This window comes from Tachypleus tridentatus, chromosome 11, assembly GCF_004210375.1.
Source record: "Tachypleus tridentatus isolate NWPU-2018 chromosome 11, ASM421037v1, whole genome shotgun sequence".
Lineage (NCBI taxonomy): Eukaryota > Metazoa > Arthropoda > Merostomata > Xiphosura > Limulidae > Tachypleus > Tachypleus tridentatus.
Genome location: NC_134835.1, coordinates 82,666,355 through 82,784,047, shown reverse-complemented (window position 1 = coordinate 82,784,047; position 117,693 = coordinate 82,666,355). Strand labels below are relative to the sequence as shown.

Genomic DNA, 117,693 nt, shown 5'->3' with positions numbered 1-117,693 from the left:
AATGTATTTAGATCATATATAATCTGAAATATACTTGTTTTATTTTACAAAGTATTAAAAGATGATACCTTGCACAACACTACGTATGAGGCGTTTTTAACTATAAATTGAAAAACATAACTTGTATAGTTCATATAACGATTCAACATTTTGTACAAATTCTACCTATTTTTTTTATAGACACCGTTTTCAATTGGCTTATACTAACAAAGTCAAAATCTAGTTATAATACATGCTACTCACAGCGACTTAAAGTAACCTTAAATTTGGTTGTCTGGTCATAAATTCCGGGGATAATGAAGAAACTGATGACGGGAGCTTAAGTCGTGACAATCTAAACATAAAAACCAGCAGCACTCGTTAAAATATTGAAGCCTTAAGTGTATCGGTGTACGTCTTACGGAGAAGTTAATCAGCTTCGTTCATGACATATCTTCTTGAAACTTAGAGCTAACACTGTAATTATATTAAATTCTCAGAATATAGTATGTAATAAATCTTTCATCTTTTCTTTCGTAGGCTAAAGTGGCATAATTTATTTCAAAATGATACCGAAAAATAATAACTTTGTGAAAGTCGTGAAGTCACTGTACACAACACAGTAAATTTATGAAAATAACTGTGAAGGAAAAGAAAGCATATTAATTAATAATTTGTTTGTTTAAGCGCAAGGCGAGTTTTGGTGCTTTAAGGCCTTAAGCTTACCGTTATATCACCTGTAGATTTGAAAGAAAAAAATTAGTTGTGATGAGTTGGTAACGCACAAAGCTTTGCGATTTCTATGGGTAAATAATATTTATTGATATGTAATGTTAATGATTAAATCATTAACAGAAAAAAAATTCTGAAGTTTGAGATTTAAAAATGTTTTTACGTTTCTAATGAATAAGGTGTGTCAATTTGCACATTCAGAAGAGTTATAACTGTTTGAGTTTGTGTTGATGTGGATAAAATTTCTTGATTGAGATGTATACTCTGAAACTTGGAATTATTTCTATCCCTTATAATGCTAACTACCTATATGGGTTTTTCTCTTGTTGTTTCATCAAAACAGGTTCACTAAGAGCATTGTTAGAAGTACGTCTTTGTAATTTATTAAAAAAAAGTGGGGTTGTTATAATGTGACGGTGAATCTCACTGTTCGTTGGTAAAAGAGTTGGCGGTGGGTGGTGATAACTAAATACCTTCCCTCTAGTCTTACACTGCTAAATTAGGGATGGCCAGCGCAAATAGACCTCGTGTAGTTTTGTATGAAATTCAAAACCAAACGTGCACTTTATTATTGTTTTTTATGTTCCAATGACCAAAATGTGGCTCTCATCAAGGTATTGTTCACAAATGATACATACTTTGTGAAAACGTTTTCGTTAATATGAATGATATATTAAAGCCTGAATAGGAATAACAGTGAGAAAAAAATCTACTTCATAATCTTGCCTAATATTTTACAAGGCCAAATTAAAGTAAGAGTAACTGGTACTCGTTTTCATGTTATTTATTAATATCATTCATTTGTATCTTTGTTCTTCTGTTATTTATTTTTGAAGTATTTAACAGAGAGCTCTACAATTTTCAGACAATTTGACGAGTTTTGTATATTTGTGCATAAGTATAAGTGATATTGGAAATCATCTGAGTAATCTTAATATAGATTTGAGTACCTAATTTTGTATACGTTGTTTGTAAGTTATTGACTTCAGTCTCAGGGATATTATTTAACCGTGTGAAGCATTACAATTATGATGTAGAATTTGATAATTATTTGACGAGGCCAACTTTGTTCTTTTCAGTATTTTTCCTTAATGTCCCCCGCCGGTACAGTGGTAAGTCTACGGATTTACAACGTTAAAATCGAGGGTTCGAACCCCTCGGTGGACTCAGCAGATACCCCGATGTGGCTTTACTATAAGAATACACACACACACATTTTTTAGTAAAGATTGTTGACGCGACATTTCATGTTATGATTGTACCTAGGAATTTGGTCAAAGTGGGTATTTAAAAAAAAACTTTCCATTAAAATAAAGTTTGGAAAGAGTTTTAAAGTTTTTTTTTTAAGTTTCGAAAAACAGTTTTTGTTTTGTAGATAGATATTCATCAATCATTACATCAATTTTGGTTTTGTAGATAGATATTCTCCAATCATTACATCAGTTTTGGTTTTGTATCAAATTACTTGCATATTTGTCGCAGTATAGCAGTTGTGGTAGAACTTTCTGACAGCCACATCATCCGCAAACTGAAAAAATGATTATATAACTGAGGTGTTGGTTGCTGTATCGTTTACTTATAATGAGGATAGGACTGACGACACCCTCTTAAAGAACCGTTGATTTATGATTAATGGAATAAGAATAAATACCATCTCTATTGGTTTTCACTTCTGTATTACTTAAATTGAATAGCCATCGAATAAAGAATACTGTGAGGTTCTAGTTTGTTACTTTGAAGTAAAGGCTGTTATGTTAAACGTTAACAAGAAAAAAGTTTTTCTGTTTTAATTGAAAAAGCAAACTACGGTTATTTTCTGTTTTTTACGATAGTTGCAGAAAGGTGTATAAGGTGGTTCGTTTGTCTTCTCTTTTTAGACTGTTCATGATAGTTTCAGTAAGATGTATCAGGTGATCTGTAATTTAGCTTCATTTTCAAGTCATTTTGGACACTTTAATTTATTATAATTTGATCCTATACAGAATTTGAGATTTTTTTAAAATAGTTTTCCAATGCATTCAGTTAGACTAATGGATCTGTAGTTTCAATTTCATCTCCTGGCTTTCATTTTTTGTGTAACTCATAATAATACTTCTTTGAAGGCAGACACCCAGATTTAAATGATAAACTATATAGAACCCCACAGTGGCTTGGCGTTTATCCTGTAAGCTCACATCGATAGAAATGGGTTTTGATACTTCTGGTGGGCACTGCATGGATAGTTCTTTGTGTAGCTTTGTGCTTAACAACAACCAAAAATTATAAGTAGTTTACAGATAGAAGAAAACACTTTGGAGTTTCTTTTTTTTATGAAAGAGTAACAAACATTATCATCATTTGCATTTTTATTTCTGCAGGATTTTAGGCTAATCGTAATTTCTGGAATTGTTAGTAGATGTTTGATGCGGTGATACATTGATTTTTTGTAATGTCTGTCCTTGTTAAGATCAGTTTGTATCAATAAAAAAGGTGTTTGTTTTGTTATATAAGTGTGTACATGAATATACTATGGGTTTCTATCTTCTCGTAAAATTATAGTATTTATTTTGAATTTATTCTTTGTTCTGTATATTTACAGATTTCACACAAAATGTTTGAGGAAGCCTGAGAGTTTATTTCATGTTCTAAGCTTTGTTTTGTTGCTTTCAAAGTGAATAACTTTATCCTGAAGAGGATACTGCGTAATACTGCACATTTGGTAAGGATGTTGATAGCAGTATCCTTAAGTAGTTGTTAAGTTAATATCTAGGAACTACTACGAAATCTATATTATAATTAGAATGACCAGTCACTTGGTAACGCTAGTCGTGTTTGGTAAACTCCAGATTTCTTGCATGCCAGTAAATATTTCTCTTAGTCCATTTATGTGAAACATCATCTTGAGTGAGAATAATCTAAACAGAATCATGTGGGGTTAACAATTGAAGGAATCCAAGCAGAGTGATTGCCCATCATGTTAGGTTATTTCAAAATATTAATTATGGAGCAATACTAAACCTCTTACTAACTGAGTCGATGTAAAATTAAGTGGTAATACTACACACAAAGTTAAATACAAGATGAAGGATAATTATTAATATACTAGATACATAGTGTGTGCATATGAAGTTTATTTACATTGGTCCGTTTCCCTGGGTCATCGGATTGACATCTGATGATTAAGTTCTGTATCACCTAAACAACCACTAGAGGACTCTGATGTCAATAATTACACAGAACGTCATTTTAAACAACTTTCTATAAAAAAGAATGATTTTACAATAAATATTATAATCCTATTACAGTAAGATGGAACTGCACTGTATGTTCATATACTACATTTTCCTGCCTTCTCTATCTCAAGATTGCCACAAGGTGACAATTAATTTTAAACCAACAGTCATTAAATTTTTGTTGGTATAGAATTGCATAAATCCTTTCTGAGTTCCAAAGTCTCATATCATACAGATCTCATAAATCTTTAACAACGATAGAAAAAGGACAATACCACAAAACGCTCTTTAACAAAGAATACAAAATATATTATCAAAATAGATAAACTCTTTAGCAAAAAAACGTATAATGTTGAATATTACCTTCAAAATAAACTTTTTAACAATAAAAAGAATGGTATAAATGATGAAAAATACCGCAGATTATAGCCTTTATACAATGAAATAATGTGAACAGAAAAACTTTAATGAAGAAATTATATAATAATACAAGAAATAAATCCTTCAATAAAGTGCAATTATACACAAATACGTAACAATTACCTTTTAACGAACATTTTTAACATAAAGAACAGCTCTCCCTCAACGATCACATAAAATATATGCACTTTAACAATGAAGTCATACAATTTACAATAACGGCATAAAGTATAAAATTTAATTTTTCTGTACATTGTAGCATAGTGTAAACCATTAAACAAATATCACCATTTAATCGTTAATATTAATGAAAATACTATTTAAATGTAGTACGTAAATTCTTTAATAAACTTATTCTTTAAAATAACATAAAACAATAAAGATAATGCAAAACCTTAAATTAACGAATTCATCGTTAATAAAATCGAAATACCAAGAATAACCTTACAGAAAAATAAATAAACCCCTCTACAATAGAATTGAAAAAATAAAATAAACAATTATCACAGACATTTATTAATTACAGAATCCCATACAAAATACAATTCTCCAAGTCATATAGTAAATACCCAAAATGTAAACTAAATCACATGGCCTAGAGCGTTAAGGCGTGTGCTTCGTAATCTGAGGGTCGCGGGTTCGCGCCAAACATGCTCGCCCTCCCAGCCTTGGGGGCGTTATAATGTTACGGTCAATCCCACTATTCGTTGGTAAAAGAGTAGCCCAAGAGTTGGCGGTGTGTGGTGATGACTAGCTGCCTTCCCTCTAGTCTAGTGAAATTCAGATATGTACTCACTATGTGCGATGTGGCAATTGTTTTTGCTAATGTCACCTTCTTTGATAACCTTTTGGTAAATAAAAATATTGGTTGTATTTCTGTTTGTTTTTTATTATATTTGTGTATTACATGCTACTCCGACATGGCTAATGTGGCATCCTAAACTTAGTGTTAAGTCTTTTAAGGAGAGCTTTCGTTCTACTTATGAGTATTGAACATAATGATCATGTGGCCCGCGCTTCTCATTCCCCAAGTAATCTGGCCCCCTGTGAAAAAAGTTTGGTGACTCCTGATATAGACCATCGACTGCTTCCCTTCATTTCGTCCCTCGTTTATTTGCCGAGCCCGGCATGGGCAGGTGGTTATGGCACTCGACTCGTAATCTGAAGGTCGCGGATTCGAATCCCCGTCGCACCAAACATGCTTGCCCTTTCAACCGTGGGGACGTTATAACGTTATGTCAATCCCACTATTCGTTTGTAAAAGAGTAGCCCAAAAGTTGGCGGTGGGTGGTGATGACTAGTGGCCTTCCCTCTAGTCTTACACTGCTAAATTAGGGACAGCTAGCGCAGATAGCCTTCGAGTAGCTTTGCGCGAAATTCAAAACAAACAAACAAACCCTCTGGTCTTACACTGCAAAATTAGGAATCGCTAGCGCAGATAGGTCTCGTGTAGCTTTGCGCAAAATTCAAAACAAAATTAAAAAACAACAACAAAACCTTTCTTTGCCTCTGCCACACACATTTAAAATTAACGAACAAAAGCACCTAAATTCATCAAGCGAAGTATCTCTAATCCCCGCGATGATTCTATACATAACTTCAAAAGCGGGGCGAAGAAGAATCAAAATACTTTAAATGCCCCAGTCGGGACAGGACGCCTTTGGCGTCCCTTCCTCCAAACTGAACACCTGCCACGGCTTTTGTGCTTTTGTGTTTTGCGTTGTATGTATATTCTTAGCAAGACACTGTTGTTCATGTATAATAGTCCAGAAGGCTTAGTTCTTTCTAAAAGAGGAGACAAAAAATCAACCACAAACCATTGCTATTACTTTAAATATAAATGAAATCATATTACTGTTATTTTGATGAATTAATTACACATAAATATGCATGTCTTTTATAGTGTTTTCATGCGTACGACCACACATGTAAATTTGATATTTTATCTCATAGAGAAGACTTTGATAATTCTTCATATAATATATACATTTTCTTTCAGAGTTTGTCTGCTAATTTTCGAGGCGTCTTAATAAAAACAACCTCACGTAATTAACAAACTTAGATAATTATTTTCTTTAGTCTCCACATTTACAAGCACAGCTTAGTAAGTTAAAGTACCAAGAAATTCATTTTAGGTTTAGCTGGCGCGTTCTGGTTGTCACGGCAACAGAATGATAGCAAAGAGTTGACAAGAAACAAATTGATCAAAGGCCGCTTAATTTCGAAAAAAAAGAATGCACAGGACAAAAATATGAAGCGAGATTGAGGGTGTGAATGGAGAATGGTGCTTTTGAATGGTAGTAAGAGTCGTCATACTTACCAAGAAGTTCGTTCCGTCATTATCTGACATCTTTAGTCGATTCCGCTATTTTGTCTAGCATCTTATCTAATATCTCATTTAGTACAAGCATAATCGTAACACAAATTTTCTAAAACCTTTTCAATTAATGTCAAACAAAAACATTCCGGAAAGAGAATATCTTTTTTAATATTTTTTTATAATAGTCTCAAATTTACCGGTTTGAAAGTGTTAAGCCTAAACGTTTTGATTCACGAAAGAGTAGAATAAAAATGTCAATTCCATATTTAATTTAATGAAAATATAACAGTAAAACCCATCGCAATTGTAAATCTAGAAATACACGCGTTTTACGTGTATAAAGAAGCAGGGTTATCTCCATTTCTGAATTATTTTCTACTATTAATTTACCGTAGTAGATAAGAAGTTATGACTGCACCTTTAGTTTTAACCTGGTATTAAAGTATTAAAAGTAAAAATAATTTACTTTAATCATTTTACACATTTTTGCTACATTTATACGGCATTTAAAGTTGACAGTAAATACAAATTAATGGAATTGAAACTTCTCTGGTGGGTTGGTTTTAATTTCCCTATCAATTCTCAAAGTAAAAAAAAAAGTGTAAATTATAATACATCACCATAAATTAATGTTTATTTCAGTTTAACATAAAACTACATTATGAACTAGTTGTGTTGTGCCCACCATGGATATCGAAAACCGGTTTTTAGAGGTATAAATTCGCAGGTTCACCACTGTGAAACTGGAAGCTAATATAATGAAAATCCGTCAGCCTTCAAGAATAATATTTTAAACAGACATTAATTAGGAAAAACATGAAAAAAGAGAAGTAAAATTCACGAGTTATTAATTTCTTAGACTAATATATACCGTTATATAAACCAACTTTCAGATGTTGATTCTTTCAAGGTTTCATAAACTTACATCATACTTTTCTTTTAGGGATTACGAAGGAAATAACTAATGAAAAGTGTATTCATTAACACTCACTTTTAAACAAGAAATGTGAAAATGGTCGGTAGATGAAATTTTATTACTGAATTTAACGGAAATTGAAATTCGCGAATTTACTCACTAAAACATTATGATAATTACGTGTCAATAAAAATGAAATAACCAATAAGAGCTGAAGCAGGTTGGGATCTAAAGGCTCCCACGTGGCACAGCGGCGTATTTGCTGCAACGCTAGAGTACGGAAAGAAGTTAACATAATTTAATAAGATAACAATTTACGGCGGCACGGTATGGCTAAGCGTGTTAAGGCGTTCGATTCCTAATACGAGGGTCGCGGGTTCGAATCCTACTCGCACCAACCATGCTCGCTCATTCAGGCGTGGGGGCGTTATAATGTGACCATCCATCCTACTATTCGTTGGTAAAAGAGTAGCCCAAGAGCTGGGGGTGGTGACTAGCGGCTTTCCCTCTAGTCTTACACTGCTAAATTTGGGACGGCTAGTACAAATAGCGCTCGAGTAGTTTTGCGCGAAATTCTAAACAAACAAACAATTTACGTAATAGAAACATTAAAACTTTTTTTTTTATTTATCTCTTCTTAGCCTGTACTGTAATACTTTTTTAGACAAGATTTGAGCCAGATTCAAAGTTCATTTCTCCTCACTGTGTGTCTGTCAGATCATGATTTGAATCATTTTTAAACCAATTATTAATGAAAGATGCCTTTATGGTTCTTTCCGAAATTTTTCATTGTGTTTTTTGTCTGTGTGATATATACATATATATTGAAATAATTTCTTTTACATTCTATTCGTCTTCAAATGTACATATTTTGAATATAACCAGTATAACCATACCACGATTACAGATAATTTAATTGGAGTGACGTTTCATTTTAAAATTTTCTCACATATATGGGATAGAGGCTTAAAATACTCAATATCACTGAAATTCTAACAGGTATGACTCAATTCTTTCAGATAACCACCAATGCCAAAAACAAACGTGTGTGTGTGTTGGTAATACTATAAAAATAAAACAACAACAACAAAAACACACCAAAATATCGAAACCTTGTTCAACAACATAACGTCTTCTAAACAAAATGTATTAGATATGAATTGTGAACGCTACCAACTGTGCAACAAAAGAACGGACAGAAGAGACATGCTATTAGAAACACGGGATTTGGGTTTACTTGGAGAAAAATTAAAATAAAATTATAAAGATAAATAAGCTACTCTTCAAATGTAAAGTGAAATAAATGAGTAATTTTAATAGTAATCTTGTGTTAACCAATTTCAGAAACATTATTCAACACCAATATTTTACCTATCTGGTTTTCACAAGGATATTTCGTCTCTTTAAGTCATATTTTCAATAAGAAGTCATGAAAAATTAAAACTAAAAATCACTGAAATTCCATCTTTCTTTTTCATTTAGCAAGTTCTTAAAATATACCATTTTCTGCTTTCTAGTTTGAGATTTGTTTGTTTGTTTTTTGAATTTCGCACAAAGCTACTCGAGGGCTATCTGTGCTAGCCGTTCCTAATTTAGCAGTGTAAGACTAGAGGGAAGGCGGCTAGTCATCACCACCCACCGCCAACTCTTGGGCTACGCTTTTACCAACGAATAGTGGGATTGACCGTCACATTATAACGCCCCCACGGCTGAAAGGGCAAGCATGTTTGGCGCGACCGGGATCCGAACCCCCTACTCTCGGGGTACGAGTCGAACGCCTTAACACACTTGGCCATGCTGGGCCTAAAAGTAGTGAATATTATATTATTAACATGTTAAATTATATGTTCATATTTCTGGGGATATTTTGGCTGAATAGCAATAAAATATCTATTTAATATAGTGAATACGTTTTGGTTAAATATAAGAGCATTTTGAAGGGTGCTTATATTTTTATATTTTATCGCAAGCAGGTTTCATAATATCACTTGTAACACTAGATCGCGAAGGTTGAAAGTGAACAAGTAACGAAAAATACAAAGTTCCGAAGACTTTCTAAACAACCAGACTTTATTGTTTACTTTGGTGGCCTTCTAGTAAGGTCGTTAGACTTCTTCAATATCACGGAAAATGTTGTTTTAGTGAGCATATATAAATGCACACATATTTACAAATTAGCACCACCACAGGTGCATTGGCGTGTATTCTGATCTGAATGGTTGCTACTGGATAGCCCGCTATTAAATTTTTTTTTTGGGGGGGGCGTTGGATGGATAGAGGGGTGGAACTAAAGCTACGTTTACTGCAGTTCTTCTGTCCTTGTCAAATGCTTAAGACAAATAAATTCGTTTATTGAAAATGTTACAGCTGCGAAAAACATCGTTTTTACGGGTAGTTGAACGGTTTGTTGCTGAGAACATAAAGTCCACGAAATGGTGTTAGGTTTTATATTTATTTGTCGAGATCGCATTGTATTTTCAGTTTATATTTTATCTCCTCATTTCAGATGTTTTTAACTGGCTGTACCTTCTTTAGTGTATCAAAAACACACCTCTTTCATCTCAAGGAGATTTCTCGGTCAATATCTAGAAGTAAAATACCTTTATTTTATTGTCATCCTGTTTTTACCCGCAATTATATACTCCATCAAACACGATTTACCAGAAATATATTCATAAACTTTTTTCATGTAGTCACAGTTAGTTATTGATAATAAAATACTTATTTTTTATCACAAACGTTTTACGATGGAAAGTTGAGGTAAGAATTACATACATAAGTGTTATTGCACTTATTCATCTTTCATTATTAGTGTTTTGGCAGATAGTCATGAAGATAACGGCTTCAGATAAGATTAAATATCACAGATAATGGAATCTAGACTTAATGCTATTACTTTCAGTTAGGTGACCTATTTTTATAAAAGGTTTTCTTCAGAATTATCCGATACGACATCGTGTGTTAATTTAATGTTCTGTTACAATTCAATAAGCCCTTGTATTTTCATGTGACAGTCATAGCTATCACTTACGCGCATTTTAAACTCCAGAAATTATAAATTAGATGTTTCATTTATTTTTAAAACTCGCAAATAGAAACAGAGACCAGTAACCGAATATTGTGTTTCACTTTACTTTGCATTTATTTGAATTTGTTTTTCAAATAGTTGAACTATTTCACATTATTTATCACAACCCACGAATTACAACGCTAGTAACCGGGTTTTGATACCCGTGGTAGGTAGAGTACAGATAGTCAGTCCATTGTGCAGCTTTGTGCCTAACTTCAAAAAATAACAATTTTGAAGAAGCCACAAAGACAAAACGCTGGTTTAAACATAAATATATTATTTTATACTTATCTGTAATTTAAAGATTTGATTTATTACTATTGAAATAATTAGAATATTAACTTTGTAAACAAAACAAATAGTTGGTCGCTATCACTGTTTTATAAGCAGTTTAATGATCTAGACATAAACGTATAGGCTGAAGTACTGCGTGAAAATACAATGTTTGATTAAAGGTTAACATACAAACTTTCCAAGTCTTTAGAGAGCTCTTCGTCGGGTGGAATTACAACAATACTAGCTTGAAAAATGTTTGAAAATATTAATATATCGTGTACGAAAATCACGAGAGGTCATAGACATATTGTTGTTGATAAATACGTCAACAATACTGTATATACATAAAAGTCCAAATATACAGCTCTTAAGGGAATTACTTAGTTTTGTTTAATTTTTTATTACAACATTTCGACTACTCATGTGACTGTTTCTCTTTTGTAAAATACTATGCAACATTTTGTTCCAACATAGGAAACGTACAGGGTGATTTACATCTGTGTTTTGATTTTAATCAGGTTTTAGTTCACATGTAATTAATGCTTATTTTACTTATCTTCTACTACTGTTGTTCTTATTACATAATAGTTTAAGCAGCTTAATATTAATTGGATCTTGATTTGTTGTGCTTTGTTCGTAAATCTATGATGAAGGATTATTATGCTATCTCATCGTATTACTTAAGTTGTGTCGTATCCCGTTTCGCCTATATAAGTGCTATGGCATCAATCACTTTGATACTTGTAGATGTTGTCATGAAAAAGTTAAATAAAAATAAACAGCCCTCTCCAAAGCTGTATTTTTGGACTTTCAAGTAAAACGTGTTGTGGATTTTCTCTTCTCACAACAATTGTGTAGATCTAATTATTAATTAAGTCTACCTACCCGCGCAATGTAAATTCACATAAGTAAATTCGTAGTGAATATAATTAATACGTATAGAACATTAGTGAATATGAAAAGCAATAAAGAAAACGATAATTAGGTGTTAAAAAAGTACGATAGTGTATTGTAGTATATTACGTCATAGTCTCTTGAACTTTACATGCTTGAAATTAGATTGTAATTGGATTGTTTGCTGTTAGGAATATGGAATTGAATATGACTCGTTTTGTTTCTTTATTGGTTTGGATTCATGGCCCTATGTGCTTGATTTATTTTTGAATGACTTATCTTATTATCTTCGTGGCGTGGTTAAACTTTCGATCAAGTACTATAAAACTTTTTCAATCTGTGTCTTTGGTACACAGCATTCTGAGTTCTATGATGCCTCATAGTAATCATACATATTCCTGAAGTCTAACCTTTAATGTTTCTTTTTTTATTTTCTACATCGTATTAACATTTCTTCTAAGATATCTTTAAATAATTCTGGTTTAATAATTTTCAAATTACTATATCTTTAGTACATCTAAAATTTCTCACTTTTCAGTCTTTTTACATTATTGAACCTGAAATAAAATAGATTAGAAATAGCATACTTACAAGGAGTTTGTGCGACAAACTTCTTGTAGATTCTAGATTACTGACATCTTACATATTCTGGAATCAGAACAATTCTCTGAATAAACCTCTTTTCGAGTCAGAAACACTAAATAATATTCACAATGTTTAGTATTTTTCCGAATTTTCAAGAAGTTCAGTAGATTTATTTTAAAAGTAATTTTTTTAATTCGAAAGGTACAAGTAGGATCTTTTATCCACAAGTGGACTATTCCATCAGAATTTTAAAAAATTCCACTTTGTTATTGGTCTTTACAGAACTTATTTCTGTCCCTTATCTAATATGTTTGACAACATTTTCTAAATCACTCAATGATCTTCAAGTCTGTACCTTTCTTATTTGGTAGTATAATTCACTAATCAGTTTTCACGCCTTTGATAACCTTTTCCATCTGCTACTTTCTCCATAATGTATGTTACATACGCTGTTAAAAATAGAATATACTTCTTAAACACCTTTCAATATGCAAATTTTTTATTTGTCTTCCACAGAGACTTCACTGGAATGTTAATGAATCTGACTAAAATTGTGAGTGGGTCACCTGTCTTGTGTGTTTTGGAACACCATAAATCCATGATGGTCTGGTATGATTTTGTTTAGTTTGTTATAGAATGTCTATTTCACCTTTTTATTTGCGATTTATTCAGCAAAGCTTACTGTAGAGACCTTGCTAATCTGTTTATAACAAGGTCCATTTAATAGGGTAAACATTTTGTTGTCATAATCGTTCTTGGTTGTAACAACAAAGGCACGCCTTTGTCAGACGACAAAATGACAATGTTTAGGTCTGTTAGTAATGGGGTGGGGAAAATTTAAGCCTTAGATTGTTAGGCTTGACCTTATATTGTTTGATTTTGAAAAAGGTTTGTTTTATTTTCAGTTTTAATTATGCAGCTTTATTGTTTTTCGATGTTTTACGCAGAAGCTTCTTATAATGAAAATTTTGCTATCAAGAAATAGGGCGTAATTATAGCCATAGCATGATGATAATGAAGATAGTCCAAAAACATAAGTGGACATCAAACATTGTCCATATAAAGTGCGATTAACCATCAATGTTAGCTGTGTCTGAACCTCAGAGCTAGGATAATGATTATAAACAAACATACATGTACACACAATAAGGAATTATAATTTATGATGCACACATTAATATATATTTAAAAACGGATAGAATCTTACACCTATCAAGAAACAAGGTATCTAATAACTTTGTATTTCCATTTAATTTCCCAGAATGTGAGCAATAGGCAGTTCATTTTTCACTTCATGATATACCCAGAGAGTAATTAGTATTCTGAGAACATTTACTAAGTTCTGTTTTAACGTTAGGATGTAATTCTTTAGTGATTAACAAAACTGTAAATTTAAAACTGAACAACGCCCTTTCATATTTGATATATAAGTTAGTGTCTGTCTGTTGTCGAAATTTGGTCATTGAAAAGCTAGGAGGATCAGGTGCTTTTGACCTAGTGTTCCTACGAAGGTTTGTTTTGAATTTTGCAGTATAATTTTGCAGACCTGATTTAGCAGTATAAGACAAGATTGACACACACACGAACTCACACAGACAAAGATAAAAGACAGTACTGTGATATGAACCTCCACTCCACACGCATGAACTCTCAAAAGTAAATACAGAACAAAGAACTCTGGATACTATTTCTTAACGTTAGAAGTTATTTATCAGCGTTTTAAGTTTCACCAAAACCAAGTTGGCACTAGACCAAATACCACATTAATTTAAACCTTTTAATATGATGCTTTCAACCCCATGATGTTGTCATTACACTATTTGCGTTTAGTGTGGCCTTACATTTGATTGTGTATGTGATTGTTTGTCCAACACCAATTTTACTTACGTTACTGATGGACGTTCATTGTGGCTGTAAGTGAGTATATATATGTGTTTTTTGTTTTTCTGCTGTTAAAGCATAATATCTACGGAATGAGAAATAGTCAGAACGACCACGCTCTAGGTTCATATCAAGGTCAGTTGGTGGTTTCCCAATGTAAGACATACCACTTTAGGCATTTAATGGTGCCTCTATATTTTGGCGTAATTTAAATATCAAGTGTAAAAGATATTACTAAAGACAACACGTAGTCCTTATCATATTTGAGTTAAAACATATAACGACCAAAATATTACACATATAAAGTATTTCACAAAAGAAGTATAATCTGAATTATGTAATAACTTGTCCATCTAGAAACTTCTGAATTACAGGTTTATCAGTTTTATAAGTGCATCATTGAAGCAAGGAAATAAATGTAGAATAATTCTAAGGTTTTTAACTTTAAAGAATAACAATAATTTTGTGCACTTTATTAAATATATTGTTAATACATTCTTCGACTGATCTTACAATCTGTAGTGTTTCCACCACCCAGTAACTCGTCAGTTATACCCAGGAAACAAGATTAAGAGATCTTACGTTTTACTTGTATTTTAATTTAAGACAGTAACAAGAGAAGAGTCGTATTGCTTCCATAACTCAAGGTTTCTTACCATATTTCTCAACTAAGACTTCACTTACTGGTACTGTATGAACAGTTGAAACGGCATAAACTGAAAACTTAGTGTTAAAAACTTCAGTCTACGATAATTTGACTGAATTAGAAGAGCATAAACGTAACTTCAGTCGGATAATTTTTAAAATTGGTAAAGACACTTGTAGTATTTGTTTGTTTGGAATTAAGCACAAAACTATACAATGGGCTATCTGTACTTTGCCCACCACGGATATTGAAACGGTGTTTTTAGCAGTATGAGTTCGTAGACATATCGTTGTGCTACTGGGGGGCACGCTTGTAGTAAAGGAGAAACACGTTTATGATGATAAAATGAAAAAAATAAAGGTCTAGACAAGATCATTTGAAGTTACCAACCACTAGACCCATTTTAATTAGTGAGAAGGCGATTAACAAATATTTATTGAACCTTAAATAATATAATTGTATAAATTGTCAATTATACAAGTTCTTAAGAAGTACCTGTGTCAGAACTCTTACTGGTGTGCGGATTCCCAACAGTATACATAGAGACTGTCCCTTACGTTCCATTTCATCAGTATCTGATAGTATACATAGAGACTGTCCCTTACGTTCCATTTCATCAGTATCTGATAGCTTCAGCAGTAATTTAGGTAATTTTTGGTAGAACTTTCCCTTCCCACAGTTGTAATAACTAAATTTTCTAGAATATTATGCTGGTTAAACCTTCTAGAATTTAGTATCATAAGTAGAATGGACAGAACATGAAAACTATGCAGTGAATTGAGTGAAGTTTTAGGTGCATTATATCTATTGCATAGATGTATTGAAAAACTTTAAAATAAAAAGTAGATACCACTGCTTGCTTTGCAAGCTCTAATGTTAATCCGTGTTTATCAAAGTGCCTCGTGACATTGTTTTGCAATGTTCACAATGTTAGAAGACGATCGAAGATATCGTTAACAGCAAGGGTACTCAACTTATGAAATAGGACACTTCAATTTTTTTTACAATACTGTATTTGGGTTACTGTCCAATGTAAATATATTAACTAGTTTTCAATATCAAAGTAGAAACTACGATCAATTTGGGCCGTCTGATTGCGTATGTTTTGGTTCATTTCTTTACCACAACAATAGAAGATAATCATTGAAGTATGTTCGTATCCCCAACAATAGAACAATAATAGAAGATAATCCCAGCAATATGTTCGTACCCCCAACAATAGAAGATAATCCTTGCAATATTTTCGTACCGCCATCCCTCTTCGCTAAATTGTGTTAATCATTATTGACTACAGGTGTGAATAACTTTTATTTGAAAATTAACTTTATTCTGTTGAAGAATATAGTTTATTTACATTTTTAAATGTCTTGGTTTCTGAAGTATTTAGAAATAGTACATCGAGTCTGACTTATTTAATATTTGGGCTTCAACATAGTACAGTAAGGTAAAATAAAAAGAATATTTAAGTTTCAGCCACAACCTTTTTATAACTTGTTAATGAATTGAGTAAAATACCTAAACCACGTTCAGAATCACTGTGCAATGATTTTATGATTTTTGTCCTGGTACTTTTACTAAAGTTAAAAGAATACGGAATAGACATTTGTATCCGAACTACTTTGTTGTGCAATTTAGATATTATTTTTTTATACGAAGATTTGCTTAAAACATTTCGTATAGATACACAATAAAATCCATAATTCAAACTACTGATTCCTAAACGTTTTTAGTCTGAGGCTCCCTTGATGTCAATGAAGAAGTTTGAGGTCCCCCGACTTATAACTTTAACATGGTGATTGAAACACAGTGCCATATTAAACACAGTAAAATATCCTTTTGACATACTGTATAATTTAATTAATTCAACATTTTTATTGAATTATTATTTATTTATAATGAAAATTAATTCAATTTTGTAGTTTTCGTCACTTTCATGGCGGCCTCCCAAAACAAAACAAAAACTTTACCTCCCAGGAGTCCTCGGCTTTCACTTTAGGAAACACTGATCTACAGCAAGCTCTGAGAAACGTGATTTTTTTTCTATTTATACTTTGTGTATGCAAAATATTTTGTCGTCTGGAACAGCACTTTTATATATATATATTAAAAAATAATCGTTTTTCTTTCATAAAATGATTAGTAAACATTTTAACAGTGCAGTGAATTTCAAAGTGAAAAAGAAATTCATATTTCAGAGGCTGTATATTTGAGCTAATGAACTATTCGTGTATTGCAATATGTGACTACAGCTTGGGTATTAGTAATTTGATCAATATGGTTGCAGTCAATCCTTTACAAACTTGTAAGTAAATCATCTTCTGTGTATGTGAATTGATAGTTTCCTATTCTTAGACTCCATTACGTGCTTGGATAAGTAAAATTTAACACCTATTCTATCCTATGTGATAGTTTTGTAAATCCAGTTAAGAAAACTTAATTGTACGTGCAAATACACAAAATATGTTTGTTCATACGCATGTGAAAACATATACGTAATTCGACGACCTTTAATAAAGTGTACATTTACATATATGTTTGTTTAATTGAATTAAATAAACTAAGGTGTACAAATACTTCTGAATAATTGTACTAACTATTAAAAAGATGTACAAATACAAGTGTATTGTTATACGTTCTGAATTTCATACTTACACAGTTTCGTATTATCCATTCCAGACGTCGTAGACTTTGCGTTATGCATTTTGAATCTCTTTAACAGTTTCATTATCTTCTAGAGGTAAGCCTAGAGAGCGAAACGTGCTTAAATAAAATCCACATGCTTTCAATTACACATTTAAGTAGAGTTTCGTCTAATTGAAGATTAGAAATTACATCAAATACGTGACCCGGTGTAATATTTTCGATAATGTATTCCAAACTTATATACAGTGACCGTTGCTTTCAAATGTGCCTATTTTAAGTTTTTTAGGTGTATGCGGATTAACGTAATCTCGTCTATGGCACATAGAAGTACGTTATAAACACAAAACTCTTAGCGCTACAACATCTATTTATGTATCTCAGAACGGTTGTTATGGGTATTAACACTTTTATTAATAAGCAGAGAACAATCTGAAGGTTAACCTGAAGATGATCTAGGATAAGTAGTAACTTATACCACTGTCTCTACAGAATCACGGATAATAGACTATATCGACTTTTTTTACACCAAACAGCTTGCAGGTCAAATAATTTGATGATTACAGGACATCAATTAAGGTATGTAAACAGAAGTGTGAATGTTGAAATTAATACAACTAATTGCTACTGGAATCCCTATAAGGCAGCATAAATTACAAACTGGATAATTTCATGAAATATTTAGGTGAGGGTTTTGTGATATATTAGCCCTATTGGTAGTGAACGGTATAAAAAGAAGTAAATAATTTGAGGATTAAAGGTAAGAAAGTAAAAGTTCATTTGATCAGGAGTACAACAAAAACAATATTTTCAAAAACTTTATTTCTCTGCTGATAATCAATGACTGTGTCATTGTTTAATACATCACTAATGTTTAATTAGTTAGGTGGACCTTTAGTAATTCGAATACATCTTAAGAAGGACAACAAACTGTGATGTAAAAATAATAAACAAAACAACTGAACAAACGCCATATGTATACTTCAATTATATAACAGATTTGAAAAGGAAAAGTCTGAAATAAAATCGACAAAAATAATGTAATAGCACACTTTCAGGCCCGACATAGACAGGTGGGTTAAGTAAGGCGTTCGACTCATAATCTGAGGTCGCGGGTTCGAATCCCGGTCGCACCAAAAGTGCTCGTCCTTTCAGCCGTGGGGGCGTTATAATGTGGCAGTCAATTCCACTATTCGTTTGTAAAAGAGTAGTCCAGGAGTTGGCGGTGGGTGGTGATGACTAGTTGCCTTCCCTCTAGTCTTACACTACTAAATTAGGGACGGCTAGCGCAGATAGCCCACGTGTAGCATTACGCGAAATTCAAACAAACAAAGCACACTTTTGTGGAGTTACTGTTAAAATGAGTTTTACCGAATATTATTATTTTTTTAAATGAACCGCTATATACTTGTAAGACCCGTAGATGCTTTTTTTTTAATTTAGAAAATTCTCTTGTAAAATGTTTATTTGAAGCTTATAATATTGATAGTGTTTTATAATATTTAGAGCAGTTAAGGAAATAGAATGATTAGAATAATAGTTTACTATAAGCAGTAATGGGATATTTAACAACTTAATATTGATTTAGATTTTAAGCCTGGAACTACACTTATGTTTATTTTTAGTTATTAATGATAGAATTAAAATCATTTAGATTAATTTTTATGTTTTACGAATTTTAGGTCTAAATTTCTTTCTAAGACTTTTTTCAAGTTGAGTTTTTGTGTGGTTTACAATCACAGCCGAAATAAAACTTCAGATGAGGTCGTATTTTTATTATTTCACTATTTTTTAACTATTTTATTATGCTATTCAGATTAATATCACGACTGAAGCATTTAACGGATGCTAATTCCAGTTAAATATCATAGACAACAACTCACCAATATACGAGTATCGTTTCTTGTTGAGAAATAATAATCGAATGTATAACGTTGTTGTGTGCACAATACGTATTTTAAAGTTTATGAGCTGAAAACAGTCAGTTTGTTCGGTTTTACAACACACAGAGCGCTTTGCATGGTTCGAGTTTGATAACTGTTCGAAGCAAAGCTTCGAGGGTGGCTCCGCCCACAGAGCGCGCGTGAAGTTGCTGCAGTTGTGAAAACACACCGCTGTCGTAAATATACGAGACTCCGGGTGACGAAGAACACATTTCAGTAAAGTTATAGTAAACTCAAATAAAAGACAAATTGTGTCTTCCTTCTTGTCACTTGCACTCAGTCTTTGGTCAATACAGCTACAGGGAGACCAACCACATATCCACGTGAGTATAGCTAGTCCATAACGATAATCAAAGTTCCAGCTAGGTGAACCCATGATTGAAACTCCGACGTCGTTTAGTCTTTGCGTTTGATTTCAATTTAAGATTTAGTTCAAATATAATAACTTAATTTAATACATTAGTAATAATAAACAAGGAATGCATGGAAAAGAAGTGTCATATTTCTGAAAGTTTGTGCTAGGTGATCATTGAAACTGTATACAGGCATTTTCGGAATACTGAGATTAGATTTAGGATATATAAAAAAGTTTAATATTTTAAGAACATGAAGCAGTGATGCTGTTCAAGTTCTTCTAATTGGATTTAATGAAAAGTTACTATAATAGGTGTAGATGCAATGATAGTTTTATTGATAACTAATCGAAGTGGATATAGAATAAGTTTAATTAATCCTGAAAGAACAAAGGAACATTCAAATATAATGTAAAAATATTCACGTACAACAACCAAACTTTAGTGTTAACACCTGATCCGATCGTTGCGTTTGTTGTATTTCAAGGTGATTTGCATAGCTTCGCATATGTATTGTAAATTATTTTTCTGTTCAGATTAACACACGCTACTCTGTCTTTTGTTTTCTTGATTAACAAAGCTCTGTTCGTTTACTTTTAGTTTGGCTTCAGGTATAATATTGTAACAATATTGCTTACATATTACAGAAAAATATACATGTATTTAATCACAAAACTTTACCATAAAGATTAGATTAGTTTCAAGCTTAGCTCTCACATAATTCGCTACTAACAAAAGATGTTTGTCTGCTCAAGTAAACTTAAAACTCTGAGTGTCTATATTTGGCACGTCTCTATCAGATGCAAAGAAAAACAAAAAGACGATGTAATAATTGGCACGTGTATCATGTGACCAGAAGGTTAAATAGGTATTTTGAGTATTTGTTTTGTTGAGTATGTTGTAGACAACCTGGTTTGAAACCACATAGATCTTTTATTGAATATAAAAAACTACCTTTCGTCAAAGTTTTGTTAATTTTTGTCATTGACGTAATTATTTGTTTTTACATTTCTTTAGAAAATAGATTGTTAATCTTTATGATGACAGTTGAGTTTAAAACAGATAAACAAAACTATATTTTGAGTTAGGGATAAAATTTAAAAACATTTTTAAATTATGTAGTCATTTCCTTTTATTTATTTTTTTCAATGGCGCTTCATGAACTTTAGCTCTAACCAAAATACATCACCAAATGGCACAGGAAGAAACCAGTGGGGATTCCTTTGCATCAACTTTCCTTTCATCTAGATCTCCAGGTTGTAAGTCGATGTTTAGCAGACTGTCACACCATGCTCGTCCAAAAACACTAAAAGTGATGGTACTAGGCCTAGCAGGAGTGGGGAAGTCAGGTAAGCCTAGTCATGCTTCCTGAACGAGAAGATAGACTGACCAATGAACGAGTTTTCGTTTTTATCACTGAGCGCTCACGCCAACATGCAGGTTAATTGATCAGACAGCTCTTATAACTTTTAGGTTATGGAATGTATTCTCTGTTTTTTCTATGTGTTAAATATAGAACTTAGCTAACTGTACTGCCCCCACCGAAGGAATTGAAATCCGAATTCTAGCATTGTAGGTCTTCAAACTTATAGCACTGCATTACCAAGTGATATTTAAGAGACGAAGATAATTTTATCGTAAATTTACAATATTAAATAGGCATTTTACTATACACATGTTATATTTCATTTTACGAACGTTCAGAAAATCTCCCATTTGCAGCCGACAGAATGATAATCCTAAATTAAATTTTAATATTTTGGAAAATTTTCTTCTAAAAAAAATTAAACAAAACCACTAAAATATTTAAGGAAAACAGTAGTTAATAACTGATAGAGCTCGATTATTTCTTCAATCAATATAATGTTTTGTAGCATTTTCTTGTATTAATCCTTTAAAAACTGCTATATAAATTATATAATATACAAATTATGATATCACAGGTATGGTACGATTTATAAAGGTCTGAAAAATTCGATGTACTAAAAAGGCATGCAATTAATACTGGTATTTTTAACTGAACAAGGATTTTTATGCAACACATTTGATAAACATTCAGGACAGAGACCCCTATGATCAGAATAGCCATTTCTAAATTAGAATTTCTGACTATACAGGAAGTAAGCAGGCAGCAGTACTGGTTTACTGTTAATTGAAACTGGAATTGATTGTCTCATTTATAACACCCTCACAGCTGAAAGTAAGAAAATGTTCTGTGGCTCTATATATCTTCAACTCGGTTCACTAGCCACTAGGTCATATTTATCCAACGGTATTCAATTATTACATCATATATTCAATTATAACGTCGTAATTTCTTTTTATACCTCACAAAATACCGTTACTTTTATCCCAGTCATAAGAATTATTCTTACAATTACATTTTACCAATTGCTACCATGGGCGAATCTAGTCGTTGCATGATGGTAGTTACTTTTGTTTATTGTAGATGCTTCAAAGTTTCGCAAGGTTAACTTGTTCTAGAAAATTCTATAAAGATCAGTATAAAAATGTTAAGGTTATAAAAGTTGTTCAGTGTGCTAACGCATGTAATATTATATAATAATTCTAATATGTAAATAAACAAAACATGTTTTATTATTATTTGCTTTACCTATAAATGCCTTCATACAATTAAACTGAAATCAGACTATCGTCCAAACGATGTGATTAATATTAATAAATTAAACAAGTATTATAGCGGATTGACTGGACTTCAGATATCTCGAAAACATGGTGAGGTGTTGATAATAATTTTATTCGATGGGAAGTTCATTGTAATTTATAATTAAAACAGACTCTTAATTTTATGTTAATTTACTTTAATTGTTTGTTTGTAATTTCGCATTTTGCGCAAAGCTACTCAAGGGCTATCTGTGCAAACCGTCCCTAATTTATCAGTGTAAGAGTAGAGAGGGAAGGCAGCTAGTCATCACCACCCACCAACAACTCTTGGGCTACTATTTTATTAACGAATAGTTGGACTGATTGTCACATTATAACTCCCCCACGGCTGAAAGGGCAAGTATGTTTGGTGCGACGGGGATTCAAACCCGCGACCCTCAGATTACGAGTCGAAAGCCTTAACCCACCTGGCCATGCCGGGCCATTTACTTTAATATATTTTTTGCTCGAGAAATAATTCATATAAATTACAGTCGGAGTTTTTATATAACAAGGTAATTAAAAGATAATTAAGAATAAGAATAAGAAATTAATGAATTTGATAACCTATGGTTTTTATGTTTTTTTCGCCACGTCTAAAATTTTGAGCAAATCGCCAGTGATTCTCTGTTTTTTTCCAAAACAACTTCCATTCTGAGATGAAAATGAATGAAGATTTAAAGCGTAAGGCATATTTCAAAGTGTATTGTGATTTAACAAATATATATAAATACGAAATTCCCCTTGATGGATCAGTGGAGAGGCTGGGGATTCCATGTAATGTATTGAAGTTTATAGAGAGTATTCTATCTAGTTAGGCTCTGCATGGCCAGAGGATTCAGGCACTCAACTCGTAATCCGAAGGTCGCAAGTTCGAATCCCTGTCACACCTAACATGTTCGCCCTTTCAGCCGTGGGGGCGTTATAATATGACGGTCAATCCCACTATTCGTTAATAAGAGAGTAGCCCAAGAGTTGGCGGTGGGTGATGATTACTAGCTGCTTTCCCTCTAGTGTTAGACTGCTAAATTACGGTCGGCTAGCGCAGATAGTACTTGTGTAGGTTTACGCGAAATTTAAAAAACAAACAAACAATATAATCTCGTCTCCTTTCCGACTGGATTTTAGATATATGCGGTGGTTAGGGCTAAAATACTCGTTGTGTAGTTTTGCGTTTAGTAACAACATGAACAAAATATCTACGAAATTCTTTCTAAAGTAATATTTCGTTATTTCTGCGAAAATAAACTAAATTCAAGTCAGTTAATAATAATCAAGTTTAATATAAAAATCGTTGGATACGTCTGGAAGTTAAATAGTCTTTAGTTCTTCTATATAACTGTCAAAGCATCATATAAACTGATTTAGTACACATTTCTTGTATTATAATAACTTTTCAGTTTGTTAATATCGTGTTCCATGCTGTTTAGAATTCTGACATGTGTAGGTGAAGACATTTGGCTGGAGATTATTTGTTTGTTTATTTAACCATTTTATTTCGTAACGCTACACAAGGGCTATTGCCCCGCTGAGTTTTCCATAGGCTTGAACTGACAAGCGAAGAAGGCGAGCAGCTAGTCAGTAAAACCTGGACTACTCTTATATGATCAAATAGTGAGTTTGTTCGTTACTAGTTAAGTGCGCTCAGGGTCTTATATTGCGGAGGATGTTTTCCTTTTAAAACGAATTAGGAACCAAGGAATCACGGGTTCATAGCCTTTGCATGCTAACCATTCAGGTTTCAGAATAAAAGTGCCTGGAAATATGTATCGACAATGTACACCCAAAACTAGATTATAACCCAGATCGTGAAGTGTGACAGGAATATTGAAAAACACCATGGCTAACGATACAACTGTATCGTTAAGGTGCAGCGTAAAGTAATTATATTGTTCTATAAACCCGAATTTAGTATGACAGCTGTAGAAACAGGAAGCACGTAACACACATGTATATACAGTATACAGTTAACACTGAGAAAACACACAGAGAATGCTAAATACAATCTGTTGTTGATTATATCATCGCATTGGAAAAATATTTTTATTGCATGTGTAATGACAGAATAAAAGCTAAAAAACAACAATCAAAACAAAACGATGTATGTATATATATATATACAAGTAACAGCGTTGTGTTTTTTGTTATTAAAAAGAAATCCTAACATTTAGTTACATAGAGAAGAGATGAGGTGATTGGAAAAACTAATTTCCGGAAACTAAGTATTTGAGGAATTTCAAATTAATTTCCTGATATGAGAATATAAAGTTAAGCGTCACATTAAGCAATTCTAACCCTAACCAATGGATTACTTCCTGAGGAGAATAGTCTTCCTAAATGTAAAATCATTTAATGTATAGGAAAGATCGAACAACTTATCTATCATTGCAAAATGCACAGGAATTTGTTGATGAAATTCTATTGATGTTTCTTCATTAACTTAAGCAAACTGCAGAAAATTACTTACGTGTTTGTCTCCTGGTAATTTTTTTTTTTAAATTTAAACCTACAAACGATCGAGTTCTTGAGGCTTATCAGTTGGAAACTGTTGACTTGTAATAGCCTTATATAATCTTGTCTCCTTTTCCACTGGGTCTTAGATTTACGTTAAAATAAATAAATAAATTTTTCTTGGGTGAGGTACAATGAGTGTCTTATGAAAGACTGATAAAGACTTTTATTGAACATAACATTTAAATCGTTCGAGTGAAATAAGCTTTTCAGATACGCACGTTAATACTTCGCCTTTGAACTATAGTATCAATTCGAGGTTTGAAATGAATAATCTGATTTTTGCGCATTCTGTTTCTTGGTATATTTGAAGTGAGAAGGGGAGATGATTTGAAGTTAAAGTTACCGGGGACTCAACGCAATCCCCCGCTGGAACAGAATGCTTACGAATTTACAACGCTAAAATCAATGGTTCGATTCCTTTCGGTGGACACAGCAGATAGCCCAGTGTGGTTTTCCTATAAGAAAACACACGTTCAATAGAGTAAGTTGTCTTTATTTGTTGACCAACTACAACCTCTTTGCATAACAACTTTTTGATTCAAAACAAGATTGGTGATATGCAGAAAGAATTACCCAGTAGTTATTGGAGTAGTTTCAAGGATACAGCTTAAGATTTTAAATTGTTTCAACAGCTAGCATTAGTGGTATCATTCTCTGATGAGGCTTTTTACTGTTTAAGAAATTGTTTCCACTACCACGTGTGTCGTTCACTGGCGAATGTTTTTTTTTTCTTTTTATTGTTATAGTGTTAGTTTTCAATGCCGGTAATTTCTTTGCTTCCTTTTGTTTCGGCCCGGAATGGCCAAGCGTGTTAAGGCGTGCGACTCGTAATCTGAGGGTCACGGGTTCGCGTCCCCATCGCACCAAACATGCTCGCCCTTTCAGCCGTGGGGGCGTTATAATGTGACGGTCAATCCCACTATTCGTTGGTAAAAGAGTAGCCCAAGAATTGGTGGGTGGTGGTGAATAGCTGCTTTGCCTCTAGTCTTACACTGCTAAATTAGGGACGGCTAGCACAGATAGCTCTCGAGTAGCTTTGTGCGAAATTCAAAAAAACAAAACAAATTCCTTTTATTTCAGCAATCATTTTAACAACTATTAACATCATTATCCAGAAGTTTCTATTCTTTTAACTTTCATTTTAACAAATGATGATTTCATTTTTTGATCATTTATGATTATGCTTTCAGTAACCACTTTCAAAACGTATAGTATGAATCTCTAGTGGCTAGCAAAAAAAAACAATTTCTTAACTTATTTGTACCATGCTCCATAGCCAAATATTGCGAAACATAAAACAAAATAAATACTTTTCCTTATTTATTTACAGAGAAATGATTAAGAGATCACCAAGCAAAACGCCCTCTAGTGGCATAACGGTATGTCTGCAGACTTACAAGGCTCGAATTCGGGCTTCGATACCCGTGTTGGGCAGAGCACAGATAGCCCTTTGCGCAGCTTTGTGCTTAAATACAAACAAACCAACCAATAGGGTTTTGGTTTATTAATTACTTTATGTTTCTACAAGGGTGCGTACAGTTCAATAATGGTTCGAAGGACGTACAGCAAAACAGCTATATTATTGATAATTAATTCTTGTTTCTAATAAAGTATTATCTTAAACCTTAAAAAGATATACATCTTTGCAGAATACGCACTTAAACGAAAAGGACCAAAAAGGTTTACTGAGATTTAACAGTACTTTATATGAATGATGTTACAGGTTCTACGTTAATCTTCGAGCCCATATTATATCAGGCTAATGAACGTGGCTACTCACAACACTATAATATCCGTTGTAACAAGACTTTCGAAATATATGGCGAGGCCAAACTTGTTAAAAATTTTACACTATCCCATTTAAGTGGACATCAGACTCCAAAGCCATGTACAAGCAGAGCAATGACATAAAAAACCTATTCAAGCTGCATCGGCGTACTTGGCAGTTTTGTGGTCGAATGAGAATTTGACCATCTTTATTAGTAAAATAGCCGTTTGGCTTGTGACCTTTCTCCAGTTTGAATTCTCTTTTTAATTTTTTCGGCACAAAGAGACATTTCCAGCTTAATCGTAACAGTTGTTTGTTTCTTTTTGTAGGGAGGGGGTGAAATGATTAAATATTTTTTGTTTGAAACAATAGTTTTCTCTTTATGGATGGGAATATTATTCCGGAATGATTGAGAAATTATTTCAGTGCCTAATGCTGTTCTAACGTTCTGTTTTCGCTATTTTTTAACGTCTTTAGACACTATATCGTTTAATGATCTCGTTATGCGAATGTCCTTTTTCAGAATGATTTTTTTATATATCCAGCCATGATATAATCATTAGGAAATTGTAAATAAAATGGTTGAGAAGTTTCTTTGAATCATTAACATATATAAGTGCAAAACATGTCGATCTCAGTGTCACGGTTCTCTCTTGCGGCGACACGACAATTCATTAGCATATGCAAGTTGTTATTATAAAATGTCATTAACCCCATTAGTATTATTAATCAATTCTTCTTTATGTATGTTTAGTAGTGACTTAAATCTGAAAGAAAGAAATGTTTGGCAGAAACAATATAAAAAAGGTATTGTGTTTTTAAGTCTTCTTCTGATATTTTTGGTAGTTTTTTTCCATCTGTATGTGTACATATTTATAGGGCCCGGCATGGCCAAGTGGGTTAAGGCGTTCGACTCATAATCTAAGGGTCGCGGGTTCGAATCCCAGTCGCACTAAACATGCTCCCCCTTTCAGCCGTGAGGGCGTTATAAAGTTACGGTCAATCCCACTATTCGCTGGTAAAAGAGTAGCCCAAGAGTTGGCGGTGGGTGGTGATGACTAGCTGCCTTTCCTCTAGCCCTACATTGCTAAATTAGGGACGGCTAGCACAGATATCCCTCGAGTAGCTTTGTGCGAAATTCGCAAAAATACAAACACACACATATTTATAGTATGGTATGAAATAAGCATTTTTTGGCAAAATTTACATGCGTTACTTTTATTTAAACACGTTTATCAATTAACATAACATTTGTTTTAAAATATTTTAGTGAATGTTTTTTCCTTAAACACCCAAAAGTAAACTATTTTTTTAGCATCAAAAAGGAGTGTATGTGTGTGTTTTTCTTTTAGCAAAGCCACATCAGGCTATCTGCTGTGTCTACCGAGAGGAATACAACCCTGATTTTAGGATTGTAAATCTATAGACTTACCACTGTACCAGTGGGGGATCTTCAAAAAGGGACGAATCATTTCCCATATTCCTCATAAGTTTTCCACATAAGTCCTCAAGTAATTTTTCCATCTTTTTATTGGTTAGCTTACTCGTAAGGGTTTTCATGAGTCTTGTAAATTGTATATTTTTTACAGTTTTCGAGTGCGAGTGTTTACTTTGATAACGCAAGGAATTCTCCTTCTGCTAATTCAATGTATATGATTTACAACATAGCTCTACGTGACCAGTGTTCTTATGAAATTTAGGCTTCACTTGTTTTTATCCTACAGAGAGAGCGAATGGTGTCTTCAGGAGAAGAGATAGGAAAAGGTCATAAAAATGTTTTGAAAATGCCGATATATCTTGAAAGACTAAAGGAATCTTAAGCTGGAAAACATTGCGTTAATAACATATCTTCCAAGTAATATTAATATTAATTAATTCCTTCTAATTTTAGTATTACTTGCAGCAAAAAATACTTGTGAGAGAACTATATTCTGTTAACAAAAGCTTCTTTCGCTAGCTATAAAGTATTGAACAGATGTTTAGTGTAGTTTTACTAAAAAAATTGTAATAAAAGCATTTTCACTGCAGCTGTCAATTGTGGCGGGATGGGGGACAGGAGGGGCAAATTACCTTCCTAAAGAATGTTAGAAGAGCTTATAAAGAAAGTACCACTTCTATTATTTTCACAACAAGCAGGCCCAGCATGGCCAGGTGGGTTAAGGCGTTCGACTCGTAATCCGCGGGTCGCGGGCTCAAATCCCTGTCGTACGAAACATGCTTGCCCTTTCAGCCGTCGGGGCGTTATAATATGACGATCAATCACACTATTCGTTGGTAAAAGAGTAGCCCAAGAGGTAGCGGTGGGTGGTGATGACTAGCTACCTTCCCTCTAGTCCTACACTGCAAAATTAGGGACGGCTAACGCAGATAGCCCTCGTGTAGCTTTGCGTAAAATTAAAACAAACCAAACCAAACCAAACCAAACTTTACAATGGTGTCCGGCAAATATATGGGTTTCGAGCAGAGTTGGGTCGTTATTAGAACTTAAGCAGCACTTAAGATATATTTAATCACTACGTTACAAACTGTCATACAGCATTCTAGTGAAAACAATAATTACAAGCAGGCTAGAAAACATGGTTGATATATTGTGCTCAAGGGTGTGTAATATCAAACATTTATTTTGAATGTAAAATCATCATGTTTCGTAAAGTAAAGCGCTATCAAAGGACATTCTTGTATTACAATATCAAGTTGTTATTGTTTGTTGTTTATTATTAGACACAAAACTATACCAAGGGTTACCTGTACAATATGAAGTTTTATTTATGAAAGCTGTAACTGATTGCATTGTCTTTGGAGCGTTAATTACTATATCTAAAAACTTCAACACGCTTCGTGTTTTTTTCTTCGACTATGATGGATCCTAACTTGCCAGGAGGCACGTTATACTAAAAATAGGAGTTGAATCATTTTCCAAAGATATACGTTACTTATTTAAACTCAATTGCATTCGGGGAGGTTAGATCCTCGTTATTATGTTGAAAAGATGAAGAGAAATATGTGATCAAATTCATGTCTAGAGTGTTTTTCTTGAATGCTGATTTAGGCGGTGGCTAGTAGCAGATAGTGTCTGAAAAGACTTTTCCATCTGCTGTGCCACGCATGGCGAATATCACACTACATTTAGCATTAACCTAAACATACAACAATACAATGGTCCTCATTTACCAATATCTCTGGAGATCCTGGCATATACAAGCGTGAAAAGGAGGAAGGAACAGTGGATTCTAAGAATTGTTGAGTTCAGACAGAGTACCATTGAAATATGAAAATTTGCCCTTACAATGTATATACACACTTAACTCCATGTGTTAGAAGTTTGAATTCTCAAGAATATTATGGAACGATGCTATACTCTGTGAAGTAAGATAATAGTGCTATCAAGTTGATAATCAGGCACGTGTTATATTGCAGAAGATCTGAGACGATATATAAATATAGAATTGGTTTCATGGTTATTAAAAATCGCCAATCACATGTCAGCTTCAAAGTTGTTTTAGAACGTGTTACCCAGCTGATGACTAAAACCAATAAACACTAACAGATCTAGTTTATTCGAGTGCATTTAGTCAACAACCAGTAATACTGATGATGATATAGGGAAGGTATATAAAGATATCAACCAATTACTGAGAAAAGATAAAGTCCACTATAATATCCTGATGAGAGTGGGAGAGTTCAATGCGTGGACTGGAACAGGAGAAAAAATGAGGCCAGCCTCAGTGGCTACAGGTATGCTTACAGAAATGTCAGAGGTAAGTTACTGATAAACTCTGCAAAATATAACAGGGCAGTATGAAGATCATGAACACCTTATTCAAAAAGCAGACCCACAGGAATAAAGATGGATTGGCCTCAGGAAAAAGATGTTACTCTTCTGAAGAAGTACAATAAAAAATAAAACAGATCTCACTATGTATTAATACACAGTTTGAAAGAGATAAATCGATGAAGAAGAGCCTATTATGTTTTGATATCAATAAGCTGAAAGAGAGAGAAAAATTTGGCTACAAAACAGATTTCGAGGCACTATGCAAGATGGTGGAAGTGAAATAAAAACTTAAAAGTGTGCAAAACAATAAAAAGGAATATGAAGAATGATATTAAATACTAAAATATGAGACAACTTGAAGAATCAGTTGTAAAATTTGAAAGCTACAAGCAAGTCAAGCAGAATCAAGTTCGTGAAAGACTAAATATGTTGATTTTGAAGGAAGGTAGATCGGTAATTAATGATTAATACCATTTAATGAAAATGGTTTAGAGAAGAGCTATATAGGAGTACAGTGACACAGATTGCACTAACACAGAGACTACTTTCAGAAAGAAACAACCTTAAATAAAACCTCATTTTATTAGCACTGCTCAACTTTGTCGCACAAGAACAGTGATAAGTGTGAACCCAAGAATTAGACGCCATTTAGCTATCACCTTAGCAGTATTCTACAAGGTGTTTTCAAGAATGATAATGGATATACTGTAATCTAAACTGAGCTCTTATCAACCATGTGAAAAGGATAGATTGACTACATATAGGTGTTCTACTGTTGAGAAGGCACAAGAATGCCAACGGCATCTGTGAACCATGAGAATGCATTCGAGTTAGTGACGTTGAACCAATTCTAATGCCCTTAGAACAGCCATATATATTAACATTCAAAGAGATATCTAAAACAATGTAAGATCCACTGTCAAATTTCATAAAAGCCAGCGACAAAATAAAGGTTGGAAGAGAAGTCAGACAAGGGGATAATGTATTTCCAAAGCTCTTCACCTTATGTATGAGGGATACTATCTTCTGTAACATAAACTGGGAGGATAAGGATATCAATGAAAATAAGCTGAAAATTTCAAGGTTTGCAGGCAATATAATTTTGTTTCCAGAAATCTTACTGGGTTTGCAAGACATGTTTTGTGACCTGGATGATGGCAGTATAAACCTATTGGTGTGAACCTGGACAAAACAAAAGCAATGTTTAACCAAGAAGGTTATTGCTGTTGACGACACAGTCGTTGAGTAGACTGACAAGTACAACCACCCAGACCTATTAACTACATATTCACTATTATTTCTGTTATTTTACATATCCAGGTATTTTTAGCAAGGTTTGTTTTTTTTGAGGAGATTGATTAAAGCAGTATACAAGTTAATTGCTGTTTGGAAACTCTCAGGATTACATAAGATTACAGAGGACTATTTTTTTTTATCCATAACATCACTATTCTACGGAATTAGGCGATCATCTTATGGACCAGTGTGCCTATATAAGATCAAATATATTTTTTGCTTGCTAAAATAATAACTTGTTTGTTTGTTATTAGTTTTTTGATAACAAAAGAAATCCAAAGAGCCAAAGAGAGAATTTCATCTAAGTTTGATAATCTATATAGACAAAGAAAAGTAATCTAAAATGATTATTCCTGTGAATTTTGTTGCACTACTGTTCCTTTACTCATAATTTAATATAAAGTTATTTTGGTGCGGAGTTGAAAGGTTTTAATTTGTTTCTAAATGCTTCATCTAATATTATGTTCATATTATGTGCATAAAACAGAACATTTTATAATTAAATTTGTGAGAAAATCTGATGCGACAGCAAAACACTCATACAAGATTTGGAATCATCAGCTCCAAATCGTATTATTCCAGGTAAATCCATAGAAATAACATATTTAAAAAGTTTATGCTCTTGTTATTAGCCTACCATTCCATGGCTTGTTATCATTATAAGTGATGAGCTGTTTTTTGAACCACCTTAAGGAATCAATAAGTATTTTTGTGGATGTCTACAAATCTAGTTACTTAGTTGTTTTTGAAAAAAAAATTGCTTTTATTTTATAACCATTCACAAGGTCACTTCCAAAGGTTCCATTTTCACTTGGGTCTTTTAGAAGTACTATATAGATTGACTCATTTAGTTCATCTCTAGCCCTGGAATTGCTAATTGATAGTTTAAATCCTGTTCTTTTTCATCTTCGCAGGAAACTATCTTTGGTTATTTAGTTGTAATAAAACCTTGGTTATGTTAACATCAGGAAGTTAATTTGGCTGACATTGAAGTCAACCAGATTAACCTCCTGTGCGAGTCTCTGTCCATTCCAAACATTTATTCAGGGAGCAGCTTAGGTCGAATTAACAAAAGAATAACAAGGTTTTTACAGCTTAAACTTATTATAGAATTCTGGTTGTCGAGTTTGTGCAGGGCTCGGAGGGATAAAGTTACTTTAGAAAACTTTGTATCAGGTGTTTTAATGTGTTGTATACGTCAGCTCTTGAGGTATTCGCGATGATTTTGGATTGTCTCTTTGACTTATGAATATATCTTACTAAAAGCGAGCAATATTACAAAAAAAGCTAAATTTTTGTCTTCTGTAATTATTTCTTAAAGCTAATAATAAATAATTGGCGAAATGTTAATGCTAAAAGTAGCAAATGTGAAATGTAGTAATTGGATCAATTATTAACAGTAAAATAACTCACAGATACCCCAAAGTATTTACCAACTATTATATGACACATGGCAACGTTAATATATTGTTTCAAATTTATCCTATTATAATCCAACATTTTAAATAATAATACGCTACCATAACGTTTTTAAAATGTGTATTAACAGTTTATTTTTCACGATTAAGAATTTTCGATAAACAACATTATAGATTTAATACCACATTACCCAAAATTAATAAACATTTAGGGGTAACTCCTATCATAAATAACAATAATAATAAGTTAAATTTTTAACAGCAAGATCAACTTCTTTTTTTCACAAGAAAGTAAATCTTAATTTAAATTGAAGTTTGTTTGTTTTGGAATTTCGCACAAAGCTACTCGAGGGCTATCTGTGCTAGCCGTCCCTAATTTAGCAGTGTAAGACTAGAGGGAAGGCAGCTAGTAATCACCACCCACCGCCAACTCTTGGGCTACTCTTTTACCAACGAATAGTGGGATTGACCGTCACATTATAACGCCCTCACGGCTGGGAGGGCGAGCATGTTTGGTGCGACGCGGGCGCGAACCCACGACCCTTGGATTATGAGTCGCACGCCTTACGCCAGGCCGACTCGTATAGTACACATGTACTAAACACAAACATATTTTAACATTCATTCAATCTTATACAAAATGTAATCGTTTCCCTACTAGTTAGATTTATGAAACATTTAATAATTTATTCTTAATGCAGACGTTATATTTATAAGTTTAAATATAATAGTGGAGAACAAAATAATTTAAGATTACAAAATATTTAACAACAAATATGAAATAGTCCAAAAAATGTAAGCATAATAATATTATATGAACATTATATAAAAGTACTAGAAACTGAGTTTCAATACCCGTGGTAGGCAAACCACATAAAAAAAGTTATGCATAAAAATATAGCCTTATATAAAAGTGTCAAACTGCTACACTTAAAATGTAGCCTATATACAAATATTAAAAACTGTTGCATTAAGCATGTAGTCATATACAGATGTGTCAAAAACTGTTCCAAAAATATAGCCATTTATTTTATAAGGTGTAAGTTATCTCAAGTACACTAATACCTCCCTTCTCTTAGAGGCTCAGCGATAAGTTTTTGGCTCATAACGCTGAAAATCAGGTTTCGATACTCGTGGTGGGCACAGCAAAGATAGCGTGTCAAGTAGCATTGCGCTTAACAACAAACAAAACCAAATACTTTATTTATGCCTTCACGCGCGAACCGTGTGCCAAGGAGGGACACAGGAACGTACTGTTTAGCTATGGAATACACTGTGTTTCAGTTCAGTTAACGAACTGACGCACACTTTAATCGTATAATAATATGACTGAGCGAACCTTAACTTTACGTTTTTTTTAATTTAGTTTATTTGTTTGTCAATTTCGCGCAAAGCTACTCGAGGGCTATCTGCGCTAGCCGTCCCTAATTTAGCAGTGTAAGACTCGAGGGAAGGCAGCTAGTCATCACCACTGACCGCCAACTCTTGAACTATACTTTTAGCAACGAATAGTGAGATTGACCGTGACATTATAACATCCCCACGGCTGAAAGGTTGAGCATGTTTAGTGCGATGGGGACTCGAACCCCCGACTCTCAGATTACGAATCGAACGCCTTAACCCACTTGGCCATGCCGCGCCTTTTAATATGGAGCAAAATATTTTTTTTTATACGTTCAAAAATATAAATTTCAGCTAGGCAGCTTAGGTTCATTACACTTTCATAAAGGTAGATAATAATTATGGGATGGTTGTAATGTTAACTTGAACTTTGTATTTATATTTATAATTATTTTTTGTTAGCGTTTAAGGATCAAATACTTTTCAAAATCTGGCTGCCGAGATAAGTAGTAGAGAACTTATTCTTGATTACCATTAATTTAATTTTTTTCTACATCTGGATTTTTATTTCTGCATAATTTTCTTTTAATAAGCACAGTTTATTTTTCTCACGTTTCACTTTGTAGCTTAGTTCTCTAATTATGCCTCTTTTATGTACGATGATTTTCGGTTTTGGCCTGGTTGTTTGAAAGTTGTTTTAAATCTTTAAGAACTGTTATGTAATATTTATAAGCATTATATATCAATAAATATTGCATCCATTTGTGTGTATGTGTGAAATAATAAAGGTAAGGTATTATAATAAGAACATTTTTTTCGCATGATTTTAATTATGAGCTTCTAAAACAGTCAAACCACAAATGATGTCTTGTTGTGGCAAACTATTTTTTCTAGTAATTGTCTTTTCAATAGTCTCAGGTTTGGTATGTAGATTTACCTAGAAATTAAGATCATGTATAGTATAGAATATAGCAATAAAACAACAAGAACAGTTAGAACTTGTACATATATATATATATATGACATTAAGCTCTTTCAGAAAACTATAGATCAATTTGTGCGAAACAAATTTTGACATTTAACATCTCGAACTAAATTGTTTTCTGATTAAATGATGCAACAAATAAAGTCTGAAATAACCTGTCTAGTTTTGGTTACTAAATCGAATACTTAAAAACACGGGTTTTAATTAAAACTATTGGAATCTGTTTCGTTTGCATGAAAACTGTTTTTTTCCCAATACTTTCTCCCGTTGGGTCAGAGGTGAGTTTAGGGACTTACAACGTTAAAATCCCGGTTTCGATTTCCCGTGGACATAGTAGAGAGCCCAGTATAGTTTTGCTATAAAACAAACAAACGTAATCCGATGTTATTCGCCTCAATTTTTAATAAAGTAGATTCTATCTTGTAGAGACTGGGAAATATTTATCAAAATGTCATAGTGTTAATGATATGTGTCATCAAACTATTTGACTTAGTGGTTAAACCACACGAGATGCTCACTATCGTAGAAAGTAATCATTCCTAATTAAACACTTGCTAATGTTTTGCTGGTAAACGTCTTTGGTTTGGAGCCAGGAAATGTGATTTGTTGTCCAGGTTCACTTCTTAAACATTAGTTGTTTGTCTGTATTCCAATTAAGTAAATCGAAGGAACTGTATATACACACAACGAAACCCTACTACGGATTTCCTGGATGAGCCTTAATTTGCTGGGAATTACTTTTTACGCTAGAAAAATGGTAATGAACTGACCAATTATACACCTATATATATATATCTTTATAACTATGCCCGTTCTATGCTAGTTTATATAACTGACAGAACAATTAAGTATGTTATTCTAATTGCATTTAGAAGCACACAGTTTCACCATTTGAATAACAATGCCAAGTAAACACACGTCAGTGGAGTTTCATAAAAGCAATCAAACTATCAAATACTTCTTGGCGCAATTTCAGAAATAATCATATAAGTGGTATATGAGTTACTTAGTTATGAACAGTTAAGTTTTATGTATTGCGCATCTGATGATCGCATCTTCTAATGGGCTTGAAAACTCCAGTTTCTCTTGGTTTGTTGTGTAGCAAAATTAAATAAGAATTAGAACGACTTCACAACATGAAAGTTTTTTTTTTTTTTGAAGCAATCAGGCTTCGTTCTCATTGAGTTTTACCCTTAAAACCTTTCATCATGGAGGCTTCAAAATGCGCTCATTTAAAAAAATAAATTTCCTATTTGACTACACTTTGCACAACACTTCAAGGACATCTTTTAGCATGTTGCAAGAACAAAGGTGTTTACTTGATAGAGAAAGAATTAAGTGTTAACGAGCATATTGTTATTTCACACATAATAAAATAGTGACCGTCACACCATACTTCTGAAAAGCTTCATATAGCCGAACCTAATTAAACCCATACTCTGTTAATTTGTATAGGGATAAGAGCATTACCACGTTGTTTGACCGTTACAAATTCATTACTGCATTCAAGCTCTTTTGAAGTGAAACTTAGTAAAGCGTCTCCTCGTTCTAACTTTTATTAAATTTGGTTATGTTTTAATTTTGTGGTTAAACCCAAAGCTACACTATAGTATTTTTGTGCTGTGCCCGCCGTGAGCGTCGAAACCCGTTTTCTAAGCAATATAAGCCTAGGACGAAAGCGAAAATGAGTTTAGAACGTAAATTTTGATATTAAACGTTAACAGTTCAACACTGATTTTGTGAGGAGATGGGACAACCAAATGTGATTTACCTTTTCAAATAGAGGTGTTCACATTTGGATTTAATATCAAATTGATTTTATGTAATAGGCAGTTCGTGCGTGGGTTAGTAGCTAGTATGTTGGGCTAGAAGCTGTTATGTTGAACTAGTAGTTGGTATGTTGGGCTAGTAGTTGGTATGTTGGACTAGTAGTTGGTATGTCGGACTAATAGTTGGTATGTTGGCCTAGTAGTTGGTAAGTTGGGCTAGTAGTTGGTATATTGAACTAGTAGTTGGTATATTGAACTATAATTGATGTGTTGAGCTATTTGTTGGTATGTCGAACTAGAAGTTGATATGTTGGGGTATTAGTTGGTATGTTGGACTAGTAGTTGGTATATTGAACTAGTAGTTGACATGCTGGGCTATTTGTTGGTATGTCTAGCTAGTAGTTGATATGTTGGGGTATTAGTTGACATGCTGGGCTATTTGTTGGTATGTCTAACTAGTAGTTGATATGTTGGGGTATTAGTTGGTATGTTGGACTAGTAATTGATATGCCCAGACAAGAGTAGTTTATGATCTGCAGTGGACATACTATCCTAGCTACATTTCTTGTTGTCTATCAGTTCAGAACAAGGGACAACAATGCGCAGATATTCCGTGTGCAACTTTGGAGGAAATTTTGAAACAAACAGAGAAAAATTAAAATTTTGTGGGACTCGTAAACTCAAACTACGTCTTGTCTAATCAATAAATATTGACATTTTTTATCGTTATTGTTTTTCAGCTCTAACAGTTCGATTCATTACCAAGAGGTTCATTGGTGATTACGACCCGACTCTGGGTAAGTAGTCATTTTGTGTGTCTGCTCTTGTTACCATGTTTTTCATGTTCTATATAACGTTTTTAGCTTGTTAACTCAATGTTTTATATATACCGACTGACCATAATGGTGCTATGACAGTCATATTGGTATTATTGTTCGTATTATTATTCATAATTGGAATGAGAAAATTCACCAGAATTGCTACTGTTCTCATAACAATGTGTTCATCGCATGTGAGCTTTACCTGTGGAACGTGGGCAACTGTTGTCTCTGGCCTTAGTGTGCGTGAATTCTCAACTATTGCAAGACGTCACAGTTTGTTTAATTTTGTTTGGATACGACTTACTGAATCTCTCTTCTTGGATGGTCCTATACCCCAACTTCATTCAGATTCCTTTGTTTTCCAGTTCTACTGAGTACAAAATATACCCTAGTCTTAGATATTCTAAACCTTCGATCTGACCACATGGTTATATTCTGAGCATATTAACATATTGCATTGGAAAGGACAGTAACATACTTTTCCTAAACTCGATCTGTTTCCGATTGCATCACATTACTTACGTTTTGGTTTCTTTGTGATTAAACACAAACCTACGTTATGAGTTATCTGTGCTTTGCCCGTTGTAGAAATTCAAACTCGATTGTTACCTTTATAAACCCCGAATTTTACCAGTGAGCTACGGTGGGGGCTGTTACTACGTGATACCGATTAAAATCAAAATGTCGTTATTTTATAATTTGTTTTACCACGACTTTTTTATTGGTTGTAGATGATACGTGACTCTTTGGTTTCCGTATTTCATAACGTTTCGGTATAATGCATTTAATGCTCTGTGTTTTTTTTACCCTGGTGTTCCACTGGAGCTTAAGCCTGGCACTTTATTCACTTTTGAGGAAGATTTATGATTTGTGATTTTTAATCTAAAAACCAACTGGTGACAAAAGCACCAATATTATTTCGAAACGAATTTATAAAATGTGATTAATGTTTCAACAATCGAAATACTGTGACTCAGTATGCAATATGTTTAACTTGCAAACATTTTCTATCAATATATCTACAATATTAAGGTTATTTTTACACCTTCTAAGCTCTATTTACTTATATCTGAACTGTTTAAAATTCGAAAATTATCTTTATCCCTTTTATAAGAAACTCATTTGCCTTAATTAAATACACTTTTAGCCTCAAGTTTGGATCTACTTATGAAACGTCACAGGTGTAATTGTGTTGTGGTAACACCATCTAAGATATTCATCATTTATATTTTTGAATTTAATTCATTTATGGTAATTATTTATTCATTCTGTTTGCTATATGACGTAACACACATGATAGGTATATATATATATATATATACATTTAAGAGAGCTACATTCGGATATTCGTTCAGAATTTATGAGCAGCTTTAATTAATTTATTTAATTAATTTATTCGTTGCTTTTATTATTATTTCGGTAATGTTTTCGATCTATATTTTATATGTATTAAACTGAAAATTAGTTGTTAAGATTAGTTTGTTACCATAATAAATTTAAGCCTTAGTTAATATTTATCTTTGTGTCTCCAAGAATATATAATTCTATCATAATATTTATTCTTCATCAGAAAATGTGGGGTTGTACAACTTTCCAGTTATATTTCGCATTCAAATTTATTACACCATCAATAACAGATACCATATTAGTTGTCATGAACTAAAACTAAAAATAAAACTCACACCATAAACAGCTGAGAATTGGAATTTCAAGTAACTTAACGCTAGTCATTTCAACTAGGTTAACGCTGAGGAATGTAACCCAGTGAATCCTCATGTGACTGTAGATGACAAAATAAATCCGGTGTAGAGTTTGTTTACTGTCTCATATTCTCTTCCTTAATGGTGAAAATGTTTGAACGAGTCGTGTGGATTTAGCAATGTTATGTCGCTTAATCAATAAGTGTTATATTGTAACATATTTATGCTCCATCGTTTTCACACATTTTGTGATTAGAAAAAAAATATCCACTAGATTGGTTGATCTTTTATTTGACTATTTGTTTCATTAACTGATGTTCAAGGGAAAACTTTGCTCTTTTATTTCGAAGGTGAATTTTCACCGTTTTGACAAATTTGTACTTTTTTTCAATAAATTTATCAAAATTAAATTTTCATTTTACGTTTGTTATAATTTTGGTTTTATGTTTAATCCTAAAGTGTCTTTTGAGATCTTTAAGTTACTAAAGTTTTACTCGTCAAGTTGAGACTTGTTCAAGATAAGTTCTTAGGACAGATTTTCTGGTAATATGAATTTTCATGTTATTGCGTATTTTTAAAATCACTAATGTCAATCACTCCTAGGCCCGGCATGGCCAGGTGGGTTAAGGCGTTCGACTCGTAATCGCAGGTTCGAATCTCCATCTCATCAAACATGCTCGACCTTTCAGCTGTAGGGGCGTTATAATGTTACGGTCAATCCCACTATTCGTTGGTAAAAGAGTAGCTCAAGAGTTGACAGTGGGTGTTGATGACTAGCTGTTTTCCCTCTAGTCTTACACTGCTAAATTAGGGACGGCTAGCACAGATAGCCCTCGGGTAGCTTTGCACGAAGTTAAAACAAATAATCACTCTTTACAGTGCTTATCTTTGCATAAAATGTAGAAAAGTGTTTTATTTCTGGCAAATATTTTTTCTGCTTTTATTTTCCAATATTCAGCAAGGAGAAATACCGTATCTTCTATCAAATTAGCCACGTTTTTCTTCCACTTTTCCTTTAGGCACCGTTTTTCGCCCCCGCTAGCGCAGCGGTAAGTCTACGGATTTACAATGCTAAAATCAGCAGTTCGATTCCTCTCGGTAGGCTCAGCAGATAGCCTGATGTGGGTTTGCTATAAGAAAACAGAAACGCATTCCACTGTTTACTTTGTCTTCTTATAACTATATTGTACTTTTATTTTATTACTAACTCAAAAATAATCTGATAAGAAGGTTTTTATTCTGCGAGTTTCCTTAAATAAAAAAATAAACTAAGAACGTTCTCTGAACTCACATTCGGCTTACATCGCATCGCCTTTGTTATCACATTCGGATTACATCGCATCGCCCTTGTTACATATATTGTGTAATATGCTTATTTTGCACTCTTTCTGAAAAACTTGATATACCTATTTCTTATAGGAGGAAAACTGAGCGCTTTAATCCTTCTTTTCCATTAGGTATCTGTAGCACACATGCTCACAAGACACTGTAAACGTACATTATGCTGGACAAACAAATGCATCGGTAAAATTATTTTTACTTTGCAATCCCCCCATTTTGTCGCCGTTTTCCAGTGGAGTAGCAGTAAATTTACGGACTTATATCTCTGAAATACGTGATTTGACAAATAGTCTATTGTGTAGCTTTGCGATAATATAAATGAAGAAATTTGCTGTATTGTGGTTATGTACTTTGTATATGGTAACGCCAATTGATTTTTCATACAGGAGACTTCAGGCCAGAAACAGGAAAAGAGAATCTAAGTTAACAAGTAGATTTTTACAGGGATTCTAAAGTAACGGATTCATTTACATCAACATTTCTCTGATTGACAGTTTTCAGGATTAATTATTAAAATAAACTATTATAATGTTTGCTTATAGGTCTGCTTTTATTGATTAATTATTTTTTATGTTGGTAGTTATTGATAATAACATGTTGGGAACACTCAGTCGTGGCTCTCATTTTGGCTACAGTAAAATGATGTTTAGACTCCTGAAGTTTTTATATGTTAATTTTGTGCTATCCAGATCTTATCTACCCGTTATTTGTTATCTTTTTATTTGGTGGTATTTTCAATTGTTACTGGACTATGACAGATAGACGTTTGTTTGAAATGCAATTTATATACGCAGTAAAATATTGTGATTAAAACAGTCCAATTGAAGAATTCTGGTATTTAGGGTAAGGCCCTCTTGGCAGTAATGTTTGAAAAAAAAAGATTTTCAGACGAAATTCTAATTTTGCACACTTATAGTTTAAAATACGGAAAGGTCAAGTTAATACAAATGTCAAAAAATTCACATCTGTAGTCTGTTTGTTTGTTTGTTTTGGAATTTCGCACAAAGCTACTCGAGGGCTATCTGTGCTAGCCGTCCCTAATTTAGCAGTGTAAGACTAGAGGAAAGGCAGCTAGTCATCACCACCCACCGCCAACTCTTGGGCTACTCTTTTACCAACGAATAGTGGGATTGACCCTCACATTACAACGCCCCCACGGCTGGGAGGGCGAGCATGTTTGGCGCGACCCTCAGATTACGAAGCGCACGCCTTAACGCGCTAGGCCATGCCAGGCCCCACATCTGTAGTCAAACTATTTTTATCACAAATATTAAGTTTATTATGGAATGAAGGGTATTTGAATTCCTTGCTTCAAATATACCATAGAAACAGATTTTAATTGCAACTTTAATTTAGTGCGATTCTTGTCATCTTATATATCAGAGCAGTTGTTCCAAAACTGTTTCGAGGGAAACACAGCGATATCGATATTTGTCGCACACCGCGTGAACTACTAGCTCAGGTAGTTCGCAGTTTTAACATTAGATCGCTCTACATTCCTTTCGATAACGTTCTCGATTGTTTGAGATAAGTTTTTGTTCACTTGTACTTTCGGCTACGCCAACAACGACTCGAACTTTCTCGTTTGTTAGATTTTGTATATAAATATCTGTCGACTCTCCGGGTCCGTCAGTAATCGGAATAACTGAAGGTTGTTGTGTCTCTGAGGTCTAGCGAAACTCAGTGAATTATTTTGTTGATTTTCAGTCCTTGTGAATAAAAATGGAAATATTTTTTAATATTAATAAGAAGTGTGGGAGTGAAGAAAAGGATGACGAACCACAGAGCAAAGTTGTGAAGAAACAGAAATATCAGAAATATGAAGATAGTTATCTAGATTTTGGTTTTACTTCTGTAGATGTCAATCGTGAAGAGTATCTGCAGTGTATATTATGTCTAAAAGTTTTGGCTCCATAGTGCATGCTTCCAAGTAAACTAAAACGATCTTTAGAGACCAGTCACCCTAATATGAATATGAAATCCCGTGAATATTTTACCAGAAAGGTAAAAGAATTGAAATTACAAAAAGGTGCATTTTGAAACATTTTGGAGTAATTGTTCCAGTATTTCTTACCCGAAACACAAGAAAAATAAATATGTTTTACTGATTACATGCCATCACTTTTACTGTATATAAGATCTTAACGTTAAACAGTATAAACAACAATAATTTTTCGGACTTTGTTTTTCCCTATAAAAAAAATAAGTCTTTACTTCTGAACTTATTAGTCATTGGTTGTTTTTAGCTTACAAACGCTATGGCTGTTTTACCAATTCTGATAGATCAGTAAGCTCATGTTTTTTTCACTTAAAAATAATATCTATGACGAGCTTGATTTTTAACACACTATTCGTTCACAACCACTTATTAATAGTCAGAAATGAATAGTTAAACGCATTTGACCCGAGACTTATAACCGTACGTCTGAAATACCCTTCTCCAGTATAATCGACGGGTTCTTAATTAAATAAAACAATAATAGCAAAAAATTAAAGAAAATTTTAGCTGGTTGGAAATGTAATTAAATGAATAAATTAATAGACGATAAAATTTGGTTGTTAGGAATAATTCTTGTTAACAATGTAAGTATTTGCATTCGTGACAAAGCCACTGAGGTTATTTACCACCGATACTAATTTTGAAATATTGACAAGATGGAAGATAACTGGTCAACAGCACCTTATCACATATTACATAGAATTTACAGTAATTCTTATGACACAGGCATAAAGTGCCGGGAATATTTTGTGGTATCACATGGCTTGAAAACTGGATCGCCAGATCCGAAATACAGAGCTTTACCATGTGACAAATCTGAACTCTTCAATATACAAATTAATAAAATTATGAAGCGAAAATTCGTCATACAAACTGTTTCATGCGAAAATACAGCAGGAAAGTGGTTGAAATATTAGTTTTTGATACAATGAAAAAAGCCACAAAATGATGCTTTATTATACGTATTTATCACCCACACTTTGCTTAACACAATAAATTGTGCAATTACAAATTTTATATTAAGCTTGATTTTAATATATTTTATTAGTGGATTTTGATAAGAAATGTTACAAGAAATGACGGGATCTAATATTTCTATCCCCCGGTGGGACAGCGGTAAGTCTATGGATTTACAACTCTAAAATCAGATGTTCGATTTCTCTCGGTGGCAACAGAAGATAGACCGAAGTGACTTTTCTATAAGAAACACACACATACTACTTCTTCGCCCCCGCCCCAGTGGCTCAGCGGTATGTCTGTGTACTTACAACGCTAAAAACCGGGTTCCGATACCCGAGGTGGGCAGAGGACAGATAGCCCATCGTGTAGTTTTGTGCTTAATTGAAAACAGCAACTACTACTTCTTTATCGTATTATTATTATATTACCTATTTATATTATAAGTAATATATTACTTCTTTATAGTATTATTATTATGTTACCTCTTTATATTATCAGTAATTTTAGGTTCTTGATGTGGATACATTTTCTTTCAGAGGATGTTTACACCCACGAAACTGCAGTCAACAATAACGAGGCGGTAATCTTTCACATTCTGGATAGTGCAGGCCACAGTCACGTGAGTTTACTTATAAGTCTCTGTAAGAGTCTTGTGGACACTCAAGAATAATCATTAATATACCATGTACCAGTACGAGTTCTGCGTTAAATATCATGTTATAAGAGACCCTTTTTCGTACGTAATATATCATCAGAGATACGTTAGAAAGTAGTCAAAGCAGCAAGGAAGTTATCCAATATCAGAACCCAAAAATGTTTTTCATGATGAAGTGTCGGTATTATAGCTGTTTATTTTAGGGTGTACGGAAACTTATAGACGAATAATTGTTGATGTTTTGAATTAAACACAAACCTACTCAATGGGCTATCTGTGCTCTACCCACGACGGCTATCGAAACGCGGTTTTTAGCGTTGTAAGTCCGCAGACATACCGCTGAGCCACTGGAGGACATATAGACGAACAAAATAAATTACGTTAAAGGGTGAGCGAGATCAAAAGTGAAAGATTTGTTCGAATTTCGCGCAAAGCTACACGAGGGTTGAATGTGCTAGTCGTCTCTAATTTAAGTCATCGCCACCCACCCTAACTCTTCTACCAACGAATAGTGGGATTGATCGTCACATTATAACGTCCTCACGGCTGAAAGGGCGAGCATAATTTGGTGTGACAGAGATTCGAAGCCGCGACCCTCCGAATACGAATCGAGAGACCTAACCACTCGCTCATTCAGGGCTTGAAAGTGAAAGAATGTCTGCTTTTCCTAAAGCGCCTTTAATCATTATACAATTAGGGCCCGGCGTGGCCAAGCGTGTTAAGGCGTGCGACTCGTAATATGAGGGTCGCGGGTTCGCATCCCCGTCGCGCCAAACATGCTCGCCCTCCCAGCCGTGGGCGCGTTATAATGTGACGGTCAATCCCAGTATTCGTTGGTAAAAGAGTAGCCCAATAGTTGGCGGTGGGTGTGGTGATGACTAGCTGCCTTCCCTCTAGTCTTACACTGCTAAATTAGGGACGGCTAGCGCAGATAGCCCTCCAGTAGATTTGTGCGAAATTCAAAAACAAACAAACAAATATTATACAATTAAGTTGTGATTTATATGCTTTTATGTTATACTTACTTGTCAAGTATCAATTGGATACAATTCTGATGATGCATTTAGAAATATGTTTGGAAAGGATGCTGCGGTGAAGATATATCAGAAGCTATAAAGAACTTATCCAGAGATAAATAGTTTTGTGTGACTGCCACCTTAAATGGTTTATAATCTCATATGTATAAAACATAAAGAAAAATAAAATAAGATCATTTTAATAAGATTGTTTTAACTTGATATACGGTCACACCACATACGGTCATCACCACCCACCGCCAACTCTTGGGCTACTCTTTTACCAACGAATAATGGGATTGACCGTCACATTATAAACGCCCCCACGGCTGAAAGGGCGAGCACGTTTGGCGCGACGGGGATGCGAACATGCGACCCTCAGATTACGAGTCGCACGCCTTAACACGGTTGGCCATGACGGGCGTTGTAGGAAGAGATAGTAGTAAAGTAGTGCTTTTTCTTACTCAGTTTCAACTCCCACCTCTTTATGTGATTAATTACTAGACGGTTTTGGTCGCGGGAGTGTCTTACGGTTCGAAGTTGAAAGGTCACGGGTCAAAGTAGGAAGTTGGTATAACTCAAAAAATGGTTCTTCATATCAGCTTTATGGTAGCTGTTGGAATATAAACTTCAGTTGAGTTTATGTGTTATTACAATACTAACGGTCAATTTTTCATTGCATTTCTATGTAGAGAGCGTTGGCGCATTCTCTTTGTTATGTAAGACTTTTTTTGTGTCCTCCCCCACAGTGTGTATATGTTGTATTATTGAAAATTTAATAATGTTTCTTTTGTAAAGGCACAGTGGTTTGTCGAGTTTCGATATCTGTGGTGGGAAGAGCACAAATATCCCATTGTGTAACTTCAAACAAACAAACACAACTTTTCTAACCACGTCACGCCATCTATGGATCTAGTTAACGCTAATGTAGTTCACCGATACAGATTGAAACCTATTAGATGTTTTCGCCTAGCTACAGATCCTTGACACCTACTGGTGTTTTTTTATAGCCAAGTTATAGGTTATTGATAAGGATTGACACCTACTAGTGTTTCTTATAGTCTAGCGATATGTTATTGATACAGGTTAACGCCTGCTGGAGTTTCTTATAGCCTAGTAATAGGTCACTGATACAGACCGACATTTACCAGGGTTTCTTGTAGTTTTATTTTTAAACTGAGTATTGGTGAGCATGTTATCATTTATTGACTTAGGATGTCTATATGCTCACACACATCATTCATTCACCACTCGATTCCATCAAGGAACATAGGGCCGCAATCACTTGCGGATTCTTCAACAGGGTTTTAAGTGAGTAGGTTGTTAGCCCACTGCACCGAGCCGTCTGGGAGGGCGAGCATGTTTGGCGCGACGCGGGCCCGAACCCGCGACCCTCGGATTACGAGTCGCACGCCTTAACGCGCTTGGCCATGCCGGGCCACGCTCACACACATCTGTAAGATTAAATAAACTACAGAAAGTAACTAGGAAATGTTCCTAACGGTAAAACATTGCGCTTTTGCATTATAATAAATATTCAACAACACTCACACTTTAGTGATGTGATTTATTATCAACGTTTTAAGATACATTTAATTTACATCTCTTAAAAGGAACAATTAATAAATTACAAACATGCTTTTCTACCGTTTTAATATTCTACGGTTTTGTGGAATTTGAAAAGCACAATCTGTAACTGGAATACTCTTTTCTACAATTACTGATTTTGGAAAGCGCAGTCTGTAACTGGAATACTCTTTTCTACAATTACTGATTTTGGAAAACGCAATCTGTAACTGGAATACTCTTTTCTACAATTACTTATTTTCGCACGTGTCACTGATATTTAAATAGTATACAATATTTTGTCGATAAAATGCTATGATAACTTCGTTTAGTGTTCACAATTTTCAAGAGCGAATCATTGAGTCTGATTAACAATCTAATAAGTCTTCATAATAATAATACGTAAACAATCGAGGCAATTAAATTTTGTCATTGATTGAAATTGTTACATATAAATATTGTTGTACTGCTTCTTTACCTCCGTAAGTACTTGCGTATGACTTTTTTTTCATTATGGAAACTAGAAATGAAATGGTGTAATAATTCTAAGACATTAAATTAGACACATAAGAAATAAATTAGGTTAAATAAAATGCTTTTTACATCTGGCATATGTTTTATTGAAGCGGTTGTTGTTGTTTTTAATTAAGCACAAATCTACTCAATGGGCTACGTGTGCTCCGTCCTCCACGGGCATCGAAACCCGGTTTTTAGCTTTGTAAGTCCGCAGACATACCGCTGAGCCACTGGGGAGCTTCATTAAAGAGAGTGAAATATTTTAGCAATTGAGAATGCAACTTTATATGATTTGGCCTATAAATAAATCTTAAAATATCGCACTATATAGCTCTTAAGTGTCCGTCCGTCTTCTGTGTATTTTATACTTTTATTACCCGGAAATGGATAATATTTATATGTAAGTTATGGGTAATATTTATAAGTAATTTATAAAGAATCTCTAAGACTTTTATTAATGTATCATTTCACTAAAAATATTCTTTATTTATTAGGATACAGAACCGTTTTTTCTGGAGTCCAATATTCGTTGGGCAGACACATTCATTTTGATGTATTCCGTAACTGATAAATGTAGCTTTGACGAATGTAACCGTCTAAAATTTCTGATTAACCTTTATAACAAACGGTGTCGGATTCTGGGAGGTCCGTTATTTCCGAGTCATTTGACGGAGGTTCCTGTTTTGTTGGTTGGGAACAAAGCGGACCAATATGGCGACAGAATGATATCAAGAGAGGATGGAGAACGCAGAAGTCACGAAATTGACTGTGCGGGATTTCACGAGATTTCAGTACGAGAATCGATTGACGAGGTAGAGAACGTATTTAGGCATCTTTATCAGATTTGGAAGACATGGAATAAGAAAAGTAAGATAAGGCGCTGTTCCAGTGATGTTGGTACAGAACCGTCTTCTAAGAGGCTTCCTATTGTCAACAAGGTTCCTCTGATGAGTTTTCAGGAAGAAAGGTCACCCGTAAAATCAGCAAAAAATCTTCATGAACAAACGATTCACCCACTTCATGATTTGTTTTCAACCACATTTCGAGAACGAGCTTGTACTGATGGAACATTACACACATCCACGAGATGGCGCTTCAGGACTGCTAGATTTCATAGTGCAGTCAATTCACCACTCCAGACTCGAAGGATGAGCATCAGCATGCGCGGAAGTGAATCAAGTTAAGCCTTAATTAATATATTAAATCATATTTTAAATTATTTCGTTACGTTATGTCAAGAAGCTAAGGTTCATGAGTAGTGGGAAAACATAGGGATTTAAAAATATAACATGTTGATGTTACCTTGATGTAAAAATACATATATTCTTATGTACATACCTGCAAGATACGTTAGTTTTTATTTCATTGAAAGGTAGTTAATGTTTTCTGAGCCAACGCTAGATCTTGTAATGTAATAAATATTTATGGTTTCTTGTTGAATTCATTTGTTTTTTTTTATAAGAACTTATGTAGCCACAAGCAAAATAAAGAAAATTCTGAGACTGAAAACAAGACAAACATGAACGTAAATCATAATAAATAATTTCTGATAAAAATATATCAGTAATAATATTATTCCTCAAAGGTGACTTAAACAGTTATTTGGAAAATTTCACTATATATTTATTTGTAAACAATGGCACTAACAAGTGGAGTGTTTTAACACTGTAAATACAAAATTATCTAAATAATTCACAGTGAATTGTCTTAAATGATGGTATATAATAAAACTATTTAAGTGCCCAGGCTATACATTTGAAATATTATATTGAATCCTTCATGAAAAACATTTACATATTCTGGTAAATTCATTAATGAATAGAGGTGGAGGGGTAAATGTTGCTTAGATCTTACAAATAGACTGAGATGACCACACCTGTCGCAGTTTTAATGTTTTAGAACATGAGGTATCACTGGGGCAGACTGTTAAAATGTGCATTAGAACATCCAATTGATATTATCAAGCACATTTGCTGGAGAGATATTCTTTGGGTGAAAAGCATCAGGCAATGGTCAGACTGATTTATATAGTCAGTTACTCTTTCAGAAAGCGTTGCTACATTTTATTCTTACTAAACTATTCTGATTACTACCACACATGAATAATATTGATGTAGCTAGTAGTTACTGACTCTGTTGGAGCATCAGTCTCTACTGATGATGAATGGTAGAAATAACAGTATGATATAGGATATGGTGTATCGGTTTATTGGTTACATTGGTTGAAAAACATTTATGTTGATCATATGATAGATAGAATATCCTGGTCTAGAATCTTTCTGGATGACGCACTGCTCACTTGTGTTCATCCTCCAAGCTTGCAACACCAACGTCTACTCTCTCTTATATTACTTGATTTTGTTTATTAGCACGTGTCCATACATGTTTCCAGAATATTTGGATATTTCTCCTAGCTGACAAAAGGACGTTGCTGACCCGTCGGTTTCCTTTTTGGGACAAGATTGAAGTGACATAACAAAAGAGAAAGCATTAGATGTTAAATGAAGTATTGTGCCATCATGAGGGCACGAGAAGTATTTATTCACGGTATTTACTGGTCGGTTAAAATGCCAAAAATTTTGTTTTCGTTTGTTTTTGGAATTTTGCACAAAGCTACTCGAGGGCTATCTGTGCTAGCCGTCCATAATTTAGCAGTGTAAGGCTAGAGGGAAGGCAGCTAGTCATCACCACTCACCGCCAACTCTTGGGCTACTCTTTTACCAACGAAAAGTGGGTATGACCGTCACATTATAATGCCACTACGGCTGGGAGGGCGAGCATGTTTGGCGCGACTCTCAGATTACGAAGTCGCACGCCTTAACGCGCTAGGCCATGCCAGGCCAAATGCCGAAAAAAAAAGAAGATAATTTAAGAGCAATACGAAAGAAAAAATATTTGTGATGCATTGGTTAAGTAATAAATATTTTAACTCAATCTTTTTACACAACGAAAATATTACATCCTGTAGACAGAGTCTGCAACAAATATTACAAAGATGGAAGACAAGAAAATGATTTAAATTGAGAGCAAATAGTTACAGACGGGCACTCAGCAAGATTGAAGAAAACATTTAAAGGAGGGACAATAATTAGATTTATTTATTTCTTTGTTATTAAGGATGAAGTAACTCAACGAATTATCCGTGTTATACCTACTACGAGTATTATAAGCAAAGTAGAGGCATGCCGAAGGTGGCGAAGTGCAAGACCGCAAAACAAAAATAATTTTACTAATGAATTCATTTGACAAGGTTTCAAATAATGAGGGAATAATGAGTACGTTAAAAATAAATTAGTGCTATTTTTTATTTAAAGTACACAACATTTGAAGAAAGTGGAGGGGCGATGTGGTGATTTGTTCATTGTTAAGGGTAAGCGACGTTATAGACTAGCTATGTCCATTCAGAGTATCGAAATGTTTTTTGTTATTTTTTTGCTTTATAAGCCTTCAAACTTACCGTTAAGCCACTAAGAAGCACCTACGATAAGAACAAGTAAATAAATTAATCTTGCTAAGACTATTTAAAAATACCTTACCTCAGAAATCAGCAGACAGTTTTTTTTTCTAAAGAGGAAAAGAAATAAAACAATGATTAACGCATATTTGATTTGTATGATCCCTTTAAATGGCTGATAATAGCTTTAACGGTATAACAGTTGTTTGCTGAAATGGATTCAGTACATCTGGAAACTTTGATTTCTTAAAGATAACATAAGAATAAAATTCACAATTATTATTTGCCAGTAGAGAAGCACCCATACAATGGGTTGAATGTTCGATCTTACATGATTGAGTGTTTCGATTAGAGTACAATTTTCGACGCTAATCTTCCACTGATGTGCAATGAAAATAGAGTATTGTAAAGATTACCAAAATGTCAAGTCAACATTTAAAACTTCTGGACTGAAGATGAACCAGTCAATCTGTATTTTACTAATGTATTGAGCTGTTAGCTGACATAAACCACACAGAGTAGAAGACAATGATCATCTGGATTGTCACATTTATTGAAGATGGTAAGGAAGACATTGGTGAAAACCTTGTACTTTTTAGTTCGTCCTTGAAAGACAAAAGGAGGCCAAAGGTGTTCTGAGTGTATTTAAAAAAACGTATAAGGCAAAGGGTACGACAGTGAAACCGAGATAAAAAGAAAAAAATAATGGTCTTTATAAAAAACTATATACTGAAATATAAGACAACTCATTATTTGGAATTACTGATACAACATAGTTTATAGATTAAAATAAAGTAAGGCAAAATACGATCTGAAGAAAGAAATTATACTGTTCATCCATTCTGATACCATTGAGAAGAGGTCCTTAATGCTTAGCCTCCAGGAGCCAATGAACCAAAGTTATGTTCTCGAAACAAATTCCTTTTATAGTGTTAAGTCTCAAAACTGAAACTTGTCTTGTGATTTGGCATAAATTACTTTGTGAGATCAACCTAGGTAAAATGCAGGTAGCTACAGGATTGTGATTTTAATATGTTTCAAACTATCTCGAATTTGCATAAAACAGGATGTTATTTCCCAGTACACAGCTGTTGAAGTCTTACAAAGGTAATGGTTTAAACAAAGGACCTGGCAGAAAAAAATGGGATTCACGTGCACATTTTCGCAAGAACACTCGATTGTATATAGACCTATAAGTAAATGACACAAGAATGTCATACGAAATTTATAATGATTTTGTTTGTTGTAAGAACGCAAACTGTGCCACTTGGGGTCGTTTATATTTAACATACGTTTGATACACAGCAAAACTTCGAGCTCAAGTTATTTAACAACACTATCGACAAAATCTTAAATTCGTAAAGAAGGTTACTCTTCAATTTATCTTAATGTATCAATGATTTATGTAAATTTAATTCAATGAAACATTGTGTAGTTTTTCAGATTTGTCAGATGAAAAACAAACTAATGTCAGTGCAACAGAACTGTGTGAAAAACTGGAAGCATTTTATAATAACTGACTTCAGACGTCTATTGGAATTCTTGAGTAAGAACAGACTGGGATCATCGTTTCTAAACACTTTTGTTCCAACAAGTGATTTATTGTGTTTAACTTGATCATCGCCACTGCTAGGGAGAAACGAATATTTTCGAAACCCAAATATATTAAATATTATCTGTTATAAAATATAATACAAGACTGGTTGGATAGAGTAAAATAATTGATCACCAAAATGAATTTCATGTACGATGTTATGCGGGCGTAACAATAAGTATCTTTGTTTTTCATCGGGCCTGGCATGGCCAAGCACGTAAGGCGTGCGACTCGTAATCCGAGGGTCGCGGGTTCGCGCCAAACATGCTCGTCCTCCCAGCCGTGGGGGCGTTATAATGTTACGGTCAATCCCACTATTCGTTGGTAAAAGAGTAGCCTAAGAGTTGGCGGTGGGTGGTGATGACTAGCTGCCTTCCACTGCCTAGTCTTACACTGCTAAATTAGGGACGGCTAGCACAGATAGCCCTCGAGTTACTTTGTGCGAAATTCCAAACAAAGTTGTTTTTCATCAGCATAATTACAACAAAGTTTGCCACTTGACATGAGTGTCGGCCTCTTTTTGTCTACAACATTAATCCTAAGAAGGAATTTTTTCTCAATAGGCACCTATAGTAGAAAGGTATTTGGTTTAAAAATGAAGTACATTTTATTTATTTTATAATGAATATCAGAATATACGAGAAATAATTCTTTATTTAAAATTATAATTTGATATTTCCAATACTAACCACAAGATGGCAACATTGACGCCGTAGTAACTTTCGCTAAACATTCTACACAGATTTATTTTGGATTGCAGCGATAAACTAAACTGAATATTATAATTAGATACATTATAATTTTAGCATAAAATTCTATGTACTTTGTATGAACAGTTTAGGTTTAGAACTCATACTTCAGTTATATATTGCATTTCGAACACTAGAGAAAAGCGAGTGAAAATGTTTGAATATTTCAAGATTTTCACGACACTCTTTATCAGTTAATTAAGGAATCGGGTAACAAACACAGTATTAATTGATTCCAAGTTCTTGTTATTCGAAAAAATTATTGGTGACAAAACACATTTAGTAGATAAATCTTTAAGAATATTAATCTGTTTTGATTTAAAATTATATAGAGTTTTCAAAAATGGAGAAAGCTGTTCCTCGTTGTCTTCCGATTGGTTAACGTAAGTTTACGCATTCACAACACTGACATTCAGGATTCTATTTCCCTCGAAGGACAGAGCTAAGATATACTATTGAGTATAATTGGACTATAATAATACAACTTTTTTTTTTTTGTTGTTGTTAAGATGTTAGGTCCAGCTCACCAAGACGAATTGATTGACAAGAAAATAATAACAAAGACCCCATATTTGGTTTTTACACATTACATTTTCATAAAAATATTTCTTCAACATCGCATTATCTAGATGTCTCTGAACACACACACGCATGTCTGTATATGGAGATAAAAAGTGAGATGATGGATGAACAATGTTTCACACTGTAGTTCACACATATGTAAACATTTAAAAGCAGTAAGACACTTTTAATAACACCCAAAATTCACACATTTTTATAAGCATTGAAACAAATTTTATGAGGTTTATCCCAAATAATAACGATTTTAATAATTCCATCTTGAATTCTAACGCATAAGTTGTTTTTTGTTTGTTTTTTTTAATTTCGCGCAAAGCTACTCCAGGGTTATTTGAGCTAGCCGTCCCTAATTTAGCAGTGGAAGAGTAAAACAAGGTAACTAATCACCACCACCCACCACCAACTCTCGGGCTACTCTTTTACTAACGAATAGTGGGATTAACTGTGACATTATAGCGTCCCCACGGTTGAAAGGGCGATAATGTTTGGTGCGACGAGATTCGAACCAGCGACCCTCAGATTACGAGTCGAACGCCTTAACCCACGTGGCCGCAACGGATGAGTTAAGTGTAAAGGTCTAAATGTTCATTTAGTTCACAACTCAATTCATACATTATTGTTATTATGACTGGATGTTTCTGATGAGTGGGAAATTTATTTCTGATATTTTTTTGTACATCTCACAAAATTTGCTTCACACATATTCAAACTCAAATATTGCTTCACATCGTAACATTCAAACATTAAGCATACTCTTGGTTTCATTATTTTATATGAATTATTCTAAAGGTACTTTATGAAATTAAATGTTTTCATTCGTTTAGACGTCTTAAATTATTTCCTAATGGAATAATTAATCTAGCTTTCTATTCTGAGGTGTCTTTAGCTAAGCCTTGAATGTAACGTATCTAATTACTAAGAGAGTAACTATGACTCTCTTAAGGTAACCAAATGCCTCGTCATCTAATTAGTGACGCGCATGAACGGATTAACGAGATTCCCACTGTCCCTATCTAATATCTAGCGAAACCACAGCCACTGGTTGTGAAAAAAACAACAACAACTCGTCTCACGTAGAGTTTGTCCAACAGTTTTACTGCAGTCAATGACTTGTATTTTTTTCCGGTCACAGATACTGTAAATAACAACGCAGGCATCAGCCCATTGGACTCCGTCGGTCGGAAGGAACAATGTCGTAAGTAACTAACAAGTGCCATTACTTTGATGGGGAAGTTGAAAACTAGTAGTCACAACATTATCTAAATCATGCCATATGCACATTAAGTGCATTTTTTATCTACGATTTGATTAGCATATTAGGCTTTCGGAAAAAACAAACTAAAATACCAATGAGATTTAACATGAAATGAAATTGACATAATTTATTTATTATTATTTTCATTTCGTTTTGGAATTTCCATCGGAAAAAATATTTTTATGTTATTTCGTAATATATAAATAATAGGTTTATTATAAACAGACATGTGTTTTTGTAACAAAACAAATAGATTTAAGAAATTCGCAAATAACAAGAACAATAAATAAACTTTTTGTTTTTGTTTCTTTTTATTTCGCGCAAACCTACTCAAAAGCTATCTGCGCTAGCCGTCCCTAATTCAGCAGTGTAAGACTAAAAGGAAGGCAGCTAGACATCACCACACCCACCGTTAACTCTTGGGCTACTCTTTTACCAACGAATAGTGGGATTGACCGTCACATTATAACGCGCCCACGGCTGAAAAGGTAAGCATGTGTGGTGCGACGGGGATGCGAACCCACGACTTTCAGATTACGAGTCGCACGCCTTAACCCACCTGGCCCAATAAATAAAAACATAATGTTCTTGAAGTTTCGAATATAATTTAATGTTCATAAACAAGGCCTGAAACAGTATATGAAATATTTTCAAAGTTGTAATAGCATGAAAACGCATCACATTCTTCATTAATATAATTCATCGAATCAGTTAGATTTTTAGTAAAAGCAATGTTATCTTAGAATCAAAATGTTTTATCCTGATGAAAAACAATGTCGTACAAAATATCTTCAAGATAATTACATAACCTCACGTTTAAAAAAACAACAACAACTCGTCTCACGTAGAGTTTGTCCAACAGTTTTACTGCAGTCAATGACTTGTATTTTTTTTTCTTACAGCGAACAAGATGGTTGCATATTTTTTGTTACATTTTTATTGGAGTGCTTCCCAAACATGGCGCTTAACATCTTAGTAACTGTCATGATGCTCCGCTTTCTTTGTCTAGGAAGAGACTGTTGAAATTGAGGAGTTCTTACTCGGCGAATAAGATTGCAAAAGGTTTCGTTAACTCTGACATAATTATCCGCTGCAGATACTTCGTCAAAGTCACAACCGTACTGAGTGGAAAGCCCGCTTCCATCCTCGAACGACACCTGTCGGCCGAGCTCCAGATCTCTTTTGTTGCCAAGCAACACAACAGGAGTGTAATGGGGTGCCTTAGTGCGATAAATTACATCAAGATAATCATGAGCTTTAATAAAACTTTTCCGGTCACAGATACTGTAAATAACAACGCAGGCATCAGCCCATTGGACTCCGTCGGTCGGAAGAAAGTCGTCCTAAGGATAGAAATTAAAGTTCATTTTAAATTATAAGACATAATCATGGAGAATCTAATAGATTACAATAATATCTGTTTAACTACTGACTGTTTATTAGTTTTAGTTCTAGCATATTGAATTAATAAACTCTGAAATAACATTTATGCCATTTATTTGAGTCCTCTGAAAAATTACAGGTTATTTAAAAACAAATAGTTTTATATGTTTGAAAGTAGCTTATGATTTAATTTAGTTTCTTATCATGTCGAACAAACTAGCTTGCTATTACACTTTGTATTTATACAGTTCGCCCGTAAGATTTGGTACTCAGAAATATAAACATCTATACCACTATCAATCACCCATTCTAGTGAATTTCATTAATGACGGAAAATTCTAGGGTAAATGTTTTACCTTATAAAATAAGAGGGAATACTAAAAGTAAGATTCTTTTCAGTAAGAATTAACCATTATTTAACATAGGAATCAAAGTAAGATCAAATTACTGAATAAGGTAAGAATCAAAATAAGAACTAACTATTGTTTAACATAGCAATCAAAGTAAGATCAAACTACTGAATAAGGTAAAAATCAAAATAAGAACTAACTATTGTTTAACATAGGAATCAAAGTAAGATCAAACTACTGAATAAGGTAAAAATCAAAATAAGAACTAACTATTGTTTAACATAGGAATGAAAGTAAGATAAAACTATTGAATAAGGTAAGAATCAAAATAAGAACTAACTATTGTTTAACATAGGAATCAAAGTAAGATCAAACTACTGAATAAGGTAAGAATCAAAATAAGAACTAACTATTGTTTAACATGGGAATGAAAGTAAGATCAAACTACTGAATAAGGTAAGAATTAAAATAAGAACTAACTATTGTTTAACATAGGAATGAAAGTAAGATAAAACTATTGAATAAGGTAAGAATCAAAATAAGAACTAACTATTGTTTAACATAGCAATCAAAGTAAGATCAAACTACTAAATAAGGTAAGAATCAAAATAAGAACTAACTATTGTTTAACATAGGAATGAAAGTAAGCTAAAACTATTGAATAAGGTAAGAATCAAAATAAGAGGTAACTATTGTTTAACATAGGAATCAAAGTAAGATCAAACTACTGAATAAGGTAAGAATCAAAATTGTTTTTGTCTTAGTTCTTATATATCAAAATTATAACCAGCTCTATGTCAACAATAATTCAATTACTCTTACTATATCTTAGACATGTCAAGTGTTCTAAAACGTTTTGGAAGTCTGTGGAAACTTTCTTTTATTTTCATATTATTATTATATAATTCGACAACCAGGCCTACAACCAGGTTATTAAAATATTTTGCAGTACATACTTTTCTTTATATTGTTATTACTTTTTATCTATTAAAGCATTTTATTACAATCGTTATATTTGAAACATTCTTTACATCGTGAAATTAAAAATATAAAATTATATTTGTAATCAACAGCCTTTTTTCCCCGAAAATGTCTAAAATGAAAACGTAATTCTTGATTAACCATTACAAGTAATCAAAAACAGGTATGTATTTCAAAAACATATATGAGTAGAACAACAGGCACGTGTAAGTAATATTAAAAATTATTTTGAAATGTTCCATACGTACCGACCAGCGAGATATGTCTAATATCTCAACTTCACGTACACTATCATCACACGTAACACTGTGCTTGTACAACCAGTCTAAAGATCGAATAAATAGTAATAATAATGAATCTTACTAGACAGCATATGTCACAGTTCGGATTATATAGAAACATATGATATCCTAACACTCTTAAATAATGTAAAAAATAATTCCAAAGAATAATAAAATATTCATATGAAACAGATAAAACGTATGTAACTTTAGACCTTAAAATAGGTTTCATCATTTCGAACATTTGTTTTATAAGCGTAACTTTCGTCTCATTTTTTGTGTTTTAAATTATAAAATTTACAATGCTAGACTGTTTACAAAGTTTACAACTATAAACACATTCCTAACCTGTGTTAGTTGAGGTAACCAACTTCTATAGATATAAACACATTCCTACCCTATAGTACTTTAGGTAACCAGCATCTATAGTTATAAACACATTCCTCACCTGTAGTAGTTTAGGTAATCAACTTTTATAGTTGTAAACACATTTCTAACCTGTAGTAGTTTAGGTACCCGACTTCTATAGTGAGAAATGCATTCCTAACCTGCAGTAGTTTAGTTAACCAGCATCTATAGTTATAAACACATTCCTAACCTGTAGGTAACCTACTTATATAGTTATAAACATACTCCTAACCAGTAGAGGTTTAGGTAACCAAATTATATAGTTATAAACACATTCCTAACCTGTAGTAGTTTTGGTAACCAGCATCTACAGTTATAAACACATTCCTAATCTGTGCTAGTTTAGGTAACCAACATCTATAGTTATAAACACATTTCTACGTTGTGTTAGTTTAGGTAACCAACATCTATAGTTATAACCACATTTCTACGTTGTGTTAGTTTAGGTAACCAACATCTATAGTTATAAACACATTTCTACGTTGTGTTAGTTTAGGTAACCAACATCTATAGTTATAAACACATTTCTACGTTGTGTTAGTTTAGGTAACCAACATCTATAGTTATAAACACATTTCTACGTTGTGTTAGTTTAGGTAACCAACATCTATAGTTATAAACACATTTCTACTTTGTGTTAGTTTAGATAACCAACATCTATAGTTATAAACACATTTCTACGTTGTGTTAGTTTAGGTTACCAACATCTATAGTTATAAACACATTTCTACGTTGTGTTAGTTTAGGTAACCAACATCTATAGTTATAAACACATTTCTACGTTGTGTTAGTTTAGGTAACCAACATATATAGTTATAAACACATTTCTACGTTGTGTTAGTTTAGGTAACCAACATCTATAGTTATAAACACATTTCTACTTTGTGTTAGTTTAGATAACCAACATCTATAGTTATAAACACATTTCTACGTTGTGTTAGTTTAGGTTACCAACATCTATAGTTATAAACACATTTCTACGTTGTGTTAGTTTAGGTAACCAACATCTATAGTTATAAACACATTTCTACGTTGTGTTAGTTTAGGTAACCAACATCTATAGTTATTCGGCTACCTTGTTGTGTTTCTAATAAACTTTGATCTTCAGCACTTTTATTTCATTGGTTTTTGTATTCTCAGTTTATGTTTTATTTAAACTTAAAATTATTTGTTTTATTAATTATAGTCAACTTCATTCCAGTAATACGTTTTGCATTAATTTCTGTCAATTCTTTCATCAACTTAAAGTGAATGATTTCAGTTTTGCTGACTGTATAATAGAGGTACATTTAAATTTCATTTTATTTCAAAAAGAAGGACGATAAATCGATCTTTTACTTATTAATTTGTCTAATCTTTTCCCATTCAGTACATCGCACATTAGAATCCATTATATGTAGGACATTTAGTATAATTACTTGTTTTTGCTTCATCGACGTTAGGAACGAAAGAAAAAACCTCTTATTAGAATGATTACTAAATCTTTTTTAAATTGTTTGGAAATATTATATTGTACTAAGAAATTCAAAAGGAAGTTTCACTTTAAAAGGGGTAAATCGGCTCGAGAAATAATAAACGTACACAACGAAACACTTGACTGGTGATAGTATGTTAAAACAAATTGTGCATTTGTTGCGAAAGCTTTAAAATCTGTTTCATGGAAGATTAGATACAGTTCTCATTCATATACTGTTGATAAAGAATTGATAACAACTGATAAATGGAAGTAACATAATAAAAATTGTCGTTAGAAGACTTTAGCCACCCACGAGATACAGACCGAAAATAAATGAGCAAACTAAATTCAGTTAAGGCTTCACGGGCTATTTGGACCACTAGTAGGTTTGACCAGATAAATGTAGTAAACCAAATTCAGTTAAGGCTTCACGGGCTAGTTGGACCACTAGTAGGTTTGACCAGATAAAAGTAGTAAACTAAATTCAGTTAAGGCCTCATGGGCTAGTTGGACCACTAGTAGGTTTGACCAGATAAAAGTAGTAAACTAAATTCAGTTAAGGCCTCATGGGCTAGTTGGACCACTAGTAGGTTTGACCAGATAAAAGTAGAAAAATAAATTCAGTTAAGGCCTCACGGGCTAGTTGGACAACTAGTAGATTTAACCAGACAAAAATATTAAACTAAATTAAAATTACGCCTTCTACAATACTGGCGAGATCTTTATTATATTTTAGTAATTTGTTGTCAAATGATTTTATTTGTCGATAGAATACTTACTGGAGGAGGCATAATTAGATTACATGTTAATGTGAAGTTTACTGAGCGACAAGTTACGAAGACAGGATAAAAGAAATGGCTGCATAAGGCCCATAAGTATCACTTTTTCAGTTCGAGAAAACAATTATTGAATTTAACAAGATAATACGCATGTTGAAATGAATGTAATTAAGTTTTATGATTAATGTAATTATAACCCTCGCACGACTTGCGTGCTGAAGTAGGTGCACTATATGACTAGAAAAGATGCTGCTAAAGAACTGTTATTATCAATAATGTGGATAAAGAGAAAACTTTCATAAAAGGAAGAAGGCAGTGAAATAATCGTCTAGTGAAAATAAGAACATTAACCAGTAGCTTTCAAAAACATTTCAGACGTTAATCAAAAAGTTGAATCATTGATTACAGCTAGCCCCCTTCCTAAAGAAAGAAAAGACGTAACAAAAACGTTAAAGACATCTGTCCCCTTTCAGTCACAACATAGGAGACACGTTTAGCGTTGAAATGAAGGATGACAGGAAGTAACAGACAATTAATGTGAATTGTCAACATTACGCCAAGTACAACTGTGTAACTGAAGCCAACCCTAGTTTTACAAAAATCTACTTCTGAATATAGGCTTGCCATGTAATTTAGCAAAAATCTACACGTGCGTTGAAATGTGGGGTGGACGTCTGATCTCTCTTGACGAAACATAATCACCGATGTAATAAATATACTCATTCGTCTTCATAAAGTTCCGAAAACTCGCCTACTTAACTAAAACTACAAAAAGACGTGTCGTTTCTTCGTTATTTTTTTTCTTTCTTAACGTGATGAGATTATTTCTGAAATCTGGCAAACTACTCATAAGACCAGTTTTATTCACGAGTGTACAACTATACACATTAAACAATGATGTTATAGAGATTTCATTTAACGCACAAAAAAGTAGTCCTAACAAATAAGGAAGTCAATAGCATCCTCATAAACAATCAATCAGTAAGGTGTTGCTTCCTCTAATTTGCATTAACGATGTAACAACAATTGTGCATTCTCCAGAACATTGATAACACAAATATTATATTTCTATTAAAATAATAAATAAAGTTTGAGTTGAAGTTGCCAAGTTTACTTTAATATAAAAACAAAATGTTTCACGTAATAAGTATTCAGACTCTAGATAAATTCAGCTACAATTGATCTTTGAAAATTAAGGGGATGTTAATTAGAAATATTGACTATACTATATAGGTGTATTAACTGACCGTATGTAAACTAAATAACATTACATCTTTTCAATGAATTAAGTGGTATAACTTTAATTAATAATTGTGTACATTACGACACCTACATTTTATTTATCCTTACTTATCGACTAACATATATTGATTTCTCTAAAGGAAATATTTTCAGTTATAGAACTTCTTGCGACTGAAATTCTTACATTAGTGATTTATTTACTTTTTTACTGTAGGGTTTTACTGTTGAATCGAGTAATACTCCTGCATTTATTTAATTGAATGTTACAGTGGTATTCATTTTTACAACACAAGGAGACTTAGCGTTTCTAAATTATTTATGAAATTATATCTTTGGTTATGAGTCTTGTAAAATGTAATTACCACTGTCTGAGAGAGGTTATATATATACACCTAATATACGTTAACAGTAGATATTAGATGTACATCTGATATACGTTAATAGCAGACATTTGTTTTTCAATCTACCATAGCTCTGTTTCTCACTGTGTTTTCATATTTTTAAAGACACGTGATTTTTATCATCTGGTTTGTTATAATTTCAACAGTTAAGTTCATTAAAAAAAAGAAAAAAATGGTTTTAATTATTACTTTCGTTGCTTCTTATTTTGTAACTAAAACAATTGTTCGAAAACATATGGTTTTTAAATATATTCTATACGTTTTTTAAATAAACAAAACCACTCGCACTAGCAAGTAATTCTTCGAATTAATAACTCTGAAACACAAACGTTTAAAACGCAAGACTGACTTGACACACATTTAGTTTGAAGTTAGATGTCGTTCTTTTTCTATGTTAACTTTAAAATAACGTGAGCATTATATATTCTAGGAAGGTGTATACGTACCTATATTGGAATGATATTCACCAATGTAACGTTGTGTGAGGAAGCGGACAATCAGCGCTGAAAAAGCAAATAGCTTAGTATCACATACAACCTGAATACACAATACACACTGAAATATCATATTAACACTGTCTAGGTAAGTTTTCTCTGCTATTAGAAACAATGTAACTACTTTTGTGTAATATGTTGATGCTGATTTTAAAAATAATGTTGAAAATTACTGATCACTTCGAGTTATGATAGATTTTTCAAAATATTTTTAAATATTTTAAAAAGAAAAATAACATTTTCTTTAATAACTTTATTGATTGAAAATTGCATTTAAGAATGTTTAAAAACAATACATAATACAATACCAGTTGTTTTTTTTAAAAGCAATGAATATAATACGATTATATAATAAAATACATTCAAACAATATCCAAAACTTTCATAATGGTATGAATTTGTTACAAAATACCTGCTTAACTTGTTGCACCTTTTGTGTGTGTTCACAGTTTCACGCCGTCAGAACCAACAGTGATTTCCCATCATCACAGGATTCCATAATTCTTAATACCACTGTTCCATTGTAGAAGTATAATAGTAAAAGCACTCATCATGCTCATTTGGAAAGAAGTCTAAATGGGAATGTACGAAGTGACGTCATAAATCCCATTTTTCCGTAGTTCTCAAGCATATAATAAATGATCACTCTTTTGTTTTCATTCTGTGATGTCCTAAGACATTTTAGTTTCAGTTATTTTTATGCAGCAACTTCTTTCCCATTGAGTTTCATATTTCAAAATCTGAAACCATTACTATATTTCTTCATTTATTTTACAAAATGCTTTACGGGTCCCAGTTTGATATAAAGTGGAGGTAGAAGCACATTTTGAGGATTTATTGAAGGTTGGTATTTAATAATATGTTTCCCTGGTATCTAATTCTCTCTCACTGACCATTCCTCCTTTCTGAAGTTATGTTTACCATTCGGTTTTCCAAGAGACACAAAATTAAACACTGTTTAGTTTACCCACTCTACAGACCTTGCATAAGTGCAATAACTTTCAGATCACACATATGTTTCGCCTTTGGTGATCATATTTAGTGGTCTTGGTGATCATATTTAGTGGTCTTGGTGATTATATTTAGTGGTCTAAAATGCAATCTGCATGTTTTATAAGTTTCGTTTATGTTCACAGCGAGAACAATAGGAATCGATAGCCTAGTGTTCCCATTGTGTAAAAAATACAATTTTGAGACTACTTTTAGATGGTTTGATGAAAAACTCTCCATTGTTGAGGACGATGCTCAATTTCCAGTTATTTCATAAGTGCATCAACGCTTGTACAGAAACGCAAAATATCTTACATGTTCTAGTGAGAAGCAAGACTTTGATGGTGACTTCCGTAAAATGAAACACTTGTTACTGGAGATAATGAATTACATTGCTGTAAACGGGAGCCAAGACGTTCACCATGCTTCTTTAACAGGGAAAACCATGAATCAGATCAACTAGCTTTTTTTATGTGATCAGATGAGGTAGTTTATGTTGAGGTGCCACAGGAATAAACTTACTAGATGAATATGGTTCATTGTCTCCTTTACAGAATAACTCCTCTGTTTCTCAATTCGCTAGTGAATGTACCACTAAAGACAATCACCATGACGTATTTGTTTCACAGCAGATGCATTTGAATATTTAATGTATTGTTTAGTTTTGTTTTGATATCCAGAAACGTTCGTCATGCGAAAGTAACAGTGAGCTAAATTATAATTGGGTACATGCCGTATCACGAAAACTGTAAATGGCATAATTCTCTCTTCGTATTTAGCCACTGTATAGCCAGTTATGAAAACTGTACAATGCACATGGGAAGCCCAATGTTTTTTGTGTTGTTTTTTTTGGTTACCAATTTCACACCTAAATTTGTGGTTATAAGCTACCTTTGCCCTGTGTATGATGTTCTTCTTCGTGAAATTGTTATATATTTTCCAAAAGTACAGCAGAAACTATATGGGTGATTATTCACTTTCTGAGTGTAATTGAACTAGAGGCAGCTAGTATGTCAAATATTTTTTAAAAAATATATAAGATAATTTATTTTTACAGAACTAGAGCTTAAAAAATAAAAAACAAAAACCTTTGGAGAATTTGATTATATTTCGGGTATGATGCAAGGAAAAAGATCTGAATTTGTTTTGAGTGTGCGCGAAGAAAGGTGAAGTTACCAACTTAGTGAGAGTTTGTTTGTTTGTTTGTTTGGAAATTTCGCACAAAGCTACTCGAGGGCTATCTGTGCTAGCCGTCCCTAATTTAGCAGTGTAAGACTAGAGGGAAGGCAGCTAGTCATCACCACCCACCGCCAACTCTTGGGCTACTCTTTACCAACGAATAGTGGGATTGACCGTCACATTATACACCCCCACGGCTGGGAGGGCGAGCATGTTTAGCGCGACGCGGGCGCGAACCCGCACCCTCGGATTACGAGTCGCACGCCTTACGCGCTAGGCCATGCCGGGCCATCTTAGTGAGAGGCAGCTGAGAGTAAGGCCTGTGACTCCGCTTCCTTTTATGCTCAGTCGAGGCATTTCTCGAATGTTCTGGCAAACAAAACACGTGAGGTTTTTGTGATTCTCTGGTGGAGCAGATGATCGTGGAAATGAAGAAAACGTAGTGCAATTTGGTACAATAATATTGAGAATAAATACCATATGTATGAACAGTATATTTAGAATTTTACCCAATACAATACATTCAATGTTTCTAGTTATCAAAAATGTATGTGTTTTACCCATTAAACTGTCAACATTGACTTTCTTTCACAACATAAATGTGTTGCATTGAGTTGGTTCTGTGGTATTTCACGTAGTGCTGATAAAATATTGATATATTGCAGTAGCTCAAAAGTCTAGTACGATGAACAAATTTGGACTACATTATTTGAAATTAGCACCAGCTAATTAGCCCTTATCACTTTAGTTTTTTTCTAGCAGGACATTTTATGCTTATCCAGTGTAATATTTTGAAATGCTTCGTTCTTACTAGACTAAGTTCTGTATTGAGTCAGTTCAAAGTAAAGTGTTTCAAAATATTCTAAGTGTTACTATGAAATACATTATATGAGAATTACTCAATGACAGTTTATGGTTCACTAGCTTCAAAATGAAACAGCATTTATCGCTCTACGTTGATATTACTAGATAAAGTTCCTTGAAACTCGGATGTAATGAAACCCATTTAATAATCTCAGATAAAAAACAATAACAACAATAAACATTCTGTAGTTCAAACGAACATCAAAGTTGACAAAGCAATATTATGTGTTTAAAATTTAGTTGTAAATAAATCAAGAAGCTTTATGTACTGACGCTTATTATATTCACAGTTATGCCTAAGACATAAAATTCGCGACATTTCTCATGAAATCCTCTATTTATTAGAAATGTCCACAACCAAAACTGTAACTCTTAAAATGAGATCAACAAGACATAACGATTTAATAATGATGTCACTAGAAACAACTGACAGAAGAAAGTTCCTAAAATAAGTTGTGTGTTTAAAAGTTCCTATTGCAACAGTCTTAGCTGAATCGTTTATATTTATTTATGTTTTAAACAGTGAGCTGAGCAAAAACGTAACAAATTTCGTCAAAACTGAAGACAAAAATAAAATTAAAGTAAATTACTGATCCTCCAATAAGTAAATTTTTATTAAATTCAACGTGTTTAGAAATGTTAAAACGTATTTTGGCAACGTCATTCACAAAGACAAAGTTCTTATCAAGTTAACCCCTAGGAGAACTAATTTTAATAATGCAAAAAAAAACAACAGATTATTATATTTATTATATATGCAACTTTTTTGTAACAATAGGCAGATTTGTTAGGAGAAGAACTTGGCTACAACCAATAGCAACAAGTTATAAATGTGTGAAACATAACAGAGTTCGATATAGATTACGTATTCACATTCAGCCTTTTTGTAATAACAGGCAGAGAAGTAATGTACCACAATCAGTTGGCAACGAGTTACAAATGTAGCGTATATAACAAAAATTGACGTATATGTTATATTCAACTTTGTTGGTAATAACAGTTAGTCTCATTAGACACATGCTGCTACTATCTATTAACAGCAAAGACTTGACCACAGAAATTTTTACACCTTTAGCACACAAAATATATATCTTCATCTAACGAGAATGAACCAGGAATTCATGCTTTTAAATAACATACCAATCACGCCATTGTGGATTTGTGTACTACCATACTGATAAAACGAAAGTTGGAAAACCGTCTCCTCGTTCAATAGATGGCTCATAAAAAGCATGCAGGGAAGAGTGGTGTTCTTTGAACGTAACAAATATAGAAACAGAGTCTTTTTGCAATAGAAATTACGCTGCAGGGCTATTATCAAGTTGCAGTGTCTCCAGAATATGATGTCCTGGTCCATAATGAAACGGTGAGGCTCCAAAATAGTTTTCATATAAAGTACTGAACCTCTTTGTTTGTTATTAATGTTCTTACCTTGCAGGAAAACGTGGTTAAAACGTTATGTTAGGAAATGAAACTCATATTAAAACATGAAAACAACTGCAGCTTGTTCCATTATTTGCATAATTAAATACAAAAACACTAGTTTGATTTCTTGAGTGAAGAACGCATTGAGAATGAATAACGGGTTTATAAACACTTCTGCGGGCATAAACACGTTTACTCTCGCCTATTTTATAGCCAAGAATAGTCTTGAAATAAATTGTGAGTGCCCTGACTAATACTCGGGAAGGCCTTATGACTTTATGTCCCCCGCTGGTACAGTAGTAAGTCTACGGATTTACAACGCTAAAATCAGGGGATTGATTTCCCTTGGTAGCCTCAGCAGATAACCTAATGTGGCTTTGCTATAAGAAAACACATACACACTCATAACTTGAAATGAATTAAGTTTCAAATTGATCTATTTCAGTTCGTTTCGGCCCGGCATGGCCAAGCGTGTTAAGGCGTGCGCTTCGTAATCTGAGGGTCGCGGGTTTGCATCCCCGTCACGCCAAACATGCTCGCCCTTTCAGCCGTGGGGGCGTTATAATATGATGGTCAATCCCACTATTCGTTGGTAAAAGAGTAGCCTAAGAGTTGGCGGTGGGTGGTACTGACTAGCTGCCTTCCCTCTAGTCTTACACTGCAAAATTAGGGACGGCTAGTACAGATAGCCCTCGAGTAGCTTTGTGCGAAATTCAAAACAAACAAACAGTTCGTTTCACAGAGCACTATACAACAGGAAGCTCAGGTATTTTTCTTCTCAATAAACCCTTTTTTTAAGTAAGTTATTAATTAAGTTTGTTAACTTATGTATTAAAAAAGTGCAAGTTATTTCTTGGTTATTTGAAATATTTGGTTTTTCCTTTTAACTAGTCATGGAACATAGAAGATCACTATGCATGTATTTAGAAGGTTACATGACTTTTGTACATGTGCAAGATTTCTAATAATTGCAGAAAGAGTTACAAACATATCATAACTAGATATTTATGTCATTTAGACGTTTATGTACTCTTTTTAATTCATATAAGAAATAACAGTTCATAAAAATCACTATGATTTGTTTTAATGAATATCTATATATACTTGAGGGTATAAAGGATTTTTGTAATTCAAGCAAGACTTTCCTCTAGTTTATCTTTCTGCAACCTAATAAATTTTATGCACCGATGCATTTGTAAAAAATGTTTTTTTGATCAGTCAATAACTAAATTCGATTAGTCCTTTTTAAAATTTTACTTTCGACGTTGCCGGTAAAATACGCTCCAAACTTTGGAACCGTAAGTGCACTGTAAGTGTCAATCAAATTCCACTCTTTGGTCTGACAAGATTATCCTATGAACAAATTAAAAATAAGTCAAGTACCAGTTATAAGATACATTACAGCCTTATATTCGGATTTGTTTATTATACCTAGAAAACATTTTAAGATTTGCTGCATCTGATTCAAGCGTGTCTATAACTGTTGTGATTTGTCGTTTATTTCTTCTACCACACACACATATAGTCTGAACGTTGTGAATTTCTTAATAATATGAACTGAAAACGTCAAAACGTTTGCTTGTTTCTTGGACTATCTGTGTCGTGTCCGTCACGGGTTTCGATACTCGTGATTGGCACAGCACAGACAGCCTATAGTGTAGCTTTGTGTTTAACTGCAAATAAACAAACAAACACAATTGGAGGATGTTTATGAAAGCCTGCTAACGACACATCATAACCTTAAAAACTATTTATATTATTTTCCAGGACAGATTGTTTGCATATTTCACGTTTTGAAGCAATGCTACAAAGGTTATCTGTGCATAGCCATCTTTAATTTTCAACCAACAGACTAGAGGAAAAGCAGTCAGTCAACAATGCGCAGCGCCATCTCTTAGGATTTCTTTCTCTCGGCCTGGCATGGCCAGGTGATTAAGGCTCTCGACTCGTAATCCGAGGATTGCGGATTAGAACCTCCGTCACATGCTTGCCTTTTCAACCGTGGGACGTTATAATGTTACGATCAATCCCACCATTCGTTGGTAAAAAGATTAGCCCAAGGGTTAGCCATGGGTGGTGTTGATTAGCCTCCTTCTCTCGTCTTACACTTAAATTAGGGAGGCTAGTGCAGATAGCACTCGTTTCAGCTTTGCTTGAAATTTAAAAAAACAACAAACAAACTTTTCTCCGACAGAATATTGAGAGTTAACCGTCACTTCTATATCGCACTCATGATTTCAAAACGTCGAGCGCATTTTTTCTGCTTTTGAATAACGCGAATCATGAGTTAGATGTCACTGGATGAGCACGGTCATCACTAGGCTACACTCGAGCTAATAGGACAAATTAAACTATCCATCTATATATATATATATATATTTCAAAATGATTTGATACAAAGAGAGTAATTGTCTTAAAATATTACTTTAACCGATTAACAACTTTCACAACAGATTAAAAAAAAACTATCTAAATGTTGACCACAAAAACAACCGCTAAATTTGTTTGCCAGTTTTAAGAAAAAAACCTGGGTGAAATTGAGCTTTGCACACAGAACAAGTTTGTGATAAATGATCATTAACTATTAGATTATATTTTATAAGAAAATTCAATTGATTTTTTAATAACAAATTAGTATCAAAACCAGTTAATCAATATCTCCAAATAGTGGGTCAATAAGGGCTTTCTACGTTTACTGGTTTAGCCAAGGATACTTACTAAGCTATGCTAAAAACTAGGTTAACAAGAACCAGCATATTGACATCAGAATGTGTAACCACGGCTTATTTTTAATTTCGCGCAAAGCTGCACGAGAGCTCTCTGCACTAGCAGTTTTTAATTTAGCAGTTTAAGGCTAGTGGGAAGGCTATTATTTAACTAACGAATAGTGGATTGACTGTGACGTCACAATGCCCTAACGACTGAAAGGGCGATATATTTATTGGAACGGGGATTCGAACCCACCACCTTCGGATTACGAGTCGAGTGGCTTAACCACCTGGTTACGCCGGGCCCGTTTCACGTATTAAATAATCAATTTTAAGGAAATTTCCACAGGAATTTTGACATGCCGTACGCTTCACTTATAATTTTCCTTGGAACACTATTACCTTAGATAAAAGGTATTACCAAACAATGACAAGTATTTCTAGTCTTACAGAAAAACCATTACAAATTCAAGTAGCATTTGATTAACAACCACAATAGACCTTAACCCTAGAACTTCCGGAGTTTTTCTCATATTTAAAACAGCCATACTACAGTCATTGTGACTTCTACGTTTTTAATGCCAGTGTTAGAAAGAAAAACAAATAATCTGAAACAACTTAACATTCTCACGAAAAGTGGGGCCTAATAGGCCCCAGAGCAACTTGAAAGGTTATTAATATTAGGCTAATAATTTTGTATTTAAATGAAATTTAAATGATATTTAATGAAATGAAATCAAATGAAATGGCCTATTAGGCCCCACTTTTCATAGGAGTGTTAAGTTTGATTTAGACGCATCAAATCAGCCATTATCAAAGCTGAAGTTCCCTCTCAAAATAAACTATTATGCATAAAACACTTATTCGATAAATTAAATACTATAATAATAAAAACGTATCAGAAAACACAAGCCTGTGAACAAGTACTGTGAACAGTAGATATTTGTTTCTAAAAAGTAGCGACTCTCAAACAAAAACTATGAAGAAAATCACGCAATTGTCATTATGAAATGTAAATGCGATTTCATGTAAACAAACTTAAAAGTAACTAAGTAACACAATCCACGCAGGCGAAAAGCTTTTGAATATTTACCATAAAAAAGCTTTTCACACAGGGCATGTTTATCAGATTGTATTGTATTGTACTGGTTTTATCTACTGACATTGGTTTCATCGTCTGCTTTCGTGTTTTACTAGACGCAACATTTGGTTCAGGTTAAGCTGTCTGCCACTGTGCAGTTTTGTAATACATGTGTACTTGACTGTGGCTAGCTTCAATATTGGTATTTTCTCCAGTACATTCCTTGTACAAAACAAAGGAACTGATGGCTAGCTGTGGTTCTATTTGTTTGTTTTTGGTTTTGAATTTCGCACAAAGTTACTCGAGGGCTATCTGTGCTAGCCGTCCCTAATTTAGCAGTGTAAGACTAGAGGGAAGGCAGCTAGTCATCACCACCCACCGCCAACTCTTGGGCTACTCTTTTACCAACGAATAGTGGGATTAACCGTCACATTATACGCCCCCACGGTTGGGAGGGCGAGCATGTTTAGCGCGACGCGGGCGCGAACTCGCAACCCTCAAATTACGACTCGCACGCCTTAACACGCTTGGCCATGCCGAGCCACCAGCCAAAACGTTATTTTACATTTGTCCAGATTGTCTGTCATGCTCAGCGATCTTGTGCTTCTGTGGGAAACAGCTGCTCATCTATTTTGATGTTCTCAACCAGTTTGTAGCAGATAATGTTGTTGCCAGGACATACTTATCTCTCTGAAGAAAGGCACCCTCGTAGCTCTCAAAACAAAACAAAAAAACTCAAAATATCTCGAAAACGATTTCATGGCAGTGTATCTGTAAACAACAACAACAACAACAAATTTTCCATTGCGCAGACCAAACGTTCATCAGTTAACCTTTGCCACCATAAACTCCACAAACAAGCAATGAAATAAATGCTTCTAATTCTTTCAAATACATTTCTCAAGAATTATCAATCTGTGTCTTTATGTCTCTGCTTCGATACATCATTGAATATATTATAATGTTCGTGTATCAATCTATAAATTATCAATGTTGCGCTGTTTATATTATGTGAGAACTGGAATTTCTGTCAAAATATCTTGTATATCCCGTCTTCCCATGTTCTAACACTGGAATTTATAATTTTTCAAATAATTCCATTCTTACCAGTCTCTTGAATATCTGCTTGTGCCGGTTATGCAGTTGAAGTCGTTTCGTTTGGTCCTGTTGTCCCTAGCACAGCTGGAGCACCTACAACACGATTAGGGCAGAGCAGTTGGCATTAGGACTACAGAGGATTCCTCAGAACTGATGCTTCTAACACGACCTCGTACACGTCTGGAGAGTTGTTGTTGTACTTTCTTCACTTTAAGTTATTGTGCTGTCCGTTCCATAAATCCAGGACTCTTCACTTTCAAGCTTTCTCACATTCCCTATACGGGAATAATTTTATAATAACCTCAACCACTCGTTGAGCGTCCTCTGTAAACCAATTTTTAGTTTCATTTAAGTTACTTTCAGTGTCTCTGTTACTATATATATATATGCTCAGGTTTCTAGACAAGTGCCATTTCTCATGGGAATTGAAAAAGATTACATGTAAGCTACGTTGATATATTCAGATCGACAGATAAGCAGACACCTACCTCTACTTTGAAAATTCAAGAGCTAAAATATAAGCAAAGATTAATGAGATCAAACTGGTGTGAATTCAGTAGAGACTGAGATAATGACAGGCTAATATGCTAAAACCACAGGCTACTTTTGGTATAAAAAAGAGAGAATTGTAGGTTGTTACAGAGAAAACCATGTCTTGTAAACAGCGGCCAAAATGACTTACTTATCTTTGGTGGTTCTTGGTAGAAGTGAGTATAACTTGTTCATTTTTCTGATCCTTACTTTGATAACGCCACCAGGGTACTTAACACGGACAACTGCATAACTTTTATACAGAGTTATTTGAATTTTAAAAAATGAAAACAGACATTTTGAGACAAAATGGCTAGTTTCGAAGTTCTATTGTGAAGGTAAAACGTAGCACTATATTGTTGATATTTTAAAAATAATAACTATAATTATTGGCACAACAATTGGTTGAAAATTCCTGAAACTCTATCTGTTGCTTAGAATTTAAACGAATTTTACATCATCACTTCACCCACACAGAATAAATTTTAAATTGTGTTATTTATTATCGCACTTTCTGAAAAAAAGATTGATTATAATCTGTTCGTCGTGTCTTGAGTTAATTTTTGTTATGGAACACTTAACACTGGATGAACGTACGAAAGTAAGTATTTCAAATACAAACTTGAAAAAGGCAGGTAAACCTTGAGAATACAGCTAGGAAAATTACAGTAAAAATACATATAACAGGGAGAAAGCACCTGCAATAGGTTTAATTCTAGACGAGCGATTAAGATAAGAGTAAAGAAACAGAAATAAGTCTTAGTACTATGTATATATGTAAAAACTGCTCGTTTGGGTTGATAAAATTCTTAGTTTGTGAACCTGACGATGACCAAAGAAGGTCGAAACGCTGTTCGCTCCTCTACGTAAAAAAATTTTCTCAACCCAAACGAGTCGTTTTTACATATATATTTTTTTCCAAAACTGGGTTTTCTCGACATCACTGAAGTTTTAGTACTATACAATTTTGAACAAAAGATTCACTAGTGAACTTAAGCCTAAGGTCTGAATCATATTTGACAATTAGTCCTTCTCTTCACCTATAGTCTTAAAATATATATTCCAGTCTTTATTAACATTAAGACGTGAATGGTATTACACGTTCTGAACAAAAGATTCACTAGTGAACTTAAGCCTAAGGTCTGAATCATATGTGACAATTAATCCTTCGCTCCACCTACAGTCTTAAAAAGATATCTTCCAGTCTTTATTAACATCAAGACGTGAATGGTATTACAGGTTCTTGAGAGCAATTCTCAGCACGTTAATTGTGAGTGATAGGTGGTGTAATTCACTTCAAGTGTTTTTTCAAATTGTCATTATTTGCATATGTAATGAGATTTCAAAGTATATCATTTCTTCATCTTTTCATATTTCCTGAGCTTTAAAGCGCTTAAAGCGATGAAGTTAAATTGTATAACCTTTCCAGGTTAATAATTTTAGACAACAAGCTTTAAAGAATGTAAGCAAACAAATAAATATAATATACATGTATCTAAAACTGTAAACAAACAACACGTGTTTGCATAATGTGAAACGTTAAAAGTTTTAACATCAAGGGGTAGTTTAGATTGCGGATGTGACGATATGTTTTTCATTCAACTAGGAATGAGTTTCGTGACACAGAAGTTTCAACCACTACTAAAAATAAAAAATATATAAATAACTAATGAGTAGTTCAGGTCACATATTCTTAAATGTTCGCTAATGTATTTGTGTGCTGAGCATGTACTGAAGTGTTAAAATAGCCTGGATAATTTACAGCCGTTATTCAACTAAATCTTGGATAAATCGGTGACAAATACTATATAAAATAAATAGAACTGTTTCATTTGTTTACTAGAGCGACATCTCACTTGTTACGTGGGCTAAACAATTAGTTCACGCACAATCATCTCTAATTCGGAACTACTGATCAGAAGGAAGGCTAGCAGCATATGCAGCCTAAAGTTGAATTGGTTGTCACTCTTATAACGCGCCCACATCTGAAAGCGTAAAACTTGTTTATAACATTGTGATATTCAAGCATATTTCGTACGTTTTACCATCTTTAGCGGTGTGAAACTTTGTGAACTCTTCGTGTAGTTTGCTTCCATGCAAGTTTTCGCTTAAGAACATTTAGTCCAAACTATTGGAGTTTCTCCATAACTTGAGTTTGTCATTTATCTTTTTTTTTTTTTTTATCAAGTGCCGCTTTGTATGCTGGCAAAAAGACAGACATCTTTTCGGTGGCGGAGGACATGTCATTGAAAATGTCTACGATGGCGAATGTAAATCCAGTAAACAGTAACTGACGGATTCGTGTGAGCAGAAAACCTAGATTACATAGCCTTTCGTTATTGGATTTCTTCGTAACTGGTTCGGTTGAGATTCAACTTGAAAGGCTCACGATCGAGTTATTGGTACAGTAGAGGTGACTGTATACTTATCTATGTAGGTACACATACACAGATGTTTATTGTTACTAATGTGTCAGTTCTGTTTACTACTCACGTAACTTAACACGTTGTGAGTTTCCAGTTTAAGGTAACTCAGGAAATTTCCTGTTAGATGTCGCTGTTCTATTCTGTACTTGTAGAGAAATCAGTTTATACAGTACTGTTTTCGAACTTTCAGTTTTACATACTAACATAATAGGCCACACTTAATACAAATTAGAAGAAATGACAGATAAATATTTTGTTAAAGATAATATTGGTCGAGGGAAGAAAGTCATACTATAATAATATGTTTTGTCCACTGTGTTATGCACATACTTTACTTACAAACATACCTTCGCTAAATGTCGAGAAAAGACGGTCTTAATAATACACAAATACATATATTTGAAAGGTTTAACATACATGTTACACGTAAAAATTTAATATAATAATACTGATGAAGAATCTACCATTATGCTTTACACATTATTATCATTGAATTATGGTCATCAAAGTATTAAGGTTAAACATAAGATATCTTATATGAAAATATTTAGATTTATTTTATAAAAAAAGATTGTAAATCTGCTATTATTACCACAAAATGAAAAGCTGAAGTTTTATTACTTATTTACGTAATGCAAATACACACACACATACATATATATATGCCTTTATTTATCTGAATAACAAAGAAATGATTTTTCTTTTTTTTATCAAAGGATATTCCTTTCATAGGAGGCCTTAAAATCAGCGTCCATCACATTAATCTACGCACAGAAAAGAATTACGCAAGAAAGAAAACAATTACCATGCAATAACAAGTTATAAATAAATCTTAAAAACGTACATAAAATTCATGATGTAGCATTAAAGAACACATAATGCAACAAAAGGTTAAAAAATGACAGAAAAGACAAGAATAAAAATGAAAAACAACTGATGTAAAACTAGTTACAAATATACATTAAAAGGATAAATACAAAAAACAGTTATATTCATTTTGTTTTTGGTCTTTAAAGGGGCAGTTGCCGAAAATATACTGAGTAAAACCTTTTATTTTTCCGGTAATTTCCTTAGCCTCACTGTTTCTATCGATTAATTTTTTCACTTTTTACCCACGCGAAATTTTTCTGTTCTCATGAGCGTTAAAAAGCTTAACTTGCAAAGCTCTGCAACATTTCCCTCTCGTAAGTGAAAACAAAAGAGCAAGGAACCCAAAGCCAGATCTACTCTGTCACATATAGTGTTTAGACAGGTACATGTGGTGTTGGAAATAATGAGAATATATCAGTTACAAATATTTACACAGGAAACAGGTACATGTGGTGTTGGAAATAATGAGAACATACCAGTTACAAATATTTACACAGGAAACAGGTACGTGTGGTGTTAGAAATAATGAGAATACACTAACTACATGTGTTTACACAGATAAAAGTTACTTGTGGTGTTAGAAATAATGAGAATATAACAATTACAAATATTTACACAGGAAACAGGTACGTGTGGTGTTAGAAATAATGAAATTATACCAATAACAAGCGTTCAGACAGATAAGAAGTAATGTGGTGTTAGAAAATACTGAAAATATAAAACAACAGTGTTTAGATAGGTAAGAAGTAATGTGATGTTAGAAATAATAAAAATATACCAACAACAAATGTTTAGAAAGGTAAGAGGTAATGTGGTGTTAGAAATAATGAAAATATACCAACAAGAAGTGCTTAGATAGGTAAGAGGTAATACAGTGCTAGAAAAAATGTAAATATACTGACAACAAGCTTTTAAACAGGTGAGAGGTATCGTGGTGCTAGAAATAAGTTCAAATTATTAAAGTGTATAACATTTTAATACAAAGTTTACTTAGAGCAAAATTAATTGTTACTCCTATTACTCACACTTCAATTATACATCCTTAATTTTTTATTTTATTTGGTTGTTATTTATACATGTAGAAATATTATGTTTTTATTATGATATATATTCCACTATAGGAACTACAGTTATATATTTAACAAACATTCAAATAATTATATATACAACGAACTAACACAACCATGTCTAAGTTATTTTATTTAATTTCAAACGACATTTTGGATATACGGCTTTCATAGGGCTCCGCTTTAAGAGCTGCAGTGTATTTCACTGTGAGAAGTAACCGTTATTTAAAATCGACAGTGTACATATAGGAAAGTAGCAACATTTAGGGCTAATATCAATCCCACTTTTCCATTAGAGTTGCGCACGAGTTGGCGGAGGGTAGTATTGACTAGATGCCTTCCTTCTAGTCTATCAATCTGAATTAGAGATGGCTAGTACAAATAGCTCTTGAGTACCTTTGAGCAGAATTCCACAAAGAAAGAAACATAACGAAAATTATGTGTAACTCATATCTTTTTACTTATATATATATATATGTATGTAAGAAAACATCAAAATGTCAGACTTTTTTTCTCTTATTAATTTCTTCTAGCGGTTTCGTGACTTCAGGAAATACTTTAATGAGAATCTTTAACATAAACATACAAATATTACTTTTCAGTTAAACCTAAATAATCTAAACTGAATTCACATACTTTCCATATGTACGAACATATAATACACTTTTTGTAAAATGAAGTAGATTACAAATATACTTTCTTTTTTAAATTTAAATCTTACTCTATTGATTCTTTCCCTTATTATTGTGATAGAAATACAGTTTAACCTATAACTTCATACTTTTACGAACTTTTCTTGTCTATAAGTTTTAATAAGTGTTTTTTTTTTCTGTTTTAATCTTCCCACTGATTTTACACCATCAGTTACTTTCTTCAATCTTACTGCTATTTATTGAAAGTGGCGCCAAAAGATTTATAAAAGAGTTTTCGAAAAATAATATTTTATGTCTTACATTACATGACCCGAAAAGTATAACACAAAATATGGTTCTTTAATATTTCAAGTTATCTCAAAATGCATTCATTAAAATATTTACTGGTATAGAGCTGTTTCTTTAGGTTTGTTTATTTATAATTTAGCACAAAGCTACACGATGAGATATCTGTGCTCTGCCCACCATGAGTACTGAAACCCAGTTTTTAGCAGTGTGAGTACGCGTAAACAACGCTACGACACTGGAGGGGCGGTTTTTATAGGGACACCTAACAGAATTTATGCAAATATATTTTTAATCTTAAATTTTCTATTTCATCAATGTATATAATTGATCACAATTTACACATTCTAAAAGACATATAACGTTCTTAGAATTGCAAATGAGCTATTAATAAAAAAAATGTCTATATTATTGTTCTCTATTGTTTGGACAGAGTTAATATAGCTTAAATTACACAAAGCAAGGTTCTTTCTGTTACAATTGAAGATACGTTCTAAAAATATCTCGTTTTTAACTTTATTCAATATTATATATAAACTTGTAGATCCTCTTCCCGGTAAAAAATTTTATTATCTCAATACATCTTTCAATATTTTTATATACTATTTGTTTTAATTGTATATTAACATATGAAATACCAGTATGTATATTTATACAATGTGTCACAATAAAAGACAAAATATTTTATTTACATTTACTAATCTCCATATTTAAATGTTTTATTAAAATGTTATTATTAGCAATTTCAAAACTTTTTAATATATATTTTTTTCGTTTGAGAATTGAAACTCTGAAAGCTAGAATAGAAAATCAAGAGATCAAATTCAGAAAAAACTGACTCGAAAATTTAGAATTTATTCCATGAAATAATGGAGAATAAAGATATATAAGCACTGATCAAATACTGGAATGATTTGTGTAGAATGGGACAGAGAAGCGGTGAAGAAAAATGGAAACAAAAGGAAATCTGTCTATAGAATAATTAAGAAAAATAGAGAAAATCCAGAGAAAAGAAAGAAAATTGAGAATAAAGTTATTATAAGCAGAAATAAAAATTGTTGAGATTTTGATCATAAAAAAGGAGAAAATATGTACTACATCAGAGGAAGACTGAGAAATGAGACATAGAGTAAGAAGAGTAAACGAAATCCTAGAGAATCTGATGGATTAACATTATACAGAGTGCAGCTCATAAAGTTTTACAATTCATATAAAAACTAATGAGACATTTTATGAGATTGAGCGATAACAGAATTCCTGGTAGGGAAGGCATGTCTTTAGACATTCAGACAATTCTAAAGAGTAAAACCATTATAATAAGGCTTGTTGGCTAGTGCCTCCTATACCAAAATTAAATAATAGGTTGAAAAGTCACCAAGTTTTTATATATTATCATTTAAAGAAAGATGACGTTTCGAAACAGTGCTAGTCGTTAAATTCGTACAGTTTACAAAATAGGCGCATGTGCAGAATTCAAAGAACTTACATGCATAGTATTTCGAATGCAGAACGTGAAAATTATAAGCAAGATTACATCTATTACATAAAAGTTACAAGTCATGAAACGATAAGTAGATAGCTACTATAATTTAAATAAGAAAAGGAATAATATAAATCTAGAGGAAAGAAAAGTATTTATTTAAATCATATGGTTGTAGGGTCTTCAAGATTGTAGATTAATTTCTTTTCCAGTCGTTCACTTTTGTATATGTCTGTTGGAGCACTCATTAAGTCCAAGAATCGAAGTATCTTTAACTGTATGATTGTTGATGGTGAAATGTTTGTCTATAAGTGTATCTAGGTTCTGCAGCTTAATATGGTTTAGATGTTCTCGTGTTCGATCACAGAGACGGCGGCCTATTTGTACAATGAATAAACTATGGTATTTTTAGTAAATTTTACAGTAAATGATACATTTGATGGTACATGTAAAGAACTGTCTTATGTCTAAAGTTGTGTTCTTTCTCGTTATGTGTGGTACAGTTTATATGTGGGCAGGTGACACACCTGTTTCGTTTACATGTGTGAATACCTGGAATATCATTTTGTTTCTGTTTAAAGATACTGTGCACCGGGATTTCTTTAAGGTTTTTGTCATGTCTGTAAGAAATAGTGGGGAATCCTGAGAAGTAGATTTATTGGTAGAGTCTTCAGTAAGTATTGTGTGATTTTGTAATATAATATCTTTTATCTTCTTGTTGGTCTGATGGTATGTTAGCACAAGTGGTATGTTCGTTTTTGGTAGGGTTGAGTGTTTGCTCCTGAGTATATGGTGCACAGTAACTTTAAACAGAAACAAAACGTTACTCCAGGCACTCACACATGTAAACGAAACAAATGTGCCCACATATAAACAGTACCACACATAACAAGAAAGAACATAACTTTCGACATTATACAATCCTTTACACGTGTTACTGGGTTATCACTTACTTTCATTCCATTTAATAAAGATGCCACAGCTCATACGATGTACAAACTGGCCGCCGTCTCAGTAACCGAGCACGATAACATATAAACCATATTAAATTGCAGAACCTAGATACACTAAACGACAAACAGTTCACCATCAGCAACCATACAGTTGAGGACATTTCGTTTCTTGGTACATGTAAAGTGCTCCAACAGACATTTACAAAAGTAAACGACTGAAAAAGAAATTAATTTACAATCTGGAGACTGTTTGTTTTTTTAATTTCGCGCAAAGCTACTCGAGGGCTATCTGCGCTAACTGCCCCTAATTTAGCAGTGTAAGACTGGAGGAAAGGCAACTAGTCATCACCACCCACCGCCAATTCTTGGGCTACTCTTTTTTTCAACAAATAATGGGATTGACCGCACATTATAACGCTCCCAAAGCTGAAAGGGCGAGCATTTTTGGTGCGACGGGGATTCGAACCAGCGACCCTCGGATTATGAGTCGAACGCCTTAACCCACCTGGCCATGCTGGGCCCAATCTGGAGACCCTACAACTATTTGATTTAAATGAACGCCTTCCTTTTCTCTAGATTTATATTTTCCCTCTTTTTGTTTAAACTATGGTAGCTACCTGCTTATCTTTTCATGACTTATAATTTTTACGTAATAGATGTAATCGTGTTTATAATTTTCAAGTTCTATTTTCGAAATATTATGCATGCAAGTTCTTTGAATTCTGCGCATGCGCCCATTTTGTAAACTGTACGGTTCAATGAAGAGCGCTAATTCGAAACGTCATCCTTCTTCGAATAAAAATACGTAACAAAAGTGCCGATTGTTGAACCTATTATTTAACTTTAATATTTTTGTCGCTTATACTGTTTCAACTATATTTGTTCTTTAGCATTTCCTATACATCATATTGCGTTAACATAAACAATTAAACTCGGAGACGTAAATTTCAACAATACAAGCAAGTCTTTATCTAATTACGTGTAGCCCCACTCTAGTACAGCGGTATGTCTCCGGATTTACAACGCTAAAATCAGGGGTTCGATTTCCCTCGGTGGGCTCAGCCGATAGCCCGATGTGGCTTTGCTATAAGAAAGCACACACACACACTAATTACGTGTAACAAGAGTTATAGTTTCGTCAATAAAGCATGATTGGGCTTTTGCAATGATTTAATTTTTGGAACGTTTCAAGCGTCAGCAAATAAAATGACAATAATTTCATTATAAATTAATATATTCACTGCTAAAGAGGATTTTTTTAAACTTCAGTGTTTCTCAATATCCACCTAACACTAACGAATAGAATCTTACACTGATTCTATGATTTCTAATTCTAACGTCTTAATAAGCAGCAAAATAATGATAATAATGTTTGCAAGACCTTTAATGGAAAAGATGGAAATATCGATGTGTTACATTAATGTTAAACTTTAAACGTAACGCAATCTTACTCGTATAAGAAAAAAGAAATATTTGAAAACGATCGTGAGTGTTATAAAAAAACACAAAAAACACGTGAACCTTTGGAAGAAGATACAGGAAACAAAATACTCAATAAATGGAGAATTTTTAGGTTTACAAACAACATCATCTAAACCTTTGGGGCCCGGCATGACCAGGTGGTTAAGGCACTCGACTCGTAATCCGAGGGTTGCGGGTTCAAATCCCTGTCACACAACACATGTTCGCCCTTTTAGCCGTGGGAGCATTATAATGTGACGGTCAATCCCACTTTTCGTTGGTGAAAGAGTAGCCCAAGTGTTGGCGGTGGGTGGTGATGACTATCTGCCTTCCCTCTAGTCTTACACTGCTAAATTAGGGACGGCTAACGCAGATAGCACTCGTGTAGCTTTGCTCGAAATTCAAACCAAACCAAACCTAACTAACCGGTTAAGAAGCAAGGTGAAGTACAATAAGATATAAAACAAAAGATCAAAGGTTAATGTATCAGTCTCACCTGAAATTTTGAGATATAAAACAATACTATACAATAATGACAGGATTAAAAACAGTATAAATATATCTCTCTGTTTTATCGACTTATCGCTAAACTATATGGTATTTTAACTTACATTTTTTTACAATAAATAAATACATCTCCAAAAGCTTCCTGCTTTTGAACCAGTTTTGTTCCTAGCTGAATTATCTTTAATAATAATGCAACCAGTAAGTCTGTATGTTTTTCTTTTTCTGTTATTATTAATTAAATAAAACTTGGTGTAATTTGTATTGTATATAAATTGAAAGTATACAGTTTATTTTTAATGTAACTGAATAGGATTTCTCCTACTAGAAGCAAATGCTACAAGCGGCTAATGGTTCGGGTGATTTCTTCTATATTTAGCTCAGTATTACCTCATCTCCCAGTCCCACTTCATCTGAGAAACGTTGTGACTTCTCCAATTTTCACAGCGATGAGACCAAAAAGATACTATAAGATGTTTATTCATGTCAGAGACCTATTCTGGAAGGAAATGACCTAGTTTTGCCTTGTGGTTTACAGCAGATGTCTGAAAAGCTATAGTATTTTTCGGATCTTTGCCTATAGATTATAGCATAAAACCACTCGGATCTGTAACGTTAGTCAGACCAATAAAACATATACAGCGAATGACCCGATTTATGGCTGTTAGAGTAATCCCTTTAGAAAAGATGTAGATAAATCTGCTATAAATATATGTACATGAAAACATTAAACAAGTTTCACGTAGGCTTATCCACTCCTATAATTATATGCTATAGACGTAGACGTTTTTTGTTTGTTTATTTTCAAATACATATTGTTAACGTTTTGAGAGCTAATGATAGACTTTTGTCAAAAATAATGATTTTAATTTGCGCATAATTTTAAACGATGTCGAATATAAATTTTTGGGAGGACTAATGGCGCTAGTGCAGTAATTTGTTCGGGAAAACTTGCTCCAAAACATGCTATAAAGATCAGTAAAAACACTATTTATGTCAAAGGCTAATTTGAATTATACAAATTATAAATACAATTATATTGTATTGTCTTGCAAAATCTAAAAAAAAACTATGTTATATAAGCAAAAGTATAATATATGTATAAATATATATAGGGAAAGGACGATGCACTCATTTGGATTGGTAGAGATCCTGATGACCAAAATCAAAGAAAGAAAAGGAAGGAAACAGACAGTCTCATTTCACTTGATTAAATTAATCAAAAAGTCCTCAATAGCCGCGGAACTTGAAATTATTTAAGGCAGAGTTTAATAAATTAATCTATGAGCTATTTTTTTCCCTTTTTATTAGCTATATTTTAGTGTCAGCAATACCAAGCGTGGAGTACGAGTTTATCTGATTCGATTTTTTTTCTCATCAGGATCTCTGCCAGCCTACCCTCAAATTGAAATTCTTTCGGACAGGATTAAAGTAAATTAATATACGAGATTTTGTATGTGATCAAATGCATCAATCGAAAGGGTTTGACCTTCTAAGTTTAAAACTATAATTAGATCTCATGAGCTGAAGGTTTGCACTTGAAAACTCAGAACCATCTTATAAGCCGCTTTGCTACGGCTAGAAATTGGCTGAAGACGATAAATATGACGTAAGAAAATTGATCCAGACAGCAAGAAATCTTGTATTCCACTCTGAGAAATGGGGAATATTCCATAAACTGATAGATATACAACGAAATAAACATTTGTTTTTTTTTATGAAAAAACAACACTATAAGCACGATTACAATGTTGTATAATGTACAATGTTGTACATACATGAAAACTGGAATAAACCTTCAAGCGTTATTAGCCTATGAAAGACATATCTATTAAACTAGTGCATGCTGGAGAAATCTATTGATGAAAAATTGGGCGAAATATCAATATTCTTAAGCATATATGTATAGACATTATTATACAGTGTTTCATGACATTATTATACAGTGTTTCATGACATTATTATATAGTGTTTCATAACATTATTATATAGTATTTCATAACATTATTATACAGTGTTTCATGACATTATTATATAGTATTTCATAACATTATTATACAGTGTTTCATAACATTATTATACAGTGTTTCATGACATTATTATATAGTATTTCATAACATTATTATACAGTGTTTCATAGCATTATTATACAGTGTTTCATGACATTATTATACAGTGTTTCATAACATTATTATATAGTATTTCATAACATTATTATACAGTGTTTCATAACATTATTATACAGTGTTTCATGACATTATTATATAGTATTTCATAACATTATTATACAGTGTTTCATAACATTATTATACAGTGTTTCATGATTATTATATTATTATACATTATTATACAGTGTTTCATGACATTATTATATAGTGTTTCATAACATTATTATATAGTGTTTCATAACATTATTATATAGTGTTTCATGACATTATTATATAGTGTTTCATGACATTATTATATAGTGTTCATGACATTATTATATAGTGTTTCATAACATTATTATACAGTGTTTCATGACATTATTATACAGTGTTTCATGACATTATTATATAGTGTTCATGACATTATTATATAGTATTTCATAACATTATTATACAGTGTTTCATAACATTATTATACAGTGTTTCATGACATTATTATACAGTGTTTCATGACATTATTATATAGTGTTTCATGACATTATTATATAGTGTTTCACGTTCTATGACACTCACTAATGCTATCACACACTGAACACATGCTTCAATACGCATGTTTTCAATTCAGAAAATGTTACGGAGTGGAAGTTTGCATTTGAATTTCAAGCTAATTAAAAAGCATTATTGAATAACTTCTCAAACAAACTACAATGTAAGTTGCAGGAATCTGACACTCAGAAACAGGCTTGATTGATGTAACCAACTACGTTTAAGTAGAATGCGCAAAGTACCATGACTGGTTATTTTAATACTGTTATGACTTCAATTGGATGTGTATGCAAAATATGGAACTTGTTTGATTTCTTGGACCAAATGGTATATAATTTGTTAGCTTTTTATGACTTCTGTAAACATTTTTTTCGGTATTTTATTTCTAACTAATTATACATAAAAACAATTGCGTAACGCCTATATACACATATGTATATGTTTCTGTGTATATATATATGTGTGTGTGTGTGTGTGTTAATATATATATTTATACGAATATATATATATATCCATTTAGCTGGGACAAACTTTAAAACTGTAATGTAGACATTACTATAACCTAGATTTATGCTTTATCAAGTGAAAAAATATTTATTTTTAAAATATTTTGAATGGAACTTTTATTATATTTCCTGTTCAAATTTCCTCGAGTTATCAATCAAAAAATGCTCTAACATTTCTATTTTATGCTGTTTTCGTTTTATGAACATTTATAAACCTATGCATATTTCAACATCGTCAAATAAAAGACTAATATTTATCTAATAGTAAATTTTTAAGTATTTTATAAATTATTATGAATATCTTTAAATGTATCAAATTCAGAATTGTTCACCTCGTTACACAGCTGCGCCATCTCTGTTGTGCAAAATAAGTTTATGCAGACTGCCTGACACTTGTTTCTGTGATATGAATCTCACGTGACGTAAAGTCGTGTAATTCAACTTACCAGTTTTACCTACATGTTTGCTTCCCAGAACAACGACACGCACCGATGTCAAGTTCGTCATGACAGGTCTTCATCTACTGACTAACGGAGTAGATAACTCAAACTGTTTTACGGTTCAGCGCCAAATGGATTGAACATCAATTTTAAGTCGGAATGGTTTGATATTAAGCACTAAACGCTAGCATCAGTAGATAAAGTTAATCCTTTAGCGAGTTAAGCTTTATTAGAATATAGAAACAACTGAGGACTGAGAGTACATAGCTGGTATTTGAGTCACTGACTCTTGAGGAATAATCTTGTTCCTAAACAGGTTACACGTGCTTCTGATTGGTCTCGAGACTCCGTTTTCGTCACGTTTTCTGAGAGAGCCCAGAAAAATAAAAAGAGAGATTGCATGGCGCACATTCTAATAGGGAACTTCTATTGTAAACACCAGTGGCGCCCTCCTGAATTAACGACAATTTCCGCTGCAACTGTCTCAAACGTGACAGAACAAGAGAAAAAAAAACTATCGCCGAGGCTTGACGTTATACCAGTTGTCATTTTACATCTTACCTTGAACGAAATGTGACACATTATACAGTTGATAATGCGAGGTGACGACTGACGATAATGACACGAATTAAATATTGATAATTAAAGAGGGCACACGTTACTTAAAAAGCAAAACAGAAAAATGCTTCAGTTATACCAGGCCATGTCTTCTGTCCTTTAAATTTATCTCGGCCCATATGCCAAAAAAACCATGTTGTTGAATTAAGTTTGAGACAGCTAGTTAAAAATAAGGATAAAATAGCTTAATGACTGCCACATGTGAATGAAGTATCAGACGAATAAAAAATGCAGAAAACAGTTCTGTTTGTCTTTTAGTTTCGCACAAAGTTACACGAGGGCTATCTGCGCTAGCCGTCCATAATTTAGTAGCGTAAGGCTAGAGGGAAGGCAGCTAGTCATCACCACCCACCACCAACTCTTGGGCTACTCTTTTACCAACGAAGAGTGGGATTGACTATGACATTATAACGCTCCCACGGCTGGGAGGGCGAACATGTTTGGTGCGACCGGGATTCGAACCCTCGGATTACGAGTCTAACGCATTAACACGCTTGTATGCCGGACCGTAGTAATAAGATACTGTACACAGCATCTTCGTGAAATCTCTTACAGAGATTCTTCCTCAGAGCAGAGTGACTGTTTGCTAGTCTGTTTCATAGAACACCTAAACGACTAATCAGAAACCTGTAAATTCACTAACTGCATAAAATTATTCCCACTTGAAATTCCAAATAGAAATATACAGAAACGTACTTTTTATTAGGCACATTTTTGAAATAGATTTTATCTATTTTATTATTATTTCTAAATCAATGATTTATTTGTAGGACCTTGTGAGTAGTTCTAACAGACAAGACTCTGGTGAAGACATTATAAGAACTTATATCAAGAAGACAAATTTTAACCCATGTAACATAAAAACTGTAAAACGAACTATACTTACACTTACAGCAACCTTTGCCACTTATATACATTGTAGACGAAATTACAGATCCAATTAATTGTGAAAAAATCGTTAATAAAGTTGTATCGAAAAAGCTAAGGAATTTTCTAATTATACATGATATGTATAATTACTGTATGTGAATAATTATTCTGTGTATTATGCAAGTTTTTATGATCAATAATTTTTAAAATTTATGTGCATTCTGTTTTTTATGTTTGTCGGCGAAATAAAAAGTTAGTTACACGTGCTTCTTTAATTAGTTTCGTTTATATGATTTTTCCTAACCAGAGATCTGACTTGCTATTCATTTAAAAAAGTCGTGGGGGGGAATAAAATGTGCTTACCTAGGGCCCAAAATGTTGTAAACACTACACTAATATTAGCTGAATTGTGTGCGTGTGTCTTCTCTTATAGCAAACCCACATCGGGTTATCTGCTGAGTCCACCGAGAGCAATCGAACACATTGATTTTAGCGTTGTAAACCTGTAGACTTACCGCTGTACCTCCGGGGATATTAGCTGAACTAAAATGAAAATACATTAAATATTTTGACCAACAAATAAACATTAATATCGGCATAGTTTCAAACGTAAACTATTTAACGTAATTTGTGAAAGTTAAGAGATTTACGAACTCTCTTACAAACTTTAAAAATGATACACTATTTGTTCATTGAACCATCTCTTGAATTTCTGGTGAAAATAAATTTGAAGCTTAATGTGACATTTGATTCACCACTTTCCCTAACTTTTAACAGTTTACACCTTTACATCAGAAACCCTGGACCAGGGCAAATCGTCCGAACAAGACTAGCCATTTTATAATGCTTTGTTTGTTTGTTTTGAATTTCGCGCAAAACTACACAAGGGCTATCTGTGCTAGCCGTCCCTAATTTAGCAGTGTAGGACTAGAGGGAAGGCACCTAGTCATCACCACCCACCGCCAACTCTTGGGCTAGTCTGTTGCCAATGAATAGTGCGATTGACCGTCACATTATAACGCCCCCACGGCTGAAAGGGCGAGCATTTTTAGTGCGACCGGGATTCGAACCCGCGATCTCAGATTATGAGTCGAACGCCTTAACCCACCTGTCCATGTCGGGCCTGAAAGTGTGCTATTACATTATTTTTGTCGATTTTATTTCAGACTTTTCCTTTTCAAATCTGTTATATAATTGAAGTATACATATGGCGTTTGTTGAGTTGTTTTGTTTATTATTTTTACATCACAGTTTGTTGTTCTTCTTAAGATGTATTCGAATTACTAAAGGTCTACCTAACTAATTAAACATTAGTGATGTATTAAACAATGGCACAGCCATTGATTATCAGCAGAGAAATAAAGTTTTCGAAAATATTTTTTTTGTTGTACTCCTGATCAAATGAACTTTTACTTTCTTACCTTTAACCCTCAAATTATTTACTTCTTTTTATACCGTTCACTACCAATAGGACTAATATATCACAAAACTGGACATTCAAAAATGTGACAGGCTAGAGTAGGAGGACGGGGTTCTTTGGGTTGTTTGTTTGTTTTTTAATTTTGCGCAAAGCTACACGAGGGCTATCTACGTCGGCGGTCCCTAATTTAGCAATGTCAACCTAGTCATCACCACCAACTGCCAACTCTTGGGCTACTCTTTTACCAACGAATAGTGGGATTGACCGTCACATTATAACACCCTCCACGGCTAGGAGGGCGAGCATGTTTTGTGCGACCGGGATTCGAACCCACAAATTACCAGTCGAACGCCTTAACACACTTGGCCATGCCGGGCCTTTTATAATGCCAAATATTATTTAAATATTAAACAGATATGGTGGTCTGGTTCACTATCGTGAATAATAGACTACTAAAACAGCAGACACATAAATAAAATACTAAAGATATACAATTTTTGAATGAATTTTTCATTTCTATTTAACTTATTTGCGACATTTCGACCACTCGTGTGACCATGGTCAAGTAACGATCTCTCTTTTGTAAAATACTATGCGAGCATTTTGTTCCAACTTAGAAAATGCACAGGGTGATATCTGTGTTTTGATATTAATTAGGTTTTAGTTCACGTGTAATTAATGCTTATTTTCTTATATTACTGTTGTACTCATTACATAATATTTTAAATTGGTTAGTGTTAATTGGATGTTGATTTATTGTGCTGTGTTCGTGAAAGTGTGATGAGGATTGTTACGTTTTATGTTTTTTCTTAGCCTAATACTTATTTTGCGTCTCGTTTCGCCTATCTAGGTGTTATTGCATCGATAGCTTTGCTACTTGTAGATGCTTCCTTAAGTTTACGTAATAAACCTTATTTAAATGACTTTTGACTTTAGTGCTCTATTTGTTTGTGTTTTTTAAGTAAAAGGAACTTTACTGTTTATTTTATTTACATGTTTCCAAATGTTTATGATATTTTGTGTTACATAGCTATGATATGATAAGCCACTTATTACTATGTCGGAGTCTGTACGTTTTGTTTCCTTCATGAAGTTTTTCTTGTTTTCTCTTTCTTTTTTGAATTTGTTTCTATACTTGTCTGAGGTCTCAGTGACAAGCTCATTGCGCAGGAAAAACAAATTTGTGCACGATAGCTAAGTGAAAAGACGTCACTAAAACATGAATGCTATACATGAATTGATAAAAGGCTTAGAGAGAAATATTAAACAGGTAGTCCCATACAAAAATGTTTAAAAACTCTGACTGGTACAAATACAAAGCTACTGTAACCGCACTTTATCGAATTAGTAAATAAAACAACAAGCATTTTCTTATGTGTTTCAGGACAGCTGGTAAAGGTATTAACCTGGAGATAACCTACGAAGTTCGAAACGTTTGTTCTCTGCTTTATTACTAAAAATATTAATACCCATACAAACCGTCCTGAGATACGGTTTTACTTTCAGTGGGTTTCTTTTCATCCTGAAGTATTTTCATAGTTTTTACACTGTGAAAAAGCTCTGACACACAACTCAGTAACTTCCTACCAGACGTGGGATCTATACAGTCTCCCCACAACAGGCCCAGCATACCCAGGTGGTTAAGGCACTCGACTCGTAATCAGAGGGTCGCGGGTTCGAATTTCCATCACATCAAACATGCTTGTCCGTTCAGCCGTGGGGACGTTATAATGTGACGGTCAATCCCACTATTCGTTGGTAAAAGAGTAGCCCAAGAGTTGGCGGTGGGTGGTGATGACTAGCTGCCTTCCCTCTAGTCTTACACTGCTAAATTAGGGACGGCTAGCGCAGATAGCCCTCGAGTAACTTTGCACGAAATTCAAAAGAAACCAAACCCTCACAACTAGAATCACAAAAGGAAATAAATAATTCAACATAAAATCACTCTGGTGATAAGTAATGATACTAGAGATTTTCTTTGGTAACTTAATTAAATAAGACATTTTGATATTTACTATTGATAGGACTCATAAAAAGAGCACTTTTCATGGAGGTATTTTCAAACTTTATCACTCTCGACTGTTGATTCTACAAACTGTAAGACATATGGTTTCATTCATTTGCCTTTTTTTTTGTTATTTCATTTTTTAAAACATTGCGGTTTGAGAATGTTCAAATTTTGAACGAATATCAAACCTAGCAACTTATAGAAGTAAACAAGCTTTGGTTGTTACTTGTTTTTCTGATCTAGGAAGCGTTGAGCGTTGTAGAGCTTTTTTTTTTTTCCAACTGTTTAGAGCCTATAGAATAGAATGTCTGATCATGTTCCACTGTAGTTGAGCAGGGGTAAAATACAAGCTTGTAAACTGGACATACAGTTTACAACTTAAGTTCTGGATGTTAAAAAAACCAGTTTTATCTGTCCACTAGTATTCCCTTAAAACTTCTTAGATATTGGTATCTTTCACTTCACCATTTTTGGCTCCTTTTGAACTATGAGTTTTTCAAGTAAAAATTAGTTTTTTATGAAAATACAATAGAATTATCGCAACGAAAATAATGTAAATCGTTCATTAATCGAATCTGTTTCGATCTCTATTTGTTATATTAGCGCAGATCTGATAATTATGATACTATCCGATAGAGTTGGTGTTATTGTTTGTTTGTTTGTTTGTTTTAATTTCGCGCAAAGCTACTCCAGGGTTATCTGCGCTAGCCGTCCCTAATTTAGCAGTGTAAGACTAGAGGGAAGGCAGCTAGTAATCACCACCCACCGCTAAGTCTGAGGCTACTCTTTTACCAACGAATAGTGGAATTGACCGTCACATTATAATGCCCCCACGGCTGAAAGGGCTAGCATGTTTGGCGCGACTAGGATACGAACCCGTGACCCTCAGATTACGAGTCGCACGCCTTAACTCACATGGCCATGCCGGGTCGAGTTGGTGTTAAAGCAAAGAAATAGATATAGGACAGAAAAATCGAAATTGATTTTGAAAACGAGACATTTTTCTTTGTCTGACTTTTGTCTACTTCTATTATACAGTTACATAAGTAATTACAAATTATCGTGCTTATTTTTAATTGGCTTGCATAAATATTATGCACTACTATTGAAAAAGGAGTGAGCTCTATCACACGCGTTTATCCGCTACACGCAGATAATTAAAATGTTTTGTTGATTTGTTTTGTTTTTTGAATTTCTCGCAAAGCTACACGAGGGCTATCTGCGCTAACCGTCCCTAATTTAGCAGTTTAAGACCAGAGGGAAGGCAGCTAGTCATCACTACCTACCTCCAACTCTTGGGCTACTCTTTCAGTAACGAGTAGTGGGATTGACCGTCACATTATAACGCTCCCACGGCTGAAAGGGCGAACATGTTTGGTGTGACGGGGATTTGAACCCGCGACCCTCAGGTTACGTATGCATTATGCAAAATATGAAGTAATAACAAAACAACGGCAAACTGTAAATCATGGTGTGCTTTTTATCAGTTTCTTACCTATATTCTGTTGGGAACAAGAAGTAACGTGATACCAAAGATCTGACGAAACTCAGATGAGTTCTAAACATTGATCTGAAACTGAAGCTTGCCGAAGAAAGCACATGTTCAAATCTGGTTTTAAAATATATAAATGATAAAGATATTATACAAGAAAGCCCATTTTTTATCTTTGTGCTTAACAATAACACAATTAGAAACCTTCTTTAACAGAATATGACTACATCGTTACTCAAAGAGGTAATAAAATAAGTGAAACATTAACAACTTTATAATGAGTAACCATACTAACTAACGGCATGAGCTAAAACAACATACTGCGTGTGGTATTATCTAACAAATAGTCATCTTTAAAATATTTATTCTGCTTCACACTTAGTTAAACCACAGCGAGTGTCATATGAAATGTTATGTTCGTTTGAAACTTTTAAACATTAACAAAAAACATAAAGACCAGTAAAATTCAGTACTGAATGTATTTAGATCCAAATTAACGTGTGTACGTGTCTAGCTACAATATATTTAATTAACGTGTGTACGTGTCTAGTTACAATATATTTAATTAACGTGTGTACGTGTCTAGTTACAATATATTTATTAGCATAACATTTTAGAGAAGGTGGCAAAATTTTCTTCGATCTCTTTTACTTAATAAATCCACGCAAAAATAGTTTAAATCAATATCTAATGTAATAAAATGAAAAGTTATTGTTAGCTTCTTCCTACTAGAAGTTCTATTTTCTGCTAGAATAATGGTGCCAACTAAGGCCCCTAACTATTGTAAAATGTGTATTATTTGGATGGTATTTTGTTAGAGCGTGACCGCGTTGTACGAGAATAGCAGAAAAGCCCCATTTCCAGAGGTTCCTCATCCACGACTCAGATTTTTATCAGAATGATTGCAAACTGTACGTTATTTCAGCTATTTTTATATTGTGATCCTGTGTAGGTTACCATGTTAACCAAACCTTTAACAACGAGTTAAATTAAATTTTGCAAAGAAAGTTATGATAAAGATATGAAAGTCATCTGTGCATGTTACCGAGTTAGCTGAGCCTTTAACAATGAGTTAAATGTTGTTATGAAAATATATGGTAGATTAATTTCTTAAGTGATTTTTACCACAATACTTTAAAGAATGATTTCTGGAAAACTTTCAACTGTATCAGTAAAAAAGTCAGCACTGTATCTTAACTTGAACTTGTGCATCAACAAATGGACGATACTTGAAAATGTATTCATTAGTAAAGTAGTCAAGAAATAGTTTCAAAGGAAGAAAATAGAGAAAGAATTTCGAGTGTATATCAACAAGAAATTGTTTCGAATACAGAAATATCATGTGAGCGCAACGGTGTTTTATAAAACTGACTTATTGACAATTACTTTATGTTGCATTCTTCTTTTCTTATACAAAGACCAAGCATATTATGTTAAAACGATCATAGAAACTCATCATGTTGTTAGAGTTCATTCTGCCACGCCTGAACATATATTTTTTCTGAAAACCCTACATCTTGACGATATCTTTGCAAAATGCTGTTACGTTCAAAGCACATCAATTCTCCCTTTCTGCATTCCATACTCCATCTAATGCGCCCGTTTCAACAATTCCACCACACAGAAATCCATAGGCTATTTCACCAGCATAGAATAGCATGAATACCTATTTCATTGTTATGCTATTTCAGGTATGCGATAGTTAAATGGATATGTCATGAAAGCAACTTATGCCACTTTTGCGTACAAATATTTTTCTTAAATATGTTGTTCACTGTTGCCTGGAGCATGTGGAAGACTTTAGTCAATAAATTTTCTGTTTGTGGGTTTATTCTCACCTGTTACAATACACCGCTTAACACAGCTGGGGTAAGAATTATTGTAAGTCTCTTTTTAGAAGATTCGTTACATCATAAGTTAATCCACTTTCCTTCGTTTTCAAATATCACTAAGTACAACAGATATTTCCATCTCAGATATTATAAATCGTTGACCTGAACTTATCTTTATATTCTGAGTGTATGAGTATTTTGTGTTGGGATAGGGCTGTTGCATATGCTTTCCCAAAACAATAAATGTTTGGTGGCATCACACTATGTACAAAAAGAACAAATCATGTCAAAATCCAGATCTGATACATATCGATTCACCATGAAGTTATATCGGTTGTGGTTATCGTGTGACTTGCTGATTTGCACACTCAAAATCGTTTCCTGTAACATATCCAGCTCTTTGTATAGAATCTCTATTCAAAAGTCTGTGTTGTATCAACTTGCGCGTAGCACTATTAAAACTTATGGCCCGGCATGGTCAAGCGTGTTAAGGCGCGCGACTCGTAATCTGAGGGTCGCGGGTTCGCATCCCCATCGCGCCAAACATGCTCGCCCTTTCAGCCGTGAGGGCGTTATAATGTGACGGTCAATCCCACTATTCGTTAGTAAAAGAGTAGCCCAAGAGTTGGCGGTGGGTGGTGATGACTAGCTGCCTTCCCTCTAGTCTTACACTGCTAAATTAGGGACGGCTAGCACAGATAGCCCTCGAGTAGCTTTGTGCAAAATTCTAAAACAAACAAACAAAACAAATTAAAACTTATTTTGGAATATTATAAAAAAAAACATTGAAAAATAAACATTAGTCAAAAAAGGGCAAAATATGGGTCATTTTTATTCACAAATTTCCTCTAGTTGTGGTGTAAAATAAACTCGCTGGTCTTTAAGAAAACTTTTCAGAATTTTAGCACTTAATTCAACGAAAGGCAATTTTTTGTATAATTCAAATTAAACTGAAATGGATTCTTATGGCTTCTATTTTACGCATCCAGATGACCTAAAAAATAAACTAAGATCATTGAACTGTCTCCTCGGAGTTAAGCAAAGCAATTCTTTCATACTTAAACTGCCAATTAAAATTCTAGGTGAAATAAGCTATTGACGTCATACTTTCACGAACAACTACAAAATCAACTTACAAACTAAACCAAGAAAGACAATCTATTTTGCTTTGTATGAAGAATTTTCAAAAGCATTTGTTAACATTTTTAACTCGTTTCATCATGAACTTGAAATGTCTTTTAAATGTAAATTTACCAAAGAAGAAACTGTAATAACTAGCATATTTGAAACTGATTATTCCTAACTTGCATCTTTATAGATCTAATCACTAAAGTAGAAGCCCAAAGAAAGAAATGTGTCTTTTTATATGACGGAAGAAAAAATTGAACAAATGTTCACGGTACCAATTAGTGCAGATGGTGCTGTTTTGTGTTTCATCATCAAACTTTAAATAAATCTGTATTCATCATACAAATGTACTTTTCATCGATTTGGCAAGACGTCTTGTCAACTTGCCAGTGTCGTAGTTGCAGGTTGATATGGGTTGTAGAAAGAGAAAACACTAACACCAAATATTTTACAAATTAAAAGAATGACAGCACACACACTACGACAAATGATTAATTACATGTATGTTTGACAACCATCCAAAGATTGGTGGGAAAACGCATTGCTAAGCCTGATTAGATGTAAATATCAAGTTGATGAAATAACCCTGGACGTTCTGGACAACTACGAGACTTCAAACAAAACATAAAATGTTGTAAAATCTTCGAACAGACAGACTGACATAAATACCTCAATAGATATAATGACCCTATTTTCTAGTTGAAACTTATATAAACATTTGTTGTATGTTAACGAACTTTAGTAGTATTATTTAATATTTTTTCCACGTGTTATTTTCAATTTTTTTATGCGATGGGCGCTGACATTAAAACAAAGATACATACAGATAACTGTAAAATGTTTGGGTTATTGTTAAGCTCTAGGCTAAACAATAGGCTATCGATGTCGTGCTCACATCGCTTATAGAGACACGAATTTTAGCGTCATAATCTCTCAGATTTCACTTTATCAAATTACACATGTCACAATTTTTACAAATTACGAGCCTTTTAGGTAGTTTGAAAATGTTTAATCAGTAACATAAAGATCACTTGTTGCACTACATACAAAGGAAAACATCATATATGAGTACAACTTTATATAAATACATTTGTTTAAAACAGGCTTATCATTCATATACGTTTCTGTAAAATTATTGTTTGTTTGTTTTTGAATTTTACGCAAAGCTACACGAGGGCTATCTGAGCTAGCAGTCCCTAATTTAGCAGTGTAAAACTAGAGGGAAGACAGCTAGTCATCACCACCCACCGACACTCTTTGGGACTGCTTTTTACCAACAAATAGTGGGATTGATTGTAACATTATAACGTCCCCACGGCTGAAAGGGCGAGCATGTTTGGTGCGACGGAGGATTCGAACCCGCGACCCTCAGGTTACTAGTACATTATGCAAAATATGAAGTAGTAAATAAACAACCCACCTGGCCATGCTGAGCCTCTGTAAAATTAACCTTTCAAAACTATATAAATAGCATACTTGAAGACAAGTTTCAAACATATTAGTTTTCTTGCAATATAAATCAGTTTGCATGACTATATAACGTTAAAGATAAGCTATAAAACATTTAAACATCAAACACTTAAATATCAATTATTAAACATTTAAACATCAATTATCAAACATTTAAATATCAATTATTAATCATTTAAACATCAATTATCAAACATTTAAATATCAATTATTAATCATTTAAACATCAATTATCAAACATTTAAATATCAATTATCAAACATTTAAACATCATTTATCAAATATTTAAACATCAATTATCAAACATTTAAATATCAATTATCAAACATTTAAACATCATTTATCAAATATTTAAACATCAATTATCAGACATTTAAATATCAATTATTAACCATTTAAACATTATTTATCAAATATTTAAATATCAATTATCAAACACTTAAATATCAATTATTAAACATTTAAACATCAATTATCAAACATTTAAATATCAATTATTAATCATTTAAACATCAATTATCAAACATTTAAATATCAATTATTAATCATTTAAACATCAATTATCAAACATTTAAATATCAATTATCAAACATTTAAACATCATTTATCAAATATTTAAACATCAATTATCAAACATTTAAATATCAATTATCAAACATTTAAATATCATTTATCAAATATTTAAACATCAATTATCAAACATTTAAATATCATTTATCAAATATTTAAACATCAATTATCAAACATTTAAACATCAATTACTTGTAATTAAAGATTTAAAGAAGCGCATGTCATAAAAATTACAAATTTCAACCAAACTTAACGATACTTTCATCAAGAAAATAATTAGTTTAGCGATGTAGCACCACACAAGATTCATGTTCTGTGCCAAACCTTTGAAATAATTTCTGTGATTTACTAATCAGACATCATGATTTGCTGTTTCTTATCCTTCCTATATTGTATTTGGTGTTTTCAACCTGAAAGGTACCTTAAGGTCTTAAAAGCTTGAATCAGAGACCATGAAAACCTGACCTTAATATATATTCGTTAGTTATTTTCTTGTTTTTCATTTGGCGCAAAACTCCTCCTCCAGAACTCCTCCAGTGCTATCGGTCCCTGACTTTAAAGTGATAGAATACAGGGAAGACAGCTAGTAGCTGCATTGTAAAATATAAGTGCTTGTTTTAGTTATAGAGTATAAGAACTTACAAAGACGTGAAACTTGGTATTTCTATATATACATATATTCATATCTATTTGTTTTTTAATTCCAGCTCTTGCAAACAATTTCTTACATTTTCACTGCAAACTTAAGCTGACACAAACAATTGTAACAGAGAACATTAGTGGTAATGATACACTTTACACCCTTTTCGTTAACATTATGAAAGGAGCAATATTAAAAGAGAACTAAAAAGCAATTTAACATTTAGTTATATCAAATCATTCTGTGGAACATTTATAAAGTAAATCAAACTACGGTACAAATGTTAACTATATTTTTAGATTTCTAGTATTTTATTAATTTAATATGTTAGTTTTTAATCAATACTGGCCAAATATTTAACAGTTATCTAAATATCTATGAATGTTTAGTCTAAAACACACTGAAAATTCATATCATAAATATAATGTTTAGTCTAAAGCACACTGAAAACTCATATCATAAATATAATGTTTAGTCTAAAGCACACTGAAAACTCATATCATAAATATAATGTTTAGTCTAAAGCACACTGAAAACTCATATCATAAATATAATGTTTACTTGTCAGTTTGTTTAAGTTATTTCTACTTTTCTCGCTTTACTGTATAAAAATTGATCATTCACAACTTTGATTTAATAAATGATTAAAATTAATGTAACTGAAAAAATAGCAGTATTTAAAGTTATATTAATTCACGCATTCAAAGGCTTAAGACATCTACACATTTTCACTTATTTCATTATTATTATAGTCACTAGATTATTACATTAAATCACTTATTTAAAAGGCTAAAGTTCGTGAACGTGCTGTATGAATATCTTAATTTTTTAAAGAAAACCTATCAAAAATCGTTTTAACTACTAAAGCAGCAACTAGCTGTCAATTAGAGCGTTTAATGTTAATTAATGGTGTTTTAATTAATACGGATAATTTGTGAAGATCTTATATTTCAAACATTTGATAAACATTTATATTAATTATAGTTTAACACTGTTTTTATTCTAATTTTCGAAATTTCGTATTAATGGTATCACAGCGTAAAATAAATATAAACTTAAATATAACTATTTCAGTAGAGGTCATTAAGTGATAAGTGGTGAGTTTATTATATTACAACACTAATTTTTAGCCTTCAATTATCTGCGGTGAACAGTGAAAAAAGTCTATTATGTAGCTTTATAACATATTCATGACATTTGGCATTGGAAAACTCATAGGTATGCCATCTATTGGTTAAGAAAATAATTTATTTTACAAACAATAAAAGGTAAATAGCAAGGAAACAAAAACCACATTTCTACGAAATATGTTATCCTTCCATTACAGAGCAGTTATCGATTTTGTTTTTAGTACTCAAAACTAGTATTATGATTAGGCAGCTACCACCCACCGCCAACTTTTGGGATACTCTTTTACCAACGTGTAGTAGGACTGACCGTCACATTATAACGCCCCCCACGGCTAGGAGGTCGAGCTTATTTGATGTGACGGGGATTCGAACCCGTGACCCTCGGATTACGAGTCGAGTGCCTTATCTACCTAGCCAAGCCAGGCCAAAATAATAAATACAATCGAAAAACATTCTTACAAAATGATAATTCTTCTATTTAAACTTTTTAAAAACGTGATAAAATAACTATATTTTTCTCAATTTTAGAAAGTAAGAAGTCCAAAAACATGAACGGAGTGTTATCAAAAACAGTGCTTATCACAAAAACCATGAAGCACTATAGCTGCAAGGAGAAAAATTACAAGTTTCAAGAGTGAATTTCAATAAAATTTTATTTTAGGAGAATGTTTTAATCCGTCTGGTTAGTTATGACAGTAACTAAAACTTAAGAGCTCCCATTTACTAAAGCATTTAAAATTTCTTGATAGATTTAGATCATAAAAAATATAATAGTAAAAACAACGTATATAAATACAAGTGTATAAATGTTGAAATATATTAGTAACAGTTTTATCAGATTTCTCTGATGTGTCACTTTTCAAGAACAATTTATCTCTGGTATCCCTTTTTTTATACTGTTCTAAATAGCTATCAGAAAGTATCCCGTAGAGATAATTATCAAATAGTTATAATACTAAAAAGATCTAAGCTTTCAGGTGTTTTTACAAGTTAACTTTAAATTCATTCTCTGTTTCTAATAAATTATCAAGCACTAAGTCTTAGCTCTAAATTAACGTTGATGTTCAGGGTATTTAGAAATTTTCATTGTTTGATACAATATTATTTCTATCACTTGACAGTTATATCCTGATACTATGACTTTAAACACAAGTATTTTTCATAAAAACAATAACAAGAAGAAATATAACGTGCATCAGTGCTCTATGTTCAAAGTCTTTAAGTCAATCTTTATGCCACAGATAGAAGTTTAAATTATCACTTATACAAATTCAAATAATTTTTATGATTGCAACAAACTTAAAATATTATTGATATAAAATCAGATGATAATCATGTTATAAGTTCCAAATGGTATCTGTTAGATATACAAGACTGGTCGGTTTAAAAGTTATTACCTAATTAAATTAGTGATTTAATATTTAATGCTTATTTAGTTTTCATAACAACAGTGTTAAAAGTTAATTAAATTAAAAACGATTATTATGTCAAGTTTAATTACGTAAGTGTACAAGTCGTACGTTGTGTATATAGTTTAATTGTTGTACTAGGCTTTTGTAATATAGTTGATGTCATCTTCCTCGAAGTTTCTGAGTTCTAGTTTGTGTGCTATTGTTGTTACTAGAGGACTAGATATTTATAGATTTTTTCTCTCGCGTGTCATAAATACGAACAGATGCAATAAGTTGTTAAGTTAGTGAATGTGAAAGTGTAGGTGAAGTTAGACTGCGTGATTGTCAGTTTGGCCATAACAGGCGATTTTAAAGTGAGTTTGAGTTTCACAGTTATTATTGTAACAAAAGATATAGAGGAGGATAATTTATTTTCTCAGAGGGTGTTATAAAGGGATTTAACCCGCCTGTGTAGGCTTTGACGAAAAATTAAAGTTCTTGATATAACTATGATAACTAACAGTATAAATAATTTTGTTTGTATATACGTTTGACTTATTAAGTATGTTATTTTAAAACAAGTGAATTGTGTGATATCGATGAAATTTATCGCCAACAAATCACAGACACCTACTATACTACTCTATAGAAACCTGGAAGTATTTATCACTAGTACAAGTGAAATACATATGCAAGGTTGAAATGCTGCATATATAATTACAGATATAATTTAAATAATATACAGATCCTTAAATTATTATTGATTTTAGTCTACAATGTATCTATATAAGTTAATTTCTCTCAGAACAGTATACTAATAACAAAGCAATCATTTGAACTTGGGTTATAAGAATATACAATACACAATGTTTACAAAACGAACTTCGACGTCTTAGATGATAAGAACAGTTTCATTCGTTGCATACATTATATGCATTACACAGGATGGATACCTTATATTAAAACGATTTTGAAGGATTACTGTGAAGTTACAGATCATGCAGCTACGTCCAGTCACAAGCTATTTGATTACTGTGCACATTGACGACAACCCTACAGCGTCACAGTAGTTGAAATTGTGAAAGATTCTGTCGCAAGGGTGTCATGTCTGAAAATTACACTCTTCCCTCTGCTTCCTTTCATTAGTCTATCTAATGTACGAAGAAGGTGGTTTCTCAGAGCATGTTTCAACAGTCCGATCGCAGAGAATTTCAAAAGCACTGTTCGACTACTTAAATAGTATGCATTCCAATAGAACAGTTTGAGTGGTCTCTGTACACTCCATTCACAATTCCACACAGACATACTTCATGATAATATTGCTAACTGTTGCTTACGGTACGAAAGGTGCTATATTTTTACTTACCATGCCACCATATCTGACGTACGATTTCTTAAAGGTCTCTTAAGAAATGTCCTGGGGTCCCACATGACACATCCATATCCTTTTGTTTCCCAAAACCATTAATTTAAATGAAGATCACACCTATCTGAAAAATTCTAAACAGCTGGAATTTATGATCTGAAAAAAAAAATATATATATATTATGTATCCTTTCGTAAAGCGATCAATTTACAGTTAACAATATATAAGTTTTTTGAAGTTTGATTTAAAAGTGGACAATTAAGAAACTGCGCTTTGCGAAGCTGGTTTTAAACGTCTGAAATCTGCTTACTTCTGAGCCGACGAGAAACACATTCGGACGTCGTGAAAATATTTTCACATTCTTTGAGTGTCCAACTACTGACAGTTTAATGATATCATGAGATAATTTACAACTATGGCCTGTTAACTCTTTACATACCTCTGTTGTTCAAAACGGTATTTCTGATTTTTTATCCCATTTAATGTTAAGGCATGCATCGATAATGTCTTAATGCAATAGTAATCGTGAAAAGCACTTGATATCTCAAGCTTTACTTACTAAAGTTTATTATTTAATAAAGTTCCGATAACAATAATTGATAAAACGCTTTTTAGATCCACCAAAGAATACAATTAATATTTAACAAACCTCAGCTACAGTTACGTGTACGATATATTGTTCAGGATAATATAGAAACACAAGACGAAATTGGAAAATCATTATTTAAACGTTCTATTTTAACCATATCTTAGTTCATAAATGTTATCTTTCATGAATTTCGATGAACATAAGTTTACGTGTCTTTTACTTCTTTCATCTCTTACAATTAAAATAAAGACCACTCAGCTAGAGTTTCTTCCTTCCGACTCTTACTCAAAAGAGGGGAACGGTCATCAATGATGATCGGAAATGACGAACATCATTCCTCTCACACCGACTTCACGCTCAGGAAGAAACCCAGAACTCCTCATCGTGGTTAGCGTGGGTTCGAGTTTCGTTCAGAGAACTCGACTATCATACTATAGAAATGATCCTATGAAGTATGATCTTAAACTACAATTTTGCCGTATTACATATAAGTAGCAACGACAATAAATTATTTTACTGGTGTTGTACAAGATTTCATCAACAGAAAATAAAATAGTATAAAAGTGTTTGCACCGTATTTCCTGATTTTAGATAAGCGTATTTTCTAACGCGTTTTATTTAATCAACGAAATAGACACTCTATTAGAAGACCTTATTTCACTTTTCTTTCAATTATAATTCCGTCAATGAGAATGAGTCTTATGACCGGAAGGAGAAAAGACCTTGGCACGAGTTTGCTGTTTTACGTCAACACAAGCATGGGATTAGAACTGCAGAGAGAACATAACTCGCTATTTCTGATAACATGAACAGCAGTACGAGTTCCGTATTGTGGTTATATTCAAACACATAAATAATTTGAGTCGTATATTGTGAAACGAAATGAAGGAACAAAAAACAGCAATAACGCAATTTATTGAAAATATTGTGAAAACTGGAAAAAAATAATTTTGCAAAAAATAAGAGCATAGAAGAAAACGAAACTATAATACGAAATAAGTGTAGACTAAAAATGTTATACATCTATTATAATTTCCGTCATCGAAAGTGGGCGAACGTTGTGTTTTTTGTCCACTCTGTGTGTGGTTTTGTGAGCAAGATTTCTCGAAGCTAGATTGTTTTTGAGGGAGTCAAAAATCACAAAATCCAAAGATCCCTATCTGTTAGGATGAGGACCGAGTCTTCACACTATTTGTACTCAGTCAAAAATTAGTGGATTTTTATGAAACGTGATGGAAAATATTGTTCCCTACTGTTCGGCCAAAAGTGGTCCGTGTCTCTTTCAAAAAAAAAAAAAAGTCCTATGGACACCTTTTGTCATTTGTTGAGAACCGAACGTTACGTGGCGGATAGAAGCGCTCCACTGAGCGCCCCTCTAATTTTATTTATAGACGTTCTATTATCACAGTGTATATATATATATATATATATATAAATGTAATATATTTAACGCCGTATTTATCTCTAGTGACAGTAATAAAGACTGATGTTTATTACATAAGTAACAAAGACTATGTGAATGAGAATTTACGTGTAAAATATAAACAAGATAGCTTATTTTGCTGGATGAAAGACAGTTGATACTTTGATCGTTGTATTAATTCACTATAAGCAAAAAAACAGTTTATACTTTTCAACAAAATATATTATTATGTATATTAGCCAGAACAACAAAAGTAAACATTGAATGAAATAAAAAAGCCTAGAAAATTATTGAAAATTAGTAAATACACTAATTGCAATGTGCGACTTCTTAATTTAAATAAAATTGGGATGACTGCAGTCATCCTACAATTCTCGCCGGACATTAGCGATAACTAATATTTTTGCTGTAAGAAATAACGTTTTTGCTTATCACAGATATGGGCTTGTCAGCCAATGATATCATTATTTGTGTGAATGTATATCTTACACTTCGCCTCACACATTGTTCATTTAAAACACTAAATTCGACGATGTCGTAACAAAGAAGACAAAATACGATAAAGAATAGAAAATAGAGAGAATGTAAGCAATGTAGGAAGAGAGTCCTGATATAAAGCAACAGAAACTGAATAAATCACGACTATAGTTCAAGCGATAATAAATATTACATTCAATCATAACTACACTTGAAACAGTAATAAATCTTACTATGAAACACAGTTGAAGTTTAAATTATAATAAATTCTACCACTAATCACATATACAGGTCATATAGTACAAACCACTACCATTAATCACATAAGCTCAAATCACGATAAATTATACAATCAATCACCACTGCAGTTAAGACTATCGAGAAACGAAATTAAATCTTATCATCAATCACTACATGAACTTACTTTAAAGCTTATGTCTTGATTTACATATATTAACAGCTTCGTTTCTTTTCTGCTTTCCTTCGTATTAGACAATATCTATTGTAATAGCTACGTATGTTTTGTTCCTGACATTTCACTCATTATTGAATTCTGACATCAACTCGTTTACGTACCCTAATGCTACAGATTACTGGAAGTTTATATAATTATCTAACATAGGTTGGTGTCATCAGTGTTTGGTTTATATTCAAACATTATGTCAAATGAAACCAGTCAGTTGTTTCCCGTCAGTATTGAGTTGAAAGAAAATAAAGCACTTCGTCCCACTTCATTGTTTAGAAGAATGCGTTATGAAAACACATGCTTGTGAATTTTGTCAACTTGGACGAAGCAAACGGAATGAACATTTATCGTACATTGTAGCAGCATATTGGAGGTTTGAACGTAGGTGTACGTCCTGCAGGCTGTTTCTCAAACATGCTGTAAGCTTCTAAAGTTACACTGCTGAAAAGCGGGGTTCGATACTCACGGTAGGCACAGCACAAATAGTCTCTTGTAAAGTTTAATAAAATAAGATACTCTGAATGATATTAACAGTAATTTTCAAAGCAAGTCGACACACTTTACTGTTGTATTCGCTTTGTGATGTGGAATAATCAAGAAGGAAATGAATAGCTTTAAAATTCGAAGTGGGAAGGAGACAGTAAGTTGTATCGCTAATAATTATGCATTATGAAAACAATATATATGCATATGTGTTTGCATTAGAATAGGATATTACAAAAAAAATAATTATAATTGGTTTCAATACTGACGATTATGATCTATAAACTCGCAATAATCTGTCACTAGATGTCAGGAGCGTGCACGTGTTTTCGGTTGTTGAAAATCCATTAATTTCCTGCATTTCTCTTCAATTTCTGAATTTAAAGGAGAAACAACTGTAGAAAGTAGAGTTTTAAAGAAATGCACTTATTTCACGTAATATCAATTTTATCCTTAACTGTAATGTTTTAGGAGCAAAATGCGTTTTCTAATGTGATAGACGTCAAAGCAGAAACGTTATCAATATGATACGAAACTGAAGAACAGCGATTTCGAAATGTCGGATAGTTTCAATGAAATGTACTTAACATAAATATCTTCACATGTACTAAATAAATGCACATAAAGACGCACGTGTTTGAAACGCATAATTATGTACATATAATCCATTATATATGTATATTTTTAATGTCCATAACTACGAATATAAATAATGTACCTCTTGTTGATGCTCAGGGACACCTTTACATGGAATGTAGTGAAATTGACAATATGATAAGAGCGTAAAATGGTGATTGTATTTATGAGGTACCTAAACAGTAAGTGAGATAAATAATTGAATCTCCGATCGTTCTTATTTTGTCTCTATGTCTTTCATTTATCTGTTTATTTACACACAGATAAAAGTAAGAAAGTTATGGGTGTAATTGAGCTTAAAATATAAAAAAAAAATACATAGGTTAGGACTTCCTTAACAACGACTTCAAGGGACAAAAATATATAGGTTAGGACTTCCTTAACAACGACTTCAAGGAACAAAAATATATACACTTATGTAAAAGAATTTTACTTGCTTAAAACTACAATCTACAAAGCACAACGTTTCATTTAACCACAGAAAAAAGATTTGATATAGTTAGAAATATGAACATGTGATAATTTCCAAATGTGGGCGGATCATGTATAACCTATTTTGTACTTTGGAGCTTAAATTTAAAAAAAAAAAAATGAATAGAATAACAAAAAAAAAAAATTTGAAATAAAGTTATTTTATTTTCTGGGTAACATGACTTGTATAACATTTAGAGATGCGTAAAATCATAAAATCTGGCGGAGAAGTAAAACACATCAGGTGTTACCTATACATTGAGAAAATGCAACTTTTTTTTGTTTTCTCTTAAAATTATTTTAAAGGCAAAGCAGAACATTTCATCTACAGCAAGATGTAAAAAAAACAACAGAATTCTTCTTTAGTTTTTCTATCCAGAGGAAAGGGTTTTGTTGGAAGAGAAATATGTCGGTCCAACTGGAAATGTATGGTGAGGAATTAATAGCGAAAGAAATATTGCGGATCAGTACAGATTAGCTAATAAGACAGCTGTTAGAATAGTAAAGAGCAATAATAGTCGTAGAATCAATTTCGATGTAATTCTATTCTAACGAACGTCTACTGCACGGACGCCAAAACACCAAACCTTAAATCAACTCTTTGAGTTTTCCTGTGTTTTAATTATACATTTATCTACAAGAACTGGCGCGATGAAATCCCAACGTACAATAAATAGCGTTATCTGTTTATCAATTTCTCTGGAACTGGACGAATTGTTGGCTGTTGTAAGAAACAAAACAAAATAATAAAAAAAATGATGAAGATTCATACAAATGCACTTAAGTGAGAGCTAAACTAAGGTTTTCTGAAGTATTATTTAAAAGTGGACAATTAAGAAACTGCGCTTTGCGAAGCTGGTTTTAAACGTCTGAAATCTGCTTACTTCTGAGCCGACGAGAAACACATTCGGACGTCGTGAAAATATTTTCACATTCTTTGAGTGTCCAACTACTGACAGTTTAATGATATCATGAGATAATTTACAACTATGGCCTGTTAACTCTTTACATACCTCTGTTGTTCAAAACGGTATTTCTGATTTTTTATCCCATTTAATGTTAAGGCATGCATCGATAATGTCTTAATGCAATAGTAATCGTGAAAAGCACTTGATATCTCAAGCTTTACTTACTAAAGTTTATTATTTAATAAAGTTCCGATAACAATAATTGATAAAACGCTTTTTAGATCCACCAAAGAATACAATTAATATTTAACAAACCTCAGCTACAGTTACGTGTACGATATATTGTTCAGGATAATATAGAAACACAAGACGAAATTGGAAAATCATTATTTAAACGTTCTATTTTAACCATATCTTAGTTCATAAATGTTATCTTTCATGAATTTCGATGAACATAAGTTTACGTGTCTTTTACTTCTTTCATCTCTTACAATTAAAATAAAGACCACTCAGCTAGAGTTTCTTCCTTCCGACTCTTACTCAAAAAGGGGAACGGTCATCAATGATGATCGGAAATGACGAACATCATTCCTCTCACACCGACTTCACGCTCAGGAAGAAACCCAGAACTCCTCATCGTGGTTTGCGTGGGTTCGAGTTTCGTTCAGAGAACTCGACTATCATACTATAGAAATGATCCTATGAAGTATGATCTTAAACTACAATTTTGCCGTATTACATATAAGTAGCAACGACAATAAATTATTTTACTGGTGTTGTACAAGATTTCATCAACAGAAAATAAAATAGTATAAAAGTGTTTGCACCGTATTTCCTGATTTTAGATAAGCGTATTTTCTAACGCGTTTTATTTAATCAACGAAATAGACACTCTATTAGAAGACCTTATTTCACTTTTCTTTCAATTATAATTCCGTCAATGAGAATGAGTCTTATGACCGGAAGGAGAAAAGACCTTGGCACGAGTTTGCTGTTTTACGTCAACACAAGCATGGGATTAGAACTGCAGAGAGAACATAACTCGCTATTTCTGATAACATGAACAGCAGTACGAGTTCCGTATTGTGGTTATATTCAAACACATAAATAATTTGAGTCGTATATTGTGAAACGAAATGAAGGAACAAAAACAGCAATAACGCAATTTATTGAAAATATTGTGAAAACTGGAAAAAATAATTTTGCAAAAAATAAGAGCATAGAAGAAAACGAAACTATAATACGAAATAAGTGTAGACTAAAAATGTTATACATCTATTATAATTTCCGTCATCGAAAGTGGGCGAACGTTGTGTTTTTTGTCCACTCTGTGTGTGGTTTTGTGAGCAAGATTTCTCGAAGCTAGATTGTTTTTGAGGGAGTCAAAAATCACAAAATCCAAAGATCCCTATCTGTTAGGATGAGGACCGAGTCTTCACACTATTTGTACTCAGTCAAAAATTAGTGGATTTTTATGAAACGTGATGGAAAATATTGTTCCCTACTGTTCGGCCAAAAGTGGTCCGTGTCTCTTTCAAAAAAAAAAAAAAAAAGTCCTATGGACACCTTTTGTCATTTGTTGAGAACCGAACGTTACGTGGCGGATAGAAGCGCCCCTCTAATTTTATTTATAGACGTTCTATTATCACAGTGTATATATATATATATATATATAAATGTAATATATTTAACGCCGTATTTATCTCTAGTGACAGTAATAAAGACTGATGTTTATTACATAAGTAACAAAGACTATGTGAATGAGAATTTACGTGTAAAATATAAACAAGATAGCTTATTTTGCTGGATGAAAGACAGTTGATACTTTGATCGTTGTATTAATTCACTATAAGCAAAAAAACAGTTTATACTTTTCAACAAAATATATTATTATGTATATTAGCCAGAACAACAAAAGTAAACATTGAATGAAATAAAAAAGCCTAGAAAATTATTGAAAATTAGTAAATACACTAATTGCAATGTGCGACTTCTTAATTTAAATAAAATTGGGATGACTGCAGTCATCCTACAATTCTCGCCGGACATTAGCGATAACTAATATTTTTGCTGTAAGAAATAACGTTTTTGCTTATCACAGATATGGGCTTGTCAGCCAATGATATCATTATTTGTGTGAATGTATATCTTACACTTCGCCTCACACATTGTTCATTTAAAACACTAAATTCGACGATGTCGTAACAAAGAAGACAAAATACGATAAAGAATAGAAAATAGAGAGAATGTAAGCAATGTAGGAAGAGAGTCCTGATATAAAGCAACAGAAACTGAATAAATCACGACTATAGTTCAAGCGATAATAAATATTACATTCAATCATAACTACACTTGAAACAGTAATAAATCTTACTATGAAACACAGTTGAAGTTTAAATTATAATAAATTCTACCACTAATCACATATACAGGTCATATAGTACAAACCATTACCATTAATCACATAAGCTCAAATCACGATAAATTATACAATCAATCACCACTGCAGTTAAGACTATCGAGAAACGAAATTAAATCTTATCATCAATCACTACATGAACTTACTTTAAAGCTTATGTCTTGATTTACATATATTAACAGCTTCGTTTCTTTTCTGCTTTCCTTCGTATTAGACAATATATATTGTAATAGCTACGTATGTTTTGTTCCTGACATTTCACTCATTATTGAATTCTGACATCAACTCGTTTACGTACCCTAATGCTACAGATTACTGGAAGTTTATATAATTATCTAACATAGGTTGGTGTCATCAGTGTTTGGTTTATATTCAAACATTATGTCAAATGAAACCAGTCAGTTGTTTCCCGTCAGTATTGAGTTGAAAGAAAATAAAGCACTTCGTCCCACTTCATTGTTTAGAAGAATGCGTTATGAAAACACATGCTTGTGAATTTTGTCAACTTGGACGAAGCAAACGGAATGAACATTTATCGTACATTGTAGCAGCATATTGGAGGTTTGAACGTAGGTGTACGTCCTGCAGGCTGTTTCTCAAACATGCTGTAAGCTTCTAAAGTTACACTGCTGAAAAGCGGGGTTCGATACTCACGGTAGGCACAGCACAAATAGTCTCTTGTAAAGTTTAATAAAATAAGATACTCTGAATGATATTAACAGTAATTTTCAAAGCAAGTCGACACACTTTACTGTTGTATTCGCTTTGTGATGTGGAATAATCAAGAAGGAAATGAATAGCTTTAAAATTCGAAGTGGGAAGGAGACAGTAAGTTGTATCGCTAATAATTATGCATTATGAAAACAATATATATGCATATGTGTTTGCATTAGAATAGGATATTACAAAAAAATAATTATAATTGGTTTCAATACTGACGATTATGATCTATAAACTCGCAATAATCTGTCACTAGATGTCAGGAGCGTGCACGTGTTTTCGGTTGTTGAAAATCCATTAATTTCCTGCATTTCTCTTCAATTTCTGAATTTAAAGGAGAAACAACTGTAGAAAGTAGAGTTTTAAAGAAATGCAATTATTTCACGTAATATCAATTTTATCCTTAACAGTAATGTTTTAGGAGCAAAATGCGTTTTCTAATGTGATAGACGTCAAAGCAGAAACGTTATCAATATGATACGAAACTGAAGAACAGCGATTTCGAAATGTCGGATAGTTTCAATGAAATGTACTTAACATAAATATCTTCACATGTACTAAATAAATGCACATAAAGACGCACGTGTTTGAAACGCATAATTATGTACATATAATCCATTATATATGTATATTTTTAATGTCCATAACTACGAATATAAATAATGTACCTCTTGTTGATGCTCAGGGACACCTTTAAATGGAATGTAGTGAAATTGACAATATGATAAGAGCGTAAAATGGTGATTGTATTTATGAGGTACCTAAACAGTAAGTGAGATAAATAATTGAATCTCCGATCGTTCTTATTTTGTCTCTATGTCTTTCATTTATCTGTTTATTTACACACAGATAAAAGTAAGAAAGTTATGGGTGTAATTGAGCTTAAAAATATAAAAAAAAATACATAGGTTAGGACTTCCTTAACAACGACTTCAAGGGACAAAAATATATAGGTTAGGACTTCCTTAACAACGACTTCAAGGAACAAAAATATATACACTTATGTAAAAGAATTTTACTTGCTTAAAACTACAATCTACAAAGCACAACGTTTCATTTAACCACAGAAAAAAGATTTGATATAGTTAGAAATATGAACATGTGATAATTTCCAAATGTGGGCGGATCATGTATAACCTATTTTGTACTTTGGAGCTTAAATTTAAAAAAAAAATGAATAGAATAACAAAAACAAAAAAATTTGAAATAAAGTTATTTTATTTTCTGGGTAACATGACTTGTATAACATTTAGAGATGCGTAAAATCATAAAAATCTGGCGGAGAAGTAAAACACATCAGGTGTTACCTATACATTGAGAAAATGCAACTTTTTTTTGTTTTCTCTTAAAATTATTTTAAAGGCAAAGCAGAACATTTCATCTACAGCAAGATGTAAAAAAAACAACAGAATTCTTCTTTAGTTTTTCTATCCAGAGGAAAGGGTTTTGTTGGAAGAGAAATATGTCGGTCCAACTGGAAATGTATGGTGAGGAATTAATAGCGAAAGAAATATTGCGGATCAGTACAGATTAGCTAATAAGACAGCTGTTAGAATAGTAAAGAGCAATAATAGTCGTAGAATCAATTTCGATGTAATTCTATTCTAACGAACGTCTACTGCACGGACGCCAAAAACACCAAACCTTAAATCAACTCTTTGAGTTTTCCTGTGTTTTAATTATACATTTATCTACAAGAACTGGCGCGATGAAATCCCAACGTACAATAAATAGCGTTATCTGTTTATCAATTTCTCTGGAACTGGACGAATTGTTGGCTGTTGTAAGAAACAAAACAAAATAATAAAAAAAATGATGAAGATTCATACAAATGCACTTAAGTGAGAGCTAAACTAAGGTTTTCTGAAGTATTATTTAAAGTGGACAATTAAGAAACTGCGCTTTGCGAAGCTGGTTTTAAACGTCTGAAATCTGCTTACTTCTGAGCCGACGAGAAACACATTCGGACGTCGTGAAAATATTTTCACATTCTTTGAGTGTCCAACTACTGACAGTTTAATGATATCATGAGATAATTTACAACTATGGCCTGTTAACTCTTTACATACCTCTGTTGTTCAAAACGGTATTTCTGATTTTTTATCCCATTTAATGTTAAGGCATGCATCGATAATGTCTTAATGCAATAGTAATCGTGAAAAGCACTTGATATCTCAAGCTTTACTTACTAAAGTTTATTATTTAATAAAGTTCCGATAACAATAATTGATAAAACGCTTTTTAGATCCACCAAAGAATACAATTAATATTTAACAAACCTCAGCTACAGTTACGTGTACGATATATTGTTCAGGATAATATAGAAACACAAGACGAAATTGGAAAATCATTATTTAAACGTTCTATTTTAACCATATCTTAGTTCATAAATGTTATCTTTCATGAATTTCGATGAACATAAGTTTACGTGTCTTTTACTTCTTTCATCTCTTACAATTAAAATAAAGACCACTCAGCTAGAGTTTCTTCCTTCCGACTCTTACTCAAAAGAGGGAACGGTCATCAATGATGATCGGAAATGACGAACATCATTCCTCTCACACCGACTTCACGCTCAGGAAGAAACCCAGAACTCCTCATCGTGGTTTGCGTGGGTTCGAGTTTCGTTCAGAGAACTCGACTATCATACTATAGAAATGATCCTATGAAGTATGATCTTAAACTACAATTTTGCCGTATTACATATAAGTAGCAACGACAATAAATTATTTTACTGGTGTTGTACAAGATTTCATCAACAGAAAATAAAATAGTATAAAAGTGTTTGCACCGTATTTCCTGATTTTAGATAAGCGTATTTTCTAACGCGTTTTATTTAATCAACGAAATAGACACTCTATTAGAAGACCTTATTTCACTTTTCTTTCAATTATAATTCCGTCAATGAGAATGAGTCTTATGACCGGAAGGAGAAAAGACCTTGGCACGAGTTTGCTGTTTTACGTCAACACAAGCATGGGATTAGAACTGCAGAGAGAACATAACTCGCTATTTCTGATAACATGAACAGCAGTACGAGTTCCGTATTGTGGTTATATTCAAACACATAAATAATTTGAGTCGTATATTGTGAAACGAAATGAAGGAACAAAAAACAGCAATAACGCAATTTATTGAAAATATTGTGAAAACTGGAAAAAATAATTTTGCAAAAAATAAGAGCATAGAAGAAAACGAAACTATAATACGAAATAAGTGTAGACTAAAAATGTTATACATCTATTATAATTTCCGTCATCGAAAATGGGCGAACGTTGTGTTTTTTGTCCACTCTGTGTGTGGTTTTGTGAGCAAGATTTCTCGAAGCTAGATTGTTTTGAGGGAGTCAAAATCACAAAATCCAAAGATCCCTATCTGTTAGGATGAGGACCGAGTCTTCACACTATTTGTACTCAGTCAAAATTAGTGGATTTTATGAAACGTGATGGAAAATATTGTTCCCTACTGTTCGGCCAAAAGTGGTCCGTGTCTCTTTAAAAAAAAAAAAAAAGTCCTATGGACACCTTTTGTCATTTGTTGAGAACCGAACGTTACGTGGCGGATAGAAGCGCTCCACTGAGCGCCCCTCTAATTTTATTTATAGACGTTCTATTATCACAGTGTATATATATATATATATATATAAATGTAATATATTTAACGCCGTATTTATCTCTAGTGACAGTAATAAAGACTGATGTTTATTACATAAGTAACAAAGACTATGTGAATGAGAATTTACGTGTAAAATATAAACAAGATAGCTTATTTTGCTGGATGAAAGACAGTTGATACTTTGATCGTTGTATTAATTCACTATAAGCAAAAAAACAGTTTATACTTTTCAACAAAATATATTATTATGTATATTAGCCAGAACAACAAAAGTAAACATTGAATGAAATAAAAAAGCCTAGAAAATTATTGAAAATTAGTAAATACACTAATTGCAATGTGCGACTTCTTAATTTAAATAAAATTGGGATGACTGCAGTCATCCTACAATTCTCGCCGGACATTAGCGATAGCTAATATTTTGCTGTAAGAAATAACGTTTTTGCTTATCACAGATATGGGCTTGTCAGCCAATGATATCATTATTTGTGTGAATGTATATCTTACACTTCGCCTCACACATTGTTCATTTAAAACACTAAATTCGACGATGTCGTAACAAAGAAGACAAAATACGATAAAGAATAGAAAATAGAGAGAATGTAAGCAATGTAGGAAGAGAGTCCTGATATAAAGCAACAGAAACTGAATAAATCACGACTATAGTTCAAGCGATAATAAATATTACATTCAATCATAACTACACTTGAAACAGTAATAAATCTTACTATGAAACACAGTTGAAGTTTAAATTATAATAAATTCTACCACTAATCACATATACAGGTCATATAGTACAAACCACTACCATTAATCACATAAGCTCAAATCACGATAAATTATACAATCAATCACCACTGCAGTTAAGACTATCGAGAAACGAAATTAAATCTTATCATCAATCACTACATGAACTTACTTTAAAGCTTATGTCTTGATTTACATATATTAACAGCTTCGTTTCTTTTCTGCTTTCCTTCGTATTAGACAATATCTATTGTAATAGCTACGTATGTTTTGTTCCTGACATTTCACTCATTATTGAATTCTGACATCAACTCGTTTACGTACCCTAATGCTACAGATTACTGGAAGTTTATATAATTATCTAACATAGGTTGGTGTCATCAGTGTTTGGTTTATATTCAAACATTATGTCAAATGAAACCAGTCAGTTGTTTCCCGTCAGTATTGAGTTGAAAGAAAATAAAGCACTTCGTCCCACTTCATTGTTTAGAAGAATGCGTTATGAAAGCACATGCTTGTGAATTTTGTCAACTTGGACGAAGCAAACGGAATGAACATTTATCGTACATTGTAGCAGCATATTGGAGGTTTGAACGTAGGTGTACGTCCTGCAGGCTGTTTCTCAAACATGCTGTAAGCTTCTAAAGTTACACTGCTGAAAAGCGGGGTTCGATACTCACGGTAGGCACAGCACAAATAGTCTCTTGTAAAGTTTAATAAAATAAGATACTCTGAATGATATTAACAGTAATTTTCAATGCAAGTCGACACACTTTACTGTTGTATTCGCTTTGTGATGTGGAATAATCAAGAAGGAAATGAATAGCTTTAAAATTCGAAGTGGGAAGGAGACAGTAAGTTGTATCGCTAATAATTATGCATTATGAAAACAATATATATGCATATGTGTTTGCATTAGAATAGGATATTACAAAAAAATAATTATAATTGGTTTCAATACTGACGATTATGATCTATAAACTCGCAATAATCTGTCACTAGATGTCAGGAGCGTGCACGTGTTTTCGGTTGTTGAAAATCCATTAATTTCCTGCATTTCTCTTCAATTTCTGAATTTAAAGGAGAAACAACTGTAGAAAGTAGAGTTTTAAAGAAATGCAATTATTTCACGTAATATCAATTTTATCCTTAACTGTAATGTTTTAGGAGCAAAATGCGTTTTCTAATGTGATAGACGTCAAAGCAGAAACGTTATCAATATGATACGAAACTGAAGAACAGCGATTTCGAAATGTCGGATAGTTTCAATGAAATGTACTTAACATAAATATCTTCACATGTACTAAATAAATGCACATACAGACGCACGTGTTTGAAACGCATAATTATGTACATATAATCCATTATATATGTATATTTTTAATGTCCATAACTACGAATATAAATAATGTACCTCTTGTTGATGCTCAGGGACACCTTTAAATGGAATGTAGTGAAATTGACAATATGATAAGAGCGTAAAATGGTGATTGTATTTATGAGGTACCTAAACAGTAAGTGAGATAAATAATTGAATCTCCGATCGTTCTTATTTTGTCTCTATGTCTTTCATTTATCTGTTTATTTACACACAGATAAAAGTAAGAAAGTTATGGGTGTAATTGAGCTTAAAAATATAAAAAAAAATACATAGGTTAGGACTTCCTTAACAACGACTTCAAGGGACAAAAATATATAGGTTAGGACTTCCTTAACAACGACTTCAAGGAACAAAATATATACACTTATGTAAAAGAATTTTACTTGCTTAAAACTACAATCTACAAAGCACAACGTTTCATTTAACCACAGAAAAAGATTTGATATAGTTAGAAATATGGACATGTGATAATTTCCAAATGTGGGCGGATCATGTATAACCTATTTTGTACTTTGGAGCTTAAATTTTAAAAAAAAAATGAATAGAATAACAAAAAAAAAAAAAATTTGAAATAAAGTTATTTTATTTTCTGGGTAACATGACTTGTATAACATTTAGAGATGCGTAAAATCATAAAATCTGGCGGAGAAGTAAAACACATCAGGTGTTACCTATACATTGAGAAAATGCAACTTTTTTTTGTTTTCTCTTAAAATTATTTTAAAGGCAAAGCAGAACATTTCATCTACAGCAAGATGTAAAAAAACAACAGAATTCTTCTTTAGTTTTTCTATCCAGAGGAAAGGGTTTTGTTGGAAGAGAAATATGTCGG

General features: G+C 33.0%; 2 protein-coding genes and 3 non-coding genes across 11 annotated transcripts; 1 reads left to right on the top strand and 4 right to left on the bottom strand.

Moving 5' to 3' along the window:
• The first annotated feature begins 14,183 nt into the window (after positions 1–14,183).
• Positions 14,184–49,402, top strand: LOC143232616 (ras-related and estrogen-regulated growth inhibitor-like). Of its 7 annotated transcripts, none has more exons than XM_076468242.1 (5): positions 14,186–14,317; positions 21,037–21,216; positions 38,138–38,194; positions 44,755–44,837; positions 48,466–49,402. In XM_076468242.1, the coding sequence occupies exons 1-5, from the start codon at positions 14,299–14,301 to the stop codon at positions 49,153–49,155; spliced, it is 1,029 nt and encodes a 342-aa protein (XP_076324357.1). In that variant the 5' UTR covers positions 14,186–14,298; the 3' UTR covers positions 49,156–49,402. The 7 variants fall into 7 exon arrangements, with proteins under 7 accessions (XP_076324361.1, XP_076324357.1, XP_076324360.1 ...); XM_076468245.1 differs by having other exon boundaries at positions 14,188–14,321; XM_076468243.1 differs by lacking the exon at positions 14,186–14,317 and adding an exon at positions 19,620–19,837.
• A 6,840-nt stretch (positions 49,403–56,242) lies between these two features.
• Positions 56,243–86,955, bottom strand: LOC143231544 (ras-related and estrogen-regulated growth inhibitor-like). Its single transcript, XM_076466066.1, has 4 exons — positions 86,598–86,955; positions 63,330–63,386; positions 58,565–58,641; positions 56,243–56,945 (listed from the first exon to the last, which is right to left on the bottom strand). Exons 1-4 carry the CDS (start codon positions 86,656–86,658, stop codon positions 56,499–56,501), a joined length of 642 nt encoding a protein of 213 aa, XP_076322181.1. The 5' UTR covers positions 86,659–86,955; the 3' UTR covers positions 56,243–56,498.
• A 16,409-nt stretch (positions 86,956–103,364) lies between these two features.
• LOC143232937 (small nucleolar RNA U3) lies at positions 103,365–103,577 on the bottom strand. Its single transcript, XR_013017896.1, has one exon. It is a non-coding gene; the product is annotated as a small nucleolar RNA U3 (small nucleolar RNA).
• A 4,906-nt stretch (positions 103,578–108,483) lies between these two features.
• Positions 108,484–108,695, bottom strand: LOC143232939 (small nucleolar RNA U3). The gene has a single exon (XR_013017898.1). It is a non-coding gene; the product is annotated as a small nucleolar RNA U3 (small nucleolar RNA).
• A 4,891-nt stretch (positions 108,696–113,586) lies between these two features.
• On the bottom strand, positions 113,587–113,798 carry LOC143232938 (small nucleolar RNA U3). Its single transcript, XR_013017897.1, has one exon. It is a non-coding gene; the product is annotated as a small nucleolar RNA U3 (small nucleolar RNA).
• Positions 113,799–117,693: the final 3,895 nt, after the last annotated feature.

Excerpts from the sequence above, each read along its gene's own strand:
- LOC143232616 (XM_076468242.1), top strand. Across the intron at positions 38,195-44,754 it reads TGATTACGACCCGACTCTGG|AGGATGTTTACACCCACGAA; the intron begins GTAAGTAGTCAT and ends ATTTTCTTTCAG. Across the intron at positions 44,838-48,465 it reads ATAGTGCAGGCCACAGTCAC|GATACAGAACCGTTTTTTCT; the intron begins GTGAGTTTACTT and ends TTTATTTATTAG.
- LOC143231544 (XM_076466066.1), bottom strand. The coding sequence starts at position 86,658 with ATGACGAACTTGACATCGGTGCGTGTCGTTGTTCTGGGAAGCAAACAT. Across the intron at positions 58,642-63,329 it reads TGAATATCATTCCAATATAG|ACTGGTTGTACAAGCACAGT; the intron begins GTACGTATACAC and ends TTCGATCTTTAG. Across the intron at positions 56,946-58,564 it reads TAGACATATCTCGCTGGTCG|GACGACTTTCTTCCGACCGA; the intron begins GTACGTATGGAA and ends TTCTATCCTTAG.